The 133197-nt window shown below is 39.9% G+C and overlaps 1 protein-coding gene and 1 pseudogene across 3 annotated transcripts; one reads left to right on the top strand and one right to left on the bottom strand.

Moving 5' to 3' along the window:
* Positions 1–10552: 10552 nt before the first annotated feature.
* On the bottom strand, positions 10553–11343 carry LOC136874338 (translation elongation factor 2-like; annotated as a pseudogene).
* A 9337-nt stretch (positions 11344–20680) lies between these two features.
* On the top strand, positions 20681–109074 carry LOC136874295 (ovarian-specific serine/threonine-protein kinase Lok). 3 transcript variants are annotated; one of them, XM_068227719.1, is made up of 9 exons: positions 20681–20815; positions 51984–52235; positions 57568–57695; positions 65821–65907; positions 71139–71342; positions 84536–84738; positions 96125–96311; positions 102028–102132; positions 108242–108369. In XM_068227719.1, the coding sequence occupies exons 1-8, from the start codon at positions 20755–20757 to the stop codon at positions 102094–102096; spliced, it is 1191 nt and encodes a 396-aa protein (XP_068083820.1). In that variant the 5' UTR covers positions 20681–20754; the 3' UTR covers positions 102097–102132; positions 108242–108369. The 3 variants fall into 3 exon arrangements, with proteins under 3 accessions (XP_068083820.1, XP_067004034.2, XP_067004035.2); XM_067147933.2 differs by lacking the exon at positions 102028–102132 and having other exon boundaries at positions 108242–109074; XM_067147934.2 differs by lacking the exons at positions 71139–71342; positions 102028–102132 and having other exon boundaries at positions 108242–109074.
* Positions 109075–133197: the final 24123 nt, after the last annotated feature.

Here is a 133197-nt window from a genome sequence, read left to right on the forward strand (position 1 = left end):
TGTACAAACTCCAGAAGTGATTATTACTATCCTCTACTTACTTTCACAAGTCGTTCCATGTGAGATTTGCGCTGGACAAAGCAGAGGCGGGTCAAGTTTTCTCCGGGTACTCCAGTTTTCCCTGTCATCTTTCATTCCAGCAACACTCTCCAATATCATTGCGAAGATTGCGTTGGGCTTCCTATCCTCGCCGCTAGATGGGGCTTCACTCATTCATTCATTTCATTCCATTTCTGACCCAGTCGAATAACCTGAAAAGAGACTGAGGATTTTCATTTCTTTGCATCTACTATCTCAAGTACAACTGCTTTGAGATCTTGCCGAATTTCATGGATCCATTGCACTTCTGTTGTCTTTCCAAGATTTGTCATAAGTAGTTGTCTTAATATCAGATTTCCTGGCAGTTTTGAGATATGGAAGAAATGCAAGATTATATAAAATTTTAAAAAATTCCTGTTTTGCACTTCTTATAAGATAGCTAGTTATGTACAGGTATGCACTGTATATCACTCAACACTGTTGATGGTACTAGCCACCTTCAAGTCAAGGGTTTTAGTCTTTCTATTAATGTAATACTCATGCTGTCAAACAAAGCCATGCAGTTATTTTTATGGCAGAGAATCTTGGAGCTACCAGTTACCTTCGCAGGTGGTCACATTGTTAGTGACCTGAAGTGTAGTCAGAGAAAAGGAACCTGGAGGAACTAGGGATTGGAATAATTTATCAAACGGAATGTATGGCCAAAGTTCTTTGAAATCATTTAAGACTAGACAAACAATTGATAGGGCTGCTACCCAGGTGGCAGATTTCCTAATTTTAGATCAATGGCAATTGATTTGCTAGTATATGAATTCAGAATAACTGGCAAAATTCTTCACATGCCTCGTTTAACACAGTATGCCCCAAAATTAAAATTCTTAACTCAGCCTGGAACAAAGCCCATTTCTGTGTAGGCCTAAGTATGTTACCATGAGTTACACTGACTGACAGTGACAATGCAACACCAAGGAGGAGTGGTTCGAAAGGGATGAAAGTTGGGGAAAAAACAGAGACGGCACGGACGAATAATTGATGTTTATTTCAAACCGATATGCAGGTTACACAATGCGCACGGCATCGACTCAGTAGGATGTAGGACTACCGCGAGCGGCGATGCACGCAGAAACACGTCGAGGTACAGAGTCAATAAGAGTGCGGATGGTGTCCTGAGGGATGGTTCTCCATTCTCTGTCAACCATTTGCCACAGTTGGTCGTCCGTACGAGGCTGGGGCAGAGTTTGCAAACGGCGTCCAATGAGATCCCACACGTGTTCGATTGGTGAGAGATCCGGAGAGTACGCTGGCCACGGAAGCAACTGTACACCTCGTAGAGCCTGTTGGGAGATGCGAGGAAGTGTGGGCGGGCATTATCCTGCTGAAACAGAGCATTGGGCAGCCCCTGAAGGTACGGGAGTGCCACCGGCCGCAGCACATGCTGCACGTAGCGGTGGGCATTTAACGTGCCTTGAATACGCACTAGAGGTGACGTGGAATCATACGCAATAGCGCCCCAAACCATGATGCCGCGTTGTCTAGCGGTAGGGCGCTCCACAGTTACTGCCGGATTTGACCTTTCTCCACGCCGACGCCACACTCGTCTGCGGTGACTATCACTGACAGAACAGAAGCGTGACTCATCGGAGAACACGACGTTCCGCCATTCCCTCATCCAAGTCGCTCTAGCCCGGCACCATGCCAGGCGTGCACGTCTATGCTGTGGAGTCAATGGTAGTCTTGTGAGCGGACGCCGGGAGTGCAGGCCTCCTTCAACCAATCGACGGGAAATTGTTCTGGTCGATATTGGAACAGCCAGGGTGTCTTGCACATGCTGAAGAATGGCGGTTGACGTGGCGTGCGGGGCTGCCACCGCTTGGCGGCGGATGCGCCGATCCTCGCGTGCTGACGTCACTCGGGCTGCGCCTGGACCCCTCGCACGTGCCACATGTCCCTGCGCCAACCATCTTCGCCACAGGCGCTGCACCGTGGACACATCCCTATGGGTATCGGCTGCGATTTGACGAAGCGACCAACCTGCCCTTCTCAGCCCGATCACCATACCCCTCGTAAAGTCGTCTGTCTGCTGGAAATGCCTCCGTTGACGGCGGCCTGGCATTCTTAGCTATACACGTGTCCTGTAGCACACGACAACACGTTGTACAATGACTGTCGGCTGAGAAATCACAGTACGAAGTGGGCCATTCGCCAACGCCGTGTCCCATTTATCGTTCGCTACGTGCGCAACACAGCGGCGCATTTCACATCATGAGCATACCTCTGTGACGTCAGTCTACCCTGCAATTGGCATAAAGTTCTGACCACTCCTTCTTGGTGTTGCATTTGCTCTGTCAGTCAGTGTATATATATATATATATAAAGTTCCAAAGTGACAGTGATGTGTAATACTGTTCCACAAATAACCTTCCGAAGTCTTATACTAAATTGGTTTCATTACAATTGAGATGCCATTCCCAGAAGACAGTACAGGGCTGATGATTTATTATGACAGGGAAGGCTATGAATCACATATTATAATTCAGACAAATATTTATTTCAGAAGGAGATAAAACTGATTTCCTATCATAGTTTGACTTCTTTACACCTGCACATATCACTTGGATGATAAAGATTCCTGTTTCATTCATATCCTAAAGGCAAGGCCTTGTCGCTGCAATCACATTTGTCTCTCTGCTGAGCGTTTCAGGTAAACATATTTTTTCAAATTCAGCCTCTCCATCACGGAGTCTAGAGACTTCTTCCTCGGCCTTCCTCTTCCCTTCTTACCCTGAACTTTTCCTTCCAGCATAATCGTGAGGAATGTGTTATGTCGAAGTGTGTGGCCAAGGAATTTGGTTTTCCTCTTTTCTACAGTGTTGATCGATTCCATTGTTTCATCTATTTCCTTAAGGATTCTATTGTTTGACTTTTTCTGTCCAACTCATTTTCAGCATCCTCCTCCATATCCACATTTCCATTGCTTCTAGGCATTTTATACCCTGTTGTGGTAAGACCCATGTTTTGCAACCATGCAACAAAACACTCCGGACAAACATTTTGGCAAATTCTTTCCTAATTTTAATGTTAATGTACCTGCTTGTCAGAAGCTGTTTCTTGTTACTGAAGGCTTGTTTACTAGAGTAATCCTCCTCCTGATTTATGTGGTGCACCTGTTGTCCTGAGTGATAATGCTTCCCAAGTAGCAAAATTGACTTACCGTACTTGTACAGTTTCATCACTTATCTTAATGTTTATTAGTACCGGTATCTCCTCGGTTGATTTCTTGACAACTAATACATTTGTTTGTGAGGTGTTCAGTTTCAATTTTGATTCTTGTAGTGTTGATGTTAAAACTTGTTGCATTTTACTTTCTTTACTTATTTCTCCTTCTGAATCAGCAATTAATGCAATATCATAGGCAAACCTTATACAGTGGATTTCTTGTCCGTTAATTTTAATTCCTTTGGTTTTTTGCTTAAGTTTTGATATGGCCTCCTCAATGAACATGTTGAATAAAAATGGAGATAGTGCATAACCTTGTCTCACTCCCCTTTTAATGGATTCTATCTTAACATTACCATTGATTTCTATTGTTGTGCTTTGATTTTTGTACAGGAGTAAAATGAGTCTTCTGTCCCTCCAGTCCAGTCCTATATTCTTCATGTTCCTAAAGAGTTGTTTCCAGTTTACTTTGTCAAAGGATTTCTCTATATCCACAAATGCAATGTATGTTTTCCTGTTAACACTCATTCTTCTTTCTAGAATAGTTCTTAATGCTAGAAGAGCATATCTTGATCCCTTCCCTGTTGTAAAACCAAACTGATCCTACAATGTATATTGTCCAATTTTCCTTTTAATCCTGTTCTTAATTACATTAAGCAGTATCTTGGGTGCCTGCGATAGCAGTGTTAGTGTTTTATAGATTCCTGTAAAGGAAAAATTTATTAATAAAAGGTTTAATAATGTATGAGGGGCTGCCTGGCCGAGGCGGTACAGGCGTGCTTGTTTCATCCGGAAGACGCGGGTTCGATTCTCCCTCAGGAAGTCGTAAAATATAATAAACGAAGTTTCCACTTCCGGAGGTGCACATGGGCTTGAGGTTCACTCAGCCTACACCCAAAATGAGTACCAGGTTAATTCCTGGGGGCAAAGGCGGCCGGGCGTAGAGCTAACCACTCTACCTAATCAAGTGCCAAGGTTACGGATAGTGGAAGCCTTTACCTTCCACACCTCGAAGGGCCTTCATGGCTTGTACAAAGATGACTTTGCTTTGCTTTTTGAATACTGTATGTCCTATGGAAATGAATATGTTATATGATCAAGTATGAACAATAAGAACAACTTTACCAATTAGCTGAAAAGAATGTAGCAGTTAAAACGTTTCTGTTAAATAAACAACAGTAGAATATTCAGAAATAAAATTTGTTTTCCCTAGATTTTCAGAAATATATTAATATTCGTTTTAAAGCAATCAGTTACATTCAGTTAGTGCATGTATTGCAGTAGGCTTGGCGACTGGCTCAGTGCGAAAAGCAACAGGGGAAACTAATTTCCTTAATGTGTCTATTCAGTGACACCTCGGGCTATCTATGATAGTTGATGTGAAGCTGTCTATGATTCAACCACTCTTCAGTGTAAAGATATACATTGCATGGCCAATAGACTGTGTGAATCATTTCAGAAGTTTCAAAAGTTTGAAATTGGTTTAAATAAGCTTCTCAAGGGTATTAAACAAGGCAAAGACTGAAAATGTGATATTCCTCAGATTTTCTTACAAAATTTGTGAAGACAGTCAAGCAATTTAGTAATACTATTATATTAGGGAACTACAGCAGAAGTACTTATTTGATTATTGTCTGAATGAAGGAGCTATACCAAATGAATAGATAGTTGCTATAGTATCCCCTGTGTATAAAAGAAAGGATGATAGATATAAAGCTGAAAATTACAGGCCAGTCAGTTTGACATGCATTGCATGTAAGCTTTGGGAAATCATTCTTTCTGATTGTATTAGACATATTTGCAAAATTAATAACTGGTTCGATAGAAGGCAGTTCGGGTTTAGGAAAGGTTATTCCACTGAAGCTCAACTTGTAGGATTCCAGCAAATATAGCAGATATCTTGGATTCAGGAGGTCAAATGGATCGTATCGCAATTGACCTGTCTAAGGCATTTGATAGGGTGGATCATGGGAGACTACTGGCAAGAATGAGTGCAATAGAACTAAACAAGAGTAACTGAATGGGTGGCTATATTTCTAGAAAATAGATCTCTTTTTTTTGCTATTTGCTTTACGTCGCACCGACACAGATAGGTCTTATGGCGACGATGGGATAGGAAAGGCCTAGGGATTGGAAGGAAGCGTCCGTGGCCTTAATTAAGGTACAGCCCCGGCATTTGCCTGGTGTGAAAATGGGAAACCACGGAAAACCATCTTCAGGGCTGCCGACAGTGGGGCTCGAACCCACTATCTCCCGATTACTGGATACTGGCCGCACTTAAGAGACTGCAGCTATCGAGCTCGGTAAAATAGATCTCAGAGAAGCCTCCGTGGCTCAGGTGGCAGCGCGCCGGCCTCTCACCGCTGGATTCCGTGGTTCAAATCCCGGTCACTCCATGTGAGGTTTGTGCTGGAAAAAGCGGAGGTGTGATAGGTTTTTCTCCAGGTACTCCGGTTTTCCGTGTCATCTTCCATTCCAGCAACACTCTCCAATATAATTTCATTTCATCTACCATTCATTAATCATTACCCAAGGGGAGTGCGACAGGCTTCAGCAGCCGGTACAATTCCTATCCTTGCCGCTAGATGGAGGCTTCATTCACTCCGTTCCTGACCCGGTCGGATGAATAGAAACAGGCTGTGGATTTTCATTCATTCAGATCTCAGAGAATTAGAGTAGGTGAAGCTTTATCTGACTCTGGTATAATTAAGAGGGGAATTCCTCAAGGCAATATTATATATGTAAATTATATGAGTAAAGAAGTGGAATCAGAGATAAGGCTTTTTGCGGATGATGTTATTCTGTATAGAGAAATAAATAAGTTACAAGAAGGTGACCCAGGGCTCCCTAAGTGCGTCGCCCCTCCTCAAAAGGGGCGCAGGTCATATTCTGACCAGCTCTGATCCCTCCACATAGGATCCCCTCCACTCAATTCCGTTCTGTTCATCACAACCGTTCATCTGAGGAAATAGCACTCAAGACCTAATTATTTGGTCGGCGGGCTAAAATCCTCATCGGAACCGGTCTCCGGTTACTCCGTTGAGATTGGGGCATGGCATGGTAACTGCAAAATGACCTTGATAATATTGTGAGATGGACAGTATGCAATGGTATCGTGATAAACGGGGTTAAAAGTCAGGTTGTGTGTTTCACAAATAGGAAAAGTCCTCTCTGTTTTAATTACTGCATTGATGGGGTGAAAGTTCCTTATGGGAATCATTGTAAGTACCTAGGTGTTAATATATGGAAAGATCTTAATTGGGGTAGGTAATCACATAAATTGAATTTTAAATAAAGGGTACAGATCTCTGCACATGGTTATGAGGGTGTTTAGGGGTTGTAGTAAGGAGGAGCACTGGCGTAGCCAAGGGGGCAAGTGCCCTCCCCCCCCCCCCCCAATGTTTCCTGAAACTAGAGCGATGATAAGCCGACGTTTTATTCCAGAAGACAATATTTCAACCACACACTTATGAACAATATGTTAAAGATTACAATAATATTACCACACGCAAATCAATATGTACAAAATACTCGCTCCACCAAGGCATTAATACTATAAATGAAAGTCTACTCCTAGCTGACCATTGCTACGATTAAAATAAATTTAAAAAATTGAAATTAAACCATCGCATGCAAGAAATTAATATTTACATATTTTACATTAGCTGATCATGCATATGAAAACTATTTAAAATCAGAAAGTATTCATCTTGGTCCGGCCTCGTTCCTCGTTCAGCCACCCACCATCACGGCCGTCAGATCGACCCACCGATCTGCTACTCACACCATCATGACGGTGTCATTGCTTTCTGTGAAGATTCTTCTCTTGAAGTCCATGTTCATAACACAGTTTGCGTACGGCATAACACACGTTTGACACTCTGAGCACACACAAAGAAAAATTACAAATCAATTATTTTGACAAATTATACACAAAAGTTCACAATCTTCTCACACGAGTACAATTTCCATAACAATTTAATCAGAATGTTATCTCGGTAAGAATCCTCGATTCCATATTAAGTTGCACTCCCAACGCGTCCCGAAACTTCACTTATAGTCACGTTTATATCTGCACGACGAACAGGTTATCGGCGCTTGCTACTTCATATTTGAAATTTATGATAATTTGAGTAGCGAATTCCCTTATGGGAATAATCCCGGCGGATTAAGTTCTACTTTAGCAATTTATTATTTATTCAGTCAAGAAATGCTCAGGTCCGCGTTCCTCCGACGGCGATCACACATGCACATCCGACCCTTTCCAACGTTACGAGAGAGAATGAATGTCTTCTGCACAGCTTGGCGTTCCTTCGCACGCGTCCCTCCTGGCGCAGAATCTGGGGAATTTGCTGGTCTGTTTCACCATATCCTGCGTCCAGTAGCTACATAAAGTAAATGTAAAAAATAGCCAGGATATTTCAGATTAATTTTCTAACCACGTAGGGATCTTATTCATCTACTATAATATTTTCTTGTGGATTTCAGGTAATATTACAGCGCGTTCATATTGGTGTCACTGCTGTTACATCACTTCGCTCTTCGCGCGCTCCCTTGCGATTCGCTGGTTTCAGAAGTCCTGCCAATTTAATTTTGGATAGCTCTCTCTCAACTCTTACAGTTGGGCCCACGAGAGTTGAAGTCTAACGTTTAGCGCACCGGGGAGAAAAACTTGACTAACGCTGCTCGAAAACGGTCTGTTGCTATGGGAACGATTAGAGAGATGCTACATTTAAGGAAGCCAACGCTACGTGGGTTGGTTCTTCTCAGTCGCTTTTGTGATATTATTCCGAGTGGTACTGTGTTTGTCGTTGCTGGTTTATGTAATAATTTGAGTGTTTGTTTCGTGAATATTATTTTAATAATAGATTTATTGCAGCCAATGGTCAATAAATATATATGCAAATTAATTTTCTTCACTATATTTCACTATAGATTTTGTTCGTTTCAAGTAGTCCTGTGGGTGATATCTACCACATTGTTTACCACAAAGTTCACAAAAGCAGCGTTCATCCGGTGAATTAAAGGACTTTATTTTACACATACGATGATGAAACCCACGCACAGCAAACCGAGTCACTGTATGCCTAAGAGCGTAGTTGGTTTGAGTCCATCCCTTATTTATCATTGCGTCGGTGCAATACAATTCCTCCCAGATATTTGCCCTTTTCTCCTTCATATCATTTAGGTGTTTTTCTGAAGCTTTGGTTGTTGGTAGATGCAATCTTAATTTAAGATCCTCGATGAAGAAAGTTTCCTTTGTAAGTGTTACGGAGTTATCCGTGGAAGTCAGAGGTGAAAGAAGGTGTGGGCTGGAATGGGTCTAACCACAAGTTCGAAAAATGAATTAAAATTTCAACAAAGCTTATATTTTCAAAACTTAACAATAGTGGCATAGAATTTTGAGCGTACAACAAATAACAAGTTAAATCAGGTACACGATCAAGTCCAAAATTAGAGAAAAATTTAACCAGTTCCCACTAGGGGAAATAACAAAGAAAATCAGGTACAATACAACTTTACAAATTCTGGGCTACGAGCCCCAAAGTCTGAGCTCTCAGCTCACAACCACAAATTACCAAAGGGCAGAAAACCCCTTCATCACCAGGAGCTCTTGCTCCCGCTTAGTAATGTCAGGCCTCCTAGAGGCACCTTCCAAAATACCAGAAAGAGCTGACCTGCCCTCAATTTTACAAGCCTATCAAAGGCCATAACAAACTTCACTTCTATCTGCCCTCAAGGCACACAAAGAAACAGGAGTATTTAATACCCAACCTACAGGGCCTTCGCACGAAGAAAACAAAACTCCTAAATACACATTTTAAAACCTCAGTGGCTCTAGGCCGATACACAGGGGCTAATCCCAAGCTAGGGAGGTGACTCGTCTGAGAAAACTTTAATACATTAAGGAAGAGAAGAAACGGTTATGAAAACGTAGTCACCTCAATTTCAAATGAAGGGGAGCTCGAGAAGGTAAAGCACTCTCTATCCCCGAATTAAAGTTTAAGAAAACTGAAGTTTAGCAGGAAAAAGGGTTTACATGTTTAATAGTTTACATATTAAAAGTTTCGAACCCTCCCCGAGAGTTAAACTGCTGAGCTAGCAAGAAATAAAGATGTTAAAAGGCCATTACCTTGTTGAAAAGCTGCTGCTTGAAGAAAGAGGCGCTTCCCGCCCCCTGATACATATTCACACAGTGAGTTAGATGTTATACGAGTGGCCCGGAGACAAGAAAATCAGCAGTTTTTATACCCTCGTGGAAAATTCGAGACCTTTCAGGAATGAGTAGACACCCCCCCTCAATTTTTATTGGTTGACTAATAATTACACATGGAAATTCGAAGAAGAAAGCAATGATTGGAGGAAAATTAATTACAGAAATTACTGATTGGCTAAATTCAAAACAGGAGGAAAGAAAGGATTAATGTTGCCAACCCACAAACCGCAGAACAAAATTTAGTAAGGACAAAACTTATGAATACAACATTTCTTCAAGAGAGTTCATTCCATTGCACCAGAGTGTATTACCATAGTTTTTGGTAGAGACATCTGTTAGAGAATGTCCACACTTCTTGATCAATGAAAAACAAAAGCAAATCAAAAACACACAATGACATCTTCTGATAAACAGTAGAGTTAGTTCAGTTTTTAAAGTTCAGAGCTTCTCCCGTAGAGGAGTTTCAATTGGCGCAAGATTTGAACTTGCGTCGTAGAGGTGTACCGCCCGGTACAGTAAGTTCATAAACTAATCTTGTAGGAGTAAACTTTGAAACGGCTAGTGTCCTTTTCTAGAAACTTGCTTTTACACGATCTAATGTTTCGAGGTCTCTGGATGTAAGGTGTGCCCAAATTAAATGTATGCCGTATGTTACGATCGGTGCTATCTTTGCCTGAAATAAGAATAACGCTGTTTAAATGTCCAGTAACTCTGGATTGGTGATGTCTTGAATACTACGAATAGCTGCTACTGCTCTTTCCTTTATATGTATTCTAAATGACGTTCTGGTTGTTTGCAGATGTATTCCTAAATATTTGAAATGATTTACAATTTCCAATTTATCATTTCTGAGAAGTATGTTATCTGATTTGGCTAATCTTCCACCCTTTCTAAAGACCATCTCTACCGTCTTGTTAATGTTAATAGTAAAGTCATTTTCCTTTGCTCATTCCTCCAGGTTGTCTATTACTATCTGTAATTATTCTTTATTACTGGATCCTAAGACCATGTCATCAGCATACATGTATAGTACTACTGGGGAGTTCGTAGGTGTTATTTTAGTGACAATGTCTGAAGTGATTACATTAAAGAGTACATGCAGAATGAACGTTTGTTGTCATCTTCCTTCTGCTTGGCCCTCTTCTTTGTCTTAGGATTAATGAAGTTCTCACCCCATAATTTTAAACTTCTCTGCATATATCTCAGTAAACTGCTTCAATGTAAAGGCCCATCCATGCAAACCAGAACCGAAGCCAACACTGCCCTTACTAGGGTCTACCCTGATTTCACCCATTGGACCAGAGTCACCACTGTACGTGGCAACGCTCCACAATACGCTGAAAGCTCTGGTACAACTCTTCTGCCTCAAGCTGCAGCTCAAGAAGAGCACGGTCCATCTTGTTCATGAACAACACAGGCTTGATGCGTTCAGCAATAGCTTGCCGAAGGACAGTTTCGGTTTGCATGTATACACCAGATACACAATCTACTACAACCAGCGCACCATCAGTAACACGCAGAGCCGCAGTTACTTCACTGGAGAAATCTACGTGTCCGGAGGAATCGATCAAATTGATAAAGAATCCCTTCTCATTCTTGTCACGCTGATCAGGGTTGGTGGTGAAAACAAAATCCTTATCTTCAAGTTCGAAGAACATAGATATAGCTGTTGATTTGATGGTAATACAGCGTTCTTGTTCATCTTTCCGAGTACCAGTGAAGCGTGTTTCACCTGCTTTAGCACGTGCTATAATTCCTGCTTTGGACACCAAGGATTTGTCATGATCCACATGAGCGATTACGGACATGTTGGGAATATTTCGCTTCTTGTCCATCATCACTCTGATCTGGTCCACCGTAAACGTCACCATTTTGGGTGATAGTTGATTTCCTTAGTCAAGTGAATTTACAACGACCCTACAATGACGGACTCCCTGTGAACCCCAACGCACCTCTCATGAATATTATTTTCGTTGTTAGTTTATTTCTTGTAAGTTAATGAGTGGCTAGTTGTACAGTTCTATTCTCTATTTAACATGTGCAATTGTTGAGGTTATTGCCAGTTTAGTGAATATGAAATCTCATATTTATCGGCAATGGCGTGTTCTGTCTGAAATGCAGGGATTATTAGCACGAGCTTAGGAACGGGTCAAAGTTTATTGAATAGCATTAGGCCAACATAGTTGTTTAAATATTCAGCCTGTATGAAAGGGTGATATGCCGCGGATTGATGTAACTATGACAATGCAGCGTACTACGTAGTTACTGCTTGCGCCGCTCAAATGTCAGACTTCAACTATTGTGGGCCCTACTGCACACTTCTCTGTCTACAGTGGAATATTCCATTGCCTCCGTTTGTTGTATTTACAGGGTTTATACCTACAGGTATATGGGATATGAATTATATGTCGATATAATTACATTTTCTTGATAACACATGAGATGATGCATTAATTATTCTGAATGACTATACATTCTTTGTTAAGGGGTATTGTATGGATTTTCGGTGATATAGATCAATTTTCGTGAATGTAGGTAACGATTTTTATAGGGCGCCTACATTCATGGACGTATGTTTGAAATTACAGCCCACTACGTCCTTACACTCGGAGCTACTGCTGCGAATAGGAGGTGGCCCTCCGGTTAACTTCCGGAGCTCCGTTACTGCTTTGCCTCCGTCGGTAGTACCGGAGATCACCGGAGGAGCGCTGTAATCGTATTATCCGATTCAATCAACAGGAGGACCGCCTCCTCTTCACAGCGCTAGTACAACCACACTTCACAGTTGCTGCGTGCCGAGGGCACAGTGACCAGTTTGACCTGCGTGAATGACATTCTGCGACCCGTAGCCATACCCTTTCTGCACGACACCCGAGATGCCATATTTCAGCAGGACAATGCGCGACCACATGTTGCTGCACGAACACGTGCCTTCTTGTTGTCACAGGGTGTCAGACTGTTGCCCTGGCCCGCCCGATCATCGGAATTGTCACCAATCGAAAATGTGTGGGATATGGTGAAACGATGGGTGCGCCGCTGTAATCCAATGCCAACCTCCAAATATGAACTGTGGAACCAGGTGAATGCAGCATGGATGGCTATACCCCAGGACATCATTCGCGCCTTATTGGCGTTGATGCCATTACGCATGGAACAAGCTATCAGTGCCCATGGAGGACCCAGTGCCTACCAGGCAACAGGACACATGCTGAACCTAGGTGACTGAAATGCTAATCGTTTCTGCAGAACATACTAGTGAACATGTTCTGTGTATATGACTTCCTGTCTCTAGTCTTTCTAGGTATTCTGTTTTTTTATGATCATGAGTATAGATGTTGTGGATATGTATTTCTTCTCCGCATAATTTTTGTAAAATATAGCTTTTCAATAGCTTTTCACATGACCATTATTACAATAAATTTTCCGTATTGATCCTAAACCAGAATATTGCATCCTTACTCAAACTATTTATTATTGCATTCATTTCACTTGTATTCGGAATATATGGAATGCTGCAGTTGTGTTAGAAAGTGGATAACAGATGACGACAAGGGCGTATCCAGATGTGTTGGGGGGGGCGGGGGAGTGGCGGGTCCAAGTAGTCCAGACACCCCAAGAGTTTTTACAAACTCACTTTTATTAAGCATTTTATATCATGTATATTATTATTATTATTATTATTATTATTATTATTATTATTATTATTATTATTATTATTATTATTATTATTATTATTATTATTAGCTTCTGGAATCCGCATGAATCCACCACTCTTACTTGGAACTCATTTCCTTATTAGGTATTCTATACCATCTAAACTCTCTGGAAGTTTGGACACCCACCAAAATAGAATTCTGGATGAAGACCTACCTTAATTCCACCCCTCCCCTTCCCAGCTGAAATCCTGGCTACGCTACTGGTCACGAATAATCATGCTAATGATTATAATAAAATTACGATCTGTAGCAGCACCCTGACTGCACCAAACGTCACCTACGATATGTCAGTTATCATACGGTACAAAGAACGCCAGCCTTCTATCCACAATACATCTCAATTGGCATCACAAGACAGAATGAACGCTGTTCCAAATGAATACACTTAGGAAGAATTAACTACCAAGTCCAGTATCCGCCGGCACGGGTTATGTGGCTGTGGATCGTGTGCTGTATGACGTCATTGATGACACCTTCGGAAGGTTGACGAAGTGAATAAACTTTGGATGTTTGGGACAACTCAGTACGCTCATAGGGCCATTAGATTGGGTGAAAACGTCACTAACTGGTTGGTAGTAGAGTTTACACGGGGACAGTAGACTGGGCAGTACAACAGGACAAGACAATATTTTGCTCGTGTGCACGATCAATCCGACGATGGGACAATTACTAAACTACTGTCTTGAGTTAGCCCTGCTTCCTGTCTATGCGAGGCAATGTCTTACCCTCACCATCTCTATTACTGCCCTGCCCTCGTGTGAAAGCGCTCAGGACAAAACGGTGCGGAAATACACGCGGGATCAGGAGCATAAATGTCGGTCAAAATGCCACCAAGGTAGGATTCCGACTTAAATTCCAAGTGCATTAGTGTTTGAAGAGAAGAAAAATTAACTGTACTAAATACTGTATAAGAATAAACGATGTCGTGGGGTTGATTACGTGGATGTTAGGCCTTTTAAATGAGCATCATCAAACAATGTGCACTGTCGGAAAAATTATAGAAGACATGGCTATTAGATTTAGATTGAAAAGGAGTGACGAAGAGGACCAAAAGCCTTAGGTCGACGTACTTGACAGAAGTAAAAAGGAACACAGGATTCTTACAGGATCAGGCGCTGGTGCAGACAACTATAAGTCAAAAATACCTTCGTTCGAAAGTTTTCAAAATGTTTTGTTGACATTCTTATACATATTTTGCATCATTGAGAACGTTCTAATGGTGTAAGTCCAGGATCCGCCAGCACAGCGTTAGACAGACGATTGAATTGTTTTGACTAGTTGTACGGTACTTCCTCTTAAAATAATCACCACATCGGCACAGAACTAGAGAAGATTGGATTGTTTTTGCCTAGTTGTACTTCCTCTTCAAACAAGCACCACCACGACAGTATTCCGTCAGACACGAAGCAAGTATTGTTCTTCGTTTTGCAAAATCGCATAGATCATGATCATGGAACGTATATGAAACTGAGTGATTAAGAATGGCGGGCAGGATGTCCAACCTTACCGGTCGATGTTGTGGACTACTAAATTTGTCGTCTCCAGCAATTTTGCAGCGATTTAGCCGGTGTGCAGGCATTTCCTCCTATCCTCCTATTGCATTCTTGGACGGATCCTTTGACAAGTCTCCAGGTGGACTGTGAATGGGCGCATGTAACTTTGTCGACAAATTCAATCGAGTGTTTTAGTGTTAAATGGTCTTAGCAGTGTTTTTTAACGTGCTGTACGATTTCCAGCAGTCTTATGAATGATTGTTGTTTCGGGTTTGATCCATTGCTGGATTGTACTTTTAAGGGATTTAACTCTCTTGTCCTCGACGGTCGTGAAAAACCATTTCCCTGATCCCCTTTAGAATCCTCTTGAAACCCATTGCCTTTATACTAAATTCCCTCTAGTATTTCCTTCGGCCAAATATACTTTCATCCACCTCGACGATGATATTGAGACCGTCAATGGATTCGGTTGTCGTCTTCATGTGGTTGTTTAAAACTTCTCGATACAAATTTGCCCAGTCTGTGATGATTTTTGAGAAGCCGCGTTCCCGGATTATGTCTGTTGATAATTTCATAGGTGAGCAACAGGATCTGCTGGATGGTCAAATTGCTCTTTAAAAACCAGGAATTGCGGTGGATTGTTTTTGTTTTGCCTTAGGATTGCCTGGGTCCTTTGTTGCACGCCCGTCGTACGCAGTCGCCGGTGTGTTTGGTGCCCTCCAAGGTCATGGTGGAATCACATTTATAGCACTTTCTTTAATTAGTCTGGTATCGTGTAAGAATTTCATTCATATGTCATAGACCAATTGCTGAATGAATCACCCGTTACGAATCACCCAGTACGAGTCTAGAATATAAGATCGAATATGTAAGTGCGTTTCTGGTATGATTGAACACCCAAATCGGACTACACAATCCTGAGATGACATATGAAATTTTAAATTAAAAATATATTTATTGGAACGAATCTCTCCCTCCACGGCATTACCTGTCGAGTCTTTCAGGAATAGTTAACTTCTTAATATCAATAACGAAGAGGCAGAAACTTAAAAGTTTAAAAACCATTTTCATTAAAATACCGTTATATGGATAAAGTATATGCTCACGTTTTATAGTCTTATCAGAATTAAAGCCTTAACGTGGTCAAACATTTAGGAAGTTAATCATTCTATAAAATCTTCCAAAAATAAAACTATTTCGTGTCAGAAGAAATTTGAGCTAGGACCGAACGCCCCTTGTGGTATTTTAAAACTGTAGGCTACAGATAAGACTCATTTCTCTATTCTCTTCAACCATCCCATTAAATGGGTTCGAAGACAAGATTGTACAAAATACACAAATGGGGATTATATTTCATGTACTGTTTGTCTCTAAAATTCAACATCCCCTGCACGCAAACTGATTAGGCTACAGCAGAGATGCTCAGTTGGGCGCCCGTTGAGGCTAGTTCAGTGTAGCCGGGGATGGCCTGACGTAAATGCGGGCAACATACGTAGTAAGCATACGTCACAGTGAAGCGAGATAGTGAACACACTTTGCAGGAAAGCGAGGGAGCATTGACGTTCGTTTGTGATTACGAAACTTTTCTCTATTACTCAGCAAAGTGCTGACTGGGATACATTCATTAAAATAAAACTCTATTAATCGCAACCAAAAAAACCCTGACTTTTCCAAATATTTCGGTTTGATTTATACTGCGCTCGATATAAATTGTCAGTTTTATTTCCTTTTATTTGTGTATTCAAAGAAACCTGACACGTTATAATATCTGTGTTACAATCTACAAAGGTACAGAGTTTAAGTGTACAAGCTACGATTTACAATTCCTTGGATGGACATAACAGTATTTCCATTTTTTAAAAAGTAAAATTCCTGTTATTCATTAAGCAAAAAGTAAATAATGCAACAGTGATTTTCCACAGTATTGTAGTGTTGTGTGACTTTCCCTGTTCATTGGATTTCTGTAAATAATATTTAAAATCTAACAGACGTCCGGTGATGATAGCTAGCCTCTAAATGGCGAGAAGGAGCTTCATCACGAGTGAAAACATAGATATTAGCCATCCAAGATTAAAGTACAACAACAACAACAACAACGTAAATGTTACCTAACATATAGATGTACAGTATGCCTTCAAACAAATAACCTGACTGATTTTATTCCCGGTAAGCATGATTGGATTGTCTTCAATAATGCTCATTTTCAAATCAATTCCAATAAATTATTTTTATAAAAAAAATTATAATTATTATAATGATTGAAGACACCTTAATTTATGAGAAATGTGAAATATTTGAAAAAATCGTCTATCGGCGGATTTGATCTGGAGATCCCACGCTTCCGAATCGGAGCACTTGCCGCTGCGCCACGAGCACGCTGTCTTTTAAATGTAAATTCTCAAACAAGTCTAAGGACTTTATTCTAACGTAGGGAATAAAGAGTGTTCAAAAAAACCAAACCCCGCGGCTCAGCCCGAAGGCCTGCAGATTACGAGGGACCGTGTGGTCAGCACGACGCATCCTCTCGGCCGTTTTTCTGGGCTTTTCGAGACCGGGGCCGCCATCTCACCGTCAGATAGCTCCTCAATTCTAATCACGTAGGCTGAGTGGACATCGAACCAGCCCTCAGGTCGAGAGAAAAATCCCTGACCTGGCCGGGAATCGAACCCGCGGCCTCCGCGCGAGAGGCAGGCAGACACACTACCCCTACACCATGGGGCCGGCATTAAGAGTGTTTACCCTCTTTTAATTCCCATTCATCTTGGTGATGGGGTGACTTTTTTTCTTTTTCTTTTTTTGTTAGTTGCTTTACGTCGCACCGACACAGATAGGTCTTATGGCGACGATGGGGCAGGAAAGGCCTAGGAATGGGAAGGAAGCGGCCGTAGCCTTAATTAAGGTACAGCCCCAGCATTTGCCTGGTGTGAACATGGGAAACCACGGAAAACCATCTTCAGGGCTGCCGACAATGGCGTCCGAACCCGCAATTTCCCGGATGCGAGCTCACAGCTGCGCGCTCCTAACCGCACGTCCAACTCGCCCGGTTGACTATGATTTTGTAAAACTTAAAATGTATCTCTTATTTTAGAACTTAATATGTTTCTTCATCTAGTCACACACTGTAGTATAGGCTTAGCCTCTGTAACTTGGGGCCTTAGCCCAGGAAAATTGTGCCTTGGAGAGGCTAGATTGTAATAAGTTTTGGAGCGCAGTCTCCTAGAGAATTACAATTAGAGAATTACTTGAGTGGAGCAAAAGTACTCTTTGTAATAGTGTAACTTTGAACGAAATCATTACGTCTTTAGTACTTGATTGTTTTAGATTTTCAAATCACTATTGTTATAAGAGTTGACGAGCTCATCACCATTATTCTATTCACTGTTATTCGTTTATCAAGTTAAAAAAGAAGGAAAGAAATAAAATTCCCAAATTTTAGTGTTTTAAATTATGCTTCGATATTTTCTCTGTCCACCCATTCACTCCAGCATCTTCTTACACCTCTGCAGTCCACGGTGTACCCGTAATCATAAAATTGTACCGGGAGGTACACCTCAACTCCGCACTTTCAAAATAAGCGCCTTAATGAAGTCCTCTACCGACCTAAATGTGAAATTGCTACTACATAAAGTTGGAACTTTAATCGGAAGATGTCACTACTGAAATATTAAGTAATTGTGTTATTGTGAAGTTTCCTAAACTGATTGAATTTCTCTTTGTTTTGTTTTGCTATACATCAAGAAGTTTGGACATTTTTCCACAGATGACACTACCAAAAACTCTGATCATGCACTCTGGTGCAAGGTGGAAGAACTTATAACTTAAAGAAGTTTCGTATTTCTAGATTTTCATAACTGAATCTATGTTAATTTATTTTTGGGATGGGAACACTTCTTTTTCTTTCTACCAGTTTTGCATCTGGCCAATCATGAATTTTCGTAATTAATTTTCAACCAATCCCGCATATCTTGTTCACTTTGAATTAACCAATAAAAATTGAGAGGGTGTGTCTGGATTAGTCTTGAATTCTCTCGAACCTTCCCTGAGGGTATATAAGTTGCGGCTTTTCGGGTTTCCTTGTCAATTGATCGTCGTCTTTTTAAGTGTGTGTGTTAAGGCAGGAGGCAGGCAGAACCATGTAAATTCTACCTTTCTTGCTGTCTCCGCAAATTTATCCGAGGGGAAGGTCCGAATCTTTAACTATGTTACAAACCTTTCTAAAATGTAAATCTTCTTTCGGCTAATGTAAAATTTCATAAAGTTTTTAACTGTAAACGGGAATAGAGAGTGAGTTACCCTCTCGAGCTCCCCTTCATCTTGGTTTGAGGTGACTACTTTTTCGTAACTGTTTTCTTCCTGTAAGGTATTAAAGTTATTTCCATGCGAGCCACCTCAGTAGTTTGGGACTAGCCCCAATTTCATCGGCCGAGAGCGCTGTAGGTTTTTAATATTTCATTATCTGGGAGCGCAGTGTAGGCTACGCCTCCTTTCAGTTTGTGTTCGGGCCATTTATTTAACCTGTTCTTTTCCGCAAAGGCCCGGTAGGTTGGGTACTAGATACCCCTGTGTAAAACTATTTCCGTTTGCAATTCGTGCTTTATGAGGCCAGAGTGTGTACTATTTTGATGTAATGCTGCCTTGAGTGGGCTGTAAGAAAGCGAGAGCATGTAAGCTCTTTTCAAAGTTTTATAATAGTGAAGGGTGCCTCTGGAAGGATAGATATTGTAATTTTGGGAGCAAGTGCTCTTAAAATTAAGGAATTTCTGTCCTTGACTAAATTATTCATCATTTGGTAAATGTTGTAAACTGGAGCTTGTAGCGCAGAAATTGTAAATCGAGGGCTTGAAGTCCAAACTTGTTAAATTCCCTATTCTTGGGGTGTTCCACCCTTATTTGGCATTGTACCTAAGATATCATTGTTACCAAGTGAAAATTTGTTAAATTTGTTATTTTTGAAGAAATCCGACCTTCAGTTCAAGTTTTAAATTAATTTTGATACTGTAGATAGACCCATTCATTGCAGCATCTTCTTTCACCTCTCTGTGTGCCACAGATACCCCGAAATAATAATAATAATAATAATAATAATAATAATAATAATAATAATAATAATAATAATAATAATAATAATAATAATAATAAACCAAACCGAGACGAGCAACCAAAGAGAAGACACAGTGCCCCTTGGACAGAGGAGCGTAAGCAGGCCCACTCACAAAGAATGAGGAAATTTGGGCTCTAAAGAAGGCCAAGTCCAGTGTCAAATGCAACAAGACTAGCCAGAGGAAATACCCAATGAAGTTAAAATCTCTACCCAGGCCGGGAATCGAACTCGGGACTTTTTAGACCAAAGGTCAGCACGCCAACCATTTAGCCATAGAGCCGGACAATAATAATAATAATAATAATAATAATAATAATAATAATAATAATAATAATAATAATAATAATAATAATAATAATAATAATAATAATAGCATAGATGCCTGATGTAGGTCTTTGCAAAACAAAACTTATAAAAGTGAGGTCATGGGGGGGGGTGCGGCGTCGATGGAAATGGGTGCATGAATATAATAATGACATTACAACAATAGACGTCACACAAGTCTAACATGGATACACGCAGTTAGAGTGAGAACGAGTTCATATGAACTGAAACACGAACTGCAATACTTGACGAGAAACTTGCTCTAATTCTCAGAATCTGTCAGAAATGCCTTTTATCTTCTCCCTACTCTCAGACAAGATCGGAATGGTGTTTTTTCCCTCGAGCGGAAGCTAGACAACCTGTGACACAATGTGGTACTGTGCAGATAAACTGGTTTGTTAGTATAATTATCTCGACCGCATGACACGTTCGTTCGTTCTTGAACTTCGGACATTTTAGAACAATGTATTGGCAGTCAAAATCAGAGTATATTAAAGAAAGGTAAAGATGTAGAGTGAGTATTTGTGAGACGTGAGCAGGCCATACCGGAGGCACGTCACTGATAACGACAGTTGAATGAGTGAGATAAGACAGCGTGTATGCGATCCAGTCAACATTGCAAAGTAATAGTGCAAGGAAGTGACCAAGATGGAGCAAAAAAGCTGCTGGGGTTACCTAGTGCCTTGTCCAGTGGAGAGCCCTCCAATTGGTAAGTACCGCCCGAAAATCCCGATTAACAGTCTGCTTTACGTCGCAGATTGGTCTTATGGCGGCGATGGGGTAGGAAAGGTCTAGGAGTGGGAGGGAAGTGACTGTGACCTTAATTAAGGTACAGCGCTAGAATGTGGCTGATGCGAAAATAGGAAACCACGGAAAATCATCTTCAGGGCTGCCCGAATACAAGCTGATAGCTTCGTTATCCAAGCCGCGCGGCCACTTGTTCGGTAATCCCAAATCTATTGGCCGTTGTTCGACACAAAAGTCCTGTCAATCTAAATCAGCTATATCGTTGAAAGATTGGATCATTATTCTATTCCCTAATTTGTATTTCCCATTTTAAATAATATTTATTAATTACACACCTGTAATTGGAGTGATTTCAAGTTAAATTCGAGGAGAACATAATGCAATAAGTAATTGAAAATTCCACATTTGCTAGTTTGTAAAGAGGTTCTTCTTCCTGTCCTTTTCCCCAATTTATTGAGGTCGACAATTGAAGTGAATTTGGCCTAGTTTTGCGGCGGGTGCCCTTCCTGTCGCCAACGCTCTGGGAAGAGATGTATTCACTATTGCGTGCTTTTGTGGTGGTTGGTGGAGTAGTATGTTGTATGCAGATGAAGAGGAGTGTATTTAGAGGAACATAAACACCTCGTCCCTAAACTAGATAAATTAACAATATGCAGTTAAAATTCCGGCCGCGGTCCCTCTGAACCGAAAGCCGCAGCTCTGACCATCCAGCCAAAGAGACAGATTCTAAGTCGTTGATTATGTCAACGTAAATCTAACTTAGACTATTGCAACTTAGACTTGAAAAGGTACCGTAATATTATTACTAGACCAGATCCAGAACAACATTGCAATAACACCATTTTAAGGCTCTTTCTAGCATAGACTCCAAAATAAATAAAGCGCTCAAATCCTGAACAGATGTCCCACACCCCGAAATACACACAACAATAGTCACAATGTAAGGCGATTATTAACATTTTTTTATATTTTAGATATAACGTTAAATATTTAATTTTCCTTTCAAAGAGGATAACTTCATTTCCTTCCATTTTACGAATATTCCTAGCTGAGTTGAGGAAAAGACTATTATTTTTCATAATTCACCCTATACATATATTCTCAACAGAGACGTCCGATCGCATCTGCGGATTATCACAAGGATTCGGAAGACATAACAAATATGTCTACCAGAAAAAAGAAAGAGGTTCTAAAACAACGATAAGTTGCCAAATACGAATTACTAAGACATTAAAAAGAACATTAAAAGCTGAAAGACAAGTAGGCCTACCAAAATGCAAATGTTTGGATGAAAATAAAGAATCCTTCAGAACCATAGGGGACAGATGTTGTAGATCCCAGCTTCATGCGGAAGGTGCTTGTGCCCAAGGAGGTTCCTCTGGTTTCAGAAAGAAGACCGTTCACTTCCCATGTGTATCCGGTTGTACTGAAGCTCTTACTTACGTGATAGTCAGTTAGTAGCTTTCTTCTTCTCGTCCACCAGTGATGACTGCTGTATATTCTTATCAAAGCGTACAGTGGGATCCAACAGAATGCATTTCTTCTCCTTGTGGCTGATGGCAACAATATCGCTCACTAAATTAAACCATCTTCTGCAATGCAGTGGACTTCGTTGTGAACTTCCCATTGCGCTTTCCCGGAACTGCTCTTACTGCTTATACATTGTAGGACACTTTAATTGTATTGTCCGACTCGTTGGCTGAATGGTCAGCGTACTGGCCTTCGGTTCAGAGGGTCCCGGGTTTGATTCCCGGTCGGGTCGGGAATTTTAGCCTTAATTAGTTAATTTTAATGGCTCGGAGGCTGGGTGTGTGCGTGGCGTATTCGAAATCATCCTAGATAGGGCCCTCATCTTCAGAGACATGTAGGTCGCCTAATAGGCCGTCTACGATAAAAAAAAGACCCGCACCAGGCCTCTCCGGAAGCCATATGCCATTATTATTATTATTATTATTATTATTATTATTATTATTATTATTATTATTATTGTTGCGTTAGTCCACTCGGAAGACGAAAGACCTCCCCTGTCACTCATCCATGAAGTAACCGCGTGATTGTCTTGGTATCTACTCCTTTCTTTCAAGGTCTGTCTAGGGAGGTCTGGTCACGCTACCACAATCCTTTGCGGTGGCGGCCATATTGGGTCTTAAATATCGTTGTTATGTGGGAGTGCCCGATGTAATGATGTGAGTTATTACTTGTATTTTGAAGGAAAATGGGATACTGTGTTTCGTTTCCCGAGAGATAAGCAAAGGAGAGCTCAGTGGGTACAAAACTGTAGGCGTGACAAATGGCAATCTACAGATAATTCCGCCTTGTGCGCGGTTAGTGAAGTTATACATTCGCATTATTCCTGAATAATAATATGTTGATATGAACGATGTTTTATATTTATAGGTCTTATTATGTATTTTCTTCTAGCTAATTTTGAAGAATCGCAATTTGAACTAAAGGGGGCAGATGAACGTAAACTACTCAAGTGGAATTCCATTCCAACAATTTTCAACGTCCCTAATCCACCCAAGTCTTTGACATATAATAGGAAACCTCCCAAAGAAAGAGAATTGTTTTTGAAAACAAGCAAGAAAAGTAACAGTAAATGTGTAATAGTAGTACTGATGTTTATGAAAATTACCTTTTCATGTGTCCAGCTTCATGGCTAAATGGTTAGCGTGCTGGCTTTTGGTCACAGGGGGCCCGGGTTCGATTCCCGGCATAGTCAGGAATTTTAACCGTAATTGGTTCATTTCGCTGGCCTATCACCTCAAACCCACCATTTGTGTCCAGCTTGCCACCATTACAACAACAATTGTGAACAGCAGTCTTATACGGTACTGTAGTTATTATTTACAGCTATATTTCATTCATCTTAAATACTCTATGGAGTACATTATATGGCTGGACAAATACTTAAAAATCACAACACTCGCACTAACCAACTACTGTAATTTAACGTACCGTAGCCTAACGTAATATAGCCTAACCTAGGTTAACTCAATAGCGACTGAATTTCTATTTCTTATGGAGTCTTGTCTACCAATGGCTTTAATTTTCTTAACCATTATTATTACCGGGCGAGTTGGCCGTGCGGTCAGGGGCACGCGGCTGTGAGCTTGCATCCGGGAGATAGTGGGTTCGAATCCCACTGTTGGGAGCCCTAAAGATGATTTTCAGTGGTTTCCCATTTTCACACCAGGCAAATGCTGGGCTGTACTTTAATTAAGGCCACGGCCGCTTCTTTCCAACTCCTAGTCCTATCCTTTCCCATCGTCGCCATAAGACCTATCTGTGTCGGTGCGACGTAAAGCAACTAGCAAAAAAAGTTATTATTATTATATGTATGTTAGGACTCAGTTAAGAGCCCCGTGGTCGCCAACCCACGCTCCCTAGTTAGGTGCTCCTGACGCACCTTTCAGTCACATCTTATGACAGGCAGGGATACCGTGGGTGTTATTCTATTGCCCCCGCCCACAGGGGGAAATCAATTTGGGTTTGACTACGAGGCCCTTAGCTGAGTCTTTACATTGCTTTCACTTACTTGTGTTAGGCTCTCACCTATTCTAGCCCATCCGACCTCCCCTGGTCAACACTTGTTCTTTTCCGACCGCGACGGCATTAGCGTATTCGAGGCCTAGGAAGTTTTTCATTTCCACGCACTTTGTGGCCTTCTTCTTTATTTTGCCGATACTTCCATTTTTCGAAGTGTTGGGACCCCTTCCATTTGTTTTCTGATTAGTGTTTATAGAGGATGGTTGCCCAGTTGTACTTGCTCTTAAAACAATGATCACCACCACCACCACTTTGTACTATATAGCTGCATGGGTTATCAATGAACTAGTTAAGAGTAGCTAAGAACATCACTCTTGTTGCACATGTACAGAGTATTTTTGCCTTAGAACCCAAAGAAATACCACAAGAATGGATAACAACAGTTACCATACATAATTTAATGCACTCAACTGAAGAGGCATTCAGTGTTTGTCAACATACTGGAGTAACCTTTTAGAAACGCAGTATCGGTAATTACTTTCTTAATAAAGAAAACGCTGATGGTAATTTATTACAACTGTCTTTTAGTACTAAGTACAGTACTTCAAGTTCAGTATTCCATGTGCCGGTAATCATAATATGACACAGGTACTGTACAGATTTCTATTTTTATGTCAATAAGATTACGTATTTGTCAGATGATATTAATAAGAAACACAATAAGGCAAAGTTGTGAGGAAGTAAAAGAGTAGGACATGAGCTTTTCTGTTGATACTTGTTTCTGAATTTAAAGAAAAAAGAAATGTGCGTATTCAAATAGCTGTGAATGTATTCATATCATTTCGGTGTTATACAGTTATAGTTATATATACATGAATAGTAGATGCCCAATTAAATTCTTTATGAAAAATTGTTGGTATTTTGTTTTTATTTCAATGTACGGCACAGAAATCTTCTAAATTAGAAAACACTTGCCTTTGGTTACGCTCGCTTAAAGACCCAATATGGCGGCTCCATAAGAAGCATTCGTGACTTGACCTCCCTAGACAGACCTTGCTTTCTTTAAATCACAAAGCACAAAAATACAGCTACACTGAGCGCATTTCACTTGTTCTGTCAACAGACTAATTAACAAATGTAAAATTTCACAGAAAATATAACAAATGAGTAACAAGATCAGATATACAGCCTACCAATAACTGTCGAAGTCGAAAACCATGAGAATGGCTATGTTCATAGCCAAGTTATCGTTAGTCAATGTGGTGATATAACCACTTCATATAAACGTATTCTTAAGATATTATTTACATGTCTCTGGAATATACTTTTACGTGATGCTATATCAAGTTCTTGTATCTTATTAAAGTATTAAAGTGAGTTGGAAGGCGGATTTGAAAAGATCGTTGAACTGTTGTGAGCTGAGTGTAGGGAATGTGGAGCGGGAAAGAACCTGTATGGAGAAGATGACAGTAACTCTCAGACGATCTCTCAGGCGTCGGCCACGTCTTGAAAGGTGCGGTATTCCTCATTCAACGAAAAATCTAGTTGTTGAAAAGCACCGAACATCTTGTTTCTTCATCTTCTATGTCTCTACGTCCCAGTCTAAAAAACCAAGAATAACTGCCGAGAGGACTCGTCGTGCTGACCACGCGTAACCTTGTAAGCTGCAGGCCTTCAGGCTGAGCAGTGGTCGCTTGGTAGGCCAAGGCTCATCAGGGCTATAGCGCCATAGGTTTTTTTTATGCCTCTACAGTGGAAAAGATGTGCATCGCTTGTGTGAAACGAACAGCCAGATGTTAAAATTCGGGATGTAAGTCTGCAATTCGGTTTTCAATATGCCTAGTCCTCGAAGATTTGGAGGGCATAAAGCAAAACATTCGGACAGTCGTGAAGTAATTCAAAAATATATTTTACAGCTGAATGGATAATCTTATGAATATCAGCTAGAAAGCTTTTGGGAATTTTGTTCAGTGGAGTGCTTTGGAGTGAATATAATTAATTCTAGGCCAAATATAGAGAGGCATAATGAATATGATACGAGCCCGCCTGCAGAAATTATATTGGCCCACCTCAAAGAAATTGTATAAAACCTACCGATAACACACAGAAATTGAACTGCAACAAATACAAATAAAACTTTAATGCCTTTAATACAGTACAGTACGTGCAAAGGACTCACTATAAGATTACAAGAGCTTTCATCCGGGAGACAGTGGGTTCGAGTCCCACTGTCGGCAGCCCTGAAGATGATTTTCTTTGGTTTCCCATTTTCACACGAAGCAAATGCTGTGACTGTATCTTAATTAAGGCCACGGCCGATTCCTTCCCATTCCTAGGCCTTTCCTATCCCATCGTCGCCATAAGACATATTTGTGTCGGTGCGACGTAAAGCAACTTGTAAAATAAATATACAAAACTACCCTAATATACGTATCTTGTGGGGATTGAAATACAGAATCAACTTCTATTTTTTGATTTTATATCTTTTAAACTTTAATGTACTCAAAGTCCAATGAAACTGGGCCATGCGGCGTGCTTTCCGGGATGCTAAAGCATTGATTATTTCACTGTCATCACTCTTGTTCCGGGGTTTTCGTGGAACGCAGAGGTGAAAGAAGGTGCGGGCTGGAATGGGTCTATCTACGAGAGACAAAGATTAATTTAAAACTTTAAAATAAAGGTTATATTTCTTTTCAGAAAATTAAATGTTAACAAACGATATTTCAGGTGCGGGTAGTCAGGTACACAATAGCAATTTTGATACAAGAATAGAAAACCCAAGGATTGGTAATTTACAAGTTTTGCGCTTCAAGCTCCAGATTTACAAGTTTCCAAAGTCGCTAATGTTGCGTTTAGATAGGTAAGGAGAGAAATCTCCCAAAACACAATTTTCAGGAGAAGTTTGCTCCAACAGTTACAAATTTACTGCCTTCCCAAGGCACCACTCAATATTACACAAATATCAGAAAAGAGCTTACATGCTCCCCAAATTCAACCAAGGAGACTGCGCTCCCAAACCTTACAGCCTGATTAAGGCAACCTTTAAATTTACATTAAAGATGAGAGCTTCTTTGCTCAAATATAATTACATTACTAGGCCTCTCTAGGCACACCCTACAATTTACAACGCTCTGGTAATTACCTTTTCTATTACACAGGGGTATCGTGTATCCATTCTACTGGGCCTTCGTGAAAAGGAACAGGTTAAATTACTGGCCCAAACTAAAAAATGTATGGAGGCGTACACTTGCGCTCCTTGAAAACCAAGTTTAAAACCCTACTTGGGCTTGCGGCCCGATGATACAGAGGCTAATCTCACACTACTAAGGTGACTAGGAGGACAAGTTAACAAGAGAAAAACGGTTACACAATCGTAGTCACCTCAAGATTAATTGAAGGGGAATTCAAGAGGGTAACGCACTCTCTATCCCCAATTTACAGTTTAAGCCCTTAGGACTTCCATGAAATTTTACATTAGAAAGAAGAAAGTTTTACATGAAAAGGAGAAAATTTACATTTTTAGAAAATTTCGGTTACATAGTTAAAGATTAGAACCTTCCCCTCGGGTCAGTTTGCGGAGATCGCTACAGAGATAGAAAACTGGTGGCCATTACTTGGGCTGATTTTCTGCCTGCCGAAGTATTAGGAACCCCGCCTCCTCTCTTAACACAAACACTCAAAAATTCGACGATCTATTAGACACGTTAACGTAAAAAAGTCGCAGCTTTTATACCCGAGAGGAGGGTTCGAGAAGGCTCTGGACTAAATCCGGACACACCCTCTCATTTTTGTTGGCTAAACAAAAGGTTACAGGAAGCCTATGATTGACTGAAAAATAAATACAGAAAATTCGTTATTGGCCAGACTCCAAAGCTGCCGGTATGAGAAGGAAGTGTTGCAAACCTTGAAGTATCGAAATAAATGAAAGTCAATTCAGTTGAGAAAACCTATAAACACAAAACTTCTTTAAATCTCTAGTTATTCCACTTTGCACCAGAGTGCATGACCTCAGTTCTTTCATAGAGACATCTATGGAGGAACGTCCAAATTTCTTGAACCCTGTGATAAAACAAAATAACGAAATATAGTCAGTTTAGGAAACTTTAAAATAACATAATACTCTGTCATTTAATATTGACATTTTCTGATCAATGTCCCAACTACATGCACTAACTGTTTCAAGTTTCGAATGGTAGATAGCGTCGCTTAAGGCGCTTCATTTAAATGCACGGGAATGAGGTGTACCTCACGGTACAACTCTAAATTACCTCAAACCGTGTTGTTGAAGAATGGATTATTGACATCACACATTGTGATGTCTCTTACGTGTGCATGTGTGATGTCAAGAGCCTATTCCGTAAAATGAACATTATTCTGTTATCGTGCAATTTATTTTGGTTTCAGGAAGATCAACGGTACAGTATCTCTTAATTCAAACACAATCGCGGAATAACCCTGAATAATTCTTTAATAAAGGACTAGGTAATGTACCCGTGCTTCCCGTCGGAATTCGACATTGAGTACAGAATTCTAGGTCGAGCAGTGTACACGTGAGAAACATTTTAAATTAAACCGCACAGCTGTTAGCGTTACCCCAGAACACAACGGGGAGGTCGCCTCCCATCGTTTCTCATGTAAAAACCGGATTAGGGAGTTTTTATTGTAAAGGCAGGTTCCCTTGCCCACTGCCAGTCACAGTCGATTTGGTCAATTTTCATTATAATGGCAGACACTCACTCTCCACCTGCCTTTTTATATCCTCAGAAATACTGTGCTGAAAGGTGCTGACATTGAGTTAAGGTGCAAAGATGACAGTTGAAAATTACATATTTTCATGGGGTTGTTAATGTTTATGCTGTAATATTGCTTGTAAGAACAAATAGAAATATTCAAGCGACTAAAGCACTTTGTGTATGGTATTTACCTCATAAACCCTAGTATATTATGGTACCACTCACACCCCTCTCCGGTGAGTGCGTCATATTGAACACAATTATTAAAAACCTTTCCTGCAGTGCGGACTGCCTACCGTAAAGGAAAAACATATAGTATCAGCATGTCCTGTATTGTGCCTCCGTGGCTCAGGCGGCAGCGCGCCGGTCTCTCACCGATGGGTTCCGTGGTTCAAATCCCAGTCACTCCATGTGAGATTTGTGCTGGACCATGCGGAGGCGGGACAGGTTTTCCTCCGGGTACTCCGGTTTTCCCTGTCATCATTCATTCCAGCAACACTCTCCAATATCATTGCATACGTCAGTCATTAATCATTGCCCCAGAGGAGTGCGACAGGCTTCGGCAGCAGGCACAATTCCTATCCTCGCCGCTAGACGGAGCTTCATTCATTCCATCCCTGACCCGGTCGAATGACTGGAAACAGGATGTGGATTTTCATTTTTATGTCCTGTATTCGTCTACGGAGTAGCACTAATTGTCAAATACGGTTAAAATGACACAGTAGTGAGCATTGAGAAAAGATGCAACCGAAACACAGACCTGGTGGTAAAGGAATCAAAGAAGAATTTGAAAAAGGAATCGCAATCCAAGGAGAGGAAATCAAAATTCTGAGATTTGTCGATGATAGAGTATTATTTTATCGAAGTCTGCAGAAGATATGTAGAAATTGCTGGATGGAATGGTATGGATAATAATAATAATAATAATAATAATAATAATAATAATAATAATAATAATAATAATAATAATAATAATAATAATAATAATAATAATAATTTTTACAAGGAAATATAGAAAATCGTATACTTCAGGACGGTGTTGTGCATAAAGCCTCTTATTCTTATTCTTCTTTCTTCATTTCTCCTTTACATTAGCTCATAGGCATCTAGATCTCTCATCTTTTGACGCAATATACTTTTCATATACATTGCTACTTAATCCCAAAATTCCTGATTTTGCAGCATAACATGTACAATGTTATCTGGTGTCAGATCTCCCTGCTTAGGTTCCAAACATCTTCGTTGTGATAACCAATGCTCACATACAAAAAAAGTATGGAATACATCATCAATGTCACCACAATAAATACACATTGTGCTACTCACTCGCCCTATTCTATAAAGGAAACTTCTTAAGTATCCATGTCTTGTCAAGAATGGTGTAAAGTAATAATTTACTTCATCATGATTTCTGTCAACCCATTCAACCAAGGATGGTATCGGCTGTTTGGTCCTTTTCACTCGTAACTCACCTATCCATTTCGGTAGCCACTGCTCCATTCTGTAACTAACGAGGGAACACATACATGTGTTTCACTCGGATTCGGTTGAAATTTGGTAGGAATATTCGTGGGAGGCAGTAGAATGCTACGGTGAAAACTGCATGTCCCCAGCGCAAGTTTAAACGCCAAAATAGAACAAATAAATAGCCGTGTCTTCAATAATCTCTTACTGCCGTTCATCGGGAGATTTCGTCTTGAGGATTAGTCTTGATGTTGTGTTACAGGCATATTTTCCAGTTTCATATTCATTTTATTCTGATTTCCACTTATACTCTTATTCACTACCGAAAATTATTCTTCAGTCCTGTCACGGTCGCCCAATTGTCGTATTCACAAAGACGCACACACGAGATGCTGTCAATTGTGCACACACTTTTATTTACAAATTATATATCGGTGCACCATAATAATTGCACATCAAATGAACCACCATCTTGAGCTCAATCGACTGCACATTAGCATGTCAACCAACTACGGAACATTTGTACCAACTCAACATAACCACTTCAACGGCAAAACCACAACCTGAGTTCACATATAGTACGCGAACCTTTTCTTGATCCCAAGTTCCTATTCAGCACTATGGAGCTCAGGGATCAAGAAAAGGTTCGCGTACTATACTTAACTCGACTAACGACTCTTGCTAACAACACAAGTCAACTCTGCACTTTTATATACCTTGCCTTGCCAGGCTTCCAGAAAAGTATGACACAACATTCTTTCTCCTGTCTACCAGGGGCGTATTCTCCTTGAATGCAAGGCATTCACTGCATGCGTTATGATAACACAAAGAACTGTCTGATGTACGATTTTAGGTTGTTTTAAGTCAAATATTAACGATTTCATCTCTCAGAAGTTCAAAAGGTCCGCGCAACTGTACTAGTTCCGTTGCTTGACTACGTGTGGTGCTGGTGTAGTCTCGCTGTCTACTCCTCTCTAGGAAGAAAGAGACAGCATGGCGGAGTTAAGGATGCAAGGCATTCAATCTTAAAATTGCATTCGGTGGCAGACGTAGTTCTGAAACCCTCCGAACGATGTCGCTGCACTTGAAACTTGGTCAGAATTTGTCACCCCATACCCGTGCTACCCTCTGCCATCTGTTAGCAACTTGGAGAAAGTCGACACGTTTACAGCGAACGGGACCCACAGATTATCCCCCAGCGAGAACCCAACGTGACGAAACTGACCAATGCCACTGAGGTGACTTTCCTCCAGTGCTTCAGTTGTGGCTAACTAGTGAGTTAATTCATTGTGTGTTTTGCTGATTAGTGAGTTCATTCTGTGTGTGCAGTTCTTGTGCTATTCGTCGTTTTCGGTCTTTTATTATATTTTGCGCTTATTGTGGTATTAACGATGGATGAGTCTAAAACGGATATAATTGTAAATCAGTTTACTGGCCGTTCGTTTGATGAAAAGATTCAAATAGTTCAAGCCGGGAGACCTCTACCTTCCCTCGTATATTTCTTCTTTACCGGGCGAGTTGGCCGTGCGTGTAGAGGCGCGCGGCTGTGAGCTTGCATCAGGGAGATAGTAGGTTCGAATCCCACTATCGGCAGTCCTGAAGATGGTTTTCCGTGGTTTATCATTTTCAACGGCAAAACCACAACCTGAGTTCACATAGAGTACGCGAACCTTTTCTTGATCCCAAGTTCCTATTCAGCACTATGGAGCTCAGGGATCAAGAAAAGGTTCGCGTACTATACTTAACTCGACTAACGACTCTCGCTAACAACACAAGTCAACTCTGCACTCTTTTATTATATTTTGCGCTTATTGTGGTATTAACGATGGATGAGTCTAAAACGGATATACCTTAATTAAGGTCACGGCCGCTTCCTTCCAACTCCTAAGCCTTTCCTATCCCATCGTCGCCATAAGACCTATCTGTGTCGGTGCGACGTACAGCCCGTAGCACAAAATTCTTCTTCTTCTCCTTCTTCTTAATCTGCTTAGCCTCCAGGACTCAGCGAGGGATCCCACCTGTACCGCCTCAAGGGCAGTGTCCTGGAGCTTCAGACTCTGCGTCGGGGACAAAACTGGGGAGGATGACCAGTACCTCGCCCAGGCGGCCTCACCTGCTATGCTGAACAGGGGCCTTGCGGGGGATGGGAATATTGGAAGGGATAGACAAGGAAGAGGGAAGGAAGCGGCCGTGGCCTGAAGTTAGGTACCATCCCGGCATTTGCCTGGAGAAGTGGGAAACCACGGAAAACCACTTCCAGAATGGCTGAGGTGGGAATCGAACCCACCTCTACTCAGTTGACCTCCCGAGGCTGAGTGAACCCCGTTCCAGCCCTCGTACCACTGTTCAAATTTCGTGGCAGAGCCGGGAATCGAACCCGGACCTCCGGGGGTGGCAGCTAATCACACTAACCACTACACCACAGAGGCGGACTCTCGTAAATTTAAAAATAGAAAACAAGAATTGTGTGCGCACGTTCAATCCAGGAACTTACAGTAAAACTGTTTGGCTCGAGTTCACTTACATGTAATTAGGGTGAGTAGAATTGAAATTTACTTAATACATTGTCTTAACTGCATGGTTACTAGTTGCATGCCTCAGTGGAGATTCCAGGATACGCCACTGCTGTCTACTCGAGTCTTCAATAACCTATGTACAAATGAATAGAACATTCTGTAAAACTCGAGTGAAAAGTGGTGCGTTGTTCTAGAATCTTACCCTGTGTTGCACAACATTGCGGTATATCGGATTTATCGTAGGTCGAGTCATAAGTAATGGCAACTGTTATTTTCTCGCGAACAGGAAACAACACGGAAAATCTAAGATATGCATTTGGAAACGTACGGCATGTATTTGTGTATGATGCCATTAGATGATGTATGTAAACAACAGTGTGGGTCTAAGCATGCCCCCAAGTTCAGTGTGTGAGTGAGAGCGTTGCAAAATGGAAGTCAATAAGCAGGAGCAACGATCGTATATTAAAATGCAGTTCTCCGTGGCAGAAATGCACGCCAATGCCATGCAGAGCTGCGGGAAGCATTAGGTGTGCATGTCATGCCCTAAAGAACAGTGGCGAGGTGGGTGGAGACGTTCAAACGGGGTAGAGTATCAACTGCCGTTTTGCCTCGCTCAGGCCATCCAGTATCCATGGACAAAGATGTACGGATACTGGTGATCGGTCAGTGTTTAGATGAGAACAGGCGCTGGACTCTAGCGGAATTGCAAGAACATACAGCAATACCAGCGGATACAATACGGCGCATTTTACACAAGGACCTACAGATGCGTAAACTTTGTGCAAATTGGGTGCCATGTCACTTAACTGAGGTACAGAAGTGTACTCGTTACGAAACATGTCACATCAATCTGGAGAGGTTTCAGCAAGAAGGACAAGCCATGTTGAATCGCATTATTGCAGTCGATGAAACAGGCACGTGCTTATGAACCTGAACTGAAGAGACAGTCGAGTGAATGGCGTCGTCACGGGTCACCACGGAGACACAAGGTTCGACAAAATCAGTCGCCCAATAAGGTTATTGTAATCCTGGCATACGATGTTCAAGGTGTTCTTGTGTGTCGTCCAGTGTGTTGGGGGCACACTGTCTATGCAGTTTATTACAATTCCTTTCTGTTGTACCAATTGCACCCTGCAGTGCAAACCAAACGTCCAGATCTTTTGCACAGTGCCAAAATCCTACACGATAACGCGACAGCTCACACAGCAGCCATTGTTCAGCGTTGGTTACAACGGAGGAGGTGGGAGGTTCTTCCACACCCGCCTTATTCGCCTGATCTGAGCCCATGTGACTATGGTCTATCCCCAAAGTCAAGAAGCCATTACGTGGACAACGGTTTGCTAACAAAAAGGACATCGTAACCGCATTTTGGAAAGAGGTGTCACACGTTAGCAATACACATGCAACAAATGGTATTCAGCGCTTCACCATCGCTGGGAACGCACAGTGGAAACCTTGGGTGATTATTTCGAAGGTCTTGCAACCAGTGGAGACCTGTCCTTTGTACGTAGTCTTGTGTTTTTGCTGTCTTATACCATAATTAAACAATGTTTACCAATGGCCTGTGTTCTGTTACTTTCCTACGAGAATCTCCTGCAGTCAGAATTTGTCTTCAGGCACTATGCATAAGTTCACGCCATATATTTCCAAATGGATATATTAGATTTAACGTATTGTCTCCTGTGCACGAGGAAAAATAGTTGCCATGAGTTACGGTATGACTCGACCCTCGTACATCATATTTACAGGTAATAATAAATTATATACTATTAATTACATGTTCTTGCATTAAATAAAGTCGTATTAATAAACACACAGCAGAATTATCATGACATAACCTCACATATTCTGTTACACAAGACAGATCATACTACACACAAATAATAAATGATACGATCACCATTTATACCAAATAGAGTCCGTACTGACATCCTGTCATACATAACTACGTTGATAAAAATAAAATAATAATTGTTACCCTGTTTTGGTGGTTCGCAGAGAGGTGAAAGAAGGTGCGAACTTGAACGGGTCTAACTGCAATATCAAGAATTGAATTAAAAAAGGTTATATTTCTTTTAGAATTTCAAACTTAGCAAATCTCTTCACTGTGTGAACAATAACAATGAAATCTCAGGTACAATGCCAACTCAGTTACAAGGGGAGAACACCCATGAATAGAGAATTTAACAATTTTGGGCTTCAAGCCCTCAGTTTACCGTACACGTTTACAATTTCAAAAGGGGTATTGCTTAGACAAAGATAGAAATCTCACGAAAACAAGAGCACTTTGCTCCAACAAATTTACTGCCTTCCAGAGGCACTCCTCAATATTGCAGAAATTTAGGAAAGAGCTTACCTGCTCTCGATTTCTTACAGCCTACTCAAGGCAACATTACATCAAAATATTACAGTCTCTAGCCTCTCAAGGCACGATTCACAAAATTTATTTTTCACAGGGGTGTCTATTACCCAACCTACTGGGCCTTTGCGGAAAGAGAACAGGTTAAATGACTGGCCCGAACACAAACTGAATGGGGGCGAACACTTGCAATCCTATAAAATGAAATATTAAAAACCTAACAGGGTTCTCGGCCCGATGAAACAGGGGCAAATTCCAAGCTACTGAGGTGACTCGAATTAAAGTTTATTTAATACCTTACAGGAAAGAAAACAGTTACAAAATCGTAGTCACCTCAAACCAAGATGAAGGGGAGCTCGAGAGAGTAACTCACTCTCTATCCCCGATTTAAAGTTAAAGAATTTATGAAATTTTACATGAAAAGGAAGAAGTTTACATTAAAACAGTTACATAGTTAGAAATTCGGAACTTCCCCTCGGATAAATTTGCGGAGACAGTAAGAAAGGTAGATTATAGGTGGCTGTTACCTGGCTGTTGTTCTGCCTGCCGAAGAATGAGGCGTCCTGCCTCCTGCCTTAACACACACACTCAGAAATACGACTATCAATGAGAGAAGGTAGCCAGAAAAGCCTCAGCTTATATACCCGAAGGGAAGGTTCGAGAGGATTCTGGAATAATCCGGATATACCCTCTCAATTTTATTGGCAGACACAGAAGTTACACCCAAAGGACCAAAAAGAAGCCTGTGATAGGCTGAAACATAATTCTAATTGGCTAATTTCAAAACTGGCGGAATGAGATATAAGTGTTAAGGCCGGTCTCCAATGATTAACATTTAACAGCAACATGTTAAATGTTAACTGGTGACACCATCAACATGCTAAATGTCAAATGTTGAATACAGTTTCATTTAACATTGTGTCCACACTTAATAAACATGTTAAACTTGACTTTCTTTGTTTATACACTGACTGACAGAGCAAATGCAACACCAAGAGGGAGTGGTCAGAACTTTATGCCAATTGCAGGGTAGACTGACGTCACTGAGGTATGCTCATGATGTGAAATGCGCCGCTGTGCTGCGCACGTAGCGAACGATAAATGGGACACGGCGTTGGCGAATGGCCCACTTCGTACCGTGATTTCTCAGCCGACAGTCATTGTAGAACGTGTTGCCGTGTGCCACAGGACACGTGTATAGCTAAGAATGCCAGGCCGCCGTCAACGGAGGCATTTCCAGCAGACAGACGACTTTACGAGGGGTATGGTGATCGGGCTGAGAAGGGCAGGTTGGTCGCTTCGTCAAATCGCAGCCGATACCAATAGGGATGTGTCCACGGTGCAGCGCCTGTGGCGAAGATGGTTGGCGCAGGGACATGTGGCACGTGCGAGGGGTCCAGGCGCAGCCCGAGTGACGTCAGCACGCGAGGATCGGCGCATCCGCCGCCAAGCGGTGGCAGCCCCGCACGCCACGTCAACCGCCATTCTTCAGCATGTGCAAGACACCCTGGCTGTTCCAATATCGACCAGAACAATTTCCCGTCGATTGGTTGAAGGAGGCCTGCACTCCCGGCGTCCGCTCAGAACACTACCATTGACTCCACAGCATAGACGTGCACGCCTGGCATGGTGCCGGGCTAGAGCGACTTGGATGAGGGAATGGCGGAGCGTCGTGTTCTTCGATGAGTCACGCTTCTGTTCTGTCAGTGATAGTCACCGCAGACGAGTGTGGCGTCGGCGTGGAGAAAGGTCAAATCCGGCAGTAACTGTGGAGCGCCCTACCGCTAGACAACGCGGCATCATGGTTTGGGGCGCTATTGCGTATGATTCCACGTCACCTCTAGTGCGTATTCAAGGCACGTTAAATGCCCACCGCTACGTGCAGCATGTGCTGCGGCCGGTGGCACTCCCGTACCTTCAGGGGCTGCCCAATGCTCTGTTTCAGCAGGATAATGCCCGCCCACACACTGCTCGCATCTCCCAACAGGCTCTACGAGGTGTACAGATGCTTCCGTGGCCAGCGTACTCTCCGGATCTCTCACCAATCGAACACGTGTGTGATCTCATTGGACGCCGTTTGCAAACTCTGCCCCAGCCTCGTACGGACGACCAACTGTGGCAAATGGTTGACAGAGAATGGAGAACCATCCCTCAGGACACCATCCGCACTCTTATTGACTCTGTACCTCGACGTGTTTCTGCATGCATCGCCGCTCGCGGTGGTCCTACATCCTACTGAGTCGATGCCGTGCGCATTGTGTAACCTGCATATCGGTTTGAAATAAACATCAATTATTCGTCCGCGCCGTCTCTGTTTTTTCCCCAACTTTCATCCCTTTCGAACCACTCCGCCTTGGTGTTGCATTTGCTCTGTCAGTCAGTGTATATGGGTAGTACATCATATCAATTTGTGGTAACACATTTAGGTGGTGTCTGGTATTTTCAAAGAAGGACAATGGACTCAGATGAAGAGGATTTGGCCTTTGTTATTGCCAGCATTGCTTCTTGTTACGATTTAGAAATGCAGTTTTATTAGACACATGTCCTCCCCTCATCGTGCTCATTGCTTCAAAAGCAAAACACTTTGAAGTATAAATTTTGTCCGCTCCCGCCCCCGAATTTTCTGATTTTTTTCAATACTCGACTGTACTGGGAGCGGAGGGACGCTAGGTGTTTTTTCGATGCACTTGCGAGAACAGTTATAGATAATTTAGAGTTCCTGAAAAATGTCGGCTTTCTTCGCTTTATCCCTGAGACATCCCACAAACAAGGTCTTTCTATTACATCATTAATTAAGTCCAAAGTAATCTTGCTCCACTCCATTTCTGACTATAAATTGAGTATGGTGCAGAGAGAACGACACACGTGCGCGCACCGGTACCGGTACTGTGTTTGTAGCTTATAACAAAGAGAATGAGTATTGCGGTGTGTTGTAACTATAATCCTACTTCACGAGAAGCACGTCGTTTGCATCGTTTGGCTATCTGTTAACATGGAAACGGAAAGGAAGTTGCCGAAGCTGTGCCAACATCTCACGAACAACGAACTGACTTGACATGTTTTCCACTTGGAGCGGAAAACACGCCAACATGCTAAAAGTGTTAACCTCAACATTCTAAGTTAACATGCAAAGTCAATTGGAGGACACAATCACAATATGCATGTCAAATGTAACATGTTAAATTTAACATGTTGGTGTTAAATGTTAATCAGTGGAGACCGGCCTTTGCAAACCTTGAAATATATCAGAAAAACAAATGAAAATTAATTTACGGAGGAAAACTCATGAACACAATTTTTTTTCAATAACAACTTCCTTTACCTTGCACCAGAGTGCAAGACCATAGTTTTTGGTAGTGACATCTGTGGAAAAGTGTCAAAACTTCTTGATGTAAACAAACCCACAGCAAATAAAACCAGTCAGTTTAGCCAACTTCAGAATATCACAATTACTCAATACCTCAGTAGTGATATCTTCTCAACTTTACGTAGTAGCAGTTTCACATTTGTTGGATAGATAGAGTTCATTATGGCGCTTCTTTTGAATGTACGGGGTTGAGGTGTACCTCACGATACAATAATAATAGACGTAAACAATTTCATAGCCACACCTCACAAGTCATAATAATAATAATAATAATAATAATAATAATAATAATAATAATAATAATAATAATAATAATAATAATAATAATATACACTAATCAATGCACATGCACCTACAAACAATTACAATCAAAAAGACCCACAGAAGGTAGATGACTTCTGGGAATTACTAGAAGAAACTACAGCCAAAGTTCCAAAACATCATGTCAAAATTCTGCTGGGGGACTTCAATGCACAAATTGGCAAAGAGAAGAAATTTAGGACCACTGTAGGACTTTACCCTGCTCACAAAAGGACCAATAAAAATGGAGAACGTTTAATTGGCTTCTGCGAGTATTTCGATCTAAAATTGATGTCAACCCATTTCCTGGCACTTCCACAAAAGAAAATGGCATGGAGATCCCCGAACATGCATTTAGGAGAATTTCAACTAGACCATGTGGCTATTTCCAAGAAAAACCAAAAAGAAATTATGAACGTTAAAGTCAAAAAGGGAATTATTGACTCCGACCACCACCTATCTCTTGTTAAAGTAAAGTTTCAACCCAACAGGAAGAAAACCAAAACAATCAGGAACCCAAGAATCGACCCTGAATTTCTGAGACAGAACTCAGACAATTTCCTTGCGAATATCTCCAATGATGCTCCTTCAAACTGGCTAGAACTCAAGGACACACTCTTGAAAGCTTCACAAAACATCAGCAATCCCCCAAGGAAACGCAAACACAGGTGGTGGAATGACACCTGTGACAAGGCCATAGAAGTCAGAATTAGGTCCTGGCTAAACTGGAGTTCCCATAAAACTGATCAAAATCGTGATGAATTCTTCAAAACACAGAAACAAACCTCAAAAATCATCAGATCTGAAAAACGAAAATATGATCAAAACAGACTGGTAGAAATAGAAGATGATTTCAAGAAAAACAATACACGGAACTTCTACAGAACATTCAGAGAAGAATTATCCAATTACCAGGCACCTAGTCTCTGTTTCAAACGTACAGATGGGACTTTGGAAACAAGTAATAAGGGAAATTGTGAACTCCTAGCAAACCATTTCATGGACCTTTTAAACTGTGAATCTCCAAAGGAACAATTCACCTATGAAAAACCAACACCTAATCCAGATTTAGAACCCCCCACATTACAAGAAGTCAAACAAATAATCAGAGATTTAAAAGACAACAAAGCACCAGGAGAAGATGGAATAATCGCTGAAATGTTGAAAATTGGTGGTGACAAACTGGCCCAGATTATTCAAAAAATCTTACAGGACATTTGGTTTTCTGAAGAAATTCCGGAGGATTGGAAATGTGCATTGATTCACCCACTTCACAAGAAAGGAGACAAATCAGATATTAACAACTACAGAGGAATTTCTCTCCTCTCACTCGTATATAAAATCTTCTCTAAAGCTCTACTTAATAGATTAGAGAAACAAACAGACCACCTGATCGGAGATTATCAGGCTGGATTCCGAAAAGGGAGATCCTGCGCAGAACAAATCCTAAACCTAAAAACCATACTACAGATTCGCAAAACCAAACAAACAGTAATCACCTTTGTTGACTTCAAAAAAGCGTATGATTCCATAGATCGGCAGACCCTGTTCAACATACTAGAGGAATTTCAAGTCGACAGGAAAACGAGGGAATTGATTAAACAAACTCTGACCAACACAACATCAAAAGTTAAGTTCTTGGGAGAAATTTCTGAACCGTTCGAAATCAGAACTGGCGTCCGACAGGGAGATGGATTATCCCCACTACTATTCAATTTAGTTTTGGAAAAAGTGATTTGTGAATGGAGAAAAGAAACTAAAGGTATAAACATTGGCAGACTTCTTAAAGACAAAATTCACCTTGACTGCTTAGCTTTCGCAGATGACCTTGCGATCCTTTCGAACAACAGACAAGAAGCAATCCAATCCATAGAAAAGTTGAATGAAATAGCCGCAAAAACCGGACTTCAAATTTCATTTGAAAAGACGCAGTTTATGGAAGGAACTAAATCAAGATTCGTCAATCAACCATTAATCACCAACTGTGGAATAATTTCCCAAGTAGACAAATTCAAATATCTAGGTGAAATTATTCAGCCAGCAGGGTTAAATCAGGAAGCTAACAAAGAAAGAACTGCTAAACTGCAAAGGGCTTACAAAATCACATGGAACAGATACAACAAAAGATGTATATCAAAAAATGCAAAATTACGACACTACAATACAGTCATCAAACCAGATGCACTTTATGCATCTGAAACACTGATCATTGGCGGCAGGTCACAAATGAAAAGCATTGAAAAACAAAAGAGGAAAATTCTCAGAAAAATCCTAGGACCAAAGTTTGAAAATGGAATTTGGATGAAAAAGAAACCACACGAAATTTTTCAATTCACAGAAAAAATCACAGATACCATCAGAAAGAGACGACTAAAATTCTACGGACACCTACACAGAATGGATAACAACAGGCTGACAAAGAAAATTCTAAATCTAGCTCTAACCCTGAAAATCCGCAACAATTGGTTAGCAGAAATTCATGAAGATCTAAAAGAAATGGGTATTGAGGACGAAAACATTCAAGATAGAATGAAATTTAGAAGCTTAGTAAACAAACATAAATTTGCAGAGAAACCAACAAGAAAAAAATACAGGCTGGACAGAAACACGCAGAAAGGAACACAGTGAAAAAATGAAGAAATATTGGGAAGAAAAGAAGACGAAACATTGTGCAAAATAAGTTCAAACGCGCTCCACAGCTGGGCACAACGAATCAAAAAAAATAATATCACCTACTAATCGAGCTCAATATTTTCACAATTTACTCATGGGTCTAAAGAATAGTTTCCAAGTTATACTAGTCCATTACACACTTGCATCATTTTGGAGACAGGGATCATGGTTATTCCTGCAAGCAGTAACGTGGATGGAGTTTGGAACTTGTGTAATCGGAAATGCTGAAGAAATTCTGCCAAACGCCCCTATGTTAGCGCAGTACAGCACATATACCAGATCATGTCACATGTATCCTTGAGGATCTGTACAAGTCCCCTGGTAAGTTACTTCTATTCTGATGGTAGCTAATATTGTACAATAATGATTTCTTCATTCTGGTCTTCTGGCCCCAACTTGGCAGGTTCGATCCTGGTTCAGACCGGTGGTATTTGAAGGTTTTCAATCACCCTCATGTTGGTAGATTTATTGGCACATATATCCTGTGGAACTAAATTCTGGCATTTCAATGTCATCGAAAACTGTAAAAGTAATTAGTGGGACGTAAAGAGAATAACATTATTATTATTGGTCTGAGGTACGATTTAAAATCCCACAGTTCTCTCTTTCTGCTGTGTTCTACCCCTGTATGAAGTTAGCATAATATGCATAATATTATCTGTCGTAAATGGGAGGTTTTGATGTTCGAAGAACACTCCTGGAAACCAAGTATGACAGCTGCTTGATTCCCTTGACAAGTCGAAAATGTTCATCAGTGGTAATGGACTTGATTAATAAATGAGATCAAAACGGGAGGCTGCAGTCAGTACCTATCTGATTTGCTGCAGTGGGTTCTGAAACTTATTCATGATTTTGTATTGAAAGCATAACCATGTGTGCATAACGATTTTGGTACACCTATGGTGACTATTTTTCGGGTACTCCTCACTTCAGATGTCCTGAAATCGGACAATCACAGTTTAAGTGAAGTTATTTGCGAGTGTGCCATTTCTATATTGTTAAATAACATAGCTACATCAACAGCAGAGATATTTGAAAGACCAAAACATTTGAACGCAAGAACACAAAACCCTTAAACAGAAAGCTTTGCGAATGTAGCTCCAAAATCGGTACCGGTATGTGAAATTATTTCTTTCCAATAGTATTTACTAACATTACCATTATTTTGTACTGATTTTTCCGCTAGGAGGGACATGCTCTTCACCGAATTCCTTTATTAAGGTGTAAGGTGTGATTTAAATATGCTTATCGAGTGATTGACTATATATTTAAACAGAAATATACAAAATACTTTATGTGTGCTGTACAATCATGTTTCAATGCCAGTGAATCGCATCCTGGGGTATAGCCATCCATGCTGCATTCACCTGGTCCCACAGTTCATGTTTGGTGGTTGGTATTGGATCACAGCGTCACACCCGTCGTTTCACCATATCCCACACATTTTCGATTGGCGACAATTCCGGGTATTGGGTGGGCCAGGGCAACAGTCTGACACCCTGTGACAACAAGAAGACACGTGTTCGTGCGGCTACATGTGGTCGCACATTGTCCTGCTGAAATATGGCGTCTGGGGTGTTGTGCAGAAAGGTATGGCTACGGGTCGCAGGATGTCATTCACGTAGGTCAAACTAGTCACAGTGCCCTGGACACGCACCAACTGTGATTTGTGGTTGTTTCCCAATAGCACCCCACACCATTAGGTCTTGAGTTGGTGCTGTATGTCTTGTGCGAATGCAGTCAATGTGATGCCTCTCCCCCTGTCTGCGGCAAACGAAAATGTGGCCATCATTTTCAAACAAACAGAAACTAGATTCGTCCGAAAACACTATCTGCTGCCATTCCTGTTCCCAGTGACATTGTTCCATATACCATTGCAGTCTAGCATGTTTATGCACATTAGCCAAAGGTAGGCGGAGAAGTGGACGACGTGCTGGTAACCCAGACTGTAATAAATGGTGACGGACTGTCTCTCCTGATAGTGTACAATGTGTTACAAAGTTCCACTGTTGTGCCAGAGCTGAGGAGGATGCAGATCTGCCCTGCAATGCCATTCGGATGACGTAACCATCTTCTCGGGGGGGGGGGGTCTGACTGGAGCGATCTCGTCGTGTTCTACAGCCTCCTGTGAACCTTTCTGTACACAGCCGTTGTACTGCCGACGCACTTTGTCCCACACGAGCAGCAATTTCCCAGATGGATGCATCACGTTCTCTCATACTAATAATGCGCCCTCTTTCAAATTCACTCATTTGATGGTACAGGTCTTACATACGTCTGAGAGGCATCCTGCACATTTGCTCAAGTCACACTGATCCATTATCTTCGGTTTATAGTGACAACGAGAGCCGCAGGCACATTTTACCACTTGGTGGTGGTGCACCTTGAACCTGAGGGCCGATATGGTTCAAATGCTAATCATTTCTTCAGAACATACAAGTGCACAAGTCCTGTGAATATGAACTTCCTACCTTTGGTCTTTCAAGGTGTTCTGGTTTTTGTGAACATGAGTGTATGTACTCTAAAGTTGCAGCCCACACCAAACTATTTATACCCACTATTTTCCACAGACACTCCTTACAACTATGGCCAAACTACAGCATATACTTACACTGTTTTTAATGAATCATGGAAATTTCCAATTCTGCCTCCACAGAATAAACAAGTTTCCGGTACCACTTTGCGATTGTCCTGAAAAAATTGCTATTTGCTTTACGTCGCATTGCCACAGATACGTCTTATGGCGACGATGGGATAGGAAAGGCCTAGGAATTGGAAGGAAGTGGCCCTGGTGTGAAAATGGGAAACCACGGAAAACCATCTTCAGAGCTGCCGACAGTGGAGCTCGAACCCACTATTTCCCGATTACTGGATACTGGCCGCACTTAAGCAACTGCAGCTACCGAGCTCGGTGAAAAAAAGCAGTACAAAAGGCATATTGTCTCATGCCAGAATGCACACTACTCTTTTCCGGTATTTCAAAATCTCCCACCTCATCAGGTGCTGAAATATCAAATCACAACACAGTCAACATAACCAACTTCCTGAAATTCATCTTTAACACACTTCAAGATTAATATGTTATAATAATACGTATAAAAGCAAAAAGCAAAATCACCTCCGTACAGGCCACGAAGACCCTTGGAGGAGTGGAAGGTAAAGGCTCGGCACGTGATGGGTTAGAGTGGTTAGCTCTATGCCCGGCCTCCTTTGCTCCCAGGAATTAACCTGGTACTCATTTTTGGTGTAGGCTGGGTGAACCTCAGGGCCATATGCACCCCCGAAAGTGGAAATCTCGTTTCTTAAATTTTACGACTTCCTGACGGGGATTCGAACTCACGTCCTTCCGAGCGAACCGAGCACGCCTTTACCGCCTCGGCCAGGCAGTCCCTAATAATACGTATACATATTGTAAATTATCAACACAAAATCAAACAGGGGAAATGAATAAGAAAATAGGGCAGCGGGTAAGCTACTATGACCAGCATAGGGTGCTGAAGAAATGTTGGGAAGGAAGAAAAGATCAACTAAGAATCAGTGGATAACTCAGAGGATACTAGACCTGATTGATGAACGACGAAAATACAAGAATGCTAGAAATGAAGAGGGCGGAAAAGAATACAGGCGATTAAAGAATGAAGTGGATAGCAAATGCAAGGTAGCTAAGGAAGACTGGCTGGAGAAGTGCAAGGATTGGCCTAGTATACATAAAGAAAACGATATCATCACCACCATAGCAGAAGTTGAGACGATTATCTCAAAACTACCTTTGGAAATACAAAATGATACTAGGCACAAAATAAAAAAGAAACTACCAACATTAACTGAGGGATTAAATAAAAATGCTTATCTTAACCATACTAAAATAATTAAAGGCATAAAAACAAAATAAAAGATAACAATATAATAATAACTAAGCTGACAAAGGGAAAACTACTTACTGTTTTATTAAATAAAAAAGGCTATATTAAAAACTGAAGATTTTTCCCAAACGAAACTTATACAATAGTTAATAAAGATCCCACTATAAGATTCCAACGAAATTTAAAAACATTATTAAAGAACTCTTCATTTTTACTAAATGAACAAGAACAGCAAAAACTAATCCTTACGAACCCTAATACTCCCACAGCAAGAGCTTTACCTAAATTACATAAGAAAGATATACCTATACGTCCAATCATCAATTGCAGAAATAGTCCAACATATAAAACCTCAAAATATATCCACAACTTTCTCAAAAACATTACATTTTTAACAATAAAACCCCAATAAAAAATTCTGTTGATTTCTGTAATATTTTAAAAGAATTCACCTTACTACCCAACCACACTATGTGCTCTTTCGATATTACTAACATGTATTCTAACGTACCAGTCAACGAAACTGTTAATATTATCAAAAACAACCTCACTAAACACAGTAAACTTAGCAAACTCGAATTAGAAGAATTCTTAAGACTCCTAAACTTTGTTCTAAAAAACAACTATTTTACTTTTAATGGTAAAATCTACCATCAAGATGGTCTAGCCATGGGAGATACCTTATCCGGCATCTTAGCCGACATCTATTTAGATTCTTTAGAACATAATAAAATTTCTACTGATATAATAAAAGGCCTTAACTTTTGGCTTCGATATGTAGATGACACTTTCGTAATTATTGATAAAGAACTCAATAACAGTACCGGTACTGATATTTTAAATTTTTTAAACAACTTAGACCAAAATATAAAATTTACTAAAGAAGACGAGATCAACGGATCCTTAAATTTCTTAGACATTACAGTAACACATAATAATGCTAACTTTGACTTCCAAATTTATAGGAAACCTACTCACACCTCAACAACAATAAAAAATACTTAATTACACCTAAAATCCCATAAACTAGCTACCTTTCACAGCTATTTTTTATTATTATTTATTATTACTTTATTAATTAATTCCAACGAGCCAACGGCTCATATACAGGAATTGTACAATGCGATTTGTTTAGCGTCTAAAATTAATATGATACATATACATTGGCTACACATAAATGTATAAGTTGTTACAGTGAACGTTACTCTAAATATTTCCTTTACGTTACCATTACACAAAGTCTTGTAAAGAGAGTCATCTACTTACTTAGGTACTGATTCCATAGCACTTTCTTTAATTTAATTTTCAAAGAAGACAGATTGGAAACTGATTTTAAATCTCTTGGAAGATGATTATATGATTGAATGGCTGAGAACTTAAAGCTACAGTTGCCATACTTATATGAGTGTATTTGAAAGAGAGCTATGTCACCTGTTTGTCGTGTGTTATAATTATGAATATCTGAATTCAGGGTGTAGTTACTATCGTGCAGGACACTGTTTAGTTTAATTTTGTGAATTAATATTGATGATCTAAAAGCAGTGCACATAGATAAGGGCATAATTTTACTATTAGCGTATAGAACTCGAGTCGGTGTGTCAAAAGGAAGATTATAGATATTTTTGATTGCTCTATTTTGTATTACCATAAGTTCATGAAGGACTGTCTTTCTGCAACGAGACCAAATTACGTTTAGGTATTGTAAGTGACTGTGGATGAGTGAGTAATATGCTGTAAGTAGAACTTCCCTACGGACAATATATCTTAATCTTCTCAAAAGCCCAGATACTGGAGCTATCTTTTTTGCAATGTAATCAACATGCTCTACCCAGCTTAAATGTTTATCTATTATTAGACCCAGATATTTAAAGTGATCGACCTCACCTATTTCCGCGTTGTTAATATATATCTTTGAATGATTAATATTTTTTATACTCGGCTTAGTTATAATCATATATTTAGTTTTATTGACGTTCATAGTTAATTTATTGATACTGAGCCACTTGTTTATTGGGATGATGTCTTCTTGCATAGTTTTGATCACCGAATCCACTTTGTCACCAGCGTAGAATACATTTGTGTCATCTGCGTAAAGCATAATTTTACCCTTTAAATTGAGAATATTTATATCATTTATGTATATCAGAAACAAGGTAGGGCCCAAAATAGACCCTTGTGGAACCCCACATTTTACCTCCTTGTCCGGGCTCTGATAACCATTGACGGAAACAAATTGCTTTCTTCCGCTAAGATAGCTGCGGAACCACTCTAATGCAACACCACGAATTCCAGCGTCTTCTAATTTAGATAACAGAATTTCGTGATTTACCGTGTCGAAAGCTTTAGCGAGATCAATAAACAATCCGGCCGCAATCTGGTTACCGTCAACGCTTTCCTGAAGCATCGACACAAGATCAGTAACTGCCAGTTCTGTGCTGGAATTCTCCCTGAAGCCATACTGGGATCGATAAAAAAATCTGTGTTTGTTAAGAAAAGCCATTAGTCTTACCTTTATAATGCTTTCTAATATTTTGGAAATGATGGGTAGTATGGATATAGGTCTATAGTCCCCTGCGTTACTAGTGTTCCCTCCTTTGAAAATCGGGATAACTTTAGCAATTTTTAAAGCCTGCGGTACGACCCCATTTGCCATGGATTCATTAATTAATGTAACAAGCTTAGTTATTAGCTGTTCATCAAAATTTTTTATCATAGTAGCTGTAATCCCAGCTACTCCACAACTTTTTTTTACTTTTTAAATTTTTAATTATGCATTTGACTTCCGTGTTATCTGTTGGATATAAAAAAGGGCCTCAAGCTGGCGGTTACTATTCAGATCTATGATATAATGTGTGGATATCTGTGATGCAAGATTATCGGCTATGCATGTAAAATATTTATTGAATTCGTTAGCAATTTCTTGTTTATCATTAATTACGACATTCCCTATTGACAGAGTTTTGCAAGTTTCTGAGTTGTGCTTTTTGTTATATATAATTTCATTCAAAATTTCCCACGTTTTCTTAGGATTCTTATCATACACGTTTAATTTTTCCGAATAATAATTTGTCTTAAGTTTTCTTTTTAGGAATGTTACTGAATTTCTACATTTAATGTATTCCTCTCTCAAAGGAATATTATCTTTGTGTTGCCCAATCCTAAGTTTAGAGTGGAGAATGTTCCGTTGCTTAACGAGTTTTATCAATTCAGATGTTATCCAAGGAGTTGCCACATCTACTTTGAATGCGTTTTTCTCCTTTATGGTATGGTGATTGCCTCTATTTGTGTGTTTTTTTTTTGGATTTGAGTAATAAGGGAGTTGTACATCTGGTTCATCTTAATATCCTGGGCAGAATGTCTTGCATTCTCTGGCAGGAAATTAGTGTTATTTAAATTAATTTTATCCCTGCATTTTAAGGGTAAAGTGAAAGTGTTGTTTTGGATATAGCTTCTCTTATGTGGCCATACAGTATCTGTGATAAGGATGTTATGATCACTTATGTCATTATCTACATTCGAAACTGTGAAATATATTTTATCTGTGTTAACTGCTACATGATCCAGAAGAGTTGATGATTTGTCAGTCGTGCGTGTTGCATAAATCTTGTTACACAGTGTGAACCCATAGCATGAAAGGATATTTATATACTGCTTTTTTAAATGATCTTCAGTAAAAGTGTCAATATTTGTATCACCAATAAAAAAAACAAGGAGTATTGTTAGTCTCACAAAGGAAATTTTCCAAAGATGTTAAAAATGACGTTGCATTGCCCCTCACAGGATTGTATCCTCCAACTATATGCAGACTATCTGAATTGGAATTACCAGCTAAGATGTCTCCCCAAATCTCAACCCAGATCAAGCTATGTTTCATTTCACATTTGTTAAGAATTTTAAATTTCCACTTTTTATGGATAAATATCCCTGACCCACCACCCCCTTAATTTACAGAGCCTTTAAAATCCCTCTATCACCTAAAAACCTAAAAACAGAACTCAATTATATAAAAAACTTAGCAAAAAATAATGGGTATAAACTAGAAACAATTAACAATTTAATCAACAAAATCAAACTCAAATTAACAACAAAACTAATCCCTGACAAACCCAAAAAGAATAAGTTTATTACTTTCACATACAACAATCCAGACATTTACCAAATTTCAAACCCCATAAAAATCCAAAACACTTGCATATCCTTTAGAACATCCAACACCAACCAAAAATTATTCTTCAATCATAACACAATCAATTCAAACAACAATGCTTACACAGGTTCAGGCATATACAGACTTGCAGGCACACAATGTAGCACCTCTTACATTGGTCAAACAGGCCGAAGCTTTTAAACTAGGTACTTGGAACATTTTAATGCCATCAAACACAACAAATTCTCAGCTATGAGTTCCCATATGAAAGAAACAGGACATCATTTCACCACTATAGATCAAGACAATTATTAAAGAAGTAGGTAAAATAAAATTATTGAATGAATTAGAAAACATCTATATATTTTTGGACCAATACTATAACAAAAATCTAAACCTCAATGACATAGTTGAAGTAAAAAATCCATTATATGAAATTTTACCAAAATTAATGTAAGCACTAAATTTAAATCAACATAACATTCTAAATAATATTAAATTATTAACTTCCAAGTCCCCATTAATTTCAAAAGCACAACTCCTGCCCAGCCCATACCCACAATCCAACCACTACCAACAACACATAAACTTAACACCCCACCTCCACCACATCCACCTCCCATATCCTCACACCGTTATAATACCAGAAGCACTAGTAACAAGTAACAAGTAACAACCACTGTTTAACTCTATAATCTCATAGTTTTAATACTAAATTCTCCTCCTTATTGCAGACTTCTAACCAAAATCTCTGTAAAAAAAGCTACTTACCATCAAACACTCTCCCTCACTCTTACATGCTCTGAAAGGACTAAACTTACCTTTTCACAAAAAAAATTTGTTTGCTTCACCAAACTATTAATGCTACAATTTGATTTTTTATACCATCAGCCCTTTACAGAACACCTTTTAGCAAAATTAACTGAGTCCTTATTGAACTTTATAATTTTGGATGTTTACTGTTACACTTTCCCTCGCTCCCGCATCGTAATTCAAGAGGAAAGCTAATTTATCTCCTCACAAAAGATTGACTATAGACTGGTTCTAACTTTTATTTAAATTCCACTTGATACTGATGATATTGTTTCTCTTTATATTGTTCTAAGAATTGAACTCATTTCCCGTTACCCGCCACAGCCAATAACATATAAACTTGGCACACCGCTTCGACCCTCTCCTCTATTAATCTCACATCATCTGTAACACTAGTAACTTAAATATCAGTCATTTCAACGCTACCATAGCAACTATTTAATACTATTACAATTAAATCTTAAAGGAAGTAGATGAATATTGTTACTTGGATAGTAAAATAACTAACGAAGGCAGAAGTAAGGAGGACATAAAATGCAGATTAGCACAAGCAAGGAAAAGCTTTCTTAAGGAAAGAAATTTGCTCACTTCAAACATTGATATAGGAATAAGAAAGATGTTTTTGAAGTCTTTCGTGTGGAGCGTGGTACCATATTGTATGGAAGTGAAACATGGACGATAACTTGCTCAGAAAGAAAGAGAATAGAAGCTTTTGAAATGTGGTGTTATAGAAGAATGCTGAAGGTGAGATGGGTAGAACGAATCACGAGATACTGAATCGAATTGGCGAGAGGAGATCAATTTGGCTAAATTTGACGAGAAGAACAGATATAATGATAGGACACCCAGGACTCATTCAGTTGGTTTTTGAAGGAAGTTTCGGTGGTAAGAATGGTAGGGGTAGACCACGGTATGAATATGACAAGCAGTTATGTAGAAATGAAAAGGTTAGCACAGGATAGGGTGGCATGGAGGGCTGCATCAAACCAGTCTATGGACTGATGACTCAAACAACAACAACATTTTATAAATAAACTATAAAGACCCCATGATATACCTTTAGGTGGCGTAAAACATGTGTTGTAATGATTTGTAAATACATATTTACGTACATATTTAATAAACTATCACTGAACATTTTATTCAGTCTGCTGATAGTTTGTCCTAGAGTAGAAAGTAATTAAAACTAATTTTGAAAGGTTACATAACCACCTCTAGGAAATGTTATTATGAGATATTTTTAATTTTTGTAATTAATTTTAAATTATCACCAGTATTTCTTGAATGTATTTAATATAGGTTTTTTCTCAGTATGCAACTTCAGTAACTGTAGAACTCATGTAAAATGTAAGATATTTATGTGTATGTACATTCCATTATTCCAAACTGTTGTATATCTTTTACAGAGCTTCACAAAACTGAGATACTAGCTGGCAGAGACACTAGCTGTGACATTGTGTTGCAAGGTAATCTGCTTGGCTGTAAACAGGAGAACATTTCCAAACATCATTTCCGTTTGGTCCATGGTGCTCAAGGGGCGGTGCTTAAGAATGAGAGTAGAACTGCCACTTTTGTGAATGGTCGTCTTGTCAGCGGAGGCAAGCAGGAAGCCATTTATCATGGAGCAAGGATTGATATAATTCGCCGTGGGATTAAAGGTAATACATAGCTTGTTCTTGGTTGTAAGTGTGACCTCTTTTTACTTTCCTAACAGACAACTATTAGTATTACTGGAAAATGGTATAGCTGCAACAAGATTTGTATGAACATACAGAGGCTGTTTATGAATGGAGTATTCTATATTATGACCGTTACAAGGCAAAGCGCAGTTCATAGCACTACAGGGTGTATCACAAATATACCGACATAGAAAAAAAAAGGAAAAAGAAAATCTGGGATGCTCTTCATATTATGTTAAGAATGATGGTGCAATCGGATTGGCAGAGAAATGTTTTTTTTCAAGAAAATGAGGTTCTTTTGTTACTTCCAGGAATGCAGTTCAAATTGATGAACTTGCCATATTGCTGTGCCAGAGCACAAGCCACTGCCATGTTTCAGGAAAGAGAAGAGAAGGGAGGGGAAGTGGTGTGTATGATGGAGACAGAGATAATGCTCCGCATGTTTGCACAAGTTTCCTCGTTCGACTTGCACAAGATTGTCCTTGTCTGTTACAGGCAATATTCACAGTTCGTTTATTAAAGAGCCGTAACTGCACACACAGTACAAGAACACACTGTAATTAAGACACACTTGTCAGTCAAGGAATACACCAGATTGTTTCTCCTCTCGTTTGCTGGTTGCAGTAGCATTCTTTATTATTTAACATGCTCGCAGATGCAACACTGCCGCCCCATGATTGTATATTCCTTCAGTCACAACATTGTAAATGGAATGAAATACTGAACTAAGGAAACAATACGCCCAGTGGTTTGATTACAGTAGATGTTCAATATGCCCCGTTCCTACTTCAATGCACAGTTCACAACAGTGCAGTAGTGACCTTTAGACTCTGTTCAGGATGTGAAGTGTGTTGCAAACAACCTGGAAATCTGTATCCTTGGTTCAAATTCATCTTCTCTTTCTACGGTGTTTGCATAGTAGTCAGTTTGTGCAGAACAACACTGCCTGCGGGTGCTGGGAAGGGACTATGCGAAACAAACGAGAAACTTTTGCATTTTCACTTCATATTACCTCTTTCTCCCACTTCCCACTTCCCCTCCTTTCCCTCCTCCGATGTACAGCAACAAGCAGCGACTGGCTCTCTGGCATAGCAGATACAGCAAGTTCGTCAATTTGAATCACGCGCTTGGAAGTATCAAAGTAACTTCATTTTCTCGAAAAGAAATTTTTTTCCTCTGATCTCATTGCACCATCGTTCTTAACATAACACAAAGAGCATCCCTGATTTTTTGTTGGTTTATTTCTGATACACCCTGTATAAATGAATAAATAACTGACCTGATTAGAAACAGAGGATGTTAAAATTGACCGAGAAATTCATAATATAGCTGGAGAACATTGCAGGAGAATAAAGAAGTCCAGTACCGGTAATTTCCAAAATTTAACTTAGGTTTCATGTAGTTCTGTGGTGATGTTAAACTTGCCACTCGCATTACTTGAAATTCAAATTCAGGGACTGTGGGCAATTATTTTTACACTTCTTGCAGTACTTCTAAACTTCTATGATAATTAATCCTGTACTATCAATAAAGCAACAAAGAGATTAATTATTTAACGTCTCTAAACCTCAATGATTGCAGGCATAGCTCATTCCTTTTGCATGATGTGTCAGTATTGAGTTAAATGAATACTTATCTCCTAAAAACCATAGGAGATAAAATTAATAACATTGAGACATCTGAAAAGATGGTGCAACTTCAATCACAGTCTTCAGTCAGTATACGAAAAGCAAGTCATCAGAACTTGGAGTCATAGGAGAGATACTCAGTTTAGTGGTTGTGTGAAATTAGTTGCAGACAATCTGAGAACATCCTGGCAAATTGGTAACTTATATTGAACTGCATTTTAAAACTGACAATAATTTTTACATGAAATAAATTTCATTTTGGATCCGTATTGACAATTATGTTATATAAATTGAAAAATTAGTGTATTGGTTCCACCTAGTCAATACTTATAAGTTTATTTACAATTCAAAATTGTAAAAGCATCTTATTAAAATCACAGGACATGTTTCGGCAGCATTTGGCCATCTTCAGCTGTCTAGAATTAACTTAAAGTTAATATACTAATAATTACAAAACATGGATAAAATTCACACTCATATGATAAATTATACACTGACTGACAGAGCAAATGCAACACCAAGGAGGAGTGGTTCGAAAGGGATGAAAGTTGGGGAAAAAACAGAGACGGCACGGACGGATAATTGATGTTTATTTCAAACCGATATGCAGGTTACACAATGCGCACGGCATCGACTCAGTAGGATGTAGGACCACCGCGAGCGGCGATGCACGCAGAAACACGTCGAGGTACAGAGTCAATAAGAGTGCGGATGGTGTCCTGAGGGATGGTTCTCCATTCTCTGTCAACCATTTGCCACAGTTGGTCGTCCGTACGAGGCTGGGGCAGAGTTTGCAAACGGCGTCCAATGAGATCCCACACGTGTTCGATTGGTGAGAGATCCGGAGAGTACGCTGGCCACGGAAGCATCTGTACACCTCGTAGAGCCTGTTGGGAGATGCGAGCAGTGTGTGGGCGGGCATTATCCTGCTGAAACAGAGCATTGGGCAGCCCCTGAAGGTACGGGAGTGCCACCGGCCGCAGCACATGCTGCACGTAGCGGTGGGCATTTAACGTGCCTTGAATACGCACTAGAGGTGACGTGGAATCATACGCAATAGCGCCCCAAACCATGATGCCGCGTTGTCTAGCGGTAGGGCGCTCCACAGTTACGGCCAGATTTGACCTTTCTCCACGCCGACGCCACACGCGTCTGCGGTGACTATCACTGACAGAACAGAAGCGTGACTCATCGGAGAACACGACGTTCCGCCATTCCCTCATCCAAGTCGCTCTAGCCCGGCACCATGCCAGGCGTGCACGTCTATACTGTGGAGTCAATGGTAGTCTTCTGAGCGGTCGACGGGAGTGCAGGCCTCCTTCAACCAATCGACGGGAAATTGTTCTGGTCGATATTGGAACAGCCAGGGTGTCTTGCACATGCTGAAGAATGGCGGTTGACGTGGCGTGCGGGGCTGCCACCGCTTGGCGGCGGATGCGCCGATCCTCGCGTGCTGACGTCACTCGGGCTGCGCCTGGACCCCTCGCACGTGCCACATGTCCCTGCGCCAACCATCTTCGCCACAGGCGCTGCACCGTGGACACATACCTATGGGTATCGGCTGCGATTTGACGAAGCGACCAACCTGCCTTTCTCAGCCCGATCACCATACCTCTCGTAAAGTCGGCTGTCTGCTGGAAATGCCTCTGTTGACGGCGGCCTGGCATTCTTAGCTATACACGTGTCTTGTGGCACATGACAACACGTTCTACAATGACTGTCGGCTGAGAAATCACGGTACGAAGTGGGCCATTCGCCAACGCCGTGTCCCATTTATCGTTCTCTACGTGCGCAGCACAGCGGCGCATTTCACATCATGAGCATACCTCAGTGACGTCAGTCTACCCTGCAATTGGCATAAAGTTCTGACCACTCCTTCTTGGTGTTGCATTTGCTCTGTCAGTCAGTGTAAATTAAAAAAGTACATGTTGAATCATCATCAGATGAAGAAGCCACTAGATGTAATGTGATGAAGTGGGAACAGTTCTATGTAAAGTGACAATGATGTAATTAAAGGTTTCTTCTATCCTTAAAATTTGTTTCATGCAAAAATAATGTCAGTTAATTCAGTAAAATTGTTGTTCCACTTAATATAAAAGTTTTTAAAATATCACGAATGAATGTACCACTTACACTTCTATTAGTAACATCTAAATTCAAACTTTCTTTCTCGGAGAAGTCTTCCCTGTAAACAGTTGAGATTTTCTTCTGAAGACACAGAGCAAAGTTCTCTGTGAAACGTAAAGAATTTCACCTTATTTTCTTGACATGGTATAAGCCCAAAAAGCCTATAAGTACAGGTTGTGAAAGGATCTCTGGTAACATTAAAATTAAGAGTATTTTCTTTGACAAAACAAAGAGTGGTGCAATATCTTGGAAGCATTCCAATGAGCATTTATCTACACCCTAGGCATCATGGTTTTACGTCCTATGAAAAAAAAATTATAAGTTGCCTAAAGGTAACTTGTTTATGTTCACTGATTTCCTTACCTCTGGTGACGTTTCCTGGCAATAAATTGGTCAATTTAGGCTTGATGGTGCTGGCAGACACTATTTTCATTACTGCATTGACATGTATGTCTGTTAGCCAAGATCGGAATCAAGATTTGTTGATATTGATCTTGAAAAAGAACTGTTCACATCTGTAATTACTTCTAAAGATTGACAGGATTTCTTCCCTAAACTTTCAAAGTTTAGGGAAGCGTAATGGAACAAGTGTTCGGTAAAAGTCAGTAATTTCCCTTTCTTTGTACTCTGGCTTCAGCCGCGTGTCACATATCAACTCTGTAAGTTCCAGTTGTAAATTCTGGGGTACGTCTTCTGGTTGAACACTAAATGGTACAGAAAAGAGCTGCAACTTTCCTTTCATAACATCAAGGTCCTGAAACCTCCTATCCTGTACTGATGTGCCTAATACAGCTCATAATGACACCTAACATTAAACTGTTTGCAGACGAAATGATTTTTACACACTAAGCACTGAGCTTCTCCTTCATGTTTGTGACTTGGGAAATAGTGTGAGCATTCCTGGTCAAATCTACTATTACTTTTCCTCTTGCCACTCTTGTCTTGCATCGTCCTTTTCTTTCACGTGGCACGAAGGGATTTGGTTTATTCATCCCTGGTGTGAGCAAACGTACTGTCAGTTCAACTCCGCTCCCCCCCGACTAGAGAGGAGAAATTCTGCCCGCACGTGTGCAAGGTCATTTCTAGGCCGTGCGATGTCTTACTGCGAGCACTGTTTGACATGCCTGATCTAGAGCTCTCATTAATTATTATAGATAATTTCAAGTTATATTTGTTGGACATATGTTACATGACATTCTGCTGTCTCTTGCTCTTTGGTCTTAGGAAAGTATATCAGTGGTGATTCCATTCTCTAGGCTGATGAAATATTAAACTGAACAACAGCACAACATTCTTTTCTTGATGAAATCAATGAAACTGTGGTAATAAAATATCATATGCTCATGCTTGGGAAACATATAGTGATGTACAGGACCCTCTAGTGCTACTGCTTTCTTTGTGTCCTTTCGTCTCCCCAACCAAGCACCTACTAGGTCACAGTTTGTGAGGACTGTAGCAGTTTCTTGCTGTGACACTTCTATAGATGCACCAAATTGCAAGCCTTGCTCACTAAATGTCTTTAGGATACTTTCAGAAATGTTTTTTGTGTGTTACAGCTTTTGTATTCCTGGACAGAGCAGTAAGTGATAATGGGAACCATCCAAAATCTATTAAAGACAAATATGTCATGGGAAACCTGCTTGGAGAAGGCAACTTTGGCAAGGTGTTCCTTGTTCTTGATAAGGTATGGTCACCAGATGTGCTGTATTGAGATATTTAAATAATAATACTATGCTCAGGTAAGAAAGCTATCATCTACGTCATCATCAATTCTCTGCTTCAGAAAACCAGGTGATGGTGTTTAAAAGCCACTTCCAGTTCATCCTGTACATCCACAGTTGACTTTCTACTGTTTGCTGTCAGTTTACATCACGTTTTGCAAAGAGATCGTTATAGACTGTGATGTCTTTCAGCCTTCAGTCTGCAAACATCTGTGAATTTATTAAAGATCACCACAATCCTCTATTCATAACTAACTCTGTGGCCTTGTTTAGTTCTATCTTTAAATCATTAGAAACTGAGTATAACCATCATTGTCATGGTCTTCCTCTACTTCTCTTCCTTCCACAATCGAGTCCATTATTCTCCTTGGTAACCTGTACTTCTGCATTCACCTTCAGTGACCCCACCACTAAAGCCGGTTTATGCATCAATTGATTTCATTCCTAACTTAGCCTTTATCTCCTCATTCTGACTTACCCTCTTACCATTGTTACCATCTGTTTGTACCAGTGATGATTCTCACTACTTTCATGTTGGTTCCTTCTAACTTATTGAATAAGATATCCTGAGTCCACCCAGCCTCCATACCCATAAAGCAAAATTGGTCTGAAAACAGACCGATGTAAACATAGACTGGGAGCTGACTTCCTTCTCACACAATACTGTTGATCACAACTCTAAACTCACTGCATTAGTTTTAATGCACCTTGATTCAATCTCACTTATAATACTAATATCCTGGGAGAATACACATCCTAAATAATTAAATTATCTACCAGTTGCAGCTTTGTATTCCAAACTTGACATTCAATTACCTTAGGTTTCTTACCTACTGACAATATTTTAGTCTTGGAAAGGATATTAGACAGCAAACTTTCAGTACAATCTGCCATTGAGACTAAGTCACCGGCATAGGCCAAACTGCTTGCTACATTTCCACCTAATGTAACTGAATCCCTCTCTGCCACTTTATACTTTTCAGTAGATGATCCATGTAAAATATGAACAGCCTTGTCTAGCCCCTGAATTACCAGTACCTTGAAACAAGAACTCATTCTGCCATCAATTCTCACTGCAGCGCAGTTGTCAACATAAATGCTTTTAATTGCTTTTAATAATCTACCCTTTATCCCATAGTCTCACAGTGTGCCTAACATATTTTCCCTCAGTACTCTGTCATATGCCTTCTCTAGATGTACGAAACATAAACATCTATTCCTCTTATAGCACTTTTCAGTTACCTGGTGCATACTGAAAACTTGATCCTGGCAGCCCCCCTCTGGTCTGAAACCACACTGGTTTCCATCAAACTTCCTCTTAACCACTGATTTGCAATCATAGGTGGATTGCTTTAGGATTTTTACTCATCGCCAAACCAACTGTTTTAGTCTGGCTGATGATCATTCGCGTTATTTGAAATTCTTCTTGCCAAAGATCTAGTTTAGCTTGAACTTCTGCTTCTATCTCACTCCACAGCATAAAATCATCAGCAAATACAAGTGCACTTGTTGTCTGATACTTTCTTTTCACTGTATTTATAACCTTGTCCATTATAATAATGAAGAGCAGTGAACTCTGCTCTTTGCTTCCTTGAATTTGCACACAGCTCTTTGTCTCTCATTATAGCTGTTTTACTTGAGCTATAATCTCATGTGGCTTTCAGTGCTCTCTGATACTTAAAAACATATTTGCACTGTACTGTGACTCGAAAGAGACTAAACCTTGTAGCAGTTTGCTATACGTACCAAGACTACCTAGACAGACATTGTTGACAACAAAAACATTTATGTTTCAAAGAATGATGGAAAAAAACAACAACAAAAAAACAAGGTTCAGTACTAGCCATTAACTTAGATTAGGCCTACTGTTGGCTGATGTAATACAGGGATCCTTTTTATTGTTTTTCAATTAAATGTGTATTTTATTGATATAAATTAATATAAATTTGTACCTAAAATGGATTGATTCAATTTAAGACTTTAACAATTATTTGGGATAGAAGAGTACTTTTCAGGTTTGTATGTTGGTCCTGATATTTTACCAAAGACTGCTTTCAGCATCTTCAAAGGTTCTGAATGATTTCAGTGGCTACGAAGCTCACAGTGAAACGGAGAGGTGACAGGTATTGGTGGTGGTGATTGTTTTAAGAAGAAGTACAACTAGGCAACCATCCACTATATAACACTAATCAGAGAGAAAAACTGGAAGGGATCAGACACTTCAAAAAATGAAGTCATCAGTCAAAGGAAGACAAGGGCCATGAAGGGCGTGAAAATGAATGACTCCCTAGGCCTCGCAACCTAATACCGTCAGGGTCAGAAAAGAACAAGAGTTGACAAGGAAGGTTGGATAGAATAGATGAAAGCGAGAAGCCTGGCACAAGTAAGTGAAAGCAATGCCAGTAGGGTAGCGTTAGGTTAACTGGTCCAGTTTTTGTTTTAATTTTTTGTCTGGGTTTTTTGCTAGACAAGTTTATAAAGCAGTTTTGTAGAGAATGATGAATGGTGAATATAATTTTAAAACATAAGCCATCTCTTCAAACCATACATCAGGACTGGAAGCAAAAAATGAACCTGTGTCATACTGAGCCACTTGGTCGTTTAAGGAATTAGCAAGCAGAAATAAAGGAAACTCATACAGAGCAATCTGTAAATTGGAAACTTTACAAAAAAAGCTGAAGAAATGAATCAACTAACAAATTAAAAAGAATTATCATCACAATTGAAGGAATACATATACATGTCAATATATCTTTCAGATTAAAATATTTTCCCTGGGAAGTGAATAAATTTTTAACATATATGGTTCCTTTGTGTCACTGTCAGATTGAATTGATACTGCAAAGGATCTGCCTGCACAAACATAGCACTTAATACACTGTAAAAGTCACTGAAGTCATAATTAAAGGCCACCATATTTGCATAACATGCTGAACTTGAATGAACAGGTTTGGGCAACTGCAAAACAACATCAGTCTCTGGCACAAAACAAGTTTCATCAATTGGCATAAATTTCATTGTTCCACTTAAACCTTTAAAAAATTATACTTTAAAAAATAATACTTCAACTCCATCGTTTATAACCTCTTCAACCTTACAGACGTACTGTCAAAATGTTGAACAATGTTTTCCAAACACCGTCACAAGTAAGAAATTTTCAGGAGAAGCCACCGCATCATCTTCAAAACTAAAACTTTCTAAAGATGAATCATCATCACAGTTGACAGATTCTGATGGACCTTCACTCATTCTTATCAAATAATCTCCTGTTTGGCTCTTTACTTTTATTCTTCTTAGGATCCCCTACTCCTAACTTGACTGGTATTGTCTTCTTCCTCTCTTCACTTAATGCGGCTGCTTCTTCAAGATGGCTTTTCCCTGGTGGTCTGTCAGTATCATAGAGGTGACTTTCTGTACATGTCTGGTCTTCACCTTTGCAGTTTTTAGAAAAGGCCTTATTTGATTAGGTGTTACTGATTTTCCACACTCATTTTGTGGGTTTGTTGAAGCCTTTAGCTCTATATTTGCTGTAGAAGTTGATGGTAATTCTTTAAATTGTACTGATACATTGGGCATGGTCTGATTGGTGACATCGTTTGAGAGAAAATCTTCAGGTCAAAATATATCTCTGTTCAATGGCTCTATACCAGTAGTTCTAAAGCCACTGCAGATGTTCTTTGCAGTAAATTAAAGAGGAAATGCTTGTCCCACCAATGCAGCAACATCATAAATTGTGATAGATCTGCCACTGCTTGCCATAAAGTCATTGCAAACGTTGTTGTAGAATTTCTTGAAGGAAGAGAACACCCGCACATCAAGAGGATGTAATTTGTGGCTAGTATGGGGAGGAAGAGTGAGTAACATCACTCAATTATCTTTGGCGTAGGTGATTGCAACAATGCTGGTGTGATTTGTGGTTATCCAAAATTAATAGTTTTGATGTCCCTTTGTTGGTCTCTTGTGCTTAACAAAGTGCTGCAGGACTGGTAGAAACAATTCACTGTTCATACACCCTGAATTAGCTGCACAACCACTGGAGCCAGCTGGGGCATTGTTCATCATGTGATCCTTGAAATGAACTCTGGGAAATATAACAAATGGTGGCACAGCTTTTCCTGTTGCACTCACAGTTGCAACCATCATAGATTGATTATAAATTATCTGACCACCTCAATCCTCACTCCAACCTTGATCTATAGTCTTAAAGATTTGCTTCCCTAAAAATAAAGGTAGAAGTTTTTTTATAAACCGACCTGGATTATTGTATGGCCAATGTTCAGAAATCTGCAGGGCGTGTTTATTCAATAATGATTTCCTTAGGGTTAAAGTATAATTACGTTTGAGTTGCCATTAGTTTAGTTGGAGGTGTATTAGTTAGTCAGCAGATGTGGCCTGACAGACAGCTCTGGAACCAATCTAGGCGATTACTTTTGGTGGTTTTTGTACTGTGGTAGCTGCTGTCTCATCCAGGTTTTAAATATCTTGTGCTTCTAAGAAAGATGAGATTATCAAATAATACCTTTACATTTGCCCTGGTAAAAGTGGTGGCTCGAGCCATGTTCGTCTGTTCAGGAGTGCGTAATGAAAGTCCGTTCCTCTTCATAAAGGGTCTTAACCACTCCAATCCAGCCATATGTTCCACATTACAAGATATTAGAATCATTCTGTATTGACGGTTTTCATTTTGCAAAGGACGATTTAATGTGTCCTCCTATTCAATACACAACATAATTCCATCATTAGATGAAGCAATAAAAGTCAGACATGTTTTGACCCATTTGACCATCTTCAGTGAAAAAAGGAGGTTCAAGTTATTTACATAATAGAAGCTAAAAATGTGTTTAAAATATAATGAAGGAACAAATGAAAAACAAAAGAGACATGACAGAAATAAAAGACAATACAATATACACATTTCTATCATTAGATGGAGTAGTTTTTTTTTTTTTTTTGCTAGTTGTTTTATGTCGCACCGACACAGATAGGTCTTACAGCGACGAAGATGAAGTAGTAAATAACTCGTTTGAGACATCTTCAGTGAAAAAAGTTAACATTTTTACATAATTGAATCTAAAAAATGTGTTAAACCTAAGAAGAAAAGAATGAAAACAAGTGAGATAAGATGGAAACGAACAATAAGTGTTTATAGTGAGGTTGCGGACCTCTTAGTCTAAAAAATTTTGCAGTGTGATATCATTTAAATTATAAAAACTTATTGTTAATTTCTGTCTTATCTCATTTGTTTTCATTCTTTTCTTCTTAGGTTTAACACACTTTTTAGATTCATTTACATAAAAATGTTAACTTTCTCACTGAAGATGTCTCAAACAAGTTGTTTATTACTCCATCCAATGATAAAAATATGTGTATATTGTATTGTTTTTTATTTCTGTCATGTCTCTTTCATTTTTCATTTGTTCCTTCATTATGTATTTAATGCATTTTTAGCTTCTGTTATGTAAATAACTTTAACCCCCTTTTTTCACTGAAGATGGCTCAAACAAGTAAAATTAATCCATAATGAATATTGCATGCTTTTCCGATGTAATCAACCAGCAATTTTTCTTCAGCCAGTGTGAAAAACATTAAATGTTCATTTGAGGGTTTAAAATTCACACTGTCAATACCTTGGGTTAAAGTTTTTTTAACGATTCTCTTTATGGTTGCTCCTGGAATACCTGTATCTTTTCGCAATTTCCTCGAAGGAATCTTCTCAGTTAGATGCTGATCTACAGCAGATTTCAGTAGTTCTACCGGTTAAAACTCGATGGTTTGTAGTCCATAATCTGGCTCTGGGAATGCTGAATTCTGTAGATAAAAGTGGAAATATGAAAATGAATTGAATTGCAAGCATGTGGTTAACTGAGCCACTGTTTTCTTAACCTCACTGCATGTGGCTCACTTAACTCCTAATCTCATGCAGTCCTAATTTTAATTTAACCTATAACAAAAAACCAAGAAAATTGTATATAAAATGAAACCTTAAAATACAGAGCTTTCAGATAATGTGTTATTATATTGATGAAAGATGATAGTTTACAAATTAATAAAAAAACATAAAATCAGAAATAAATAACTGTGCTCTGCGTTCTCAGAAGAAATCTCGACTGTCCATGAGAAAGGCTTCTTAGACAATTGTTTAAGGATGCAGAGCACAGTTTTCTGCAAAACGTTAAGAATTTCACCTTATTTTCTTGACACGGCATAAGCCCAAAAGCCTACACACTATCATGTCTAAAAGTACGGGCCATGAAAGCATTAATGGCAACAAATTACTCTTACATTTGTTATTGAAACAACACACTAGAACTCCACCATATGATCTGGTGCCAAAACAAGAGATGGGAAGGTACAGAATGGCCAACCCTTGGTGACAAAGTACTTCACAAATGAAATTTCCCTTCATGTGATTTTTAAGATGGAGTGGTTTAGTTAACCTCCATGACTAGTTAACCTAACGCTACCCTACTCAGCTATGGGCCCTGTGATCACTAACCCATGCTCCAAAGTTCAGAATTCCACCTCAATATATAGTGCAGGCTGTAGTATGGTCTCTGGTTGGTTGTTCTTTGGCCAGTGATAATTCAGGCTATGGTGCGCTGCTCACCTATTGGTCTGCTGTGGTCAGGCTGTGGATGCTGATTTGCTGTTCTCTGTCCAGTTATTGAAGCAGTGTGGAACCCGGCAATGATCTACCTGCCTTGGCGGAGACAGGCAACTGATCACCCATTTCTTTTTCTGGCCTGATGTGGCCACTGTTTCCTCCAGGATTTAAGGTTTTCAGGATTGGAAACCAGGCTTTGTTGACCCATTCAGATTCCTCCTTAGGGTTGAAGCTCTTGGTGTGCTTCAGGATTTTGATGGCTTCCTTTTGCAGCCGGTTGTGATAAGACACAGTAGTTGACAGTACTTCGGTGTTGCTTTGCTGTATGTTGTGGCCTGCTAGCAGAGAGTGTTCAGTGACTGATGATCTTTCTGCTTGTCCTGGCCAAGGTGGAGTGTTGATATCACTCAATTTTTAGCCATCAAAGTCATTCAGAACGCTTGAAGATGATGAACGCAGTCTTCGATGAAATGTCAGGACTATCATGTGCTCCTAGAACATGGCATACAAGCCCGGAAAATACAGACGCTCTTCAAAATGCTGGCCGTGAAAGCCTCAACTGCTATATTTGGGATAGGTTTTGGGGGAAGTTGATATTACAAATTAATATATTAATCTTAGTTGCTGAGAAAGTTGAGAGCCAGAATTCTAATGTCACTTACTTAATTGGAGACCATTGACTGAGAATGGCGTGAAGCAATTAAGATGACAGCAAACATTTCAGCAGTTAGATCATTACCAGGAAGATCTCAGAATGATTCCCTTTGTACGCGCTGCCTCAAGGAGATTGAAACTCTTGCACATGTTCTGGGATCTTGTCCTCATGGTGAACTTTTAAGGAATACGCGTCATCATAACATTCGCTCGTTAATTGCGGCAACGCTAAAAGACCATGGTTTCCAGGTATTTGAAGAGGTTCATGGTTTAGCGGACAACAGAAGCCACAGAAGGATTGACATCATTGCTTTCAAGAATAAGAAGAGAGGTTACATCATCGACCCCACAATTCGCTTTGAAAGCCATAAGTCACAGCCCTCAGATGTTAACCTAGAGAAAAGGAATATTTACTTACCAACAATTCCTTACTACAGGGAGAAATACCAGATAGAGGAAATCGACATAGTAGGTCTGATGATTGGAGCAAGGGGAACGATTCCCGCTTTTGCCGCTAATTTCTGGAAACAGATGTCTCTGCCATTTACAGCGTTACGGGAGATTGCCATCATAGCCTTAAGGGGCTCACTGATAATTCTAAGAAATCACTGTTACAATTAGGTTACCTTCAACATTTATCAAGTACAGTATATCTATTTATCTTCTAAAACTAAATGTAAAAGTATACTTTGTCACAAGGCAGCCTCTGCATGAGAGGAAGTATTTCATAAAATAATAACTTAAACAAATTCTATGTCTTAATTTGCTGACATTTTGTTATTTATTCTGTTTAATATGTTTCCCTCTAACATCTCTCTTTCATTTATTAGGCAGCACTGAAACGTTATGCAATGAAAATGGTGAAGAATTCCCATGTTGCTAAGAGAGAGGCACAGATTTTATGTGAAATAAGGCATGTGAGTATGATAGTTTATCACAAATCTGTTTACTAGTAAGTTTGAGATATTGCAGTACTAGTTCAAAACTATGATATCTGCAATAATCATGTTATTGAGAAATTTTGAAGCTTTTTAAATATTCCAAACATTGCCTGCACAAAACTGCAACAATTGCAGATACCATGGTCTTGCAGTAAAGGTGAATGAATTCTCCTTCAATTTTCAGTGTAAAACCGATTCATCTGCAAATATAATTTGGAACAAATATTTCAGGTTCCCTATGGGAATCAACATCTTTATCAACATACCACTTAGTCGAGCAGTAAGTCTTCTTTCTCCCAAGTCTTCCCAGCCCAAACTTTGCAACATTTTTGTAACGCAACTCTTTTATCGGAAATCACCCAGAACAAATTGAGCTGCTTTTCTTTGGATTTTTTCCAGTTCTTGAATCAAGTAATCCTGGTGAGGATCCCATACACTGGAATCATACTGTATTTGGGGTCTTACCAGGGACTTATATGCCCTCTCCTTTACATCCTTACTCATCATCATCATCAACTGGGTATCCTTCCTGCGGACCGGGTAGGACTTTACATCCTTACTACAACCCCTAAATACCCTCATAACCATGTACAGAGCTCTGCAACCGTTATTTACAATCGCATTTATGTGATTACCCCTGTGAAGATCTTTCCTTATATTAATACCTAGGTACTTAGAATGATCCCCGAAAGGAACTTTTACCCCATCAGAGGACTTTCCCTATTTGTGAAACTCACAACCTGACTTTTAACCCTGTTTATCATCATACCATTGCCTACTGTCCATCTCACAACATTATTGAGGTCACGTTGCAATTGCTTACAATCTTGTAACTTATTTTATGAATAAGGACCTATCATTTACTTGGGATTGGTACCACATGTAGATTTTAGCCTAGTTTCATATTCAAATGCCCTACCTCATGCCACCCCTATAGGAGGGATATATTCAACTTTTGTCTGTTTCTCAGAAGATTGGCAGTGTAATGCTTTGGATATAAATAAAGAGGTATATAAGGCAAGCAAAATTACCCAGTCCCTGAGTGAGAAGAAGTAACCAGACACAGCTTAAATCCCTAACATAACCAGGAATCAAACTTGGGACCTTCTTTACTGAAGGCAAGAACACTGACAGTTAACAAATGAGGAATATGTGTTTTCTTATTAAATGAAATACAGCCAACTTACCATGACAAATTTACTATTACTTTTATTTAAAGGAAAATGAATGATAGTATTTGTGACGATAACTGAAAGAGGAACGAGAAGAATTCCAACTTCTTAAAAAGTGTATCATAGCCAAGTGAAATCATCACTTGCTTCTCACTAGAACACACACAAAAAAAATCTATAAACATTTCAGCTCTGTAAACCTAGAATCTACAAATTTCTTTGAAAATTAATTGTTCATTCTCCCACCAGAGGACACATAAGTTGATAGTAGAGACATCTGAAGTTTGAAACTTCTTTTGATAGACAGTTCACTGTTCGTATTATAGATGGCCTTTCAAAAGGTGTTCAGTTTAAATGTACGGAGTAGGTGTACCTCCGGTACAGTCTTCACAAAAGCGAGGAATGTGTTTAATTTAAATTAAGTTTGCAGAGAGAAGCAATAGAAAAATATGAAATGTCATAGAAATCTGAGATCTAATAATCACAATTCTTCAATGAAGTGAAATTACAAGCTTGCTTGCTTCTCATTTTGGATGAACATTGCACATAGAATGATGTATAGGGTTACGAAAATCAGGAATAAGTAAAACTCTTTCAAGGTCTTACTTTCTGGGTTGGAAGAGGACTAGAACCGACTGAGAAAGAGGTTAGATAGAAAATATAATGAGAGGTGGCAAGCAGCAGTAAGAGGAGCAATGTTCAACTCAGATGATGATGATAATGATTGTATGACCTCAGCTACGACAATGCAGACTTTCTGAAGTGGTGTCATCTAGGCAGTCTGCCTAACAATTTCAACATTCCGATTGTGCTGCTATCCAATGACAAAAGCAGAATTCTAATGGAATGGATACTATGAGTTAATTTAATTTTGTTGCGCAATGCTGAGTGCACTACAAGAGATCTTTAATATGCCAACAACAAGGACAAGGAGTGCTACGATATTTGAATGTTCTTCAAAATTCGGCCTTTTCGAGTGGGATCATGCCCGCAAACTTGTGTCGTAAGTCAGACGCTCTACTATTGATCCACTGAGGCAACTAACTCAGCTAATAGTCTGTGACTGCTATGCATCTCACAAGATCCGAGGCTCCAAGGGGAATGATTTCTTAAAATATAGCCAGTATTCATTATTTGCACAAAAATGGTTTATGGAAAGAGAACAAAAGTTGAAGAAGGGAGGTTACAGAGGAAAGATGAAGGATACAAGCCTGGAACAAGTAAGCTAGAGCTAGCTGGAGCCCAAGTTGCCACACTCCCCACAAGTTGTGTGTTCCTGCAGATTACAATCCACTCAGTTACTCTAGAATTTATATTATAAGCACAAATTCCTTGTTCTTGATGCTATGTTAAAGTCAAAGACAAAATAGACTTATGTATACATCTTGGGTAGGTAGTGAAAGTCAATTTAATATTTTTTTAAATAATAACAGGTCAGATTAACCCAGCACCAGGTGCGTGGTGAGCAAATCCCTTGATATCGTCATGTCCCATTGCACAATGGTTTTGCACACCTGTCTATCCTTCTAGGACCGAGCTTGATAGCTGCAGTTGTTTAAGTGTGGCCAGTATCCAGTATTCAGGAGATAGTGGGTTCAAACCCCACTGTCGGCAGCCCTGAAGATAGTTTGCCACGGTTTCCCATTTTCACACCAGGCAAATGCTGGGGCTGTACCTTAATTAAGGCCACAGCTGCTTCCTTCCCACTCCTAGCCCTTTCCTGTCCCATCGTCACCATGAGACCTATCTGTGTTAGTGCGACGTAAAGCAAGTTGTAAAAGAAAAATGTATTTCCTTCTAGGTATTCCAAGTTCATTATTTTCCACATGTCCGACTCGTTGGCTGAACGGTCAGCGTACTGGCCTTCGGTTCAGAGGGTCCCGGGTTCGATTCCCGGCCGGATCGGGGATTTTAACCTTCATTGGTTAATTCCAATGGCTCGGGGGCTGGGTGTTTGTGCTGTCACCAACATTCCTGCTACTCACACACCACACATAACACTATCCTCCACCACATAACACGCAGTTACCTACACACGGCAGATGCCGCTCACCCTCATCGTAGGGTCTGCCTTACTAGAGCTGCACCCGGGTAGAAATAGCCTCACAAAATTATTATTATTATTATTATTATTATTATTATTATTATTATTATTATTATTATTATTATTATTATTATTATTATTATTATTATTATTATTATTATTATTATTATTATTTTCCAAATCACTCTGCAACTGTTGCTTTTTTTTGGTGCATTGTTGTCATCCTTGAAGTTCAGTGAGATTTTCCTTCACCGTGTGCCTTGTTACATTAGTATTTCTGACATTTGTGAATACTGTAAATATATTGACTATATTTGAATATATTGAACTATTGGTGATGAGAAAGCACAGAAACTGTTACAATGGGTAAATCAAATGTAAAAGGGGCTGAATAGGAAGGAAGAAGCAGGTGAAGATTTAGATGGTATAATGACAGTTGCAGTGATAATGTTGAACAAATTGAACAAAATAGCAAATGTGAGTTTTCTGGAATTGAAACGGAATCTGTTGTAGCAAATTCTGACCAAGTTGTATGAAACAGATCCCTGTACACAGGGAAACATGGAGGAGCCATGTGGGATGTACACTGCAGAAACACGACACATAAAACTTGGCATAGGAATCTCGTGAGACATCTACCAGGTGTCAGAGAACAAGCACAAAATGTAAATTTGGCAGTGGAAGCATGACATTTATTTTTCCCTTAAGACACTATAAAACTAATTGTGCAATAGACCAATCTCAAATTGACAGAAATGCGTAAAAGAGTCACACATAATAGAGATGTTCATAATTCTGATTTAACAAGGTAGTATACCCTACATTTGTAACTAAAATATTGTAAAGCTATAATAATTCTTATGAAAATAAATACAGAAAGCTTTACTTAACTAATTAAATTTAGAACTGTACTGCAAAGATGATTTTCTTAATTTATTTTATGGGTGAGGGAAAATCTCACCACGTGCCCGCTTCCGTTCCTGTTAAGCTTATTCCCTGTGCTGGGTTAAATCAGCTGGAAAAATGTGTACTGTATTTACATAATGCTGGAATAGATTTGTTGACTTGCTACAGTAATTGGGTTTGAGCTGTCTTTTAGCCATACATGAACAAAGACCTTCGTATTACAATATTGTAGAGTTCACTATGATAGTATTCTTAAATGGGAGAAAACCACTGTTTAAGAGATCCTTCTCTGACTAATGATTCAAGTTTAAAAGGAAAGGAATCTTACCAATAAGTAAACGGATGCACACAACCTTTTATGACAAACTGTACCATTCCTTCCAAGGAAAGAAATTTACCCTTGCTCGTCCTTTTAAACAACAAATTAATTTTAGTAATGTCTTCTTTGAGTAATTCAGACTAATGAATGGTTTGCCCCTGTGATGAGTCTTCTCCAGCTGGGTTGATCATGTGCAGTACGTTTTGCCCCTGCATAGCTCCTGCATCCTGAGTTCATAAGAAATGTCACCATGAAAGTCTTTCTTGGTCTTCTGTAAAGGCGTTTCCCTGGTATTTTACCTTCAAAAATTTCCATCAACACATGTCCCATCCAATCTGACTCAACAGCTGTCTCTTTTCTTGGACAATGTTCAATACCTCAGCATTGGTTTTCTTCTCCACCCAACTTACCCATTACAGCCAACACCAGCAGCAGCTTCTAGCCTCTTAATATCTCTCTTGGTTAATATCCAGGTCTCAGCACAATACAGTGCAACAGACCAAACATAAGATTTAATTATTCTTTTATGTAAGGTGAAGGACGTTGTTTTCTGACACAGAAGGGATTGTTTAACTCTAAAAGCTTGCTTTTCTATTCATATTTTTATTTCATTGTGACACTAAAGATTTTCTGTTATGACCTAGCCAAGGTATTTGAAGTGCACTGCTTAAATTTCTGTTCTTTCTTTGCATATAATGTACTGTAAAACTTCACTGCACTGAGTAAAGAATGTGTAAATTGATAATGATCAATGAAACTGTTTCAGCCATGCATGATTCGTGCATATGAAATATTTGCAAATCAAGATTACATATACCTCGTATTGGAATACGTTCCTGGAGGTGATCTGTCACATTGGGTCAACGATAAGAAACTGCTGAGTGAAAAGCAGACAAAATTATTATTCTATCAGCTTGCTATAGCAGTTCAATATATGCATCAGCATTCCATCACTCACCGTGATCTCAAGGTGTGTAAACAGGGTAAGATCGATATTTGGCAGTTTCTCAAGAGTTTGTAATACTGTATTTCATAAAGAAGAAAATCAAATGCCTATGTTGTGTACATTTTTCAGCCTATATAGAACCTTACATAGTTTCTGTTTTGTATAAAAAGTAGCATTATCTTACTTATAATTTTGAATATTCTTAAAAATATTTCATTATATGGAAATTTGCAAAATATTGCTCTAAATTAATTTTCCAATTGAAAGTGATTAGTAATATGCAATAATATTACATATGTAATGTAATTTGTACATTATACTACTTGTATCCATCATTTTGAATTCCAGCCATGCATATTTCCTTTTTATTATGCCAAAACATGTTTTTTTAACCCTTAGATGCACATTGAGATTTCCTCTGAGTCATTTTATTTTGCATGGAAGAGTATTTCTTTCTTTACCGATAGACCTCCCCACCCTTGTACCTCCCCCTTTGTTTATTTTGAGTTATCCTGTCTGGAATTTGTCTGGACTATGCTATCCATGTGCAAACGAGATGTCATTCCTGTGATGACTGTCATCGCCTGGACATTTCTTCCGAGCACGACTCACCAAGCGCTATCAGAGTTTAACTTGGTGTGATATCTTGTTTCATTTGTGGATTCTAAATATATCTGATTTACCTGTACAAATTGTGGGTAGGCAACATTTAGACAGTAGAATGCAGTTCAGTGAAAACTGCAAGGTCACTGCCCCTTCGATAGTGTTATAGATTTAACATAGAAAAAAGACATATGACTATATGAGCAAAGATTGTAAATGCTGCCATCCATATAAAGGAAGACATGCTTGACTTCGTCCAAAAATTATAATTTTTCTGTCATTCAACAAATTGCAGTCAAACTGATGAATTTTCAAAATTATTTGCAGATGGTCATTTTTCTGCTCAAAATAGGATATTTCCATAAAATGAGGTTTGTATGGCAATGCTAGGTACAGAAATAAAATACACCTATTCTTTTTGAAGCTTGACTATCAGAACTCATCTGATGGAAAAATTAACATTATAAGTTCTGCTAAAATACTTTATATAACTTTAAATACATTAAAAATTAAAAATAATTCCGAAATCAGTCCTGACTAGAATTCAAAAAGATGATGATGAACAATGATTATGAACTTAAAACAATCAGTGAATCTGACCCACAATGTCTCACCTTCCCAGAAGCAAACTTAAAACAATGGTATATACTGACCAAAGGGCTGCTTCCATAGCACAATCCTGAATCGGTGATGCTTGTTGTCTAAAGGGCCCCTCATAATGGTACTTATCGCTAGTTAAGTAGAACCATAGTAGTTCTTATGTAGCGGTACTAATCACAAGTAACATCGACTCATGGTGCTCCTCACATTATGGTCCTACTCACAGGTAATGTATTGCGCACAGATTTCTGACGTAATGGCGCCACTCATAGGTAATGCAAACCCCTGGTGTTCCTCACATAGTAGTACTAATTAAAAGGACTCGTACTATCCCGTGGTGATCCTCACATAGTGGGTACTAATCACAGACAACGCAGACCCAAGGCATTGCTCATATAGTGGTACTAATCACAGGCAATGCCCAAACCCGTGGTGTTCCTCGAAATGCAGACCCATGATGTCCACAACCCGATTCTGAAGCACCCCGAGGATAGCATTTTTTTTTCCTGGGGGTGTCCCAACCCTACCTGGACAGAGGGTGAGCCTCCGTCATAGTGGCGGATACTATACATGGGTACTGTAAACCCATAGTGATCCACCCACAGACCCATTCCTCACATAGTGGTACTAATCGCATGAAAAGTCGATTCGTGATGTTCCTCACGTGATGGTACTAATCATGGTACTAGTCATGGTTCAAAATTCAGCATCCCTTGGTCGCCCCTCTTAGTCACTTCTTACGACAAGCAGAGGATACTGTGGGTGTATTCTTCATCTGCGTCCCCCACTCACAGGGAGTAGAGAGAGAGAAAAAAGAAAAAAGAAGGGATCCGACACTCCAAAAAATGAAGTACCAGACAAAGAAAGACAAGAGCCACAAAGGGCGTGAAAATTAAAGATTCCCTAGACCTCGAGTGCTCTAATACCATCGGGTTCATAAAAGAAGAAGGAGTTTGGAGAGGATAGGTGAAGGTGAGGATCCTGGCGCAATTAAGTGGAAGTAGTGCCAGGACTCAACGATAGGCCCCGTGGTCTCCAACTCATGCTCTCAAGTTGAGAGCCCGTGGGGCCCCTTTCAGTCACCTCTTACAGCAGGCAGGGGATACCGTGGGTGTATTCTTCATTGGTGTCCTCCACCCATGGGGGTTGGAAGAACAAGAAAAGAAATGCGAAAATGTGGAAAGAGTCAGTTCATTTACATATTTAGGTCTTATTCTGAACACAACTTTATGCTGGAAAGAACATATCTCTTTGCTGTTATAGGAGCATTGAAAAGATTACAAAACATAAGATTAACTACACAGCAGCTCAGAAGTATTTATTTCTCACTTTTTCATTCGCATCTACAGTACTTTACATGAATGAAATATGGGGTTTGTGCAATAGAGAAGAAAAACCAATGAACTTGAAATACTTCAAACAAAGGGCCTTAAGATTAATTTATAAATATAAGTTTTTGAAATGCTCCATTGAGATATACAGGGATGCGAACATCTTACCTGTCAGAATGCATAAGACATACTCTGAAGCACTACTCATATACAAATTTAAAAATGGTATGATCTCCTTAAACACAGAAATTAGGTACAGGAAAGATATTCATAACTTTGTTTGCTAGTGGCTATATGTCGCACCAATACAAATAGGTCTTATAGAGGTGATGGGCTAGGAAAGGCCTAGGAGTTGGAAGGAAGCAGCCATGGCCTTAATTAAGGTACAGCCCCAGAATTTGCCTGGTGTGAAAATGGGAAACCACGGAAAACAATCTTCAGGGCTGCCAAAAGTTGGATTCGAACCCATTATCTCCTGGATGCAAGCTCACAGTTGCGCGTCCCTACCCACATGGCCAACTTGCCTGGTCCACCCATTCATAACTATCAAACTAGGACAGTTCATCAGATATACACTGACCATGTATCTTCTTCAAGGTACAGAATAAAAAATACAGCATATTCTGCCTCAACATCATATAACAAACTAGCTGATACCTGTGCTTTACTATAGAATTCTGCATTGTATACATAATTCTAGGTTAGATAGTGTACACGTTGTGAGCAAGATTGTATTATATTCCATATTACAAGTGATAAGCTTTAACAGCTTCATTTCAAGTAATACTAATCCCGTATTGACTATAATCAATCAATGAATATTCAAGATAAACTTAAATATAATTAAGCAGTCCACCTATTCAATACAATATATAATTTATTATATCTAGTACATGTTTCGTCCCCTAAGGGACATCATCAGCTAATAATAAATTAATATTAATATATCAGAAATAAATATTAAAATTGGAAAGACACATTAAAATTTTTGACAATTTAAAATAAGATCTTCAAATTTTGTTAAAACTGTTTTACCTGTCTTATGACTTACAATTGTTTTTAATTGCGCCGTTCCTACTGGTGTCATTGTAATGACCTATGTTTATTTCAGTTGGGAAAACCACTTAGGAAGTCTTTCTGAGGATGTAAAAAATACTCGATCAAATGAAAAACCACACATTTTCTCACTTTTAACGAACAGTACTATGCTGCCGATCCAACAGTCCAAAGTTCCAGAGCAGGAATGACCAAGCCACAGACAGCTGTGATTCGTGAACACTCTTCGTCCTTTTTCGGTGGCAGGGGGGTCGAACAGTTCAGAGTCCCAGGGCAAAAACTATGCTCTTTTACTAAACTGTTTCCTAGGAGTACCTGATGAGTCAGAAAATATCAATTCACTACACTGGCAGCAGAAAAGTCTATCTGACTTGGAGGCAAATTTTTCCTTCAAGCCAGAGGAGAAACCTCCCTCTTCACTGCTAATTTGGAATAAAATGAATGTAGAATTTATTAAAAGTGAAGAGGAAGAAGCTTTTCTTAAGAAACGGCTCTTTTCAGGGTTAAATTTTGAGTTATTTAGTGAACTGTGGTGCTATAATTTGGAATAGGCCTAAATTGTAATTCTAGACCAGGTCATACTACTACTACCACTACTGCTGCTACTACTACTACTACTACTACTACTACTACTACTACTACAACGATAACGTGAGCCTCTGCCTTACGTGTGGACACTGCTCATTCAAAACCGCACGTCAGAGTAGGGATTGAATAGCTGGAATATTATGATGAACCAGTGTGTTACGTACCAGCAGTACCAGGAAATGTATGAACCAGAGGAATGGCATACTAAAGAAGATTTTTTTTTTTTAACTCCCCAGCTATTTCCCGCCAATATTCAGTCAGGCTGTTATACTCGGCACGCAGCAGTAACCCCATCTATCGGAGTTGAGTGGCACCATAGAAACAAAGAACATCACAATAAACAATGATCATTGTAATGTTATTGTTGATCAATGCTTTCGATATTGTAGGCCTTCGCATTTAGTTTCCTTCCGAATCTGAAATGCCACTCTTATTATAGTCGGTACGGTAAAACTGAATATAACATAAATGATTGGAAATTGTATTCTCTATAACTTTTGTTATGTAGTACAGTACTTTTTGATAGGACCAATAACATATGTATTTAAAAATTAAATTTTAGGCACCTTCCCTTAAAACTACAATTTCATCCGGGGTGAATAAAATTGTTTATAGCTTAGACTGTAGTTTCTTATTCCCTGACTGTATATACAGTACTGATTTTCATTAAATTCTGTTAACCCGTTTCCTCGTGGCTCGGCGATGATATGGACTTAGCAACAAAAATACAAATTCATGAATATCTGTGTTGTAGCTGGTATGGTAAAAATTTATAAGACATAAATGATCAGCAATTTAACTCTATATATAACTTTAGTTATGTAGTATTTATCGACAGGTCCACTAATAATGTACATATTTGACAATTACATTTTAGGCTTTCCCCTAAACTACCATTTCACTGTGCGTGAATAAAATGATTTATAGCCTAGATTGTAGTGGCTCATCCCCCAACTTTACATATCGATTTTCATTTATTTCTCTTCAGCCGTAATCTCATGATGCATGTACATACGTACATACAGACAGGCAGAAATTATAACGGAAAAGTAAAAATTGCATTTCCTTGTTACTGTGGACATGATCGATACAGAAATACAATTCTTTTCAAATTTTGAGCAATGTACAGACAAAACTCTTATTTTATATATATAAATATAAATAAGGATTTTGGATGTAATGTCATTTGTCCTCAAAACGGAGTAAGCATAAGTGTTGTTCATTCAAAAAAACGTATGTTGTAAATAAGAGTGTATTATTGGCAGTACGTATTTAAAATTATGACAAATCCTATAGATGAGAAATAATTATAAGCTCAAATTAATACGTAAATAATTAGTAGTAAAAACGACAAAATTCTTAAAATGTACAAACCGTTATTCTGACAAAGGAAAAAAAAGAAAGCTAATTACGGGGGCTAGGTCTTCATTATCTTTAAGGCCGGGTATGGTTAGTCATGCAAGTTCATGGTGTCTATGGGTCTTCCGATCCCCTGCCCTTAACTTCATGTGCTGAGCCACACGGCAGGCCTACCTCGAAAATAAGTGAGGTGCTCTAGAAACAAAACAAAAAGGCCATCTAGTCCCGGTTGGCGCTAACAATGAACCTTTATGCACTTGCACAAGTTATAAAAGTACAATATAGATGCTTCATTTCATGAAGGCTTATCTGTAGGAAACAGTATCTCCAATCGAGACACATCGAGACTATTAATGGGGTGTCCGCAATCGAGACTTTTCGCAATAAATACACAACCGAAAGGGGAAAACCCCGGAACAAGCTGGCACCCTTTCCAATATTTTTGTATCTGAATCGAGACTGTTCGCAATGGCGACGATACTGGCATAAGAACAACAGGGTTCCTAAATGTGGAATAGGGTGATTATCGCAGTAATATAACTGCACATGGTACGAGGACACTTACAGACATCTTTGATATCTTTATGAAGCTGTGCACCAGCAGAATATTCTTCCATCGAAGAATCGAACGCTTCAGTGATACAGGGAATATCTGACCACCCTTGTTCGGACCATCCGAAGTGTACGAGGACACTGCAGCTCTTCACTGGAACAAAGAATTTGCCGAAATCCCGTGCGAAAACAAAAAGTAGTGGCAACGTTTCGAGGTGGACATTGACCACAGTGCGAAGAAGTAGCTTTGCTCTGAAAGTACGTTGTCACAGTGGTGGGGATCTCCTGACGACACAAATGAAGAAGCAGAAGCTTGTCAAATGCCTAGCCCTACTAGCCCCAGTGCTATGCGCACATATGTCATCAGGATAATCTACTTACTGATGATAAAGTTTTCATAACTGAGCAGCACTTCACCTGTCAAAATGATCGTGCTTGTGCCCCAGATGCGACTACAGGTCATCAGGTTCCTCCGCAAATCCGGAGAGCGCATTTTCATCCGGCATCGCTGGTGGTTGGGGAGGAAATTATATATGACTAGCTGAGGTACCCGTGCTTCACTACGGGATTCTCAGAAAGACTGTCTTTGTGGTTTTCCTACCTGAAGTCGTCATTAGGAATGTAGCAATTAAAAGCAATGTTATCATATAAAATACTTGATCAAATGAAAAACCGCACATTTTCTCACTTTTAGTGAACAGTACTACGGTTGGAATAATAACAATAAGTTAATTTATTGATTTCACCACCTAATCAATACAATAAGTCTTGTCTTAGTTGAATTTACTTTGGCATGCTAACTAAAATGGTACATGTTTCGCCTTGAATTTAGGCTTCATCAGCCATTATCTTAACCTTAAAATAGAATCAGTTGGTTTTAAAGATATTACAGTGAGTGAGGAAATATACAATTGGTGAAAGTAGTAGTAATATTAATATTAGAAAGCTTCTATTAAAATGAAAATGAATAAAACAACAGTCTGTTATGAACGAGTGATAGGATTGCTAAAAATTATGTTGGCCGACCAGCGGTTACAACAAAAATGGCGATAAAAATCGTATTTAATAAATAATGCAGAATAAAATAATAATGAAAGATGGTCAAGTGACCAGCAATTATTCGTTTACAAGAGAAAGAGTCAAAAATCAATGGCATATGGTGATGTGGTTCAGTTTGATCAAAAAATATGAAGTTGAAGTTGACGGTTGAAGAACGATGTTTAAATAGGACCTTTTTGGACCATCTTAAACCAACTTCTTTACAAGTCTTTTACCATATCTTAATTTTAGTTCAAGTCTCTCCAAAGTTTAAAAAAAATATCTGTTTTATTCCTTGTATATGTAAATCAGCTGCCTGATTCTATTTTAAGGTTAAGATAATGGCTGATGATGCCTAAATTCAAGGCGAAACATGTACCATTTTAGTTAACATGCCAAAGTAAATTCAACTAAGACAAGACTTATTGTATTGATTAGGTGGTGAAATCAATAAATTAACTTATTGTTATTATTCCAATCAAATATCATCAATACGGATCAAGAATGATATTTATCACATGTAACAGTACTACGGTGCCGATCTAACAGTCCGAAGTTCCAGTGCTGGAATGATCAGACTGCAGACAGCCGTGAACACTCCTCTGCCATTATTCCGTTAAATATGCACACTGCTCATTCCAGTCAGTTCCTCAGAGTAGGGATTGAATAGCTCGAATGCTATGATGAACCAATTTGTTACGTATTAGTAGTATCAGAAAATTTATGAACCATGGGAATAGCATGCTAAAGAAGAAAGTTATCTAACTTCCCAGCTACTTCCCGGCAATATTCAGGCAGGCTGTTATTTTCAGTACAACCGGGCGAGTTGGCAGTGCGGTTAGGGGCACGCAGCTGTGAGCTTGCATCCAGGAGGTAGTGGGTTCGAACCCCAATGTCGACAACCCTGAAGATATTTTTCCGTGTTCTCCCATTTTCACACCAGGCAAATGCTGGGGCTGTAACGTAATTAAATCCAGGGCTGCTTCCTTCCAACTCCTAGCCCTTTCCTGTCCCACTGTAGCCATGAGTCCTATCTGTGTCGGCGCGAAGTAAATAAAATTTTAAAAACTCTGTATACAGCAGTAATCCCATCTACCAGAGATGAGCGGCAACAGAGACACAAAGCACATCACAACAAACAATGGTCAATGTAATGTTATTGTTGATCAATGTTATGAGTTTTCTGAATTGTAGGCCTTCACATTCAATTTTCTTTCGACTCTGTAATATTAGGGCATCTTATAAAAGTATAATGTAGACTGTAGTTCCTTATTCCTCGACTTTATATACCGATTTTCATTAAATTCTCTTTACCCGTTTTCTCGTGACGGCGCTGAAATGATTTAGCAACAAAAATTCAAATTCATGAAAACAGTGAAACCTCGGAATGCGAGTAACTTGGTCTACGAGTGTTTTGCAAGACGAGCAAACATTTTAAATAAATTGCAACTTGATAAGTGAGTGAGGTTCCGCAATACGAGCATCACGTGTGCCTACGTTTCCCCTCCCCTGTTCATTTGTTGAATGGATGAACGAGGTCTTTGGTCCGGTAGTGAAGAAATACCTTTCAGAACATAATATGCCGCTCAAAGTTTTGCTGGTTATGGACAATGCTCCTGCTCATCCTCCAGGTCTTGAGGCCTTGAGGACGACTTACTGGAGGAATTCAAGTTCGTTAAGGTTAAGTTCCTTCCTCCCAACACTACTCCACTACTCCATCCTATGGATCAGCAATTCATTTCGAACTTCAAGAAGCTATACACCAAAGCACTATTTCAGCGATGCTTTGAAGTGACCGAAGAAACAAACCTTACCCTCCGAGAGTTTGGGAGAAATCATTTCCCCATTGTGAACTGCCTGAAGATCATCGATAAAGCCTGGAATGGAGTCACCAAGAGAACTCTCACTTCCGCTTGTGGAAAGCTGTGGCCTGACTGTGTCCTTGGACGTGACTTTGAGGGGATTGTTGGTGACAATGAGCCACCGAATTGTGTCCTTAGGGAAGACTATGGGGCTGGAGTTGAATGACGTGGACATTCAAGAGCTGGTGGAAGAACATAGCCAGTAACTGACCACCAATGAACTGATGGACCTACATCGTGAACAACAGGAGGAAGTTATGGAGATTTCATCCAGGGAAGAGAAGGAGGAAAAGTCAATGGAATCTCTCACTTCAACTGATATTCAGGATAAGTGCAAAATGTGGGAAACGGTGCAAAATTTTGTAGAAAAACACCACCCGAATAAGGCTGTAGCAGTGCAAGCGATGAATCAGTTCATTAACAATGCAATGTCACATTTTCGTGAAATCCTCAAAAAGAGGCAAAAGCAATAGTCATTGGACAAGTTCCTCATTAAAGTTGCATGAAAAGAAAACAATTCCAGTGAGCCAACAGATAGCATTGATTCCGTTAGTGAAATTCGTGCTAGACAGTAACTCTTCTCATGTCATCTCTCGTCTCCCTCACACCAACAATGATTCTATTGTAAGGAAAAGTACACTTTAATTTGTTTTATGTTATATATTGTTTTAGAAATGGTATGCGAATAAATATTTTTGTGTTGTGGACGAATCATCCGCGGTTCAATTGTTTCTTATGGGAAAACTTGCTTTGATATATGAGCGCTTTGGATTACAAGCATGTTGCTGGAACGAATTATGCTCGCAATCCAAGGTTCCACCGTATCTCCGTTATCATTAGCCGGTACAGTAAAAATGTATAAGACATAAATGATCAGAAATTTAATAATATATTATTTAGTTATATTTAAAATATAACTGGAAGAATTGGAGCGAGTAAAGGCTAGATACCTGAAGAGAATTTTAGGAGTCCCGCAGAATGCAAGATCGAGGCTAGTGTATGAGCTTACCAGGGAGACTTTCTTAATAGAGGATCTGAGATGCGAGCTCATACTTCAAGCTAGTACCAGCTTCAAACAGCTTATACAAGATCTGCATGAGAAGAAAAACAACATACCAGAGGACTTCTATGCAACATCTGCTATGCAAGACAGGACCTGGATGGAAGCTAATCATGATATGCGACACGTGACGACGAGATTGGCGATCCATGGCTTCCACCACAAGGTGTGCTGCAACAAATTATTTCACGAACCAAATGACGAATGTGTGTGTGAGTTGTGCTTGGAATTCTGTGATAGATACCATATTGTAAAATGCAGGAATAGACAGAAATCCATCGTAGCTTATAGCAAAGGAAAGTAATGTGTATGTAAATGTAATGTAATGGTACTCTGCACGGCATGTGCGCATTTTTCAATAATAAAAATAATTATTTAGTTATATACTGTTTGTCAACAGGACCACTAATAACACAAATATTTTTTTATTCAATTTTGTTGCTATTTTGCTTTACGTCGCACCAACACAGATATGGCTTACGGCGACGATGGGAGAGGAAAGACCTACGAATTGGAAGGAAGCGGCCGTGGCCTTAATTAAGGTATAGCCCCGGCATTTGCCTGGTGTGAAAATGGGAAACCACGGAAAACCATCTTCAGGGCCGCCGACAGTGGGGCTCGAACCCACTATCTCCCGGTTACTGGATACTGGTCGCACTTAAGCAACTGCAGCTATCGAGCTCGGTATTATTCAATTTTAGGCCTTCCTCTAAACTGCCATTTACTCAGCGTTAATAAAATTATTTATGGCCTAGATTGTAGTGACTTATTTCCCAATTTTGAATACCGATTTTCATTAATATAGGACAAATAATAACATAAATATTTGAGAATTAAATTTTAGGCCTTCCCCTAAACTACCATTTCTCTCAGCGTGAAAAAGATTATTTATGGCTTAGATTGTAGCAACTTATTTCCAGACATTTTCATACTGATTTTCATTAAATTCTCTTCAGCCGTTTTCTCGTGATGCGTGTACAGACAGACAGACAGACAGACAGACAGACAGACATTACGGAAAAGTAAAAAGTGCACTTCCTTGTTACTATGGACATGACTGATACAGAAATACCATTATTTTCAAATTCTGAGCAATGTACAGACAAGACTCTTATTTTATATATATATATAGATGGTCAACTGAGTTAAGGGATATTAAAACTTATTCACTATTTAAGAAGTCTGTTTTTAGATGTTTATTACAAAAATATATCAAAATGTATTATTTATTGCCGGGCTGAGTGGCTCAGACGGTTGAGGCGCTGGTCTTCTGACCCCTACTTGGTAGGTTCGATCCTGGCTCCGTCCGGTGGTATTTGAAGGTGCTCAAATATGTCAGCCTTGTGTCGGTAAATTTACTGGCATGTAAAAGAACTCCTGCGAGACAAAATTCCGGCACCTCAGTGTCTCCAAAAACCGTAAAAGTAGTTAGTGGGACATAAAGCAAATAGCATTATTATTATTATTATTATTATTATTATTATTATTATTATTATTATTATTATTATTATTATTATTATTTATTGCCACATTTAAATATAATTGTTAATTATCTCCAGTGTACTGCCAATATTGTTGTGATCAACATATTAAACATTAAACATTTGAACCATTAATTGTATGGCCATAACTGTAAAGGGAAGTTCCTCCCATGAGCTAATAGCTCATTGCGACAGTACTCAGAACAAATAAAAAAAATAAAAACAATAAACTGGATGAACATAATGGCTTATGCGATATTTGCAGGACCTTACATATCATATCATGACATTATATGATATACACTAAATGGCCAACAGTCATGAGAAGACATATAATGTGATGTTAATAATAAGTTTCTCCTCTGTGAGCCCTTAAAATGGCAGCAATACTGTGAGGCATCGACTCTACAAGGTGTTGGAATAATTCTGGAGGGATCTGGACCCTCACATCTTGCACTGCTACCCACAATTGGTTTTGTGTAGTTGGTGTAGGATTCATGGAGCATACACCAGCATCGACAGCATCCCATAAATGCTCAATTGGATTAAGATTGGGGAATCTCGAAGGCTAATCCATGGTCATAACTAAACTGGAGTGCTCATTCAACCACATGAGTGCCACCACAGAGCACTTCAGGGTACTCTAGGGCCAGAAAGGGATGCAGATGGTCTGAAAGAATGTCCACATAATGTGCACCTGTCAGCGCTCTCTGCAGCTGGAAAATGGGGCATAATTGTGACCATGAGAACGCTACCCAGACCCACCAGAGCCACCTCCCACCTGAACACAAACTTGTTGACATGCAGGATCCATAGCTTCCTGGGGCATACACCACACTCTCACGCATCCATCAGCTCGATACAACTGGAAGTGGGATTCATCAGACCATACCACATGCCACTACTGTTCCACGGTCTGTTGCTTATGTTTGCTGGCCTGCGCACGACGTTGAGCTCTGTGTCGAGGTGTCAGCAAAGGGACACGAGTTGGTTGTCGGCTGGTGAAGCCTATGCGGTGCAGTTGCCTCCTTACAGTCCTGGTAGAAATGGATTCCTGACTCCCAACATTCAACTGGGTGGTGATCTGACTCACAGTAGCCTGTCGAGCGCCCAATATGGTTCTGTGGAGATGACATGATGTCCGTTCGTTAAACATGCGTGGTCTTCCTGTGCGGTGGTTTACGCGGGTGGTAACATTCTCTCTGCAATGCTGAAGATCCACCCTCGACACTGTTGACCAAAGAAACCCAAATTTGCATGTAATCTCCACAATGCTATGACCCATGTGCCATGTGCCAACGATTATCCCACATTCAAAGTCGGTTAACTCACAATGTGTTGCCATCTTCATGACACTGGTGTCTGTGATAGACTGCTCAGCTACACTGCAGCTAGCTGCAATGCTCAGGAGTCAAACACGGCACATTTTCTAATGGGACATTCCTTCCCGTGACTTTTTTTTTTGCTAGGTGCTTTACGTCGCACCGACACAGATAGGTCTTATGGTGATGACGGGACAGGAAAGGGCTAGGAGTGGGAAGGACCCGTGACTTTTGGCCACTCATGATATGATATGACATGACATGACATGATATCATTATGATATGATATGACTGGGAAAATTGTTTCTAAGCTAAATTCAGGGTTCTGTTTAGTAAGTAAATTTATCTGTTGGTTTATGTTTCAGCCTGCTAACATCTTACTGGTAACCAGTTCCCCACATACTCTCATTAAGGTGACAGACTTTGGTCTAGCTAAGGATGAAGTTTTGCACAGTGACATGACTACATGTGCAGGTACGGGAGTCTATCTTGCTCCAGAGATAATTATGTCTCCTCCATATACCAATAAAGTGGACATATGGAGTATGGGAGTGATCCTATATTACAGGTAAGGATGTTTTCTCATTCTCTTCCCACTACTACTGCTACTACTGAGAGGTTGGCAGTCATCATAATATGCCCTATGTTAACAAAGCAGTCTTTCAGATTCTGCATTCCATCCTTCCGCTGTCGGCCAAAGTTATGTTTTCACATCATTATTTTTCCTTCAATATCGAGGAGGAAGAGCTCATATATAAGCTCTCTCATTATGTGTTCCAGGTATTCCAGTTTCCTTTTCTTGATATTCGGAAGTTCATACTTCTTATTTGCCTCTCCAGATTCTCCTTTTCCTTATTATTTTACTAGTGGTTTAATGTTGCACTAACACGTCAAAGGTTTTCAGTGATGGAAGGATGAGGAAGGTAGCGGCCATGGCCCTAGAATTTGTCTAGTATGAAAGTGGGAAACCACAGAAAACCTCTTCAGCTGCCAGCGGTGGGATTCGAATCCACCATCTCCCAAATGCAAGCTACACGACTCTTACTGCATGGTCAACTCGCTCGGATTATTATTATTATTATTATTATTATTATTATTATTATTATTATTATTATTATTATTATTATTATTATTATTATTATTTCAGGATATCTGTGGAGCACAGAGGGGTGAAAGAAGGTGTGGGCTTAAATGGGTCTAACTACGATATCAAAATTTAATTTAAAACTTTAACATAGGTTATATTTCTTTTCAGAAAAACAAACTTAACAACTTTTCACTTAGTAAAATAACAATGACAAATTTGGATATTAAAATAGAGAACCCCAGAATAGGGAATTTAATAATTTTGGGCTTCAAGCCCTTAATTTACAAATTTACAATTTTGCAAAAGTGGTGTTATTTAGACAAGGACAGAAATCTCCCAAATTCAAGAGCACTTTGCTCCAAAGGTTACAAATCTATAGCCTTCCAGAGGCACCCCTCACTATTACAGGAAATTCACAATCTCAGAAAAGAGCTCACGTGCTCTCCAACATTAACCAAGGAGACTACGCTCCCAATTTCTTACCGCCTACTCAAGGCAATATTACACAAAATCTAATACCTTTCAGCCTCTCTAGGCCCAACCTAACATTTACAATTTGTACACAAGGGTATCTATTACCCAAACTACTGGGCATTCATGGAAAGAAGAACAGGTTAAATTACTGGCCCAAACAAAAATGAATGGAGGCGTACACTTGCACTCCTAGAAAATTAAAAACCCTAATTGGGCTCTCGGCCCGATGATGCAGAGGCTAATCCCAAGCTACTGAGGTGACTAGAATGAAAGGTTACAAAATCATAGTCACCTCAAACTAAGTTGAAGGGGAACTCGAGAGGGTAATGCACTCTCTATCCTCGATTTACAGTTTAAGATCTTATGAAATTTTACATTAGCTGAAAGAGGGTTTACATTTTTAAAAAACAGGAGGTTACATAGTTAGAAATTAGAACCTTCCCCTCGTCTAAAACTGCGGAGGTAGCTACAGAAAATTAAGACAGGTGGCCATTACCTTGACGTTTGAACTGCCTGGCGAAGAATGCCTCGTGACTTAACACACACACACACACACACACACACACACTCTCTCAGAAATTTGGTGATCCAAAGCCAAGGTAGCCTGAAAGACCACAGCTTCTATTCGCGAGGGGACGGTTCTAGAGGGTTCTGGACTAATCTGGACTCACCCTCTCAGTTTTATTGGCAGAATCAAAAGTTACACCCAAAAACCAACTAGAAGCCTGTGATAGGCTGAAAAATAATTACAGAAAAATTTTGATTGGCCAGACACCAAAGCTGGCAGGAAGAGAAAGAAGTGTTGCAAACCTTGAAATATACAAAAAAATAAATGAAAGTTAATTTACTTGGGAAAACCTACAAACACAAAATTTCTTTCAATAACAAATTATTCCACTTTGCACCAGGGTGCGTGACCTTAGTTTCATGTAGACATCTATGGAGAAAAGTTCAAACTTCTTGATGTACACCAAAACGAAACAAATCCAATCAGTTTAGGAAACTTAGAAATGACAAACTTCTGTTATTTAGTAGTGACATCTTCTGATTAATTTCCCAACTTCATGCAGTAGCAGTTTCACGTATTATTTGACAGATAGAATTCTTTAATGCACTTCTTTTGAATGTGCAGAGTTGAGGTGTACTTCCCGGTACAATTGTTATTATTATTATTATTATTATTATTATTATTATTATTATTATTATTATTATTATTATTATTATTATTATGGGGTTACCCATGGAGCATAAAGAGGTCAAAGAAGGTGCCAGGGTGAATGGGTCTGTCTACAATACCAAAAATAATTTAAAACTTGAACTGAAGGTTATATTTCTTCAAAAACAAGAACTCAATAAATTTTCACATAACAACATTTCAGGTACAAAGCAACCTTGAAACAAGACAAGGAAGGTCCAAGATAGTGAATTTTACAGATTCTGGGCTCCAAGCCCCTAGTTTTAAAATTCCAGAGATATTGGAACCAGTTTACAAAACCTTAATGAAAAAAATAAGGAATTATATAGTTCAGGGCAAAATCCCCTCATTCAAGAGCACTTGCTCCCAAAATACAATATCTAGCCTTCCAGAGGCACCCATTAAACTTACAAAAACTTTGAAAAAGAGCAAACAGGCTCTGTTTTTTTACTGCCCACTCAAGGCAACATTACATCAAAATTTACAATCTCTGGTCTCTCAAGCCACCATTTACAAATTGAACTTACTTTTACAGGGGAATTTAATACCCAACCTACTGGGCCTTCATCGAAAAAGAACAGGTTAGATAACTGGCTCAAACACAAAATGAATGGAGGTGCACACTGCGCTCCAAGATAATGAAAACTTGAAAACCTACAGGGCTCTAGGCCGATGAAACATGGGCTATTCCCAAACTACTGAGGTGGCTTGCATAGAATTTACTGTAATCCATTTCAAAAAGGTTGCAAAATCGCAGACACCTCAAACCAGGATGAAGGGGAGCTCAAGAGGGTAACTCACTCTCTACCCCCAATTTACAATTAAAGATTTTATGAAGTATTTACATTAGCCAAGAAAAGTTTTGTTTTAGAAAAGTACTGTTACATAGTTAAAGATTCGGACCTTCCCCTCGGAATAATTTGCGGATACAGCAAGAAAGATGGAATGATGTGGCCATTACCTTGTAGATGTTCTAGCTGCCGACGAAAGAGGCCGCCTGCCTCCTGCGTAAACACACACACTCAGAAAGATGATGATCAATTGGCCAGGAAACATGAAAAGCCGCAGTTTATAACTCCCCTCAGGGAAGGTTCGAGATCATTCAAGACTAATCAGGGCACACCCTCTTAATTTTTATTGGCCGATTCAAAGTGAACAAGAAATGCGGGATTGGTTGAAAATTAATTACAAAAATCAGTGATTGGCTGGATTCAAAACTGGCGGAAAGAAAAGGACGTATTTCCAATCCAAAAATAAATGAACATAGATTCAGTAATGGACAACCTAGAAATACAAAACTTATTTAAATTATAAGTACTTCCACCTTGAACCAGAGTACATGATTATAGTTTTTTGGTAGTGTCATCTGTAGAAAAATGTCCAAACTTCTTGATGTACATTAAAACCTCCCTATAACGGACACCTTCGGGACTGAAAATAATGTCAGTTATGAAGGGGTGTCCGCCCGCGAGAGGTTATGAAACCGATACCATTAAACATAAGTTGGAACACAATAACCCATGTATTGTATGTGTTAACTATTCTCGAAAATGTACCTTTAATTGTATAATATATACAGTATTGTACAATATACTGCACTGTACTCACATGAGAAAGTTTTAGATGGGCTGCTGCAGCTGCGATGTGCGATATTAAAGAGACAAAAACACTTTTATGGAAACCTGTATTGAGCACACTGTACAGTATTACCATTCACCATGTTAAAATTAAGAACGTATGAGTTTTTGACACTTGAAATTAGTATGTAGATGTAGCAATCTCTAGCACAGTACAGTCAAACATTAGCATTTGAAAAAAATCCTTAATGTTCCTTTGTTTTGTCCATTTCTGTTTAGCAATTATGTTTTCACTTTGTGCAATTAAATCCTGGGTGAAATTTACACCTTTTTTATCGTTTTGTTTATAATAGAATTCTTTCAGTCGCTTAACGAAGCCGAGAGTCTCACTGTACGAAGTTATTGGCAGCACATTAATTTCCATATTTTCTTCAAAGTCGTCATTAGCATCACCTTCACTCCCGCTTTCGTCAGAATCTTCATTTTTGTCCTTCTTCCCTTGGATTGACTGAAGAATCGTTTTCGTGTCTCCACTCTCACACTCTGTTGGAATATCTGAATCAATTTCAATATAGGTGTTCACTTGTACACTGTAACCTGCTGCATTAATCAACTGTTGTGTTGTTTCCATGCTGTCAAGAAGGGTATCCAATTCTATTTCAGGATATCCACCACTAGCGGGAAACCCAGTTTTCAGAAAGCAGTTACAAATTGTTGAGGCCGTGACGTTTTTCCATGCATTGGTTATTCACAAAATTGCTTGGAGAACATTTAGTGCCTTTGTCAGTGTTTGAAGGGTTATTTCATTCCCGTTAAGTTCTTATACTATGTGCTTCATCACTAACTGTCTGTACATAACCTTGAAGTTCTGGATCACTACTTAGTCAGGCGGCTGAGAAACTGATGTTACATTTGGTGGGAAAAAGACGATCTTCACATTTTGCAACTTAATTGTATCCGGATGCGATGCTGCATTATCGAGGAGTAATAACACTTTTCGCTCCTGGCGTATCATTTTTCTGTCCAATTGTCCTAGCCAGTCTGTTATTGTTTCTCTAGTCATCCATGCTTTCCTATTCGCTTTCCATTTAATGCCAAACTTCATAACGTCCATATTCTTAAAACACCTTGATTTTGCAGCTTTTCCTATCACAAGGGGCTCCTCCCATTCTCCACTCATACTTGCACATAACAAGACCATAAGACGTTCTTTGGCAACTTTTCCACCAGTACAACGATTTCCTTTGAAACACAAATTTTTGTCGGGTAAAGCACAAAAAAATAATCCAGTTTCATCGGCATTCAAAATATTTTCCGGAGCATACCCGTCTGTGATTGAAGGTATTTTTTCTTGCCAGTTTTCAACAATCTCGATATTAACACTGGATGATTCTCTGCAAATCACTCTGAAGTTGATACCATGTAGCTTTCTGAATTTTTCTAGCCAGCCATTCGAGGCTTTGAAATCTCCAATACCTAATTCTGTCGCGAATTCTAACGCTTTTGCTTGTATCATTGGTCCTGACACAGGGACATTCTGACTTCTTATTTTAGCGAACCACTCTAGCGTTGCCTTGTCAATGAGAGCTCCACTACCACTTTGAAACAGTTTAATGCGCTGTTCGTTGCAATTTAAATGCCATTCTTTCACTAGTTCCTCTTGCTTTTTCACAATTTCAGCTGCCTGTGTCTGTCCAATCTTAAACACTTTGGACAGTTTACGCACTCCACAGTCTCACGTTTATGATAGCCTATTATGCCTACCTTTTCTTCCTCGGAGCCATGTTTACACCAACTTACTAACGTAAAATTGAACACATCAAAAGCCCACGAGTCAATGAAAAGTAACCTGTCAGTGAAGGTACGAATTCCAGCGCTGTCGAGCATATCAGATCACACAACTTCTGGAAGTGATAGCGTAGCTTAGTGTTGCCTTCCAACGCAGGCAACCAAGAATGAGTTAGCTGGAAAATTTATAATCTATATATATAAAATAAGAGTTTTGTCTGTACATTGCTCAGAATTTAAAAATAATGGTATTTCTGTATTGGTCATGTCCATAGTAACAAGAAAATGCACTTTTTATTTTTCCGTAATTTCTGTCTGTCTGTCTGTCTGTATGTATGTATGTACACGCATCACGAGAAAACGGTTGAAGAGAATTTAATGAAAATCGGTATGTGAAGTCGGGGGATGAGCCTCTATAATCTAGGCTATAAATAATTTTACTCACGCTGAGTGAAATGGTAGTTTAGGGGAAGGCCTAAAATTAAATTCTCAACTATTTATGTTATTAGTGGTCTAATGAAAATTGGTATGTGAAGTCGGGGGATGAGCCTCTACAATCTAGGCTATAAATAATTTTACTCATGCTGAGTGAAATGGTAGTTTAGGGGAAGACCTAAAATTGAATTCTCAACTATTTAGGTTATTAGTGGTCGTATTTTAAAGAAAATGGGTATGCAAAGTTGGGGAATAAGTTGCTACAATCTAGGCTATCAATAATTGTATTCTCGCTGAGAAAAATGGTAGTTTAGGGGAAGGCCTAAAATTTAATTCTCAAATATTGTTGTTATTAGTAGTCCTATCTTGATGAAAATCGATATGCAAAGTCAGGAAATAAGGCTGTAAATTATTTTGTTCATGCTGAGTAAAATGGTAGTTTAGGGGAAGGCCTAAAATGTAATTCTCAAATATTTCTTATTAGAGGTGTAATCGATGAATGCTACATAACTAAGGTTATATAGTATTAAATTTCCTATTATTCATGTCTTATACATTGTTACTGTACTGGCTATGATCACAAAGATATTCATGAATTTGGATTTTTGTTACTAAGTCCATATCAGCGCCGAGTAACGAGAAAATGGGTAAACAGTATTTAATGAAAATCGGTATGTAAAGTTGGAGAATAAGAAACTACAGTTTATGGTATAAAATATTTTACAAGTCACAGAGTCGAAAGAAAACTAAATGTGAAGGCCTACAATATAGAAAGCTCATAACATTGATCAAAAATAACGTTACATTGACCATTGTTTGTCGTGATGTGCTTTGTGTCTTCTGTTGCCCCTCATCTCTGGTAGATAGGATTACTGCTGCGTACAGAGTATTTTTTCTTTGATTTACGTTGCACCGACATAGATAGGTTTTATGGCGACGATGGGATAGGAAAGGGCTAGGAGTGCCTTAGGCCTTAATTAAGGTACAGGCCCAGAATTTGACTGGTGTGAAAGTGAGAAACCACGGAATACCATCTTCAGCGCTGCCGACAATGGGGTTCGAATCCACTATCTCTTGGATGCAAGCTCACAGCTGCGCACCGCTAACCACACGGTCAACTCGCCCAGTCGTACAGAGTATGACAGCCTGTCTGAATATTGATGGGAAGTAGCTGGGGAGTTAGATAACTTTCTTCTTTAGCATGCCATTCCCCTGGTTTATAAATTTTCTGATACTACTGGTACGTAACACACTGGATCATCATAGCATTCGGGCTATTCAATCCCTACTCTGAGGCACTGATTGGAATGAACAGTGTGCATATTTAGCGGAATAATGGCAGATGAGTGTTCATGGAAATCCGCGGCCTGGTCATCCCAGCTCTGGAATTTTGGACTATTAGATTGGCACCGCAATCTAACCGCAGCACTGTTCGTTAAAAGTGATAAAATGTGCCGCTTTCCATTTGATTGAGTATTTTGATATGATAGCATTGCTTTTAATCACTACATTCATACTTACATTTTTGTAATGACCTATGTTGATTTCAGGTTAGGAAAACCACAAAGTCAGTCTTTCTGAGAATCCCGTTGCGAAGCACGGGTACAAATATTTCATGCTCCCTATGGGAATCAACATCAATATCATCTGATGGCCAGGCAGGCATCAATTTTTGGAAGTGAGACATAGTCTCTCATAGTGCATTGGCACTGCTGGTGGCTTCAAGTAGCCTATGCAGTGGCCTCCACGGTATGCACTAGCCTTGCGTCTTGGTAGGTGTGCTAAGTACCAACTGATGAGCTCAACTTAGCACACGAGGGTGAAACGCAGGCAACCAAGAATGAGTTAGCTGGAAAATTTATAATGTCCAATAACGGACCATTATATTGGTATTATAAGCAGTATGTTCCGTGCTGTCAGTGGAGAGATGACGTGAAATGACATTAGTAGACGAATAAGTTTGAGTGGTGTTTTTAAAAGTAGGAAAGATCATAATATGAAGATAAAGTTGGAATTTAAGAGGAAAAATTGGAGCAAATATTCATTTATAGGAAGAGAAGTTAGGGATTGAAATAATTTACCAAATTCTTTGCAATTATTTAAGAAAAGACTAGGTAAAAAACAGATAGGGGTTCTGCCCCCTGGGCGACTGCTCTAAATGCGGATCAGTGGTGATTGACTTGATTTTGATTTAGATACTGGTGGTGGTGTTAAAGGATGGATGGCAAATTGCAGGACTGTAAACTTTAAAATAGTGAGATAGTTGCACTAGTGAAAGAGAACAAAGATAAAAATGAAGATGAAGAGATGGAAGACAACAGAAAAGTTAAGAACTGTGAAGGACTACAGACTGCAGAAAGAATGCTCTGTTACGTGGAGGAACAAGATGAATCTGTTATGGATATTTTGTTTCTCTGTTGCCTATGTGACAATACTGCATAAAGACAATCAAGCATCACAAATTTTTTTCCTACATAGAACTATTAATTTCTTCAGTTTTATAAACATGTTTCTTTTTAATTTATAACAATTATTTTATGGTATATTGTAATTTTCTGTGTCCTGTATTATGCTAGAAGTTTAATTGGGGTAATGTGCAGTAAAAAAGAAAATTAAGTGGTGTATGGCTTTTAGTGCCGGGAGTGTCCGAAGACAAGTTCAGCTCGCCAGATGCAGGTGTTCTGATTTGACTCCTTTAGGCGACCTGCACGTCGTGATGAGGATGAAATGATGATGAAGACAACATGTACACCCAGTCCCCGTGCCAGCGAAATTAATCAATTATGGTTAAAATTCCCGACCCTGCCGGGAATCGAACCCGGGACCCCTGTGACCAAAAGTCAGCACGCTAACCATTTGGCCATGGAGCCGGACATGTGCAGTAAAATGTTACGAATTGTGAATAACCTACCTGTTATTCCGTAAACTTGGAAACTCAACACCCTCTCAGTGCACTTTAGGTCGAGTTTGCGGGACTCTATCTACTTTATATGCACTTTGAGGGATACACTTTTTCTTATGTAAATGGACATTTTCCAGATATGGACAAACTTTTGCGTCTGATCAGTGTTTGTCCAAGAGACGTTTCACTGTGAGGCTATATAGCTATTGGGCGAGTTGGCCGTACGGTTAGGAGCGTGCAGCTGTGAGCTCGCATCCGGGAGATAGTGGGTTCGAACCCCACTGTTGGCAGCCCTGAAGATGGTTTTCCGTGGTTTCCCATTTTCACACCTGGCAAATACTGGGGCTGTACCTTAATTGAGGCCATGGCCAGTTTCTTCCCATTCCTAGGCCTTTCCTGTCCCATCGTCACCATAAGACCTATCTGTGTCGGTGCGACGTAAAGCAAATAGATATATAGCTAGTTGTTTAAAATTACACTGACATTGGTAGGTTTTTGGTGACATTAGGATATAGAATTAATTCTGAATGGAGAGAGGCAAAAAAAATGATAGCGATGGTAAGATCCATGCATACTCTACTGGGATGTTCCAACAACACAGGCCACTGCAGACACTGTAGTGCGTTTGAAACTTTTCCACACATGCTGGTGAGTTGTCCTCAGGGGGAGTTACTTCAGATTAAGTGCCACAATAATATCGGAACTATGATCGCCGATGCCCTTCGTCTCAACCATCTTGAAGAACATGGAGAAGTACACTGTATCGTTGATGGAGGCAGCGATCACAGGATCAGTATCATTGAAATCAACAGAGCGAAAGGTGAAGCTGAGATTATCAATCCAATTATATTGTTTGAATCAATTGTCTCTCAATTGTCTCTCAGCTTTCTTATGTTGATAAGGAAAAAAAACATATATGAACCTTCCACTAGCCTTTTTCCTTGAGTCATACAATCAAGGCAGACTGTTGTGAAGGGTCTCTCCTTTGGCGCAAGAGGTACAATTCCAACCTCATCTGTGAACTGGCATCAGAAATATCGACTGGACAAAAAAAAAAAAACTCTAAAATTAAATTGTGACATGAATTATTAAATATTCTGTCACCGTAGTGTGACACCATCTGCATGACGTACATAGTAGTAATTTGTAGATTGTTGCTTCTGCAGCCACCATATATTTGTAGATTGATTCAGTGTAATTATTCTCTTTAACTATTTATGTAACTTTTTTAATAGAAAAACTGGTTGTATGCTATTCCACATCAGTTGGGAAACCCAAATATCTTGGGCGAGATACATAAATTTAGAAAATCTAGGAAGGTAGTGACCGTGTTCTTAATTAAGTTCAACATAGGAGATCATGGAAGTTCAGCGGATGCAGAGTGGGTCTTGGCCCACAAGTGGCCAAGGCTGGTGTGTGGTCTGACAGCTCTGTACTCCGACTGGCCAACCGAGCAAAGGAGAGGTGGCCACGACTCTACCGTGGTTCTACCATGGCTCTATGCCTCTGTATTCGGGAGATGAAAGGGGCTGGTCCTCCCCCCCCCCCCCCCCTTCCCCATCGGCTGTCCTGAGAATGGTTTTCCATTCTTCTGCACTAAAGTGAATGCTGGGACAGTTCCTAGTATAGGCAACGGTAGCCAACCCTCTCGCCTTCTCCGCACATCTCCTTTTTCTCTTCAGGGGAGGAATGAAAACATTTAGTAGTAGACTATGGAAACCTTGGAAAGCTATTTTTATAGTTGCTGCTTGTCAGGCTTGAACCTACCATCTCCTGAATATAAGCTTCCAGCTACATGATCCGTAGCATGTAGCCAACTTGCTCAATATTCAGTGTACATTATTAGAAGAACAAACTTGAGCTGAAGTTATTTCTGAATATGATGCCATCGCTGCTGTGCAAAAACTGCGAATGTGAGAATGCCCTTCCTACCCATTATTTCCCCGAAGACTGGTCACGTCTCTCAGCCAAATATTGATACGCAGTCCATCAGAACAATTTTCATTGAAAGGAAAATGAACTGTACTGTAGGAATGTATGTTTGCATGACATATATATATATTTTTTAAAGTTTATTTTACAATTTGCTTTGTGTCACACCAACATAGATAGGTCTTATGGCGATGATGAAATAGGAGAGGCCTAGGAGTGGGAAGGAACCTTCCATGGGCTTCATTAAGGTACAGCCTGGTGTGAAGATGGGAAATCACAGAAAGCCATCTTCAGGGCTGCCGACAGTGGGGTTCGAACCCCATGACATATTTACCCACTCCTATAGAGTATGATGTATTTAAGGTTCATTCTCCTTTGCACACCTGCACAGGAAGATGAGCTCTATGAAATTTATTCTGATGGACTGAATACAAATATGTGGCTACAAGACATGACCGGTCATAAGAGAAATAATGGATAAGAAGAGCATTGTCACATTAGTGATTTTGGTACAATAGCGATGATATTAAAATGTTATTAATGTTGTTTGTTATCTTGTTACAGTTTGATTGGGAAGCTACCTTTCCACACTCTCAGTGAAGCTAGAAGGCTCAGACATGAAGTTAAGTTTGTTGCTGAAGAATGGGCACCTGTATCACTAACAGCACTAGAGCTAGTGAAGAGGATGCTGGTCACCTCACCAGAAAGAAGAGCTAATGCCAATGAAGTCCTGGTCTCACGCTGGCTCCAGGTATATTTAACCAGATGCTGCAATTAAGTAAAAAAAATTATAATAAAATAAAAATAAAATAAAAACTTTGCAGTTTTACATAACTGTTGATATCATGATCATAAACACAGGGCCTCCAAACTACAGGGACGTGACTTAATTTCAAAATCTCATGTGTGCTGGCCAGCATTCAAACTGTGGCTGCTTTGGTGAGAAGTCAGTGATAATGTGTGCTGAAGCAATTTGTAGAAGGTTCTGTCAGATCATTTTGAGATTGGACTTCCTTGAAATGAATGGATGAATTAGATAAGTTACATATATATTTAAGTAAATTTGTCTTCAATTCCACCTATTCAATACAATATAATTTTGCAATGTGGTTTTTTTATATTGCAATTTAAAATTTATTTGGTACCAGTTTCAACCCTGTTCGGGTCATCATCAGCCATAAACATTCAATTACACAATTCAGTCGAAAAGTCCTAAAACAATACATTTTTAACATGACATTTTAGTTAAAATAAACAAATATGACATTGTCAAGCTTAAAAATTAGATGATGATGAGTCACAGAGATGATAAAAGCACATGTATTCTAGTAGTATGGCAAGTTGAATGCCATACAAATATGATAAAAGTTTGTAAAATAAGTGCTTCAGAACATGCTATTGGAGAAGTGCTAATGTATTTCAAGGTTCTAATTGGTCTAAAAAGTGTATTTTCTACGTAAGTTCTGGTGATTGTATGACCTTACTTAATGCTGTTAAGTTATACACATGATGTAAACAAACACAAATACTTCAGAATATGGCATTTATATGCCGCTAAAGTAAAAAACTAATAGGTTTTAGGTACTAATGGTTTTTAAATGCGTGTCTGTCACATAAGTTCTAACAGTTGTATGGCCTTGCTGACATTAAGGGAAATAAGTCATACTCATAATGTAAGCAAATTAAAAACATATCATTGGATGAACTTCAAGTAGAGATCTGAGGTACTGAAGGCTAGCGCTGTGCGTAAAGGTCAAATAAATGTTTGTAAGGAGATTGATGAAGATTTCTCAGTTCATTGCAAGCAATTGGACCTTGCCCACAGGTGTACTGAGTGTGGTTGATAGTGTATGAAGTTTCTAACCCTAAATGAATTAAATAGTAAAATAGTTGTACTAGTGAAAGAGAACAAAGATAAAAATGCTGATGAATCACAAGACGAAGATATGTACTTGATTAGTATGCAAAATTCTACCTTAAAAATCTACCTTAAACTTATAAAAATTAATTAATTAATACAATCTGGGTGATGAAACAATACAATGGATCATGCAAGCTTTAGTTTTTATTGATGCTTACATGGCCTGGAAGAATAGATATGATATTCCTTTTATTTGTATCATGTGATTTGAAATAAACAGTAGGGATGCTTTAGGTTTTCTGAAAAGTTTTCTCCATTTTCTTAGAAGTAAACCATGAGCGATTAAAATAGAATAGAATTTATTATCATTAAACAATGTACATTGTATAGACAAAAGTCCAACAATACATAAAAATATGTTCTTAAATCCATGGTTTCACAATATAGCTAAATTAACCATAGAACACCCTTTACTTAGAATAGAATTTATTGTCACTAACCATCGTTCATTCCCTTGGAATATATCGTATCCATGAAACTTCAATACAATTTTTGCCCTGAATTGAAGATAATGAGTAATATTAGTGGTAAATTAATAAATACCATTATTACTAGAGAAATATCGCGTGTCAGCGACTACGAAGTTCCTTAATGTGTGGTCCACTTTATCTTTTGTTTCCTTCTTAAGGTCCAGGGCTGGCACCGATGAATGGGAGTGCTATGTCTGTAAATTCTCAATATCTTTGTCCGTCATGACTAACAAGGGCAGTTCAAACCGAAAAATGGAGGTGAAATATATCGAGGATATAATAACCTTGTTTAGCGAGGACAGTGAGCTTATTTTGCAAAAATTGCAAGACCTAATACTAAATCATGTATTTCACCAAAAACAGCATGACCCCTGGACCAATATCATCATCATCATTATATTATCATCATCATCATCATCATCATCATCATCATCATCATTTCCCTTTATCCAGCTGTAGCCGGGTAGGGGTAAATATGGTTCCTCTCCACTTTCTTTGGTCTTTCCACCACTCCTCCTCCAACACTGTGTCCCAGTCCAGGTTTCTTTCTATAATGCTGCGTTGGATGGTATCCTTCCATCTCAATCGTGGTCGTCCACAGCCTCTCCTTCCTTGGATTTGTATTTCCATCACCTTTCTTGGCATTCTTTTGTTGCTCATTCGCTTTATGTGCCCAAACCATTTTAGTCGGCTCTTCTCTATTCTATCATTCAGTTTTTCCACTCCAATTTCTTCCCGGATTTTCTCATTCCTTATTTTGTCTCTTCTACTCTTCTGCATCATACTCCTCAAGAACTTCATTTTGGCTGCCTGTATTCAATTCTCATCCTTCTTTGTCATTGTCCAAGTTTCTGCTCCATAAGTTGTTATAGGTACATAATACATCTTATACATAGTATCCTTTGCTTCCGTTGGCACATCTTTGTCCCATAACATGTTTCTTACACTATGATAGAAACAACTTCCAGCTTGAATCCTTTTACTAATCTCAGCATCCAGTTGAGCATTCTCCATTAATTCACTCCCCAGGTATTTAAACTTTTCCACTACTTCCAGGGGCTTGTCTACAAGTCTAATCTGACCTTTCCCTTCTTTCTCCCCTCTAGTCATAACAAGAGTTTTACTCTTTTCTACACTTATTTTCAATCCACAATCTTCAATCTTCCCATTCACCACATTCAACTGTTCTTGAACCTTCCTGTCGTCTTCTCCCCAAATCACAATATCATCTGCAAATAACATCATGTTCATTTCTCTTCCTCCATATACTGCTTTTGCTGTTCTCATGATGTCATCCATTACTATAGTAAACAGGATTGGTGATAGAACACTTCCCTGTCTCAGCCCAGAGTTATTTTGAACCAACTTGTCCTGCCAACTTGTGTTTGCATGCAACTACAACATTCCTTATACAATGCCATGATCATTTTTATTAATCCCTGTCCAATTCCTTTTTGCACCAGACTGTCCCAAACTTTCGTCCTGGGGACACTGTCATATGCCTTTTCGATGTCAATGAGTGTCATCACCATATCATTCCCGTACTCCCAATGCTTTTCCATTAGTTGTCTCATAATGAAAATGGGCTCTATTGCTGACCTTCCACTTCTGAAACCAAACTGATTTTCCTGTATCTGATTCTCAACCCTCAACCTTATTCTACCTTTTGATATTTGCCCTTAAATCTACACACATGTGCCTACATCCTGTTCACGCATAATGTGACGTGTATGAATATTTTTTTGAGTATCTGTATATATTTCTATTTTAATATTGGTATTTATTAATCCACTGCTAATTTGACTCTTGATTTACTCTAAAACAATTATTATCTTCAATTAAAGAAAGAAATAATAATTAAATTTCATGGATATGATTCGTTTACATAACTATAGACATGATATTCTTTTTGGTTTGTATCATGTGTTTTGAAACAAACTACAGGGACACTTCAGGTTTTCTGAAAAATTTTCTCCTTTTCTGAAAAATTTTCTGCATCTCCTTTGGAGCAAACCATGAATGAATAAAATAGAATATAATTTATTGTCATTAAACAATGTACATTTTAATAGACAAAAGTCCAACAATACGTAAAACATATGTTCTTAAATAATCATAAATATCCAAGGTTTCACAATATAGCTAAATTAACCATACAACTCCTTTACTTAGAATAGAATTTCTTGTCACTAAACACTGTTTGTTCCCTTGGAATATATCCTGTACTAAATATAAATAATAATAACTATTTATTAGAACAGAGCAGGTGGTCACATGGGACATTAAATTTCCTTCTATTTGTCTTGTATCACATAGAATGAACCTGTAAACTGTTTACTAGACACCAAAGCTTCAAAACATGACTGTTTCTGTATGCATTCACAGTCCATTATATTCTGAAAAGTTACAGTAATGTAGGAAGTTTACAGTAAGTTTGTTAAAAAATGAAGTCATTAATGATCCAAAAGTATTCACTAAATCATTCCAACTTAAATTTTGACTTCCAGCAATAAAAGCTTGAAAAACACACTTGATGCTCAAACAAAATTTTCATAAGAATTTGATGGGTACAACACATTTCTCTGATAAGACTTGCCATTCCTAATAATGATAATTTACATTCAAATTAACCATCCGTCCACTCTGAAGACCGGAAGACACTGAACTGTTGAAATCAGGGGTAGGAAGGTCCAAGGTAAAATTGGAAGAATGGTGCTTCCTCAATGCTGACATGATCAGGTGTCAGTGGAAAGATCAGACCATGAACTACCATTCTTCAGTGCCAACAGTCTCCATCATCATGTACAGGAGAAGACCTATAAAAAGTTAACTGTACATGGCTGAAAGAGTGGTATGAAGAGATTTTGTTTATTATATTATATTGTAAATCGGTTGATGTTTCTGTAAAATCAGAAAATTAATTTGAGAATATTGAAGTATTCAGTCATTATAAATGCAGTCACCAAGGTCAGTGTACAGCAAACTCTCAATTATCTGGGTGCAGATTATTTGTACATAGTTTGGCAATTCAAAAATAAAAAATGAAGCCTGTACTGTATTCTGTTATAATTAAAACAAATGTTTTTTTAGAATGCACTATTGTGCATGAGACTCACGTTTTACCATTGGAAGATGCTATGGACACCATTCCCACCATCAGTTATTTCTCAAATATTTTCTGTTCTTTCCCATTTTATATTCAAGGGAATGCCATGACTCTAAACTTGTAACATGTCTGCAGTCCATTTCCTGTCTGTATCTTTAACAAACCATTTCCCTAGGAGCTAAATATAAATCATTTCCAATGCCCTTAAAACTGAAAGTAAAAGAAAAAGATTAAAGTTTTCTTTTGGGATGGTTCCGATGTGAACGCATACTCTTAAACATCACCAGGAGGAATGCATTGTTGATCATACTTTTCTAGCTGCAGCCAACAGATCTCAGTAATAGCCTCTAAAATAAATAATTGGCAATAAGTGTTAACTTGTAGGCCTATCCCTTTTTTGTTGTGAATAAAGAAACAGAAAAATTGGATGATTATATTCTGAAAGAAAATCATATGAAATACAGTGTGTTTTTAAACGTAGGGTGATTTTGTAAATAAGTTTTCAGTTTCCAGTGAGCTACACATAAATAATACAGTGGACGATCAAACATGATCTGAAGCATGTTTTGTAAATACAGTAAATGGGCAGTTTCCAGTAAGAGCATGTTTATTTTGGATTATCCGTGTTTTTGGTTATCCATGCAGTCTCAGGTTTGCATTAACCCAGATAATTGAGAGTTTGCTGTATTTTATGTTAAGATTTCTGAGTGTCATCCAAGTCCACGTGATGTATACTCACTGTGAGCCACAGCTAACTCTCACTGGTTGAGTCCTAGGGCTGATAAAACCACTAGTGGACCCACACTTTTCCACAGCATTCGTTATAAACAGGTCAGATAACTCGTCTTGATATGCCTGTCGTATTCACATTGTTATGCCTGCCCTTTTCAATAGTTTTACAAACATTTAATACTGGTTCATAAAAACTTATTCATTCGTTATGTAGTTTATAACACTTCTTTCTATACAGTATTCACTGTGCTTTGACCGTTCGGTGTATCTGCATCTTAACATTTTCAAACGATCTTGCCAGAGATAGTGGATCATACAATTGGCCGTGACAATACTGGTTTGGGTAAGTAGACTTCCACTTTATCAAGCGGTTGTCCCTGCGCTTTATTACTGGTAATGGTCATACAGAAGGCTAGTAAACTTGATACCTTCCTGTCTGTGCATACATCGATGTTTTCTATTAGCAGCTTGTACATCATCAGGAAAGTTCGGCCATCTGTTGAGTATATTAAGAAGCTGGGGAAGGTCAGAGAATCAAAGAGTATATAGCACATGCAATGATATTACTAAGGATGAAAATCACATAATTAGATCAGAATATTAATGAAAGTGTTAGTCGCTTAGCAACCTGCTAAGTACAGAATGTATTGCGGGTTAGGGTAAGCCTTCGCCTGCAATTATTGGAGTGACAAAATACTGAGAGTCCCTGACGTATGATTCAGTACGTCCTATGTGTGGCTGAAGCAATTTGCTTAGGTATTTAGCCAGAGCATACGTAGGAGAACCTACTGCACTAACAATAGGTCTGAGGGGAACATCTTTTTTATGGATCTTAGGCAGTCCATATAATCTAGGTGCTGATATTTCGTCAACAAGCTGTCAACCGTAACCCTTCAACCTAATGCACTTTTGGTGAGTTTCGATGTGGAGTCCTTGTTCACTAAAGTGCCAATTGACTCGATCATGTCTCTCATTGAACAACTGTTTCCTGAGGACAATACTAAGCTATTTTGCCACTGCATGCCGTCCAGCTATTTCTTGTGGGGTGGGAATTTTTACGAACATATGGACGGAGTGGCTATGGGAAGTCCACTTTCGCCTGTAGTGGCTAATTTCTTTATGGAGTATTTTGAGGAGGAGGCTATTGCTTCGGTGCCTGTGATCTGGACAGAAGGTCCTGAGAAACTTCATCTATTTCTAGACCACCTAAATCAGCAACATCCATCAATAAAATTCACTATGGAGATGGAGTTGGATGGATGCCTTCCTTTCTTGGATGTTATAGTAAGAAAGAAACCGGGCGGCTCCTTAGGACATACCGTCTATTGTAAGCCTACCCACACAAATTACTATCTTCATGCAGATTCTCACCACCATCCAGCACGAAAACAAGGCATCCTCACAACACTCGCCAAGAGGGTGAGATGAATTTGTGAGCCATCACATATCTAGATGGAGATGGACATGCTCAAAGTCGCGTTTAAGGGTAATGGTTACAACGATTTGCAGATTCATAGAGTCCTACATCCTAGAGAAACAGCCAAGCAAATCTCACAAAAGGAAGAAGTGAAGGGAACTGCCTACTTGCCTTACATTCACAACACCACAGATTGAATTGCCAAGGTCCTCCGCAAACACAATATAAGAACCGTGTTTGGCACCGCCACTAAAATTGCTCACAGTCTGAGTAAAACCAAGGACAAATTGTCCCCACTTTTACATCCTGAGTTATATGAAATTCCCTGTACGTGCGGTAAAGTATACATCGGCCAAACATGCCGGTCCATTGGTACCCAAATCAAAGAACATGAACACAACATTCGTCTCAACCAACCTGACAAATCGGCAATAGCTGAGCACACTCTATCGTCAGGTCATGATGTCATGTTCCAAGATACTCGAGCTCATACCCACACTAGACACTACAGGTCCAGGATTATATGAGAAGCTGTGGAAATACATAGTAATCCTAACAATTTCAACAGGGACACCGGCTATCAATTAAGTAATACCTGGTTGCCAGCCATTAAGAATTTACGTAGGTAGTTCCCTTCCCTGCCCCTTCACTATTGTTATTTTGTCTCAGTGTTTTACAAATTCGTACGTTCCTCATCGCCAGATGTTTCATTCCAGGCTTATGTTTATGTCTTACACCTGTCATATGTTACGCAAACACGTTATGTGAACCGCTTAGTCTGATTATGATGGTTCGGTCAGCTTCTGCTTCGAACACTAGCGTTGTGCCACGTCCTAGGGGCCATCTGGTGGTGAATGAACATACCATTTCCACTTCTACTTCTATTATAACGTTCCAAATTCAAAAGTGTCATTGTTTAAGAAGCCTTCCTTGTGGACAGTCGAGAATTCTTCTGAGGACGCAGAGCACAGTTTTCTGCGAAACGTTAAGAATTTCACCTTATTTTCTTGACACGGCACAAGCCCAAAAGCCTATACAATATCATGTCTATAAGTACGGGCCGTGAAAGCATTAATGCCAACACAGAAAGCTTGTCTTGCAAGTCCATTACTACTTCACACAGTTCAAATATTATTGATGTTTATTCAATTATTTTTCTGGTGGATGTTAACCAAGATATATTAAAAACTGCCATTTCCCTACTACATTATCTGCATTCTTTCACTGGTAAACTGCACTGTTTTGTTTAGTATGGCATCAGGGGATTATATTTTCTAGCAAACAATGCTGTTCCTACAATTCCTGGCTTGTCCTTGTATACTGGGTAGTTTTGTTATTACATTCTGCTTCAAGTGGTGCTAGCTCATGGACTAAGCATTTTATAACTTTGTCTTTACCAGCATACTCTGATGCTGGTCTTTGTCTGAATCAAGCAGAGGTACGGACATCATTCTCGTCTCCACTCTCGTTGAATCCTTCTGTATCAGAATTCTGTTCCCTGTACTCATAAGTTGCATCATGTTCATTGCTATAGTCAAACAGAGCATCAGGAATCATTCTCATCTTCTCCTTCCCTACACTTCATAATTAACCTCTTGTGGGTTCATATTCATGACATACATTTCACATTTTCCTATGTCACTACACAACAAACAGAAAAAATATTGAACATCACACTTCTTATTATTATTTTATGACCGCATAGTATTACTTTAGTCTGTCCATCGTTCAGGTCTCTTTGAAGGGATTGTTCGGGTTTTGCGGTCCTCCCAGTACTTCTTCAGATGCTCCGATCTTCGTGCCCTTTCCTCAGTTGAAAATATGCATGTTGTTGGTTTGTTTCGTGTAAGGGTAAAGCGGAGGTTTGTATTCTTGAGTTTTGTATTCAATTTTATCTTATTTGTGGTGTCTTCTGTTGTAAGGCCTATTTCCTTCAGATCCTCTCTTACTTCTCTGATCCATTTACATCCTGTTATGGTATTTTTTGAGACGAGATCGTGTTGTACTAGTTGTTTCAGAAGTCTCGAATCCTACATCCTCATGATATGTCCAAAGAATCCCAGTCTCCTCTTACGTATAGTATCTGTAATGGGTTCTAGCTCTTTGTACGCAACTTTGTTAGGTATTATCCACCACTGTCCATCTTTCTTGTATTGTTTGTTGATGCAGGTTCTTCCAATCCTCCTTTCAATTTTCTGAAGTCTGTCAGTCTTTGATTGTTTATTCAGGTGAACAAGTGCTGCATATGTAGCTTCCGATTTTATAACTGTGTTGTAGTGTTTTGTTTTTGCATTTTTCAATAGACATTTCTTTTTGTAGATATCCTATGTTAATTTTTGTGCTTTAGCTAATCTATTTAGGAGCCTCCATGCCTCAGACGACAGCGCATCGGCCTCTCACCGCTGGATACCGTGGTTCAAATCTCGGTCACTCTATGTGAGATTTGCGCTGGACAAAGCGGAGGCGGGACAGGTTTTTCTCCGGGTACTCCGGTTTTCCCTGTCATCTTTCCTTCCAGCAACACTCTCCATTCTCATGTCATAGCATCTATCAGTTATTACTAAATCACTTTGGGAGTGGTGACCCCATCGTACTAATAGCCTATATCTGTTTCATTCATTCCATTCCTGACCCTGTCAGTGACTGGAAAACAGGTTGTAGGTTTTCATTTTCAGCTAATCTGTTTGTTCTTGTTCCGATTGAGATTTTTTCATTTAGGTTCTATTAGGAATAATCTAACACAGCACTATCGCAAATAGTCCCACTGCTAGATGCCAGCTAACACGCAAGTCATGCCCGTTTCAAAATGTCCTCGGCAATCTCATGCTACCCTTCTACATTTCAAAATAAGAACATCGTATCAATAAGGAAGTGTGGGAAGCATTCTTTAGAGATCTATCATCTGCTCCATGCCTAAACAGTATGGCGACACAAACCTGCCGATGTTGTTCTTTTCCTATCAGCAGGTTAATTTCGATTTTAGGTGAAGTACTCAGCTGAATTGTGCTGACTGCAAAATAGAAGAGAAGAATAGACCTCGAAAATTTGTTAACTCACAGTTCTTCTGTGGGTACCACATGAACACAACTATTCACGTGAACTAGTATTTTAATCACTTTCTGCTGCTTTACTCATAAGCAGCTTATCCTTCAAGGAGAGATACAATGAAAGAAAAGTGTTGGTAGGATGAAAACTTGCTGGATAAAGAACCCCAGAACCTGGATCTCTACTGTATGTCAACTATAAAACTACTCTGAGATGCACATAACAGAGAAATAAACACTGCCAAGATGGTTGCTGACATCCAGAACAGATAGGGACAGAGAAGAACCAGAAGAAGAACATTGACAGTGGCGACGAGAAGAAGAAGAAGAAGAAGAAAGAAAGAAAGAAAGAAAGAAAGAAAGAAAGAAAGAAAGAAAGAAAGAAAGAAAGAAAGAAAGAAAGTACCATAAAACAGGGTAACTTCGGTCACTTTCTTGTATATTTTTTAAAAACTTAAAATGTGAAATATTCCCTCCAATTTTCTGAAAAATATAATATAAGTTCTGCCATGTTTAGGGGCTGCCTGGTTGAGGCAGTAAAGGCGTGCTTGGCTCCCCCGGAAGTACATGGGTTCGATTCCCCGTCAGGAATTCCCTGTACAATTTAAGAAACGAGATTTCCACTTCCGAAGGTGCATATGGCTCTGAGGTTCACTCAGCCTACACCAAAAATGAGTACCAGGTTAATTCCTAGGGGCAAAGGCGGCCAGGCATAGAGCTAACCACTCTACCCATCAAGTGTCGAGGTTATCGATAGTGGAAGCCTTTACTTTCCACTCCTCCAAGGGCCTTCATGACCTGTACGGAGATGACTTTGCTTTGCTGGCTTTTGCTGCCATGTTTGTTCTTTATTTTTAAATATGAACATAATTCTAATTGTTATTCAGCAATGAATTTTTATTATCGAAAGAGTGGCCAGAGTTTCCCCATGCTTTGGGGTAACTTCGGCCGCTATAAAAATAACTCAAGAAATGAAGTTTTCTTTGATGTAGTGTTACTTTGGCCACCGTGAATGTTTTTAAACCCCTGCAGAACGCCCAGTATCAACAATCACAAACAAATTAAAATAATTTGTACTGAAACAGATGTATAGTGGTCAAATTCACATTTTCCCCAAAGAAGAAACTATTTTATTTAGCTTAAGCATACAAGCATTGTATGATATTACGAATTGCATGTTGCATTGCATAAATATTTGTAATGGTACAAAGGATAAAAAGTAAAAGGTATGAAAATCATAAATCCCCATTGTATGGCGAGAAAAGGAGTTTGGAAAAGAAGCAATCTTGTAGACTGTCCTCATAATACACTGTCTTCTAAATTAGAAAATATCTGGGCCGTCATCACATTCTTAAATGTGTATCATCCATGTCAACTGATATCCTTCTATTTACAATTGAAAATGGGAACCATCTTTCCCGTACCTTTTGGGATAAACTTCCCCGTTTATTGTTATTGTGCCTTTATTAATCTTCTTTAAAGCACTCTTGAAGTAAACAGGATTGTAATTACAATACCTGTTGCTGTGTAATGTTTTCCTGTATGATCTTGGCATGGCCAAAGTTACCCTGGAAGAGGACAATTTTTATCAAAAAACTATGAAATATTTTCATAATTCTTAATTTTTATCAAAAAGCTTTCATGGGCTGCAAAACGTGGCCTGTTGGAAACACCTGCTGTAGTAGAACAGGGTTTGTTGAGGAGATGTTCAAAGATGGCAGTGTATGAAGATGTGGTGATAGTCCTTGACCTTCTGTGCTTTCATGTTTGTCCTTGCCTTTTCTTTCTATTTCTCCCTATTCATACACTGATCTGCCATTGTGTTCATCCTATTATGAGTTCATTAACACATTCCTATCTTTATATGAATGAATTTTTTTAATTACACTAATTATTTTCTTTAGGTGTAAAACCTAATTCTGATGTAAGTGTACATAAAAATAAGAAAATAGAAAAAGCAACTTTGCTAATATTTTAAATAATTTTTTCAGGATGAACCGATGAAAGAAGATGCAGACTCACTCATGGGGTCAAATGTTGCTCAAAGTCCTGCCTCACCAACTATTAGAAATACACCTGAAGTGGCAAGAAATAAGGTGTCTCCAGCAAGGGTGAAAGCAGTATCTCCAGCAAAAGTAATTACTGCATCTCCTGCAAGAATAAATGTTGCATCACCTGCAAGACTAAATGTTCCATCACATACACCACAAAATAGGACACCTGGCTCTCCACGGGGTGTACTGCAGAACCAGACACGAAGTTCTGGGGCTGATAAACCAAAGGCAGGTAATCCTCCCATTCGTGTAACATCTGTGCCAGCAAGAAACCAATCTCCTAATGAACTGAGAGGAAGATCTCCAACTTCTCCAAAGAAACAAGACAATTCACCAGCACTAGTGACTCCTCACAAACCAAGACATTCTGCAGAAGGAGTTGGTGTTAAACTAACAGTGGAACATCAGGCACAGAAAACATTCCTTATAGAAGCACGTAGGAACTTAAAAGCTTCACCATGGAAACCTTAATTAAGATAGTAGGTGCTCATTTTCTGACCATGAATCTTCAGGAAGTAAATGACTTTTAGTACTGTAGAAAGCTGTTTATCCAAAATGAAGGGGCTGGAACCATTTCGGATAAACCATGGCTACTAATCTCAGTAATGAAAACAAGATGCTACAATATTAATAGCAGTAACATTATAAAGAGAAAGTCCACTGTTTGCACATAAGAACATCTATAATCTTGCTAGTATTTGATTAACAGTATATCAGTCAGTGTAGATATTTCAATAAATCATATGGCAATCTAAAACAAAAATATAATTTCTTTTAGAAAAATATTTCCCATTTAATGCGTGCCATGAAATCATAGTCTGGCTCCTTGGCTGAGTTTTCAGTGTCAAGGCCTTCTGTTCATAGGGTCCTGGGTTTGACTCCTGGTGGGGTCAAGGATTTTAATGTGTATGGTTACTTGCTGTGTCCCTGGAACTGTCAGTGTTAGAGGTCTGCAAACCACCCAGTTCATTCGCTCATGCTCATTCGACCCTCATACAGTCGACTTTCAGTGGGTTGGCTAGCAGCATGCAGTCTCAGGTAAGGTGGCTGATGCACTTATGGGTAGTATTAACGAGGTTACGAAGGACAAACTTAAGGAGCGAAGAAAGTAGAGTGGGTGGCTATAAAATGTTCGACACATGCAAATATATAACAACATTTTCATTGAAGTAATGTAATTACAAACTTACTACAAACACTGTGAGATCAACTTGTCACATTAGTAGACATGGAACATTAACTTGTACCGTCTGTCACATCGTTGCAAACATTCACCATTATTGTTTTCTTTGTTTAAGTACAGAATGAATCAAGAGAGCATCATTTACTCTGTTTGAGTTAAGTGAGCTCCTTCTGTCACTAATTTGGCTACTGGCTGAACCGAAATTTTTTTCACTTGCCACATTGGAGACTGGTACAGGCAATATTTTCTTTGCTAGCAGAGCAAGCCTTGGGTATTCTATGCTGTTATTTCTCCACCATCAAAAAGGTGATCTTTTAATAAATAAATTGTTCTAGTAAGAATATTTGCAACGTTTATTTGTCCATATACCCCCTGTGGGCAGGGGGACGCAGATGAAGAGTACACCCACGGTATCCCCTGCCTGTCATAAGAGGTGACTAAAAGGGATGACCAGCGATGATGACATTAAAGCTATGAGATCACTTGTAATTAGTACCATTACATGTGGAACACTATGGGTCGACGTTGCTTGCGTCTAGTACCACCTTGCGAGGTAAAGAATGGGTCTACATTACATAGTAACAGTACCATTATGTGCGGAACACTACGGGTCTGGGTGTTGCTTGTGATAAATGTCATAGTGTACATTCCACTGGTCAGTTCCACTGTGTTCAGACTTGGTCTGCATTACCTATGAGTAGTACCACTTTATGGGAAACACCATGGATCTCCGTTCCCTGTGATTGGCACAACTGTGTGAGAAAAACCACGGGTTTAGCTGACGCCCACGATAAGTACCGCTATGTGATGAAAACCATGGGTGTGCGTTGCCTGAGAGTAATTCCATTATGTGAGGAACACCACGGGTTTTTGTTGTCTGTGGGCGTTACCATAATGTGTGATATGCTGTGGGTCTACAATGCCTAGTACCACTATGTGAGGAACACCACGGGTCTGCATTGCTTGTGAGTATAGTAGTACCCTTATGTACGAAACACTATGGGTTTTTGTTACCTGTGAGTGGTGCCATTGTGTGTGACGTACTATGGGTCTTCATTACCTGTCATTATTAACACCATGCAGGAAACACCATGAGTCTACATTATCTGTGATTAGTAGCACTATAGGAGGAACACTATGGTTCTGCTTTACCAGTGATTAGTACCATTATGAATGATTGGTGACCTGGATTTTGGGCCCCTTTAGATAAGTATCATCCCAGTACTTAAGGCATTGTGAATTGGATCCACTGCTTGTTTTTGTTTCATGATCAGTTTTTCATCATCATTCGTTTTAGAGTCTAGTCAGTGGAAACATTTTGAAGTTTTAATTTTGCTCACCTTGTACCATTGGGGGCCGATGACCTAGCTGTTAGGCCCCTTTAAACAACAAACATCATCATCTATTCATCCATAGTCTGCGCCAACATTAACTCATTTCGACATGGAACCCTGCTCCCAAAAGCAACCATATAGGGACAAAGATCTTTGGTGTTTCACTGCACCACTGTGTTGTTATTATTATTATGGAGGTTTTACAACTATTGACTATCATGAGCCCAAAGAATTGCCAAATACACATTTGGAATACTCGTTAGTAAGTTTGGAGTGCTTGAAAAACCTCTTTCCTTGAAAACAGAAATAGTGGACAGAGTAGTCTGTGCATGTTGTGCATGTTGTGCTTTACATAACTTGCTGAGAAAAACCAATCCATGCTACATACCTACAGGAATGATTGATCATGAAGATGGCAATCACTGTATAATTTTGGATGTACATCAATGAATAAGGAGGAATAAAATTTTGGATAATCATCATCATCATCATCCTAAACCATCTCCAGTTTCCCGGGTGTGGTATATGAGCCTCCTCCATCTCATCCTGTCCTTGTACCATTCTTCCTCCACCAACTTGTCCCAATCATGACCTCTCAGCATTACATCGCTCTTAACTAAATCTATCCATTTCCTTCATGGCCTTCCCACGGGTCGTCTTCCTTCTACCTTTCTGTCAAATTCCTTCCTTGCAGTTCTGTTTACTGGCATCCTCTTCATGTGACCAAACCACTTCAGTCTTGATATCTGAATCTTATTTAGGAGAGAATTGTCTATTCCTACTTCTTCTCTAATTTTCTCATTCCTAATCTTGTCTTTCCTGGTTTTCTGGATCATAGTGCGTAGGAATTTCATTTCAGCTGCCTGAAGTTTGGAATTATCTCTATTGGTCAGCGTTGTGGTTTCGAGACTGTATGTAAGAATTGGTGTATAATAGGACTTGTACAATGTCATTTTTGTTTTCATGGGTATTTGCTCATCCCACAGCAGGTGTCTTACCTGGTGGTAGAATTGTGTTGCCTTATTGATTCGATTGTTCACCTCATGTTTTGCTAGGTTGTCATTTGATATAACGCTACCCAAGTATTTGAAAACTGGAACGCTGTCCAGTTGAGCTTCATTTAACATGACTATTGGTTCTGCTCCTTCCCCATACACTTTCATCACCACCGTCTTGGTCTTGCTGATGTTTAAACCATATTTCTTAAACTCCTCATTCCAGCTTTGTATTCTCTCTCCCAATTCATCTTCTGAGTCACTCCAGATCGCAACGTCATCTGCAAATGTGAAGGCTTTGATATCTCCATGTTCTTCCCTTTTAATAGATTTCATTACTACATCCATTACAATAATAAATAGAAGTGGTGACAATGAGCTGCCCTGCTGCACTCCTCTCTTTGTTTCAAACCAGGTATTATGGCGACGATGGGAGGTAGCGGCCATGGCCTTAATTAAGGTACAGCCCCAGCATTTGCCTGGTGTCAAATTGGGAAACCACGGAAAACCATCTTCAGGGCTGCCGACAGTGGGATACGAACCCACTATCTCTCGGATGCAAGCTCACAGCCGCGCGCCCCTAACCGTACGACCAACTCGCCCGGTTAAAAGATGCTCGTTTGTTCTCGTTCCAGGATATGTCCCATGTGAGGTGTTGCAGACGTTATGCGCATTGAACAACTTAATAAAATGCTCCATAAAATAAATGGCTTATTTTAAACTGTATTTTATGCTCTCGGGACAAAACCACCTCCATACTTTTCAAACCAGAAATTGTTTCAGGGGAAAAAACAATATTTTTAGCTCTTGCTACATTCATTTTCGTGAAATTTGTTGGGCAAATTATTTTCCTCGTTGGTTTCCTAATTTAAGATTTCTGAGTTTGAAGATACCTCTCAAATGATTGCCGGTCACGGTAGCATAGTTTTAAAAAAGCCCAGTGACAAATTTTGGGATCGCCCGATTATTATGACGTAACTCGGATCAAAACTTAGGAACAGAGGCCTACTTCGATCAGCTTGAAGTCGTATCTCATGCATAATACTTCCTCTGTATAATGTTTCGAACATTGAACATTCACTGGAAACTTATGAAACGAAATTCCACTACCCTTAATTTTTCGTGAATAAACCATGACTGGAACTGCGAATGCTTAACATCAGACAAAAACATAATACATTCACAACCAACTCACTTAATGAACACGTTTAAAGGCGCGAGCCTGGTAGACAGGGGGCAAGATAGCGATCCTAGTGGCCCAGCATTGAACTTCAGTGTAACCACTTTCATAGCGTTTTACGGGCCCTATTTCCAGGCCTTGTATTATAACGTAGGCAACGGTTTGTTGTGATGTTCTTTGTCTCTTATGCTGCCACTCAACTCCGACAGATGGGATTACTACTGCGTACCGAGTATAACAGCCTGAGTGAATACTGGCGGGAAATGGCTGGGGAGATAGAAAACTTTCTTCTTTAGCATGCCACTCGTCTGGTTCATACATTTTCTGATACTGCTGGTACGTAACATACTGGTTCATCATAGTATTCCAGCTATTCGATCCCTACTCGGATGCGCTGTTTTGAATGAGCAGTGTGCTCACTGAATGCAGAGGCTCACTTAGTAGTAGTAGTAGTATGACCTGATCTTGAATTACAATTTAGGCCTATTCCAAAATATAGGACCACAATTCACTAAATAACTTAAAATTCAACCTTGAAAAGAGCCGTTTCTTAATGAAAGCTTCTTCCTCTTCACTTTCATTAAATTCTACATTAATTTTATTCGAAATTGGCTGTGAAGAGGGGGTTTGCCTCCAAGTCAGATAGATTTTTTCCGCCGCCAGTGTAATGAATTGAGGTTTTTCGACTCATCGGGTACTCTTAGGAAACAGTAGTAAAATGACATAGTTTTTGCCCTAGGGCCCTCCAATATTCGACTCCCCCCGCCGAAAGAAAAGACGAAGTCTGTTCACGGATCACGGCTGTCTGCGGCTTGGTCATTCCAGCTCTGGTACTTTGGACTGTTAAGGGCGCAGTTCTAAGACGACAGGTAAGACGGACCGTGTGTGGTAGAATTTTCATCCCTGTACCGTCTTAGGCTTGGCTCGAAGTGAATCTGGCAGCGCCTGATTTTTCTGTGCGTGTACAGGTAAGTCGGCGAGCAAGTTGGAGCGTGTGTGGGGTCTTCAGACTTAGCGTCAGTTTTAACCAATTGCTCCTACAGTGCAGTTCGCTCGTAGGACATAATGTCGGATTTAAGAATCATGCCTTGAGCGTTTATAATGGAATTCATACAGCTATACCGTTGTAAACCGTGCTTGTGGAAAATCAAAAGTAAAGAGTACACGGTATAGGGTTATTTTTATGTTTTCCATCAACCGCACCCAGACAATTTGGAAAATTCCATTTTCTTTCAAACTTCTGTCCAATACATATCCATTCATCGTCTTTTGTTGGAAACTGAAAAAAAAAAATTATTATTGTTATTATTATTAAATCATGCAACTAAAATATAATTTAAACCAATGTAATTAATTATATTTTTTTATTTTTAGGTTGGTTGGGTGAAGACTGTTAATTTTCACACTCCGTTGTATAATTCTTTCTTATTGTACTCTAAGGATACATTATACCTTGTTTTATATTAAATTAACATGAAATACACTTCCTTTTACTTTGTACAAGAAACTTATAAATAAATTTTACTTACTTTGAGATACTGTTTCTTGAGCACCTTATATATTGCAGCGCAAGTCTCAGGAATAATTACTCCCAAAGACTGGGCTGAAATTGCAGCGGAAAATTTCAGATCTTCATAACTTCTTCCGGTTGCTAGGAAATGAAGTGTGACGTTGAGTCGTTCATGCGGTGTTATTGCCCGTCTCATTGCACTGTCACTCTTTCTGATATGGGGCGCTACCAAGTGAAGAAGGTGTAGATACGTTTCACTGTCCATCCTCAAATAATTGTACCAGTCACCTGGTTCAAGAGTTAAATCTTTCATTAAATGCATATGCGACAGTGTATCTCGTTTAAGTAACCAAGCTTTTGCCCATTTTGATCAAGCCCTTTTCTTTTTAGCTTTTGATCTCAAAGCTAATGCTAGAGCGGTGTAAATTAGAAGTTCCTCTAACATGTTATCTGTGCACGACTAGCGAAAACTGATCGCAAGTCTGACAGCAAAACGGAGCGTCTGTGTCCTCTTCCGTGTTCCGTCTTAACTCTCATCTTAGAACTGCGCAGGCAAGATGGACCGGACCGTCTATGGGGCCCTTTAAATCGGCAGCGTAGTACTGTTCGTTAAAAGTGAGAAAATGTGTGGTTTTTCATTTGATTGAATATTTCGTATGAAAGCATTGCTTTTAATCGCGCCATTCCTACTGACGCCATTGTAATGACCTATGTTCATTTCAGTTGGGAAAACCATTAAGGTAGTCTTTCTGAGGATGTAAAAAGGCAGGTGAAGAGCGAGTGTCTGACATTATAATGAAAACTCCTCAACCTGATTGTGATTGATGGTAGGCGAGCAGGCCTACATTTACAATGAAAATGCCCTAACCCACTCTTCATATGAGAAAAGACGTTTGGTGACTTCCCCGTCGCGTTTCTAGGGTAACGTTAAGAGCTATGCAATTTAATACAATTTTGCTTACAACGTGTACTCTACCTAACCTAGAACGCTGTATACAATGTAGACGTCAGGAAGGGTATCCGGTCATAAAAACTGCCACGAGTTTCATCTCACCTCATACCCGACCGCATAGAAAAGCGGGACATGAATTGGACAAACAAACTTGAAAATACGTGTGAATCATGATGTAAGAGAGCTGAATGGAAACAGATTTGACCAAAGATCGGTCTAAAACACGGCATTGTCAAATTGATATACAAGTATTTCTTTTTGAATAGTAAAATAAAGGACCTAATAGGTCTAATTAATCAATGTTTGTATTATTTCGATGTGTTTTAATTTAATTATCTCCTGTCCAGTATTAATGTATCGGAGTAGTGTAGTGACGTATGATGGCGGCGGCCACACGCTTCCGGCTTTAGAATCCTGTTGCTCATTGCCAGTCTAAATCTATATGTCTGTAGTTAACCCCACATTTCTGAGATTGAGGAAAGTAAGGAACAGCGACTTTGTTGAGGACAGTTGAAGTGATGAGAACGAGTTAGAGATGAACATACTGAAAATAAAATTTATTATAACTAATAATCTGAGCTGTATAATTAGATTAGGCCTTTAATACTGAATGCTTTTAACTTGATACTACGTCTTTTTCACGAGATGTTAATCCTGATGGAAACATATTATCGGTATAGATACCTCCGTCTAGACAAATATTACGATTTGCTGAGCTTATTTCTTATGTCTCGTTTTCGGACACATACACAATAATGCAAGAGTACTTATGACTTAGCACATCTATGACCCGTATCTGAAGTAGACGGATAATATAATGTTGAGCCGTTTGAAACTATATTAAGTAAAAAATGGAAGAAAATGTTGTTTTCTTTCTGCTCTTGAAACATAAAAAAATACTCCTTTACGGTAGAGCACGAAATTACGCGGGTTAGATGACATGATAAGGCGACTGAAAACACCTCGGTATGCTCTAATCCTCTACAGTATGAATGCGTCAACTAAGTAAACTCCCCGTCGATTTTAAACCTTACTTCAGTTAATTCTGAGAGTTCGTGGTCTGATATTACAAGATTGTATGCGCCTCTAAAATATCTAAATGTAATAAGTAAATAATATTACCGAGTGAGTTGGTCGTGCAGTTAGGGTCGCGCGGCTAATGAGCTTGCATTCGGGAGACAGTGGGTTCGAACGACACTGTCGGCAGCCCTGAAGACGATTTTCCGTGGTTTACCATTTTCATGCCAGGCTGTACCGGTACCTTAATTAAGGCCACGGCTGCTATCTTCTCATTCCTAGTTCTTTCCTATCCCAGCGTCGCCGAAAACTTTCGATGTGTTACCTCCGATTCCACTCCTTTACTCATATCATTTATATATATATATATAAGAAAACATAAAGGTCCGATAATACTGCCTTGAGGAATTCCCCTCTTAATTATTACAGGGTCAGATAAAGCTTCACCTACTCTAATTCTCTGAGATCTATTTTCTAGAAATATAGCAACCCATTCAGTCATTCTTTTGTCTAGTCCAATTGCACTCATTTTTGCCAGTAGTCTCCCATGGTCCACCCTATCAAATGCTTTAGACAGGTCAATCGCGATACAGTCCATTTGACCTCCAGAATCCAAGATATCTGCTATATCTTGCTGGAATCCTACAAGTTGAGCTTCAGTGGAATAACCTTTCCTAAAACCAAATTGCCTTCTATCGAACCAGTTATTAATTTCACAAACATGTCTAATATAATCAGAAAGAATGCCTTCCCAAAGCTTACACACAATGCATGTCAAACTTACTGGCCTGTAATTTTCAGCTTTTTGTCAATTAATGATCACTGGAATGTCCTTCCTGGAACCTGTTTATTAAGGTCCCTCCAAAATACGAACTCCAATCGCTGGATTTAGAGTCCATAGTGCATCCATTAGGCATACACCACAGTTGCTTATCCAATCAGCTATGTCTGTGGGTACGAACATACCGAAAATTAATCGCAGCTCGCGGTGTCGAGGTTTACGTCGTGGTCGCGGTTTACGTTGCGGTCGATGGAGGGTGAACATACCGGGGAGGTTTACCTTTCAGTGTTCTGAGATGTGTTTACAGTGAGTGGACGTAATGTTTAGATCTCCGCGTTCAAGTTAAAGATAATTTTTCCTCTACTACTGAGCTTTTACAAGTATAGAGTATATATTCAAGTGACAGTGGAAATAGTGATTCATTGAGCATAAGCACAGGATGGTGGCTACTTTCAAACCAGTCAGCCCGCCAGTGGAATGCTCATCCTATAAATCAAAGATGGCAGGCGCTGGGGGAATATCACAACTTATTTGAAGAACTGAAACACCACCCGGACAGATTCCATTCATACATGAGAATGTCCCTTGAGACGTTCCAATACATATACAACAATGTGGAATCAAAAATTGATACTGTGAAGTACAATAACTACCTCACGAAGACGCACGCGGGCTCTGGGAACACCTGGATCAAGGGCACAGTAGAACGGGGCGGATATATCCGTGATCTAAATCCGGACAAGCCAATGAGGAGCAAGCTACATCGATGCCTCCCGTTCTACATCGATGAAAAGACAAACTTGCTTGTCATCGCGCTAGACCTCCTGGTAAATCGCGATGCTGAATGACAGCGAGCATCTTTGAGATGAACTGTTCCATTTAAAACTGTGTGCTTGTGTTACCAGAAGGTGACATCGAGGCATCGACTGCAATGTAAACCGTGACCGCGAGCTGCGATGCACCCTTAAGCGCAAGATGCTCTGCTCATGTGGGTTGGGCCCTATTTATTAAAGAGAGGTAATAGAATAAAGGAGTGTTCATAGCGCCGTTATGTTATAAATTAACATTGAAGCAAGAGGGGAGAAGAGGAGAAAGGAAGGCAAACACGGAAGCAATAAGTTCTTACTTTGCGAAAAAAAAGATAAGTGGACATATGGAGGGGAAAATGTAGAAAATATATGGGGAAGACTGAAAAATAATCAAATTCTGAAGGGGAAAGAGTGTTTGTGCCATCCGTGATAGGTAGGGTTATGTTAGATTAATATGCCGTGTTAAACTCCAAAATGAAATAAGATTTATTTATTAACAAATTGCAATATTAATATTGTAATGTATTACTGTACCATTCTATTTAACAGCGAGAATGGATATTTAACGCAGTAAAAATTTTGCAGTAGGACGCCGCTTGTGAGGGCGTGATGCTATATGGAGCGCGGGAATCGAGAAGGTGATTTCCCGAGGCAAGGCGTGGTCATGTGTGACGAAGAAAGAATATGTGAGGGAGAAAGAAAGAGAGATGGGATTTTGTCTGGGGGAGAGACCTGCCATCTTAACAGAGATTTTTAGCGGGAGCAGACAGGCCCACCACATTACGGAAATTGAGTCGTAATTCCCGTAATTGAAGGTTTCTCAGGAAAATAAAAAGATGGAAATGATTGCCAGAATTTTACGAAGCTATAGATACCTCTAGGTTTATTAACATAGAATTAGATCAATAAATATGTAGCAAGCAGAACCACCGTGGGAAGCTCTGTAGTGGCCACATTCCAGACTCAAGTTGTTTCTCGGGGCTTTCCCTGGCGTCCTTTGGTGTGTTGCCTCATATAAAAGCTGAGTGATATGGGGGGAGATCATCCAGTCGACGATCATATTGCTGCCAGTACGCGTCGCACGTCAGCCTAGATTGCGCCAGAAACCTTTTGTTCAGAACAAAGACAGTGTGTAATTATTGCAATGCGATAACTTTGATCCAGTGGATCGGTGACTTACAGAGTTACAGGTGGTAGATTTATAGGCGGGGCGATGTTCTGATACCTATCAGTGAGATCGCACGTGGTTAATTGCATCAGCAACAAAAGAAAGCCGTACTTATAGACTCTGATAAATAGCGGTAGAGGCGAAGCTCCCGAGGTGCCGAGGAAGAGTGGACGATCGGCTAAGGAGGTCCATATTTATCCTCTGATAGACTGTTGAATCCAAATTAAGCGGGCATAAAAACACAATAACCGAGTGGATAGTCTCTAGAGCAGAAAATAGTTTGTGGCATAGTGCGCAAGTTAGCGAGTATTCAGTTATACGAGAATGGAGGACGAGGAAAGTATATTGCAAAGTGTTAGCGCTGTGTGCTAGCTCAACCTAAATGAAGTCCAGAATGTTGCGTTGTGTTTAAAGTGAATATTTCATTGTAGTAAGAAGTCGAGATATTCCGAGGGAAGTGAGGTGCAAGAACTTCAGAACGTGGCTTCGAAGACGCTACCTTGAACGAGGCATCGCTCAAGAAGAAGACAGCACTATGGACCAGCGGGACGGGAAGACCGGACGCCAAGAATCGACCCTGGCCGAGACCGCTACCATGATGAGCTAAATCATGCTAGCCTACCCGGAGGGAGAGAGGAGGAGATCATCATAATGAGATAAGTGGACCATAAGATACTAGACATGTAGTAGAGTTAGGGTGTCACGCAGAGATAGTAGAATTAAACTTGTAAATATTAACATAGGATTTGATTGTGGCCCATCAGGCTGCATATTAAGATAGTTTGGATATATCTAAAGGGTAAGTGTAGATAGATTTTCTTTTCTTTATGTAAAGCAGACAATGATGTAATTTTGTTAACGCGGCAAGAGGTAGTGTGCCTAGTTGATACATATTGTTTGAGTACGATAGACCAGATATTTTCTTTGGGGTCGGTCAGTTGTATACATGTCCCTTGTAGGATTAGGATCACTATAGGTAGTTACCGTTATATTCCAGGGGGAAGGGCAGACATATCTGCGTGATGTTATGTGCATGCTAAGCGTATTTCGATCATATGCATGGCTCTATTTATGCAACTTAGATGAACGTAATCTGTAATGCAGGTGGAGACATTAATATTATTGGACTCTGTGCGACTCTGCCAGATAGGGCTTGAACCACAAACCTTAGGTGACTGTGACCTCGTCGTAAAATTTGACGATATTTGATTTATCGGGGTGTAGTACGATTGTAACTTTTTATGTTATAATTGGGGCCCGTGGTTGTTTGTCAGTGAAATCGGATACATAGAGTAAGATGTATTTCCTACTTATTTTGTGGCTATTTTTGTTTTGTAAAGCGTAGATAAATAAAAGCCCCTTTGTGAGTTAGCTCTGGGAGCTCGAGAACCAGTATACTGGGTCACAGGCGGTCGGTGTGTTTACAATTTTTTTTTTTTGCTTAGAGCGAGTCCCTCATGGCTAGACGATACAGGTCAATGCACGGCCCGCACTCTGGGGTTGGCACAGCCATCTTTGTGTAGCCCGCGGGAAGGTCATCTTTCCTTTGAAACATAGATGTTTTCTGGAGACACTGTTACTTCATTCATTTGAACGTTTATCTCCTTTCCTGTACTTTTTTGTTGTTTCTACATTCTTATGGTTGCGTATTACCCTTAAGTTATCTTGCATGGTATAATAATTATGTGGGTCCATCTGTTGACACAAAGTTCTGCCTGGTGGACGTGGGTTCACGTCCGTGTAAATATATAATTGAGGGCGCTAGAGTAGGTTATCTGAGATTATTTTTATCACTTATTGTGCTGCTATTTTTGTGTATATAAATATCCCGATATGGGAGGAAACTTTCATAATAGCGTTAATTTCTGCGGGTATCCTTAACTCTACCATCATGTAATTTTATGTCGCAGGCATCGTGATGCTGTTTTCCATGTTGTGGACACATCCGTTTCGTTTCCTGGTTCACAGATCGACAAACTTCAGCACAACGTCATAACCCAGATTATATTTTCTTTTAAACTGTAGATGTGAGCCTTTGGGGCATTTATTTGGGCACTACAGGTGCAATCCTTGTAATAACTTGTGTTGTGAATACAAACTTATGCTCAAAAACTCTGATCACAGCGAAAGTGTTCCTCATTTCGTAGTTTAATGTAATTGTACTAGCCCCCATGATCCTCTCGTCACAAGAACCCAACTATCGACCATTTCTGCCGACTGCAGCTGAGCTGGTGCCCGTATGCAAGAACAGGTGAGCAGGTAGGTATGATCCTGCAGTGTTGATGTGCCCTGTAGGGTACATTACATTTATAGAACCCTCCGTTAGTTAAATCTATCGCTAGTTATTGTAGTTTACAATATCAGTAAAGCCAAATAAATGATCAGTTTCTCCAGCTGTCTCTAGATGACGCTGATTACGCAAAGAACGGAGAGGCCTGGTGCGGGTTTTTCTCTCGTAGACGGACTATTAGGCCACGTACATGTGTATGAAGATGAGGGCTCTATCTAGGATGGTTTCTAATACTGAATACGCCACACACACCCAGCCCCCGAGCCATTGGAATTAACCTTAAGGTTAAAATCCCCGACCGGGCCGGGAATTGAACCCGGGGACTCTCTGGACCAAAGGCCAGCACGCTAACCATTTAGCCATGGAGCCGGACATTTGATCGATTATTTCATATGATAGTAATGCTTTCAAGCGCGACATTACTACTGACGTCATTGTAATGATCTATGTTAATTTCAGTTGGAAGAAACACTAAAACATTCTTTCTGAGGACGTAGAAAGGCAGGTGGAGAGTCGCCTGCTAAATCGCAGCAATTCACTTGACAAGTACGGGGAGATAGATCTTAAAATAAGGTATCGCTTTTCAAGTGACTTGTTTCTTGAGACTGACAAATGGATAGTCCGGTAACTGTCATCTTGAATACAATTCTTGGCAACCGATATATTTTATTATATACATGGGGTAATTTCCATGGAATTATAGGTCACTTGCACTATCAAAATAACTTGTTCCAATCGTCGGAGGGCTGTCACATACATCAACCGTAAGGGATTCACTTTTATTTACTGCCAAGTAGACACACATAATAGTGAAAACTAAAAAGTAGGATGTATGTGGTTTTATATATACATATATAATCGTATAAGGTTTCGGCAATTATCAGATAGGAAAAGACAAGTGGTGGTGATGGTGGTGATTATTGTTTAAAGAGGAGGACTGGGGAAGAAGAGCCGTGGCCATAATAACAGACCTAGTATTTGACTGGTGTAAAAATTGAAACTACGGAAAACAATCTTCAGGGCTGCCAATGATGCTTTTCGAACCTACGATCTCCAGAATGTAAGCTACATCTATATGGCCCGTACAACACACTTGGTTACATATTACTATTGCTTCACCTTCCCTTCGTCGAAACTACCGCATTTATGAGTAAATTACACTCACTGTAACAATCCATAATCAAAGCTACACTTCCCCGTACGGTGGCGTGTCGCTTTAGTGTCAATAATATTATGAGATTTAATTTCCACCGAAAGCGATACTCTTATCCGTGGGCAAGTCATGCCTAAAAGGGTAAAATAATTTTATCTGCAGTGGTGAAAATAATAATATTAAAAATAATGTACACTTATTTGATACAATCTAGATTGTGTACCAGCAACATGCTGTCAGCGCATCAATTGTAATTACTAAATTTATTATTTCCGTTTTATTCAATAATTGTTTTGATTATGTTCAATTCATAGCCAGGTGAGACATTTTTTTCATGGTATCCTCTGCTTGTCATAAGTAGTGACTAAAAGGGTAAAATCATTGTATTTTTATAAACAAGGTAAGTTATTAACATACACTATATGAATATATTACCGGTCTCTCTTCCCTTCCTCTACCCACACACCTGAAAAGAGGATTGAACCAGGTTTTTTTGCGACGAGAAGGTCAGCGCTGTCCGAGCCATTCAGCGTAACAGAGTAAGTGTATACAATTATGTGTGTTATGATTTAATTTTCCTCTCCGCAGTGAAGGGGACTCTGTTCATAGTTATTTGTATGTCGGATGGGGACGTAAAACCTTGTGCCGACCTCACGATGCTGTTCAACAGGAGAAGGGATGTCACTACTCTCTCCCTTCCTACTACCATATAACATGTTATTCATTTCATCTATCCGTAAAAACTAGGGCAGACGATGAGAAGGAGAAGGGAATCTATCGGTAAAACTAGGGGCCAGACGATGAGGAGGAGGGCATCTATCTGTCGGATGAAGACGTAAAGCCTTCAGCAGATAACACAGATGCACAACTAAGTAAAGATGCGTTTTAGGAGGAGAAGGAGTGTTCATAGTTATTTATCCGTCGGATGGAGACGTAAAGCCTTAAACTAACTACTCGATAACATAGCTGCACAACAAAGTAGTTCGTCGGGATAGAGACGTAAAGCATTGACATTTGTCATACTGTGATATCGCAGCTCTAAAGGCCTGTGTCAGTCTGCATTAAGATTAGGTCGCCATGTTTTGACTTGTTCGTTATTATCGGATAGAGACGTAAAGCCTTCAGCTGGCCTCACAGCAGCTGGGGCTCAAGATGGCGACTGTGTAATTAGGTCCCTCCAAGGTGGCGTCTGGAAGGACATCTTACAAGGTGGCGTCGGGAAGGGCTTATGCCCGTAAAAACTAAGCCCTGTAAGGTTAGGCCCCTCCAAGATGGTTTCGGGAAGGGGATCTGGCAAGAGGTGTCGGCAAGGGGATCTGGCAAGATGACGTCGGGAATGGAATCCCGCCGTAAAATTAGGGCCCTATGAGGTTAGGCCCCTCCAAGATGGCGTCGGGAAGGAGTCTACCAAGATGGCGTCGGAGAGGGCATCTGGCCGTAAAACTATGCACTGTGTAGTTAGGCCCCTCCACGATAGCGTCTGTGAGGCTAGCCTTGCATACTTATTCAAATTCCGCGCCTCACATCTGTCAAAACAAGAGCACGTGGTTGTGTTGACACCTGTCAAACATGAGCACGTGGTCAAATAAAAAGCACGTGGAGAGAGGATACACCCCTCCAAGATGGCGTCTGTCAGGTTAGCCTTGCACACTTATTCAAAATCCCCGCCTGACACCTGTAAAAACAAGAGCACGTGGTCAAAAAAGCACGTACAGTGAGGTTAGGGCCCTCCAAGATGACGTTTGTGAGGTTAGAGTCGTTCCCTTATTCAAATTCCGCGCATAACACGTGCTTATATTTGTAAACCAAAGCACGTGGTCTTGTTTGTAAACAACAGCACGTGGCCGTGACATCATGGGGTCAATGGCCTTGCCAGGGCTCAATAACCTCGTGGGGAAAATGCTGATTCAGCACCCTTTGTTTCTGAACCGCTATTGCCATACTACTTATTTTCAGTTTCTGTTTATTTTCTTTTGTAAAAATTCCATGGGTGTTCTACTCCCCGATAACACCTTGCTGGCTACACGCCTGAATGTCGTGTACTGGAGGAGTACCACCGGAGAGTATTTTTACGTGTACTGGAGGAGTACCACCGGAGAGTATTTTTAAAATTGTGGTCGCTGTTGTTTATGCTGTGTTACTCTCTTGCCGAGTAATATATCCCGCTGTGGAGAGCGGCCATGTGAAATTATCGTGTAAGCGACGGACATAGGTGGAGTCGGTCGAGCCAAGGTACAGACGACGTGCGTCGTGATTGCTAACAGACTGTGTGTCCGAACCTGTGTGCGTGAAGCTACTGAGTGGAGTGACTGAGCGTACGAAGTGACGTGAAAGGTGAGCTTTTAATTAAGATTACGGAAAGGATCGTCTTTGCAGTGTCCCAGTGGGGACACGTTTTTAGCCTTTCTCCCCAACATTTTAGGCCTGGGTGACTCGCCTTTGAAATTTGTATCATTTTGGAATCTTATTCCAACTCTGTTTTTATTTTATTTCCTGTGCGACTTAGGTCGCTAATTGTAACTGCATCTTCTCCGTCAGCGGTTTTTTATTGGGGGGGTCGAAGCCCGCTCCTCCCGCGTGACCATCGACTCAATCTACATGGCCTCCGACATGCTATTAATTTCTAAAGAAGAAAGAGAGAGCAGGGAAAAGTGGGAAGTGATACAAGGAGTATCTGTCGGTTTCCGAGTAAACTCGCCACCACGGCTGCCTGTTTCCATTTAGACACATTACCAGGCGAGTTTGTATTGGTTGGTTAGTGTTAAGGTGTGGTATTGAAGGGTCAGGGAAAAACCACATAGGCAGAAAAGTGAAAGAGCCTACATGTAAAACCTGACATCTTGTGATAGCACATGCAAGGATGTGGGCTGGAAAAGGCCCAGTGGTAGTGTTAGTTGAGAAGAGGTACAGTATCATGCACTAGCCATGAACCATAGTCTCGCCGTTCCATCTGCCAGGGGATCAGTCCGTCTGGGCACTACCGTGACTAGCGCGGGCCTTGCCGGTTGTGGAACCATGCGTCGAGTGCCACTAGGGCCTGCCGCACAGCGCCAGCTCCTTGGGGTCCCTCGTACCCAGTCTCCGATCCCAGAGAATGAGGCCAAGCCAGCCGAGGCGCGGCCTACTGGAAGGGGGTGGGTCATGGCGCCGGGCCTCCTTCCCCTCTGCCTGCGCTGTGGCCCGGTAGACTGGGCAACTGCGATGGGAAGCCGTATATTGGTGATCACCACCACAGCGGTTGCACCTCACTTGGAGCTCACACCTCTCCTGCTGGTGGCCCCACCTCAGACAGCGGAAACACTGCAAGAGCTGCCGCTGATTGGCTCCTCGCTCGGCTGCTGTCCTGGGTTGCGGTTGGGTGGCCCTCTCCTGGTGGGCCAGCGTCTTCTTCTTCCTCCTGGTCCTGGGGCGGAATCTTCGTCCCGAGGGTCCCTTCTCGGCAGGGAAGAGGCCTCTTCCTGGTAGCCCTCCTCCCGGCCTAATGACCCCGGGGTAGCGGGTGGCTCCGCTGCGTCGCCGTCTTCTTCCTCCTCCAGACTGGAGGCGGTGGCGTCGGTCGATGCTAACACTCGACTGCGTTCCCTGTCCTGTGGGGCGCACACCGAGGTCTGCAGCTCGACAGACATGCAGGCAGGCTGGATCTGGACAGCAGCCTCAGAACGCCAGGGGGCGTCCTTCTCCACTGCTGTGCTGCCATCCAACGTCACGGGCGCTTTCCTGGTTTGCGCCCGGATTACAGGCTCTTCCTGGTTGGCCTGGGTCTGCGTCCACTTAGCCCTGGCAGTAGGTCGAAGTTCCTGGTTGGCGGCCTTGTTGGTCTGCGTGTACTTCGTAAAGTACAGCGGTCAAACTGGAATCGCGCCGTCGCGGCGCTCCCGAGCGCCGCCTTCGTCCTCGATCGTCGGCTCCGTCTGGGTGGCTGCCTCCTGGTAGCCTGAGACGTCCAGGTGCTCCTTGAGTCCTGGTAGCAGGACAACCTGATGTTTCTGGGACACCAGCTCCTCGTAGACCATGAAGCGGTGTGCGTCCTTGGGGTGGATAATCACTGCCCAGCCAGTGACCACCTCGCCGATGATCTCGATGACAGGCTCCCCGATGAACTCCGCGATCGCCGTGAGGAGATCGATTATGCGGACCGTCTCCTGGTAGGGGTCCTTCTCCCACCGGTTGTACACCAACAGCGTCGGGAGTCTGTAGTCGGGGGCGGGCAACTAGCTGAGCGCCGCCTGTAGCTCCACTATGGCTCCCTGAAGTCGTAGTCGGCCGGTCTCACTGGAACTGATAGCTTTTCTCGCTTCTCCATCGTGGTCCTCCTGAAAATAAATCATGAAAGAGAACAGAAAGCGAGCATTGAGAAGTGCTCAGCTCTGACAAATGCTATTTCGGAAAAGTACTAAGAAGTACAGTTGCCTGGCTTGCACTTGGGAAGTACAGATCGCCCGGCGAGGAGAGGGACAGCGGAGTGAGAAGCACGTACGTGTTCTCGCAGCATAATCAAGCTCGTCCTCTCCGTCAGCGGAGGAACCGCCATCGTTTATATACGATGTGTTATACTATTTATTTTCTGATCTCATGCCTTGTCTACTGGTCTAATGGCGGGCCAGCTGGAGGGCGAGTTTCAATGGGTCCGCTAGCTGTCCTATTCTCTGTTGCTGTACATCGCCTTGCTGGCGTGAGTTTTTAGTTCATTGTCGAGCTCCAAGATGGATGGAAGCTTAACGCTTAGGCTCCTTCTAAGAGCCTCTCCTCATCGGAACAAACCTGGATAAAATGTAAAGGATATGGGCTAAGGCCCTGAAGTGTTTTATCTTTCAAACTTATCATTATCTTATTACCAAGAGTGGACGTCCGCTATTTATCCTACTTACTTCAGTGTACGTAAGTAAACTACTTCTCAGCTGACGCCATGCGTTAGCTTTCTACTGATGGTGAAAAAGTAAGTCTACCTACAATATATTTATATTTTGCTTTTCCCCGGGAGTTGGATTTCATCGTCTCAAAAACCTTAATTAGATTAGTGGAGCTTAATCTGTTCTACGATTGCCATTTCTGGTAGACCTTCGTTTTGAATGAACTTGAAAACTTAACGACGTGAAAAACTTTCGGCCTACTGACTGTACTGTGTAAAACGACTATGTGTGCGAATAAAATTTATTTCTTTCGGCGAAATGTTAATTGGACTTATGGATTAATTTGTTCTGGGTTAAGTTAAAGAAGTTTAGAGTAAATTTAGTTTAGCCATGTAAACGTCACTTTTAAAATGTTTGAGATCGCGAGAATAACTACGTGAATCGGAGTCTAGTTCCGTTTTAATTTGATCTTTTCTGTCTTTCTTTTCCTTTGGTATATTCTTCCTTTTGCTTCGGTAACGTCAACTCTTGTTGACGTTTCCATGGCAACCGTCGGCTATGGGAACTATTGGATTAATATTAAGTTATGGGGATGATTGATTGATTGATTGATTGATTGATTGATTGATTGATTGATTGATTGATTGATTGATTGATTGATTGATTGATTGATTGATTGATTGATTTTGTGACGAGCGTGTTATTAAGTTGGGTGCTGTCGGCTCGTTATTTCTCTCCTTAGTTGATTCATGATTTAACTGTGGGAAGTTTTCCTTGGTGAATTGTGCTGCATGGTGCTTTATGCCGATCTGCTTTTACGTGTGCACGCTCTGTTATGATTTGGGCTGCTTGTTCTGATAACATATGATTGAACTCTAAATTTTGGCGGGGGCGTTAACTTACATTGTGCTTTCTTGTTCTTCCATTTCTGTGTGTGGTGAATTGTTGGGGTTATTTTGTTGCCTGTTTCGTGTCAATTTATTTGGGTGAGCGCCTTCGGTTTTGTTGTATGCTTTCTGTGCACGTTATTTATTTCAAGTTGCGCCTACCGTGATCCGGTTCAGGGGAGAATCTCGCGGGCTCACTTTAACATATTTTCACTTGATGTAAAAAAAATTCCTGAAGAAAGAACTTTTTCTTAAATTATTAATATACAAATAAATCCTTGTAAGTTAAGGGTAATTACTCGAGCCCATTTGGCGGGCAATAAAATTCGTCCATGGACATTATTGCAAATAATTATTATCCTGTAATTGACCTGGTTTCAAGTTTACCTTCTAAGTAATTTTCTTAGTTTAGAGGGCCTCCCTCGTTTCAAGGTATTCTTTGTTTTCAATTAAAATTTAGTTAGTTAATCGATTTATTAATTGGTATTTTAGTTCGAGATTTATTTTGTTTAATCAATTCACCATTTAGGTAATTAATTTCATGGGTTTTGTGAAGGTGCACCTCTTCATCTTTATCGGTTTGTTTTACTATCATATGTAAATTTCTCTAATCACAGTAATTAAATAATATAGTCTTTAAAAAAAGGATCAACAGTGTTTTCTTTCATGTTTCCTGATATTTACTACCGTGAAAATCTTTAGGTTACGATCTAAGTGTCTCTGATTTATGGCCCATTACTGAACTTTGGTGAGTATTTGCTGTTTCCTTTTAATGTTTTTCATAGATTTTGCTATCTCTTGATCTTTGTTTACTTATACCAGTAATTGCCGGTACGACTGGTATAGCAGGTAAATATCAGAGCTACTGTGATACCTACTCTGAGGAGTACAAGATACTTTGTAAACAGCCATTAATAGGGGAACTAGTGGGATAAATTTGCAGAAGGACTTGATAACACTGTACAGTGGATACGACCAGTTCCTGAAAATTACAATAGATTTGTCAACGCCATAAAAGCTAATGCTAGGAAGTTCATTCCCCGGGGATATCGCAAGACGTATATACCAGGATGGTCATAAGAATGTAATCAGCTCTACACCGAATATCAGAACTCTCCTAATAAAACAACAGCTGATGAGTTGCTAAGGGCTCTAAATAAATCTAGGAGAGAGAAGTGGCACAGAACTACAGCAGAGATAGACTTCGCACACTCTAGTCGTAAAGCCTGGAACCTCATAAGAAAACTTGGTAGTGACCCTACAATGAAACGCAGAAGTTTGCCAATGAACCCAAACACCATTGCCTCCAGACTGACACAAATCTCTAGAGCGAAGATGGACAAGGTACACGCAAGGAGTGTTAAGAAGCAACTAAGAACGAGAAGATCACAGTTGACATGCCATCCGGAGTATTCCTGTGACTTCAGTACTGAAGAACTGGACAAGGCTCTATCCAAGATAAAGATAAATAAAGCTGCTGGTCTGGATGAAATCTATCCGGAGTTTCTGAAGGCCATAGGCCCTGGTACAAAACAATGGCTAGTCAACTTCTTCAATGAAATTCTACGAACTGGTAAATTACCTAAGTTGTTAAAACAAGCCAAAGTAATTGCAGTCTTGAAACCAGGAAAGGAAGGAACTGATGCTTCACATTATCGACCAATTTCACTCCTTAGTGTAATCTACAAGATGCTTGAAAGAATGATACTTAACCGTATCCAGGAAGCAATAGAAAGAGTCATCCCAGTTGAGCAAGGGGGTTTCAGAAAGAATCGTAGTTGTTGTGATCAGGTGTTAACACTGACAACAGAGATTGAAGCAGGATTCCAGAAAAGACTGAAGACTGCTGCAGCTTTTGTCGACCTTACATCAGCCTATGACACGGTCTGGAGAGAGGGACTGTTGCTCAAGTTTGTTCAGGTCATCCCTTGTCAGAAGCTAGCATGCTTACTAAACAACATGTTATCCAACTGTCGACTTGCTGTATTTCTGAATGGTGAAAGAAGCAGGTGGAGATCTCTAAATAATGGTTTACCCCAAGGGTCAGTTTTATCTCCCATTCTATTCTATCTTTACATCCATGACCTGCCAAGAACAACTTCAAAGAAGATACAGTTTGCAGATGATCTAGCTTTAATTACTCAGAGTACGGATTTGGCACACTGTGAGGATGTACTTACAGAGGACCTAGCTACCATGTGCGACTATTTTCACAAATGGAGACTCCAACCAAATCCTAGTAAAACGGAAGTAACAGCATTCCACTTGCATAACATGGAAGCTAATCGGAAGCTACATGTGCTTTTTAACGGAACAGAAGTCTCCCACAACTTCTTTCCAAAATATCTGGGTGTCACACTGGATCGGTCCTTGTCGTTCAAACAGCATTGCTCGAATCTGTCAAAGAAGCTGAGTACAAGAGTAAATCTACTGCATAAACTAGCGGGCAGCAACTGGGGTGCAGATGCAAACACTCTTCGCACTGCTTCACTTTCTCTAGTATACTCGGCTGGTGAGTATTGCGCTCCTGTGTGGGAAAACAGCGTACATTCGAGCAAGATTGACGTACAGCTCAATGAAACCATGAGAGTTGTTACTGGTACAGTGAGGTCGACTCCTACTCAGTGGCTGCCTGTTTTAGCAAACATTGCTCCTCCAGATCTGAGGAGAAAAGCAGCAAAAGTGCAGTTGCTCAAGAAGACCTTTGCACACAGGAACTCACTTTTGTTCAATGCCTTACGAGATCCACCTGTGATGAGGTTAAAATCCAGGAATCCACTCTGGACTGATCTACACTCCTATGAAAAATTCAGTGTAACAGCAGAATGGAGACAGCGATGGGAACAATGTCCACCCACTAACGCCTTTCTGATTAAAGACCCAACGAAGAAAGTGCCAGGTTTCGATCTTCCTCGACATGAGTGGTCAAAACTCAACCGTTTCAGAACAGGCCACAGCAGGTGCCGATATATGATGAAAAGTGGGGATATTGTGAAAGTGCTGCGTGTGAGTGTGGTGCTGAGAAGCAGACATTGCTTCATGTTGTTGAGAGCTGTCCACTGTCAGCATTTAAGGACGGTTTACGGACTCTGCATGAATTGACACCAGGTGCAGTGGACTGGTTGTCGAAGCTGGACATTCTAGTTTAATTACCTCTATATTTTAATGTGTATGTTAATTGTATAATTTTACAGATTATGCTTGTAAATGCCATACGATAATAATAATAATAATAATAATAATAATAATAATAATAATAATAATAATAATAATAATAATAATAATAATAATAATAATAATAATAATAATAATAATAATAGGGGAACTGTTGTTATCCATTCTCAGGTATAATTCTGTGTATAGTCAACTAATTGGGTCATCCTATACTAAATGAGATCGACAAAACAACGTTTTATTCGTAATATAAGTGGTATCAGAAGACGGAACAGACGACACATGTGACACATCATCGTAATTGGCGTGAATCAGCGGACCGGATACGGTACTGCAGATTTCGACCGCCGTAGACAGCATTCCATCTGTGTATAGTGACTACACATTTATATAAATCTTTTCCTCTTGTGGTAATTTCTGCGTGCGTATTGAGACCAGAAGACGCACGAAAATAGACTTTCAGTTAAATGCGCTCTTTGAGATGATGAAAAAGATGCAGGAGAAGAAGGAATAAGGCTAGAAGATGGTGATGAGAATAGAAATTAAATAAGACCAGAGGCTGGAAGAAAGCCAGAATAAGAAGGAAAAGACCAGAAGGTAATTGGCAATGAAGATGGAGGAGAATGTGGAGGAAGGCCAGCAGAAGGTAGAAGACGGGCAGGGAAAGATCGACGAGTGTCACCACGAGATATTAAAAAAATTCTGTAAGCAGAAATAGAGAAAGTGAAAGACGAACTTGAAAAAATGAGCACAGTAGGTACAACATGAGATTGACGAACGAGTGGTTGCGTGGTTTGGGTGACATAGCCGACAGATTACGTTCGGGAGATGGTAGGTTCGAACCCTACTGTCGACAGCCATGAAGATGGTTTCCCCATGATTTCCCATTTTCACACCAGGCAAATGCTGGGGCTGTACCTTAATTAAGGCCACGGCCGCTTCCGTCCAACTCCTAGGCCTTTCCTATCCCATCGTCGCCATAAGACCTATCTGTGCCGGTGAGACGTAAAGCCACTAGCAAAAAAACTTCAAAGTATTAGGGGGATTTATCCCCAATTCCCCCTCTACGTAAGCCCCTGTTTTGATAATGGTTGCATTTTCGAAAAGCCACATGTGCTGTTTAAATTTGTTAACTGATATTTTTTTCGGGAGAGGGTGGGGTGTTTGAAACACCACAAACAATCCCCTTCCAATCGCCTTGCCGTAAGGAGTCAGGAAATAGCAAGAGAGAGATAGGGCATGAAAAACAAAACACAACTAAAAACTATAGACGTCACACAAAATATCTAGCAGAGCAGGTGCAAATAGAAGGGTGAGACCGAATTTATTTTAACTGAAACACGATCTGCAATACTTGGCAATAAGACGACTCTAATTCTGAGAACGGAATCTGTCAGAATTTTGTTTACGTCGCACTGACACAGATAGGTCTTATGGCGACGATGGGATAGGAAAGGGCTAGGAGTGGGAAAAAAGCAACCGTCGCCTTGATTAAGCTACAGCTCCAGCATTTGCCGGTGTGAAAGTGAGAAAGCGCGGAAAACCATCTTCAGGGTTGCCGACAGTGGGGTTCGAATCCGCTATCTTCCGAATGCAAGCTGACAGCTAGG

The sequence above is a fragment of the Anabrus simplex genome, chromosome 5 (assembly GCF_040414725.1).
Source record: "Anabrus simplex isolate iqAnaSimp1 chromosome 5, ASM4041472v1, whole genome shotgun sequence".
Taxonomy (NCBI): Eukaryota; Metazoa; Arthropoda; class Insecta; order Orthoptera; family Tettigoniidae; genus Anabrus; species Anabrus simplex.

Coding starts and splice junctions, on each gene's coding strand:
- LOC136874295 (XM_067147933.2), top strand. CDS start 20,755: ATGGAGCAAAAAAGCTGCTGGGGTTACCTAGTGCCTTGTCCAGTGGAG. Junction 20,816..51,983: donor AGTGGAGAGCCCTCCAATTG/GTAAGTACCGCC, acceptor TATCTTTTACAG/AGCTTCACAAAACTGAGATA. Junction 57,696..65,820: donor TGTTCCTTGTTCTTGATAAG/GTATGGTCACCA, acceptor TTCATTTATTAG/GCAGCACTGAAACGTTATGC.